Here is a 102,359-nt window from a genome sequence, read left to right as displayed (position 1 = left end):
AAAGAATCACCAAAACAATATGATTTTCATTCATAATATGTTTTCATTACAGACTGACAATAAAAGCACAATTAAACCCTCCCCCCCCCCCCAAAAAAAAAAATTGAAATCTGTATATTCTGTAATTTGCATGAAGTAAAGGTTTTGGGGGTGGGGGGTCAATGACGAGACTAAAAAATAAGAGTTTTCAATGTTTCACAAATAAAATATATATCTTAAAACCCCACTTAAAAACAATAAAAAAGAAGAAAGGGGGCATTATTATTTATAATTAAATTTCACAGCCATTAAATTTTGAAAACCCTCGATCTCCAATAGCCAGTGATAAGAAGGGTTTTCAATATTTTGCAGCCAGAATATTTTGAACCCCCTCATTACTGGTATAACATAAAAGGGATACCATAAAGGCTGAATGGAATTTGAATGTTTCCCAACCCTGTGTATACACAATACACAGGTGTTAGCCCCCTTTTCCACCTTAGGACTATCATTTAGAGTAACCAAGTATACATGAAGTTGCTAATAAGATTGTTGGGGAGGGGGTGTAAAATAACTCTGAGACATTATATCTCGATCCCCTTCTCCAATTTGAAATTAAGGTGGGTGCAGTATATTGCAGAAATAATATTTAAGATGGAAGGGGAGTTGGGTATTCAATATTTCACTGCCATATAATACCTCTCTCAAATAGCAATAAAAAATAGAGGGGGGTTCAAAATATCATAGCCATAATATTGTGAACACCCTCTCGAAAGGGAATTGGAAATAGGAGAGGGGTTCAATATAACCGTGGCCATAATATTTTGAACCCCCTCTCCAAACCGAATTGGAAACAGTAGGGGGTTCAATATATCATGGCCATAATATTTTGAACCCCTCTCCAAGAGCAATGAAAATTCGAGGGGGTTTCAAAATATCGCGGCCATGATATTTTGAACCCGAGGTTCAATATATTATGGGGGGGTTCAATATATCGAGCGATATTTTGAACCCGGGTTCATAATTTCGCATAATATATTGAATATTATATGACACCAGTATTACAGGGAAAAACATGTATTTTTCATATTCTAGAAACTAAACCAAAAGGATTGATGAAAATAATAAATAAGAGCAATATCTTGCTTTAAAGAGGTTTAATTGTACAAATCATTGACAAGTGTGTATAAAAATCATTGAAGAAAAGGTATAAATATATCTCTACAATAAAAACAAGGAAGGCATTCTATATTATGATCAATCATTTGTTAATCTCAAACTGTAAAAGCCCTCTGTGATCTATTCTCGTACCTATGCTCTCAATTTGTTTCCTTATTTATACATGTCAAAAAAATACTTTTTTGTTTTACTTAATATCAAATTACCACAGTATATAAAATCTTATTGCATGTGAAACTAAAATATTATAGACATTTTAATAAAATGAAACAAATACTGAGGAAGAAATACAATTAAGAATATAACTGCAATAAACAGCTATATAAACTTGGCAAATGAAATAAAATAATTGGAGATTCTTCACCTATGCACCAACAAAAGCTGTAGAGTTGCTCTACCTACCCGACTAACCAAAAGTAACAACATATACTTGTACATAAACTACATTAAAATCATCTATTCTAACACCAAGACCCACTGTGCTGTAACACCCTTGTTATCTCCGATAGCTGCTATATCTTTTTCTTGAATCCCCTATTTTACCCCAAAAAGGATTATGTATATACAATCAAGAAATGGGATTCTTAACAATTATATCATACTGTTAATTGAAATGTGGATTGAGTTACATGTACCTTAATTTGACATAATAGTTTGTGTAACTAACAAACATAATAAAATATTAATTTGATGAGAAAAAAAATTATTTTAAAACCCTTAATATCTGTTTCACAGCTAAAATCCCCTAATATTGATAAGGTGAATGTTGTGTAAATTTAAGGAATTCTAGAAGGGAATGCCATTGGGTTTTAGGTTCATGGAAAATTAATAAAATCAATAGCAACCTAATGTAATCATTGTCCAACAAAATAAACACCTTCATTCACTAAAACAAGAGTGTGCGTCAATCTACTGAGAGAACATTCCTCTCTCCTCTTACATTACCTCACCTGTAAGTAGACACAAGTTCGTTGTGGGGAAAGTCTGAATAAATCATGGTGATTGTTAATACACACTATCAATATGATAGCCAATCTATACAACCTTCTTAAAAGTGAAATTACATTGTTTACAACTACACAAGACATCTACAGGGACATACACTACTTAATGTAAGAACAAAATACAGTAATACAAATGTAAGTGTTACAATGTAATGATAGTTCGTTTGAGTGTAACATAAAACTCAATGTATACATGTAATATTCATAAATGCCCTGTGCCAACACCCTCAATGAAAAACTTTAAAATGGGACTAATCAGATCTGTAGTAGAAGTTTAAGTGGTCATTCAGTGCCATCTATATCTAATAAACAGATTTCAGTATACGATAACAAAAAAAAAACCATCCTATTTGTTGTACATCTTTTGGTAAGTACATGCTCTTATTTCATAGCTGTAAAAGAGACTGATCTTCAAATCATCAAATCCTGACATAGCTCACAATGACAGAAATACAGTATCATTCAATGAAGAAAAATATTACATAATTGCTGAACTTATAAGACATGTTGAAAAAGAAAAAACAAAATGTTATCTTAATAATTAACAAAGAAAAAAGGGTAAAAATAAGAAAAAGCAAAGTAATTTCAATGAGCTTGGTCATTAACTGTCAAAATAAATATTTCTTTTTTATAAAAAAGACTTTTAACAGAAGGGGAAATGCACGTTATGTGAATGAAATATCTGTTTGATCTGGAATGTTTTATATACAGCAATCAAGTTAAAATAAACATACCATAACAGAAAATACAGTAAAAACAACAAAAAACTAGTAATCAATGCCCATGAAAGTAGAAAAATATCAAAGATGCGTACTAAATGGGAGAAAAAATTGAGGTCGATCCTTAATGAACTTGCTGCATGTTTGTGTCTACAGTGTAGAGGAGTGCTCAGTCATTTACTGCTCCAGTTTTTAATTTAGTCAGCAGTTATTGACTCACGTGAACATTTCCAACTGAAGTGTCTCCAATTCAAAATCGGATACTATCTGAAATCTACATTGTATCCAGGTAATTCATACATGAGTTAGATATACATGTACTTATTTGTCAGTACATGTACTTGTCTACATGTGTTAGATATACATGTCCTTATTTGTCAGTACTTGTCACGCACATCTACATGTTTTCAATGCATCTACCAGCAACTGTTTCCAGATGGGTGTTGAATATTAAGTAAGCAAGGTAGTACTGATTATTCTTGGCATGATAAAGTAAACTACTTTACACCTCAGGTACCCGTTCTGTTAGAAAGGTTTTTGTTGGGGTCCTTGTAATAACTATTTTGGGGGGATCTTTCATTGCTTGCACTGTTGGATCTTGAGGGGCCCCAAAGGGAAAGTCTTTAAGTGCGATGTCGTTGTTGTTTGAGGCGTTCGTTGTTTTTGTTTCCCCAGTGGTCGATTCGTTGTCAGAGTCAGGGAATGTAAAGTTGAAAATGGGAGGGTTGCCTCTGATTTTTGCTGTAGAGGCTTTGGGTAAGGTGGTGTCAATTTCATCTAGAGGTTCAGCATCCATCTTGACCTCTACTCCTACATCCATTGTTGGGACCACATCTTCTTCCTCCTCCTCCTCCCCAGGGAATTTAAAGGACACATTTCGTCCCGAGGGTAGATCGATTGAGTGGGTGCGTGATCGGGCTGGGGTGTCGGGCTGCGTCCGATTGTTGATTCCTTCACTCCATGACCTTCGCCGCTTGTGATGCTTGTGCTGTACACGACTTGGAATCGCAAACATTGCACTAGGCTGAAGTACATACCTACAAGATCAGATTATATCTCGGTCACTGACAATCCAAGATCATGTAGCATTTTATCTTGAAATGCATGTTTTCATCAAGCATTGGATTATGACCAAAGGATATAGCAAAACATAACAGAACTTCTAAATTTTATATTACACAGAACATTTCAAAATTACAGTTTAATATAGATACTTACATTTTCTACTTTACATTTTTTCACTTTAAACATGTAGATTCAAAAAACTCTTGGTTTCAATTTAAAAATGCAATTATGTTAATTGTTCAATAAATGCTTACACAATATCTCCTTTCTTGAGTCGACACTGCGGATGGGGATTGATGATGATAAAAGACAGAGGTTTATTGCAGAGTTCTTCTTCACCTATCATCAGAAAAAATCAAACTACTCAGTGTTTGGCGCTGTACATTCACAATTATACATGGATTGCATACACTGAATTAACAATACATTTATAAATATACATGTACAAAACATTAGTTGCTTGAATCCGCCAATTCATTTGATACATACAGCTGTACCCTGAAGGGTCAATGGCCATAGAGGTCATCCGACTGCGGACAAAGTCCGAGAGATCGTTGGGGACCGCTCTCTCAAAAAACTGTTTGATGTTAAAGGAAGACTTCTTGTTTGGACGAGGAGCAGATTTGTTGTGCTCCTTGGGAAGTGGATGGTGCTCTTCCTGCAAAATGGTGATCATACCATATACATCAGCAAATTTGTCACATTCAAAAGCAATGGTTTAGAAAATGACTAAAATTATCACACAAATTGTACCTGGTTGATGTAAATGTAAAGGACAATAATTATTACTTCACAGAAACTGTTTAATATATACTGCCTATGTAGCATTTCCACTACAATTCCAAATCTAGACAGACTGTTATGAAGATTAATGGCATTATTGTTTTAGATGTCAAGTCTATTGGTAATAGTCAATGCCTAATTTTCATGGTTTTGCTATTGGAGTCAGGCTAGTGAATATAAATCAAGATTTTGCCGATGTCATCCTATAATATTGTTCAAAATCTATGTACTATGCAGCTTAGTGCTCTATGAAAAGACAACAGCCAAGCTAAATTCAGCTCTTCCATTCACGGCTTTAAATCTGCAATGGACTGATGTTTTGCTTTCAATGATTTGGTCACTGTATCTGTAATGTCAGAATGCATGTGGTGGTTCCCGACCATTACAAATGTTTTACCTCATCCTCCTCCATAACCATCCTCCTCCTCTCTGTTCTATAAATAGCAATGGGAACCTCCCCTGTCACCTTACAAAGACCGATGTACAAATCACCATACGTCCTGTACTTCTTAAGAATATCCCTTTTCACTTTAATCTGGAATATATGAAAATGATTGTCAGTTCCAAACTTTCAACATCTTAAATTTAAAGATGCATTAACTTATTACAGCTTTATACCTACTGTTATCAAACTTTTCTAAATGATAGAAAACAAGAAATTAAAGTTGATATAAATACAGGGTTGCAAAACTTACACTAGATAAATGACCTGAGTTTTCTTCAGCGTCGATTCCCAGCAGAAGTCGAACAAACTTGATGAGGTATCCTTTGGAACACGTCTGATACAGAAGTGTATCCAACATACTACAGCTGAACACCTGTCCCGCAGCAAATGGAAGACGGAAAATGTGCACCAGGCTAGATCGCATGTCATCGCGCAGCTTCTAAAACACACAGACAGCAGCCCTGTACTTCAGGGTTTGTTGGTAACTTATACTGACTCATGTATATTATAAATAGAGGCTTTATTGGAATCAAGATTGTGATTGATTTATTGTAATGTCATACATGGTAAAATAGTCATCAGAGCTACTGTACTTGGTATATGCACTTGAAAAATTGTAATCAAAAGTTCCATATTATGCAAAAAAATAATGATAAAAGGGTACATAGTCTGAACAATAGCTAAAGAACAAGAATATATTCCAGGGTATGAATCTGAGATGATATCGTTACAAACCTTCTCCAGTCGGGCTATTTTCTTGGAGTATTCATCATGTGGTTGAAACTGCATGAATTTGATGTTGGAGGTTTGTGAAATTTCAGTCAAAATATTGATGCTTGGGAATAACCTGCAAAATTAATCAAGAGCAATCAAAACAAGTATTTAGAAGTCATTGGTTGCCTTCATACATAGTGTTCACTTTGTCACCCACTTTAAACTGGACTAAGCAGTGACGATGGTAATTGATTATTGTTAACATGACTTCTACGAGTAGATTGATGTAAGGTTTGTGACGACGACTCACTTAAATATGGACTGTACGGTGACGATCGTGTCAGCGTCGGTCAACACCACCTCTCGTGCCTGATTGGACGATCTGTTCACAATCACCAGGTGACTCGCCTTGTTTATTCCAGCTTTCAGGAGATCGTCAACACTAAAATATAAACACATTATTATTTAAAGCCAGAAACCTTGTCTTCTAATGCAACATTCCATTTTATAAGGCAACTGATGAATATGATCATCCTATGTCTTACAACTGTCTTACTTTTCTATGTCTGTTTTCATCCAGTAATTGGTGAATACTACAAATATCTATTTTACAATTTGAAGCCGATTACTTTGTGATGTTGTCAGTTGAACTGCATTTGATTTTACATGTAATAAAAGGAGTGGTTGACAGTTTGGACTCACTTTTTGATGTTCCCCTTCATCCAGTAAACCATTGGGAAGTGTGCCAGGGAATCCATGAACATGACAGGGGGCCTGAAATCAATGCAGAACACAGTGGAATGTCAGTTATTTCCATTTTGAAGTATTTCCATTGAAAGTATTTGTTACTAAAAAAAATAGAAATTCCAGTCAATCTTTAAACCAGACATTAAATCTGCCTGGGACTGTGTATGTTCTATACTCACTCCTCCTCTAGCATCAGTATGATGGGACTGAGTGACTTGATGCTCAGGAATTTGGAGCGGAGGGGGACAATAAAGTTGTAGACGCCCACACAGATTTTGTCTGCGGACAGAATTATCAGATGGTTCTGCCACCGGTCATCTCGAGCATTCTTGTAATTAACATGGCTACAGTCCTAAAATATGGCAAACACAAAAATTAATATCTAAATGGTGTGACAAATTAAATAAGGATCATACTAGGCTAATAAAAGTGATATTATTGAGAGAGAGAAAGAAAGAAAGAGAGAGAAGTGTAGAGTAGAAGATATGACAAAAAATACTGTATACAGGGAAATATTTGCCCCTGTTTTATTTTTCACCCTTTTCGCCTTCGTTGTGAGCGGGCAAATTTAAAACAACCCTGTCTGGGCGAATTGAAGATGGGGCGAAATCCTTTGCAAGTTAAGAAGGGCGAAAAATACAGAGGGCGAAAATGACCCTGTATACAGTACATGGAATCATGTCCCTACCTCTCCCCACTTGAGGCAGCACTGATGGCGAGGATTCTTCACCAGGTGACACAGAGTCTTCCTGCATCCTGTCAGGAAAATGGGCGGGGTCCCAGTCACAAACCTGTGTGTAGTAAATAACATCTGTATAATGGATATGTGAAATACTCATCATATATAATGAAATTTAAATCTGTAATAATCAGTGCTATAAAATACCCTTCAATAATGATTTTGCTTCAATTCTTTCTGTGTTAGTTTATAAACATCAAGTATGCATGTTGTTTTCAACTGTGACACTATTAAATCATTCAGAAAATGCCTTATGAAACTTGAAATAACAGAGAAATTCTGATATAAGAGATTTCTACATAATTATATGATATCAATTCAAGATAAAGTACATGTATTTGAGGTTTCAAATATATTTGGTTGTATATATATCAAAATATGCAAGAATTAAGCAAGTGAAATATAATCTACAAAAATTCTATCAAAAAGTGAGAATTGTAAAAAGCAAAAAAATCTAACATATCAAATAAATTGAAAATTACAGAACACTTCATGAAAATATGTATAAAAACGTAGTGATGCAAATAAATTTATTATGATTAAGTGATATCTACATCTGAAAAAAGAATAATTTGTATTTCAATAAAATGTTACAAATTATAAAAGTCTAGAGTGACCATCATATTGTATCATAATTACTGAAGCATGGTGGACACTGATACAGCAATATATCAATACAATCAATACAGCACACACAGTATAACCAAGATATACTGCTCAGTCTCTCGCATACATTACACTGAAGACTTGGGTTGACACCGCTCCTCACACTAAGAGAATCAAAGCATTTGATATCAATCTCTCAAACTCAATACAAAATGAAAGCCAGCAAATGACTTTCTAACAAACAGCCTTGTTATAAAAAAAAAACAAAAACAAAACAAATGCAGCTGTTAAATTCAGAATTTAAAAAAAAAACAATCAAGTATGAACCACAATTTACCAAACCTGAAAACCATTTAATTACTATATACTCAGTGGTGTGGCATTGATACCTTGAAATAATCTGGTAGTCAGATACAGGTAAGAAAAGCAGTGATTAACTTGTTAATGTATGTTCAGGTTCCTTAAATTACCAGATAAAGAAAAAGAGTTTTAATACACAAGAGCATAGAGATATCTTCTGTTTTATATTGAATAATATGTTTGAAACAGCTCTAAGCAGTATTCATATTGTTGGAACTGCTTTAAGAACAACAAGAATAGGCATGGCAGTTTTCCCATGCACAGAGCTGTGGCACTATACACAATATATATAGACATTACTCCATTCATTCACAGCACCTACTACAAGTACTGGCTTACAATGGCAGCAGTTGTTCACATGCTAACCCTTTTATCAAATGTTCTTCAATATTTTGATTTATTAATGTTTGGTGTTTTCGAGCCTTTAGTTGTGAGAATATATTTACCCATTACCAAGGAAAATGAGCACTTATGATGATAAATGTACAAATAGATACATGTATATGTATTAATTCTATGACTAGAGGTGAGAAGATTATTGACATTTCACTGTCTTCACACTCACCTTGCCTGGGGTTCACATTTTGCTGTATTTACAGATAAATACTTTGGAGCTGTCCTTTAACAAAATGTCCATAAATTCATTTTAAGTAATCATGATTTATTTAATCAACTATTGGCATCGCTTCATATTCACTGATGGCAAAGTCTTATGTTTAGTCTCATTTGCAAAAATTTTAAAGATTGGTAAGATCAGTTAATCAAATCTTTCATTTCTGTCAGATAAATACACTCTGGTCTTTGTCGTTAGAAAATGAAGCTGACAATTATTTATTTTATATAAAAATTGAAAACTTCAAATGAAGATTTTTCTCATTTACAAATATTTTTAACATTTTTAACAATTTTAGTTCCAGCAATGCATAATATTTTCTATAACATAAAACCACTCCGTCTTTGAAAAGCCTAATATTTTCACATTCCGCAACATATTCAAATTTCACTACCTTCAGAGTTCCAAAAGCTTATTGCACCAAAACATTTTAAAAAATAAATGCAAAATTCATCAAACTTCCCTACACATCTACTTTTTCTATTTTTCAAACCCTTCAGCATTTTCCTAGCCTGTGTTAAACCCTTCACTAGTCCCCATCACCCATGCTACCTTTCCGATTACATACAGCTATAGAAACACTTAGTAAGGCAGTAGAGACACTTACTCCTCGCTGGCCATCTCGTTGTACATCAGCAGAACGTTGTGGTGCTCGGTCGTGTCCCTCTTACCTCCCCCCATTCCTCCGTTCAAGATGTCCGGAGTCTCCACGGGCGAGCGGAATGTCCCCTGGAGGGTGGAGGAGAAGTCGATGCCCATCTGACTGGTGATGGTGTTGAACACACTCTCCTCACCTGCAGGCGTGCTATCCAACTCCAAGTGGTTGTTTTCCAGGAATCGTTGGAGTTCGGAGGCAATTTTCTCTGTGGAACATTTCAAAAACATATATATACATGTATAATATAAATCATATCTTTTTTATTAATTTTACAGCTTTATACCTACTGTGATCGAAATTAAGAAATTAAAGTACAAAATCAACTTGGTTTATATAAATACAGGATTGCAATTTTTCATACTGGCAGTCTGATTAATAGCTAAAAAAATCATTTAGAGCTCTTTTCAAAAACTATTCCATTCTTTCCAACCTTTAACATATACATCTAGCTCAACTTACATTTCTATTTAATCCTGACCTCACAGAACTTTATGCTTAGCAGACATAGCAAAGCCTCATTCAAAGTATCTCACATATATTCAGGTATTAAGGTAAATCACCTTTTCATAACAATCTAACAGTTTCACAATACTATCACTGTCTCACAACAATCTCAAAGACATCAATTTCTCACAGAAATGTTGTGCCTATACAGTATGAGCCCGTACTCACCATAGTTTTTCTCCCTCTGCTGTTGCTTCTTGTTGTTTCTCTCCTCCATCTTACTAGCCTTCTCGGGAACTATTCTGGTGTGCTCTTCCTTGACCTTGCTGAGATAGAAGCAGTAGTCTGAATTCTTCAGGATGTAGTTAGGTCCAGGGTTCAGGATCAGTTTATGGTCCTTCTCTTGGTCCTTCACTTTGTCAAGGTCAGTCTCCATGATAGCAATCAGCGACAGACCAAATCTAAGAGAGACACAGGTATATATAAGGTTTGCTGTACAGTACAACATTCTTGACAATGCATACAATAATGAATTCATCAAAAGTATGACAAAATAATGTGGAGCTCGTCCATTTTAATGAGATTGAGAAACTTACTTGGAGTGTACCTCGGCTGAGGCAGTGGAGAATGTCTTTCCTTCGTACTGACTAAAGAAGATGCTCTTTGCCAGCTGTATGTGGTACACTTCGTTCCCCGAGTGTCGGCCATACAACTGCATCCATGGTTCAGAAGCCATCTCACCCTCACTGTTAAAAATTACAGTGTATTTACACTTATTTATTTGTCAACACTGTAAAAACACCAACAGTGTGATTTTTTTCAAATAAGAATTAAAACTAAAAATTGCCAGTGCTACATGCATGCAGTCATTTTCCATCTTTTCTATTTGTCTTTTACTTCCCCTATCTAAAATTTTATGGTCAAAAGGTTTTAATTTTGGAAATACATTTCCTGGTTTCCCTGAGTTGATGTTTCCTTCTCTTAAATTAATAATATCCTTTGTATTTTCTCTAAGTTTATAGGTTTCTACTGCACACAACCTTTCCCGTTTCCCCCCTAGTTTATATAACTGTTTCAATTAGATACTACCCTTTTTGGTTAATTCTTATTATATACATGTACTACCCTTCCAATAACCTGAGTTTATAAGTCTACACTATACATTATGGTACCCTTCAACTTTCAGTGTCCACTTCATAACTACACATGAAGTTTCTGAGTGTATGTACATGCACTTACTATCTGGTAGGTTCTAAGTGTGTGTACAAGTCCTTACTATCTGGTAGGTTCTAAGTGTGTGTACAAGTCCTTACTATCTGGTAGGTTCTAAGTGTGTGTACAAGTACTTACTATCTGGTAGGTTCTAAGTGTGTGTACAAGTACTTACTATCTGGTAGGTTCTAAGTGTGTGTACAAGTACTTACTATCTGGTAGGTTCTAAGTGTGTGTACAAGTACTTACTATCCTGTAGATGTGTGAACCAGCAATGATACTAAGGTAGATAACCCAGGATACAGACAGTTGTTGGCCAGCAAGGCGTAGGCAAACTCGTCCTCACATACAACATGCTCTGTAAGACAATCACAGGTCTCAATGTTAACAATTCATAAGCAAACTCATCCTCACACACCACATGCTACCGGAATGTAAGACAACCACAAAACTCAATGTTAACAATTCATAGGCAAACTCATTCTCACACACCACATGCTCTGTAAGACAATCACAGGACTCAATGTCAACAATTCATAAGCAAACTCATTCTCACACACCACATGCTCTGTAAGACAACCACAGGACTAAATATTAACAATTCATATCTTTCTGTATTCAAACTCAGCAAATCAACAAATTAGACATAGGAAATCAATAATGATCTTCTAGTATATAGCATTAATATTATGTACATGTATAAACATAATCATTTGAATTTATATGATGATGATAAATAACATTCCTCCTCTGTATTAAAAGAAAAAGAAGAATTGAAATGATTAAAACTTCTGCATTCTTATACTTTATTTAACAACAAGCCTCATCATCCAACTAACTTGACGTGGATCTTGATTAACTTTTGATCAGAAACGTGTGGTTCTTGTTCAGCTACATACCTGCAAACTTGACATGGATCTTGATTTACTTTTGATCAGAAACGTGTGGTTCTTGTTCAGCTACATACCTGCAAACTTGACATGGATCTTGATTTACTTTTGATCAGAAACGTGTGGTTCTTGTTCAGCTACATACCTGCAAACTTGACATGGATCTTGATTTACTTTTGATCAGAAACGTGTGGTTCTTGTTCAGCTACATACCTGCAAACTTGACATGGATCTTGTTTTACTTTTGATCAGAAACGTGTGGTTCTTGTTCAGCTACATACCTGCAAACTTGACATGGATCTTGATTTACTTTTGTTTAGAAACGTGTGGTTCTTGTTCAGCTACATACCTGCAAACTTGACATGGATCTTGATTTACTTTTGATCAGAAACGTGTGGTTCTTGTTCAGCTACATACCTGCAAACTTGACATGGATCTTGATTAACTTTTGATCAGAAACGTGTGGTTCTTGTTCAGCTACATACCTGCAAACTTGACATGGATCTTGATTTACTTTTGATCAGAAACGTGTGGTTCTTGTTCAGCTACATACCTGCAAACTTGACATGGAGCTTGATTAACTTTTGATCAGAAATGTGTGGTTCTTGTTCAGCTACATACCTGCAAACTTGACATGGATCTTGTTCTCTGTCTGGAAGAGCTGGATGAACTGGTTTGTGTCCGGACAGAAATCCTTCACAGCCCAGGACCTCATGATGGTGTTGTGATCCTGAAACACAAGCCAGTGTTCTACAAACCTCATAAATGTAAATGCTGCGTAATATATACAAAACTAAGGTGTATGTATCAAAATCCCCATTTTATCATTTAATCAATTCTGATCATGTGAAGAATGTGAATTCATACATATATACACTATACTTGGCAAATCTACCTACACTTTACCTAACAATATGCTTTTACCACAAATTCATGTTTTCTGTACAATAAGTAAATTCAGTCACTTATAGAATTTTAAAAAATCCACCTATTTTTAAGGAGAGATATTGGCTAGATAGACTTTAACTCATATTGAAGAGTCTCTGTGAAGCCCCACATCCTTGCCATAAGCCTTACATGTATTAAGAATGTTGCCTGTCCTCATAACAAGACATTGATTTCAATAAGCATACACTGCTTGTTATTTTGTTTACTATGGAACTAACCTCTCGGTCTTTGTTGGTGCAGTTTTCAGGGGCCAATATAAAGCAAGCATCTGCCTCATTCATTCTAAAAGAGAGTATTTAATAATTTTAATCTATTTATATCTAATGGTGATACATGAACAAATGCATATGCTTTGCATTCTACCTCTAATGCAAGCACCATATTACATATAAAACAACACATTTTTCACAGAAAAATTATGCCCATGCTCACAGTATCCAAATTTTCATGGGTTAGTACAAGTTTTAAGAAAGGAAAAAGTGACTACAGTACTTTGATTTATCTATATGTCCCAATTATATCTCTTATAAAATGAACATAGGATAACATTTTTTAACTGACTCAGAGTCCAATTATTCCTGAAAATTGCTTTTTAATATGATAACCTGTAAAATATATCGTAAAAAATATCCAAAATCTTTCATATTATTACCGGTACTTACCTGCATCTATTGAGGTCCGCTGCCTTCAGGGCTGACCCTCTCATGTAAATCACCCTATTCGCCCACTTAGGGTCTTTTAGAATCATGTGCATACTGGAATTCAGCTCATCCGAGCTCAGCAAGATCACCGTGTATTCCTTGAAAACAGAAAATTATATTATATTAATTGCTTTTGTTCAATAAAAGATGAAGTTTAAAAACATTGCAGGACAAGAACTTATACAAGGACCTCTATAAATTTATGAACATAGATGTGATGGGCAGAGAAAAGAAGATGAGGAAATCAAATTAGTTGGGGTCTGCACTGATCTGAATAATGACAAATTTGACTATGGCTGGCGGGAAACTGGTGTACCTCGTGTTTGGGGCAGGAGAAGAACTCGGTGAGGAAGTCCATGATGGCATCCCCCGTCAGATTCTGGGCACACACCACCACATGGTGGTTCTTGCGAGCCTGCCTGGAGTTGTACTCTCCCCCTGACTTCTTCCGCTCCACCCAGATGGAGCCGATGCCTTCAATCTAGTATATAACAAAACAACCAATAACAACAGTTTTTACTTCTTCCGTATACCAAAAAGGACCGCTACTTCATATTGAATATATTAAACAGGAATGCATGAAGTTGTATTATGATTGTAATACCAAGGCTTTATAAATATGATAGAAAGAAAAAAATCAAAATTTCAGAGAAAAAAAGAAATGAACTACCTAGGATGAAATCAAATAAATGTACCTACACATATTTCTAAGCAATTATAAGAATACTTTTCCATATTTGTATAAAATTTTAAGTCCATATGTCAAGTATATACAACACAAACCTGTCTTGGAATGAAAGCAAAGGCGATACAGATCATGAGGACCATGAACAGCTGTCCTAGCCAGATGTCCGGAGAAATGTCGCCGTAACCGACCGTGGAGAATGTCACTATGGTGAAGTAGAAAGACTCAAACAGGGTCAGGGACTTCTCTGTGCTGGCTCTCTGGATATGCTGGATGCCACACACTCTGTGTCAATACAAAAGATTTAAATCAATCACTGTACCCTGAAAACTCTTCAAACGGTAAAATAGCAATAGACAAATCTTTAAAGTTATTAGTCCCTTCGTAAAGAGTAAGATTTCAATGGCTCAACAATGCCCTAGAAAGTTGCAAATGTTCAAAGGGAAAATAGTGATTAACACTGATTGATCCCCAAGTTGACTCCACAATGGGGAATTACTTTTGTTAAAAGTTATCGGATAGGCAGCTGTCACAGAGCAAGATGACGGACGGTCATCCCCTGAGCTGAGATACCTACGTGGTAAATATGAGAGAGACCAGGGTGGCTCCCAGAATCAGCAGCTGCTGGGACATGGTCACTGAGATTGTCTGGAAGCGCTGCTTGGTCAGGTGAAGGTCGTTCTGAAAGACACAAATAAAGTTATACTCTGCAAACAGACAAACAAAGTCAAGCAAAAATATCTCTAAAAGTCACGTAGCAGTTTGCCGTTAACAAATTAAAGATCAAAAATATTTCAAAAAAGATGAAAAAACCCAAACTGAACACAATTTTAACAATTAAATCCTAATTTGGAATCTAATTAAATAATATCAATTTTTAATATAAATCAAGGAAAACTGTAGCATGCCATGGAAAAGTAAGTGAAATATGAATAGAGAGATTGAATGGTAATGTTGAAAATATCCTGCACATTAAAAAATATCTCAAATCAACATACTCTACTAAATCCATTATGTATACCAAAACTTATTTGTTTAGTTCCAAAGGACATCTTAGCTTTATTCTATACTTACAAATAACCTCTCCATGGCTCTTTTGGCTAGCCAGCAATTTAGGAATGTTGGGACATATAAATTCCTCAACAACATTGGGTAGGTTAGCTGCAAAAATCCATTCTATGTTTTAATATTTTATTTGACAATCTGAATACTGTAAATTCCTAGTTAAAAGCAAGGATTTAATATCCGCATGAAAACGCGAGAAGAACATCTTGTGAATTTTGAAATCTCGCGTTTATTTTTCAGACATATGTAAAGAGCATTCAACTATGTTAAAAATTCAGCATTCGCGATTTCATGTTCTCTCGATTTGATAGAAAACAGTTGAATCGCAGAATTAAATACTCGTGTAAAATAAGGAATCTACAGTAATGGTATTTTTTCTCATTAAAGAATTCTCCTACAATTTACTTTTAATAAAACTGGGTGACTCATTCATAAAAACAAAATGCATACACACTAAAACACAGTTGATATATAGATGGTTTCCATCACACTGGCTTCAATTGTAAATGTGACACGCTGATAATAAGACACTTGCATATACATGTATTATAAATAATTCCTTCTCTATAATACAGCCATGTGAAGGCTCTCAAGTTCAGTTTCTTTTTCTCATTTACCTGGGAGAAAAATGCAGGGACCTAAGAATTTAAGAAAATAATACACATAATCTGACTGCATATCCTTATTGTTTTGGATTACACACCTACACTCTGACAATATCTTGTTATTTCGAATAAAGAAAATTTCATAAATCCTTTACCTGCCAACAGGCCACTATTTATAAAGAATAAGTTCCATTTTTATTGTGTTAAACTGTTGTAATTTTTGCCCACTATCTAGACCCAGCATGGTATCAGACTCACCGTGACAATCAGTGGGAAGGAACAGATCACCTCCAGTATAAAGGCTGGTTTTGTCATCAGCTCCACCTTGCCCAACTGTAATAACAATCCAATGTACTCTGTGTATTACACTGTATGTCAATGTAATGAATCTGTTTTCTTATGTAATTTGCAGTGTAAAAAAGTTATAAAAAAAACCATGTCAATCTTTCAACATATGACAGTAATGAAAATGGAATGACAAGAGTTATATGCCCATGATTTAACACATCTTCAGATTGAAGGATGTAGGTATACTTCTAACAATCTACATCTGCAGTGACAACCATCAATATATACATGTATAAACACAGACCAGTGACAACACTCTATCTATTGTTCTATGGTGCAGATGTCCAAAGTACATTCACTTATGCATATGCTAGTATATTATTATAATATACAAATAAAGACATGCAACTATAGAAACTAATTACAATTCATTAAAACCTCTGAACAATGACTACCACATGAACCCATAAAATATTAAACAAGCCCATTTAAGTTTGGTTGTATCTATAAATAACTTCAGTCAGGAAAATTATCTAAGTTTCTTGTAGAAAACAATAAGCCAAAATAAAAATTGAGAACATCAGGCGAGAAAAATACCTAAATTTATTTCCATTCTGTGGTGAATAACTATACAGCTAGCTATTCCCTACATAGACAACTGATTTAGGAGAAATAAATGTCCCATCGATAGCTAACAACATGCAATAGGAGTTGCAAATTAAAATGAGTAGTGTAAAAATAAAATCAAAAATAAAACTTAAGGTAGTCACCACATGTACAAAAGAATGCATGTTTCAAAACTAAAAAGTATAAAATAAATAAACAATTGAAAAAAAAACTGATACAGACATAAGAGTTTTCACAGCTTATCAGGCAATGACTCACTACAAAAAGAGGGGACACAGCTCACCTCAACGAGGACGTCATGTAGGAAAACGTAGTCTGGGCTCATGGAAAAGGAAGGATTTCCACGCAGTCATTTTCCTTTATATTAGTTAAGTTTTTTATTATCAAAATAAACAAATTGTTAAATATCAAATCTGTGGTTTTAAAGGTTTACAAGTGCACCAGGTTAAACACTCTCTTTTTTTTAATCTTAACTCACTACTTGTTTCGAGACCTGACAAGAAGCTACGGTAGTACTGATAAATGAATAAAGGTTACAAGGTCTGTAGTGCTAGTGATGGAGATCATCAATGGGTCAACGACACACAAATCATTGATCAGAGGGGCAGACTGTGACTGAGGAGCATGCCAACATAAAGTAGGCACTATCTACACTGAGGTCACGTGGCGACCTCTACACAGAGGTCACACCATGACCTCTATACAGAGGTCAAACCACAACCTTTACAGGCTTATATTACCTGTGTCCTGCCCAATTTCAGCTGCAATGGCATGTCAGCAAATCAAAATTAATAACAGTGTAATCTTGTAGCAATAGTATTCTATCACTGCACATACAATATATTTCTTTCTTTCAAATGAATATATGTGACAAAGGTTTCAAATGGCCCTCTAAATAACAGTAAATGAACTTTTAAATTACATACCTATTTAAGTCATGGTTAACACACACAAATTCAATTAAATGTTAAGACATACTGCACAATAAAGTTATTTGTCTTTATATTTTCAAACATTTTTTAATAAATATTTCATTTATAAGTAGAATTCAAGACTTATAACTTATATTAATGAAAAGTTTTATACCTTAAAGAAAAGTTTAAAGCAGCCCTACATGTTTCTAATAGATAAAGTTCATGAAAAGGACATTTCTGTTTCATTTTGAAAAGAATGCAAAAATAGCATACCCATGTACTCCTACTAAGTGTACATAAAATCTAAAGGTTTTGTGAGGGAGCTACAAATGATAATCCAGTTCAGAAAATCTTCTTTAAGGATGGTCAACAAATTAACCATCAGACCTCCCTAAAATTTTGAGATATGATTTATTTACTGTTTAGCTATAAATAGTTTTTTCGTTAAAAAATCCATATATTAATTAACCTTTTAAATGTGGGCATTTTTCTATATTTTCCCAGAGTTTAATAGGAAAAATCATGACTTTAGGTCGCAAGGAAAATTTGTGTAAATTACTAGTTTTCAATCAACTTCTGTTCATTGAACTTGCCCTATAGTAATCTACTTGTATACATGTATAATGTATGACCTATATGTAGACTCTCTCCCCTTGTAGTGTATATTTGATATTTTTTTATTCCCATTTTAACATAGGAATGCTTTATCATATAGACTCAGGTTCAAATACAGCACAATATCAGAATGTAAATTATGAGACACAAATAAACTTTCTCAGTGCATGCAAGGAATGTTCATCCAGATCATACAAGAGAAAAAATGATCAAAAAGATAATGGGTATGTTTTTGTAAAGTAAAGACTATTCAATCTCAAAATTATATAATGACAACAATTTTTTTGTATGATATAATGCTGAATAGAATTTTTTAAAGACCCAATAGGAATTAAGAATATGATTATAGAAATCTAATGACAAACTGCCATAAACTCTTTTAAAAGCAAATAAATAGGTACTTGAAAAATACCAAGTAAAATAAGAACATTTTGTAACATTTAATCCAACATCCTTTAAGCTTTTCTGAAGTTCAAAATATGTAGTACTGTACATAATTTTTCAAATAATGCCCAAAATATATATATCATATATTTTGACAAAGTAAACCATGTGTAAATTTCTTTAAACCAACTCTTATTCGTGACGACTTTATTTTGCAATTTCCAAGAGGAAAACTGCTTCACTGCGACTTTTTTTTTTCAGGATCACAGCCTAATTCACAACTATGTTGTTATTACACCCAGATGAGAAAGCGGCAAAAAATATTTGTGATTACCAGGCTCTTACGAACCTCGAAGAAATTTTTTGTACACGAATAAAAGTTGGTTTACAGTATAGAAGTATCTGTGTATCATGGACGGTTGGACACACAATCAAAAAGAAACAACAAGCAATCGCAAATGATCAAAACTAAACAAAACCAACTCACCTTAGAAATAAAAATAAAAAGCAAAGCTTTAGAGAAAGTGAAGATGGCTAAGATCACTTCTATAATCCAGATCGGCTCTGGGCGGTGGACCCAGAGGAGCACCTGCCTGTATAAGTCAAAAGAGTCAACGTTACCACACTCAGTAGTTCCAATTACTCAAAGCACAAGATCAATTGCAAGATGATTAAATTTTCCTTTTGATGTTTTCCTTTTGCCCATAAGATAATCAAAAACATTGCAAAAAGGGTTTAACTTCAGCAACCTGATCAGTCTCTTCATATTTTAAAAAAGTTCAACATTCAGAGAGATTTGCTCTAACAATAAATACTAAAAGTTTACAGAATAATATACATCTAACTAAAACATGTGAACTATTGAACTATATCTACTTTGACACCCACTAGATACAAATGTACACAATAAATAAAAGGTGAAGGTGTCACTCTTGTGCTCCACACATACAATGTAGCGAGGGGGAGGTAGGATTCGGAGCACTCACCAGTTGATTTCCGCGGAGGAGAAGATCATTCCATCATCATTGTTGTCGGGGTAGATCTGGTATGTATTGTTTTCTCCACACGGACTTCCTCCACTGTTAATATTATAAGAGCGGATTTTAATCAATGTTTTAAAGCCAGCTCACAATGCCCTGAAACATCTAATGTAATAACTGTATTCAATACATGAATAGCAACACAGCATACAAATAGTGATGATAGATAAATTATTCCTAAAAATAAATTATGTAGGTTGTTAGGCTTGAAAATTAGAGTTTGTAAACCCCAAAAAATAATAGTTTAGCAATTTGTCTAGCACCAAACTTTGGTTTCATTAATATTTTATGGGTTAACTTGTGGTTTGTGAACCAATCAATGCAATATATTATAGATAATGATGCTCACTTTAATGAACATTTGAGTTTGTGGATCAACTCAAAAGTAAAACCCATTAAAATTGGTATTCAACAGTTGATGACACCACAGTACATTGTATAAAGTGGAGATTTGCAATGAGACTACCCGCAGGGTCAACAACCGACCCACAGCTCAAAGCAAACTGTCTTCCCGTCTCTCATTTTTTTTTTAAAGAACTAAACTGAGACATCATTCATCAAGCTTACACGTGAACAACAGAATGTATGTCAAGAACTTCACAGCTGTTATATTTACACCAAGGTACGCTGGAGAGATCGTTTAACAGTTAGGACAAGACAGGAACTACAGAGGTAAATAAATAGGGTCAAGGTCACTCAGTGCGGCACACTAGTCATTGACCCTTAGATTTTGTCCCAATTTACACAAATGATTCTGAAAACAATGCTCATGTGTACTTTCATGTATTGTAGACAACACTGAAATGCACATTTCTGAGGGTCTCTTGTCATTACCAGACTTCTATACATTTCAAACTTATTGATTAAGGAAAGGAATGCTTTACATAATTCAGCAAGCTCTGCATGTTTACTGGGATTAACCTACGATAACCTGAGGTGATCTAACATTGAGAAGACAAGTCATTGACTCGACTGTTGTTGACAGGAGAGAAATCAGGGGACTGCTGTACTTATATACCCAGAGACTAACAGAACCAACTCTAGGAAGTAGGAGTACCATTTGTAGCTGTACATACCAGGCATAGAGTTCCACTTCATCAAACTGGATCCTTGTGATGTACAGCACACACAGTGTTAACTTCACTATGATGTCAAACAGAGTAGAACCCAGTCCTGTGTACAAAGAAACAAAACATTCATAATCACCAGTCAAACCAAATAAATCATCCAACAAGTAAACTTTGTAAAAGTAAAAAATATTTCATTATAACATACATGAGTCATCCCTTCCCCTACATAACCACACTCAATTTTCTAATTAACCTTCCTAGCCCCACCCCTAGTACTGTGCTGGTCAATGAACCCCTCCCAGCCCCACCCCAAATACTGTACCAGTGAGGGCAAAGTAACAGCTCTGTCTGACAGTGAATGAAGTTGCGCCCATGGTGGAGATTTCTGGACACAGGTGGATGTCTTACAGGAAAGGTCCCCACACTGATAAGGGAGCTCTCTGTGTTTCTCTGTGTTTTGTGAACTGACCACTAAAGTTTATCAGTAATTATTCAAAATGAAATTAGTGAACAGCCCTTATCATTGGTCAGTCCCTGGGGAGAGACCCACACACAGCTACATGCAGTCAATTCTTGTGTGGACTTTAAGTGTGACTTACTCCCCCGAGTCCCACAAGATCAATATTAATTCTATTTGACCCCCTGAGCTGGATTGAACTAGTTAAACTATTGAACTTACTGGTTCTGGCATTTCTGAAGAGAATCCTTCGAATTTTGCCTTTCAGAGATAGCTCCTGGGTAAGGACCACTGGTGAATTGCTGAAGAGAAAAGTGATACGCTTATGTACTCAATAAAAGCTAGCCAGAACATGATAGCAATACAAACAAAATGTATAATTATTAACCTTCTAACCATGTCCAACAGTGGAATTTTATTCTTCAATGCCAATCTCAAAAAATAAAGCTGTATAAATAGTCATTTAAGCCACAAACAAACAATGTCCCCCTGTCCAAATTATCTTTATGGCCTTGACATGTTTAAAAAACTTAGTAATGTTCATTAAATGAAATCCTGATAAACCAGGAAAAGAGCATGCATCATTATCACAGCATGGATCACTCTATTGAGATTTCCTTCCCTTTTCAAGTTTGTTTTCTTTTACAAAAATAAACAGGTGTACACTACAGTGTTTATTCAGATTCAAAGAAATCTTTGAATCAAAAGATAATAGCAAGCATATGCTAACATGAAAAACTTGGTTTTGAATGGTTACATGGAGTAACCATCATTTGAGAATCAGAATACCAATAAGATTCCGCATAGTATAATACATGTAACAATGTTGTACCAATAAGATTCCGCATAGTATAATACATGTAACAATGTTGTACCAATAAGATTCCGCATAGTATAATACATGTAACAATGTTGTACCAATAAGATTCCGCATAGTATAATACATTTAACAATGTTGTACCAGTACTTTCAGATTAAGAGACTAAAATGTTTCATTCTATAATTAATTCCCAGTAGTTCAAATGAAGATGACATTTTGTATTGCACCACTTCATGTTAATGCACCTTCTATTGAAGTAGTTTAGGCAGATATCATTCAGTGCTAAATTTATTAATAATATGAATGTTGTTAAAAATACAGCCAATGTGTCAGTTTACTCTCTGTAGCCTTTTATGACAGTAAATCAGGCATCAAATGAAAAACACTATTGGATAAAACATAAAGCATTGCAGAATGCTGTTATATTACACATGGAGTGTAGTACACACTACAGTGGTGGATTATACTATAGCGAAGTTTGACACTGTCCATACATAGTAAAGTACAACATTTTCTTGTCTTGCATTATGCTAAGTTTGATTACGTCGGATGACATTTATATCTAGTTGTACTACTCACTGGAATTATACACCTGTAGCACTATATTGTTGGATTATGCATATAGTGTGTCACTTTAATGATGGATTATAAACACAGTGTACCACTACACTCTTAGCACTACACTCTTAGATTTTACACTTAATAATACAATGCTACACTGTAGAATTATACACTTAGTGTAGCACTACACCGTTGGATTATACACTTAGTGTAGCACTACACTGTTGGATTATACACTTAGTGTAGCACTACACCTTTGGATTATACACTTAGTGTTGCACTACACTTTAACAGTTGGATTATACATTTAGGTAAGCACTACACCGTTGGATTATACTTTTAGTGTAGCACTACACCTTTGGATTATACACTTAGTGTAGCACTACACTGTAACAGTTGGATTATACATTTAGGTAAGCACTACAATGTTGGATTATACATAAAGCATACACTGACCTGCTCCAATCATCCTCTTCCTCAGAGTCGGAGGCGTACATCCACTTGAGGTCGATCCCATCACAGACATGGGGTTCAGCAGCCATTCTGTGGTGTCTCTGTAGGCAAAAAATCGATACACTATTAATCAGGAAGTTCCAAATCTAAAACATTTCCAATCAGTGTCAAGAATAGATACAACAATTAGTTCTAGAATGTTTTAAATCTTCAACAACTGATAAAAAATTGGTGGAGGTACAGGCTATCACAGAGAATTTTTACCTTCAACAGGTATGGCCATGCACATGCACACATTTTGTGATTTGTGTGTCTTGGAGGACACTTGCACGACAAATGCATGTGCATAATTACATGGACAGATTATGACACACTTAAGAGGACTAATGGTGTCACATACACAGAGGGAGGCTTGTTAAAGGTCTGGCTGCAGTCGGTATATAGAACAAACTTCACTGAGCTCACATTGTCTTAACCATTGCTATTGTTTCAGGAAAATTCTAGACATTTAATGTGAAATCAACTGATATTTCTCCAGCACATGGAGGTAGACATTGAACAAACTGTAAACAGATACATCTTGCCTCCCAACAAGACAATTAGCTTTGCATACATTCAACAATTTCCAAGTGAGAGTGTTTGTAAACATTTATTTTTATCAAACATAAAGTATCATTTCCTCATTTCTTTCATGACTTTCAGTACAATTTGTGTAAACCTTTATAAGGAGGTCACATTGAATGTGTTTACAAGTTAAATCAGCTGGATATACAAAAGTATCGTAATATTGGTTCAGCAAGAACGCCCTTACACCTCTCAACATTTTTTTCTCTATTGCCTCAGTGCAAAAATGCAATAATTTTTTCCCCTTGCATAGAAAAGATTTTTTTGCTACTTGTAATTAAAGTATTTGAAATACAGCATGTGGGATGAGTGATAAACAAGAGGAGCTGTAAGAGGAAGCGTCTATTGTCTGTAACAAAACATCAGCAAGTGTCAGTCTCCATACACAGTCAAATGATTTAGTCTACCTCTCAGTATCAACAACAAACACACTTTTAATTCTTTAGATTTCAGGAACAGATGTCTTTTTCAAGATTTTTTTATCTCTCTCCAATAGAAATTAAGTCTCTTAAAGAATTACATAATAGCTGACTGACACTCAAGAAAAGCTTAAGTCTAAAAGAAAACAAATGTTTCTATATACCTGTAGATAAATTAAATCAAATAACAAGGATTGATAAGGGTCTCCAACTTCTTCACATAGCAGAACAATTAAAAACGAAACTTTTTAAACACAGCCAAAGCTTTTATAATAAGTAGCCGGTCCCCACCGACGCGAACTTCTCCTGAATTGCTCACATACAAAGAAACACTTAGCCTTGGGTGATTTCATCTATTTTTTTTGCTATAAACAGTTTGATTAGTCAGAAAGTGGTCTATACCGGCTGAGAATTTACCTGAGGTTTTAGGGATCACAATGATACACCTGTTGTGTACACTGGGCCAGTCAAATTCCACTTGTTTACAATTTCCTACTTGGTGCATGGGGTCGGCCTTTCAACTTCTACTCCATCATCATCACATTAACCTGTAAAATTCATAATTCAAATACACATGGAGCTAGCAGACCTACATAACAATGTACACTGTCATTTCCGTGAGTTATGAGCTCTACTTATATAAATGCTGAATATTTTCCCACCAAATGTCAACCTACTTCAAATTTGTAAGTATACTCATAAAATTGCAATTAATTGAAATGAGAATTTAACAAAAAGGAGATGATTTATAAGATCCTGAAATCGTAAAACATTTTCAGTGTTAAAGAAGGTTTATCTTATATATACAAACATGGCATGTATTCTCAAAAACACTAGATTTCATATACAGTTTATATAGCAATAAAGCAAAACAATCCCTATAAGATTTCATGAAAGAATGCTCAGATATCTATTCATGAGGCGTCACACTTGAAATTGTAGCACAAGGCAATTAACACGAGATGGTATCTGACACATTCTTCTATTTTTCTTGGTTTATGATAAATACAAGGAAATAAAAATGTATTTGGTAGTTCAAGTCATTCTACATGTACATACATGTACTTGATTTCCGACTACTAAGATTAATCACAAAAAGGTTGATGTAATTCTTAAATCTGCACTGGGGATGAAATGTAGCGGAAAAAATATTACAATACAATAAATAATGTCAAAGTCCTATCTCACTTACATCAAAAAACATTTGATTTGATATGAAGGTTACTACTGGATAATCCTATGTAAAATACATGCACTGAAATCACTTAAGAGTCACAAACAATATTCAGAATAATTTTACAAGTGGCTTAGCAAAAAGGTCATATACTCTTCAATGCTACAATTCTATGCTAGATTGTATTAGTAAGTCGTTTCCCAACTGGTACAATTTGTACACAGAACACATGTATGCATAAGAAGCACTTGAAATACTGTTGTAAATCTCATGATTTGGTCAGCCTCTCAAATGTAAGTATCTGTCAAAGGAAGGAGAAAACTTGCAGCTTTTTTAAAAAAAATTATTTTTGATTCTCAACATGAAATCAGGGTTGGGTGGGAAATACCTGGAATGATGAATTACACTATATAATCATTTATTCTGATTTATATATTAATATTTTCATATCATAAATGCAGAGAAAAATTGTCACATTCCTGTACGATTTTATAGTCCTTGTTTTAAAAACATGACATATACGTACCTACTTTGAAAAAACCTTATCCAACAGCTATAATTGAGTTAATCAATGTATTCAGTCATTAATATTCTAATGCAGCCAATGTTATGACAAGCAACAGATATAATCAGTGACTTGGGGGAATATGTAAGGACTACCTAAGAGTATTACCATAGATAAAGGGTTACCCAAAGTAGTCCCTTAATGCGTCAAGTTAAATGCGTCAATCCCTCTGCCTTATTCATATACTTGTCCCACTGCTGCTAAATGTTAACGAAAATGAATGCATAATGTCATAAAAATTCTGTCTTTCAATTAGCCCACTTCTTTATGTAACACTTTTTCTCGTAACCTATTTACACAAAATAGTGAAGTTTTACAAGACAGAGTTTAGCATATAAATTGCATCCAATTAGTTTTTCTATGATACATGCATGGTGATCAACAATACATAGTTTCTTTTTAAAGTAAAAATCGAAACATGAGTTTACATTATAAATGTATTGCATGTCATCTTTTCAAGTTTCTTTTTTTCATTTTGGCATGTACTGTAACATCTCATGTCCCTAAGCAAACTAACAGTAAACCCCTGATCTCTGTATCCATATAAATTGATCTACAAGCTGTGCTACTGTGTCTGTTGAGAACTAAACAGAGAAAACAGCAACACAATAGTCTATGAAACTGAACTATTGATACTGCCTTTGGATACCACATAACAGACTTCATTAAGCAGAAAAACAGAAAAATTCTCATAAACAAATGGAATACAAAATCATGCTGAAATGCATATTGATTTTGACATTATTACTGATATCATTTTATTTCTCTATAAAGTGTTTGAGCTGTTTTCCTGATTCTCATTTCAAAAAATTATTTTGATATAAACTTTTCTATTGTTCAACAAATCAAATACATGTACTAGCAATACATCAACTTAAATTCATATATACATGTATTTATCTTGCTCATAAAAGTTCCTCAAAATCAAATGTTTTTCAAAATATTTTCATGCATATCATTAAACTCTTATTTTTATACTTTTCTTAATGAGGATAGATTGTGAGTTTTAAATATAATTTTTTACCATATTCATATTCAGAATTTTCAAACTTATCTATCAATTAAAATATAATCAAAAACAAAAAAATCAAGAAACAAAAAAATGAGGGAAATAATACATGTCACGCCTACAATGTAGGACTAATAAAGGGCATGTGTTGATTGTTAATAATAAAATCATATTTAAAGGCAGATATACCATACCTAAAAGTGATAACTGATTACCGGTACCTAATTTTATGCATTAGCTAAAGAGATAAAATAAGTTTTCTAAATCATCTCTTTTTAAATTAGTTTGCTTCTAGCGGCCATCCTTGAAAAACTGTTTGAAATTGCCATCTGGGGTTTTCCAAACCTAGAAGTTAGAGAAGGAATTTTTTGTTATTTTTCAAATTGGAAGTTCAACTAATTAAAAATTGGTAAAAATAAAAATCTGAATGAAATTGTAACTAGGTTAAACAAAAAAAGAAACAATAAAAAGAGTTCTTGATTTTTTGCTAATAAAATTTCATTAGTGAGGAGTATTTCAATAAGGCAGGAGGCTATTCCAAAGAAACACTTATTTTACTTTGGCCTTATCACGAGACTGAGAGTGACAGTGAACAGCTAGGACAAGAGATAACAGACTGAATGAATCTCAAAACTATTAATTTAAAACCTGGAATTTCAACCAGGTTAGTTATTTTTCTTCAATTTCTAAAAATAATGAAATATAGCAAAAGAAGATAAATATATTGAATTTGTCATTTCTTTCTTTTTAAGAACATGTCTTGATAAAAATCATATATGTGCATGGAGTACGTATGGTGCTCAGTCTATAATAACTTCAAATGTTCAAACAAAATGGTAATATTTATATGCTCGTTGCTGTATACAATAAAACTTACAAAGGATTATAAACAGCTGGTAAATACTTGAAAAGATCTACATTAATAAAACAAGCAAATATTTAACTTAAGCCCCCTACAGCTTATTCCTTAATTGTTTAAATTACAACATCTGTAGAGGATAATAACATTCGTTTGAATAAAAAAACGCGAATTATGTTAGAAATTTAAAAATTATTTATGTAGGATATTCATTAAAATATGAAACATGAAGAGAAAAAAATCAGTTTGATGGCTTTGATTGTGTTTTAGAATTCAGTTTAATGTTTTGTAAACAAAAGCTTTTAAGTGCAGGGTTTTAGGTTTTGTTTAAGATATTAAACGAAGAAAACTACACCAATTAAGGTTGAATTACTAAATTAACAGTAGATATGTATTAAGCAGTGAAATGTGGTTAAAAAAAACATCATAATACTCTTAAAATATTGATTTAATTTGATAAAGTTGTCCTACCTTTTTCGTCTGTTGAATTCCCCCTCTGGCGGAAATATTTTTTATGCATCAATTCATACTCAAAATTATTCGTTTTTTATAAAATGCGTAAATATTTACAATAAAAACCATTAATGCATACAGAATTTGATTTAAGGTACAAAGGTCATCCTTAATATACTATGATCAATTAATAAGTAATTATATCCACACCAGTAGATTCAACGACCAAATAACACAACTGCCTAATTCTTTCCGGAAAATTCCGCACGAAACATTTCAGTCCTAATTGGCAGCCGGAAGTTTTCTATCACCTTGCAAACTATAAACATTCCTCTGATTCTGAAATCGAATATGCAGCACAAAAACCACCTTGCCAGTCTACCACCGATCTCTTGGCCGGTGGATGATGCTATCTAAATGTAGAGATAATACAATTGAAAACAGAGGATGTCTATTCCTAGCGTGAAGCCAGATATTGGCAGCAAGGTTCTCCCAGGTGATAAAACAGGTTTGCCATGGGAAATATGGAGGATAATTCTGTCCTACCTCTCCGCAGAAGACCTTTGTCGATGTTCATGCACTTGTAAAACCTGGAATGATCTAGTGGTTAGTCTGGACAGTTCAAGGTAAACCATTCTGATTCTTGTGTAAAATGATAATTGAGCATGAAAGACAAATTAATGAAATTGTTCTGTAGCAGCGTTCTGTGGGTATGTATTGTCAAAATCCTTTTGTTGATCCACTTCTCATTTCAGCGAAGACAATCAGACCGGTTGACTACCGGTGCAAGATACATGTAGATCAATTAGTAAAGCACCGGACAAGAGTAGGGGGGGGGGGGGGGTGTCAAATTGCAATGTGCTCCATCATTTCTCCCAGCTCCTTTAAATTGGTATACTGTTGTAACTGTCAGTTTAACTCCTGCATGGGGGAAATGCCCAATATGATCACTGAGGGCAAAGTTATCATTTACGGGGGGTAACTAGATTTACCGAAATACCCAGGATTTACCGAAATGCCCGGTGAAAACACTGAAATACCCTTCAAAAACACCAAAATGCCTCATTTGAACACAGATTTTTAACATCATAGTTTGAATCTAAGTGTTAAAATGTATTTCCCCAATATTCATGTTGATAATGTAAGTATTTTGACATAAATAACGGTTTTTAACATGTGTAGACATTGGGTTAAGAATGATAACTCTTGCATAAATTGCTTTTCACTCGAATAGAGGTGTGAATTTTTATTCCCAGAATTGATTAAGATTAAAGCATAAAATGTTAGATCTTTAATTAGGAGCATCAAATTGTTTTATATTTTTTCAAAATGTATTTAATCTATGTTTAGCGAAAGCATGAAAAGAATTGTGAGAAGATAATTGGTCATAGGGCAATAACCTGTTAACTTATAATGAGATGAAAACACTTATGTCCAGTTGAAATGAATTATTTAAAATAAATTTAATCATTGTTATTTACAAGAAATAAATCAATAAAAAGATTTAGTTACATTGGGTTTTTATCAACACGTTAAAAACTAAATTTAATGAAAGAGTTATTTTTCTTGGAAGAATTGCATTCTAATCAATAACCATGAAAATCGGATGATTTATTCAAAAAATTAACTTTATATACAATAACTATCTATATACAATCCTAAACATCCTAAACTCTTTTTGGCGTAATAATGGGCATTTTGGTGTTTTTGAAGGGTATTTCGGTGTTTTCACCGGGTATTTTGGTAAATCCCGGGTATTTCGGTAATTCTATGTACCGATTTACGGGGGAAGGAATGTGATGGTCGGACTATTTTGAATGCTGGCACCAAATACATGTAGCTTAGTGGATAGAGCACCTGACCAGGGATTCAGGAGATCAAGGTTTAAATTTTGGTCTGGTTCATCATTATTTCTCCCATCCTGTAAATTACCCAGTGAGCCAGTTATGCCTCACATGAAATTTCCATGATATATGAACTAGAATTTAAATGCTATGAAGGCTTCACATGTTGTAATATGAACATTTTCTTGAATTTCATTTGAAATTTTCATGTGAGATTCATGCAATTAAAAATGAATTCATCTATTTTTTTTCACATGAAATTCACATGAAAAATATTTGAGTTTGAAATACAAAAATAATATCATAGAGATCTAACATAAATATCACCTCTTGTAATATCAACATGTAATTTTGTGAGTGAAGTTTCTGTAAGTGCTCTTCACATCGTCAATATATACTGCTTGGAATTCATATGAGACACATCAAATAAATCACCAGTGATTTTCTTAGTTATAGAACTTAAAGAATAAATCTTTCAATTTAGTCTTCTACTCCTAAGATTTATAAGGTTATAGGTGGAAACATTCTTCAAAGCCAATTTTGTTTTTAAAATGCTCAAGAATTCAGCACTTGAAAGACTTAAAAATAAGGAGGATTTTCAGAATATGTTTTAGCAAATTAAAAACTAGAATTCTGAATGGATCCAAACAAGCATATCACATATATTATTAAATTTTATCCAAACTTTTATTACTTTAATCAGATGGAGGGAGCTGTATCTGCAATGCTCAGACTGGAAGCATCCAGTTTGGCCAATAAACACTGATTCAGAGCCTGCCTCATGGAGACTAGCATTCAAAGAGCAATATCTCTCTGTAAGGTTCTGGGGCCGAAACCTACGCGAGCCCGATCCAGCTACTTGTCTCTTTGTCTTAAAACGAAAAAAAGAAAGAAAAGTGATTCGAGTTGGAAGGAGTATGGAGCATACTTCCCTTAAGAGTGCGCTGGCAGTGGCTAATGACTATGACAGAATTGAGATCTACCCAGGTATTTATGATGAGCAGTTTGAAATGTCCTCCAAAATTCCATTTGAGATTATTGGTGTTGGGGAGCTTGGCAGCATTATCTTAGTGGTGTGTGTGGAGCAGATCGCCTTGACAGGCAGAGTCAGTAACCTGGTATTCAGAGCTCCATGGTTCACAAACTTTATTCTGAAGGTAATCAGCTCAGATTAGAAAGTTTTCATTTCTAAAAAAGTATGAAAATAATATGTATACAGATATGTCTTTAAGGAAAATGTTAATCAATTTTTACTTTAATCATGTGGAACAGCTTTACAATGACATTGGTAAAAATTATAATTACAGGTCAGACTTGGGTATTTACAAGTTGATAACTGTATCTTTGAGGATGGAATGGTTTATGTCCAAAATCCTGGTTCATGTCACATAAAATTCTGTACATTTCGCCATGCCACAGTGATACTGCAACATTTGAACTCCAGCATCATAGAAAATTGTGAGTTTTCAAAAACAGACTCTGCAGCTATAACTGTGGAGGGGTTTCCTCGTGAAGACAGGAACTGGACATTTAACTACATGATGGAGAAAATAGCTGCTGTAAGTCACTTAAATAGACCTCCCAAGAAAGGATATGAAATGGCTCCACCGTCCGCATTCTCCACATCCACTGCTGTTACACAGAAATGGCTTCTGGAAAAATCTAGTGATACCAAAACAGAGTATTCTCATGATCCAAATCGTAGACAAAGCTACTGTAGTTCTTCCTTTATGCAGAGCGAGTTTACGGATACCTCCCTTCAAACTAGGAGTGCCAACAAGGTGCACGGGAAATCTAGTGGGAGACAGACCTTTAGCCTGGACCAGCTACAGGGTCGGACTTCCTGTTTCTCCTCCCACACAGGCGAGCTCACAGGGGGGTCCAGGACTTGTGAATTCCTGTCTCAAAGTGACCCTTCATGCTATGGAGGTAAAAACACTCTAACTGTAGCAGGGAGCAGTCATTATGGGAGCTTTACTGCCTCGGAGGTCAGCCATGGCTCCACTGTTGGAGGAGGTAGTATCAGGGTAGACATTGAGGACAATGACAAAACCTCGCTGTGTTCAGGTATGCTGTTGGAAGAAGATAAACTCTCAGTTCCAGATCAAGTGAAAACCAATCAGGAGACTGCTGAAAATGTAAACCAGAGTAGTGAAACAGGTGCAATGGGGGGAGCAGGAAACAGTGGCATTGTGCAAGAACAGGATGGAGATCCTCACCCTCATGACAGAATTGATATCAGGTCAAGGTCACCAAGCAGGGCCTTCAGCAATTCAAGGTCACACAGTCCAGTGTCCACAGCCAGTGGAAGTGACATATTTGATGACAGCAATGACAGTATTGGAAGTTATCACTCTGGATCTCTTGACTCCAGAGGTATTGAGTTTTATAGTGTATTACTATATATCCAGGTTTTTTTCGCGTGTCACAAAATTTTGCAAAAATTGGGAAATTGTGTAGCATTTTTAATTTGCGTCAGTCATTTTTTGAGATTTAAAAGGTTTTTCAAAGAAAATGATACAGAATATAATTTCTGCATATTCAATAATTTGTGATTTAAAAGACGTTGTGATAAAAGCGAAAATTAGATCATTGCAAAAATTACCGGATATATGGTATATATTCTTGTTATTTTAAAAGACAATGATATATCTGTTTCATACATTGCAAATTTACTTTACACAAATAAATAAGATCAGTGAATTTTAAATGCTACATATACAGTATATACAAGTAAATATGGTGCATGTTTTGAGTCTGTTTATTTAACTACATAGGATCCAGCAGTAGCAGTGAGGAGGGAGGACTGATCCTCTCAGACACAGACTCGGACTTCAGCGATGAGGAGGAGTCTGTAATCATGTTGACATGCCCTCAACACCAGCAACCACGCTCGATATCCTCCGCAAGTATCGGGGCAGATGTCATATCCATCTGCAGCCAGAACCAGTCAGAGAACATCCGAATCACCGCAGATGCTGCGGTTAACAAGGTGACGGATGAGGTCAGAGGTTGTCTGATCCACCGCTGTCGGATGAGTCTGTGTAAGGGTGGGGTGATGGTCAGTCTACAGGCACATGCCATCATCTCCCACTGTGATATCAACAGTGTGGGCTATGGAATCAGGTGCATTCAAAATGCAAGGGTAAGTGATTGTTTTGTTGATGAAGATTACATTTTTATTCAAATATATCATGGTACAAATTAATTGAGATTTGGATTGAAATGCTGCTAAATTTATAAAACTTGAATTTCATCCCTGTAGGTTATCATTTTGAAGAATGAGATTCACCATTGTCGAACCTCTGGTGTGTTTATGAGGCTTGCTGCCTCCGGATTGGTTGCAGGTAGGTGACCCTATTTATGTAAATTATGTGAATGCTTCCTTATCAAAATTTAATGAAAGATTTAAACTCAAACCAATTCTCTTAAATATTCATTTTAGGAAATGATATTCACTCCAATTGTGAAGCTGGCATTGATATTCGGAAAAATGCTGACCCTCTTGTCATAGTAAGTTTTCTGTTGCAATAATACAAATGTACATGATATTGTTGATCATAAACCTAAATTATTATACAGTACATAAAAACATTACATATATTTAATCAAGCCTACAGCAACTAATATTAAATTAAAAGAAACTTAAATATTGCTTAATATGTGAAATATTTCCAGAGTAACCGTATTCACCATGGGAAGAGATCTGGTGTTGTTGTCCTGGGGAGTGGGCGTGGTCAGATCCGGAACAATGAGATTTACCAGAACAAGGAGGCTGGGCTCTATATACTGTACAGAGGAAACCCCACCGTCAGGTACCTAAGGAATTTATATAAACTACTGATGCATCTAAAAGCAGGGAATACCCAAATGTTGGGTTAATTACGATAACTTCAAATACCAGTAATTAAGCCACTGATAATAAAAAACATGAGATTACAGAGTCTCCATCAATATACCAGTAGTTGTGCATCTTTAGTGATGGAAGTCATCATAATTCAACATGATACCAGAGTACATAAATATGCATTTCTACATGCACTGATAGATGTGATAAAATCATTAACTGTATCAGAATTGTATATGTAAATGTTACTATTATTTTGCACATTTAGCCATTAGCTTTAGTATTCATAAAAATAAAGATTTCATGGTGTTATAAGTAAATTATACTTAGACAGTAGGCATTTGTTACTGATACACATGCTTTGTTAATTGCAGCAAGAATCAGATTTTCAGTGGGAAGGCTGCGGGCATTGCAGTGAATGAAGGTGGCAAGGGATATGTCTGTGGTTAGTACTTACTGAATACATTGGGACAAACAAAATTTATTGAGACCATGTAGGAATGTCTCCTTATCACTAAAAACTGGTATCATAGTTGTGTCATGTAGCTTGAAAATAGTACAAGTACTATTAAAGTTACTGTAATAGATTTCTTATTTTTAAAGTGCACTTAATTCTGCAATTAAGCTGTTTTCCATAAAATCGCGAATGTCGAATTATAGTATCAAGTTGTTTACATATATATATGTCAAAAAAATAAATGCTAGATTTTAAATTCGCGAGCTGCGCTTCTTGCAATTTACACGAATTTTAATTCCTAGCTTTTAAATAGGAATCTACATATACAGTATACCCATTTATGTGTATAACTTTTTTACACGGTTTTCATATTTTGATAGATAACATAATTCGAGAGAATCAGTGGGGAGGAGTAGATATTCGTCATGGTGGTGACCCAGTGGTCACACAGAACATCATCTGTAACGGAATGTCCGACGGAATCGTGATCGGAGAAAAGGGGCGGGGCAGCATAGAAAACAACATCATCACAGGTTGGACTTAAGTGATATTTCTTTAAAATTTGTAATATGATAATATTGGAACTTAGCTAATATCAATACCATACCAATACAGCAAAATGTAACTTCTTATTCAGGGAATGCTGGGTGTGGAGTGTGGATCACAGCAGCCTCACAGCCACTTATCCATGGCAACCAGATCAACAACAACTTGGACACCGGCATTACATTCGTAAACAAAACGGTACCATACATCTCAAGTTTGATTTTTTAAAAAGTGTCTTGATCATATGTTCCAGCATCTATACTGAAAACGTTACTACTAGAAGTTTGAATCATGTTGTCATTCTGAATGTTTCTAAGGATTATGAAGTATAACAAATGTCTATTCTAAATTTTGTAACTGGATTTGGATGACATTTTATGTTCACAGGATGAGGCCCATGAAGCGGACCCTTTGTCATCCATGGATCGCAGTGACGTACACAGTCAGAAGAGCGCAGAGTTCTGGCAGTTTATTAACGAGGATCAGCCCCATCACAGACGCTCCTGTAGCAAGGCCACAGTGGAGTATAACAGTATATACCACAACAATGGTAATACACCACAAAAATGGTAATACACCACATCAACACCGTAAATAGAGATAAAGTAAAAACCACAACAATGGTAATACACCACATCAACACCGTAAATAGAGATAAAGTAAATACCACAACAATGGTAATACACCACATCAACACCATAACTAGAGATATAGTAAATACCACAACAATGGTAATACACCACATCAACACTGTAAATATATGTAGTAAATACCACAACAATGGTAATACACCACATCAACACTGTAAATACATGTAGTATATGCATGTACCATATTAATGGTAGCTACACTACATCAAGTCTGTAAATACTTGTAGTAAATACCACAACAATGGTAATACACCACATCAACACTGTAAATACATGTAGTATATGCATGTACCATATTAATGGTAGCTACACTACATCAAGTCTGTAAATACTTGTAGTAAATACCATAGTAATGGTAGTATATCTCAACAACTGTTACTAGCAAGTTGATCTGTATAACAGTAAATTACTAGTAAGTTGTCCAGAATTAATTCATAAGGCTTTTGAATACAGATTCTGAGGAATTGGTGAATACTTAAAAGAGAATGATCAATGTACATCTGGTCATTTACCTCTATTGATTTGGAATATATGCATATACATTGTATATCAAAGATATCCCTAATCTGAAATGACTTTTGGCATATGTTTGTAGGCCGAGGAATATTTCTAATGTTTGGTGATGAAGTGGAGGTCAAATGTAATGCTGTCCATGGTAACCGTGGTGATGGCATCCATATTGACCAGGAGTTTCCTGTACTGGTAAAGGACAACAGTGTTACATGTAATGCAGGAAATGGACTGATTACATCCGATGTAGGGGAGGTAATTCTGGGAAAATTTTCAACGGATATTTAAAAATCATTCACAAATCAGTCACGAAATTGTTGAGGTTTGTTATGTTTATGTTATATGTTATATCTCGTTAAGATTTTATAATAATGCTTACTTCGAAATTAATGAATACCTTCTTATTATGAAGATAATTTTAAATTGATAATTGCTTGTGTGTAGGTCATACACACATAATTTCCAACAAAACTGGTAATAAAAAATCCTGTTAACTGCTTTAAAATTGCTAAACTTTTTAATTGATGCCCAGTATACATGTACAAATGTACATATGTCTTCCTTTGATCTTTTTCTTGACAATAACTAATAATATTTTTCTTGGATCTCTAGGTGATTGTGGAGGGTAATGGAATCTTTGACAACAGGGATCATGGGTTGTTTGTAAAGAACCAGGTCACAGTAGAAGAGAATGATATTGTGGGCAATCAGAGAAGTGCCCTGCAGCTAGAGAGGAACCCACAAGTTATGGTAAGTCACCGGAGAAACTCCAAAATTATTGTAAATCACCGACATGAACTTTCACAGATTTAATAGATATTCCAAGTGCTGTTGGAGAAATTACATGTCATTGTTGGTATTAAGATATATATTTTTATTCTCCTCCACTACAAAAGTTTTTAACTGTTGTTGGTGTTGATTTCCAGGTGAGACAGAATCGGCTGCAGTCCCCATCTGAGAGGACCATCACAGTGATCTCTGTCCACGAGGGAGCCATCAGCAGCAACCAAGTCTACAGTGTCAACGCCGACCCAATTCTTAAAACCACTGACTCAAAATGCCAAATGGATGACAACAAAATCATCCATATTGACTCTTTGTCTAAATCAAGGTAAAAACTTGTAAATTTCAACATGTACAATCTACCGGTATTACTTAAATTGAGCCAATTTTCACTGAAACAGTTACTAGTAATTAGGGAGTTTCATAGCTTTACATGCATGAGCACTGTACATGTACTTTTAATGTATGCAGTATTCTTACAGTAATGAAAATGGAGGAAAAGTAAGTAAGGACTTATGGATGTTGAAAGACCCTCCTGCCAGGCCTCATATTGAAGCCCCGCCCACTGTTCCTACCTTGCCTGCCAATCAAGTGACCTCCATAACAAGAGTCACAGTGCCCTCTGTACACAACTGTGACGAAGGGAGCAAACTCTGTATCATACTGTAAACTTGATCATCCATCATACCATGCATTCTCATTAATGTATCACTTGAACTGGGTACTTAGATTTTAAAGATATTTCTTCAATAATGTAAGCAATTCGATCAGGGGTTTGAACATTCACATTTATAAAATGTTAAAGAGCTGTCCGTGCTATCATATTCTGATATTGAGCTAGGATCCATGGTTGTAACTAGATAAATCCTCATATCATGATATTTGTTACATTATTATCATTGTCACTGATTCTTAAGAATTATTACATGTGTGTATATGCGTATATATAATGTTATTAAGAGTTCTACCATTATGAAAACTTAAAAGTAGCAAAAACTATTAATTATTAATAATAATGGGTGTTTTATCAATTTACAAAAAAACTTCATTGATATACAATGTGCCAATTTTAAATATTTTTCTCAAAACCAATTATAAATGAAGCATCAAATTACCCCGGTAATGGTATTTCATAACAGGTATCATTTTGTAATACATGTTCAGTAGCTATGTTTACTACTGAATTGGAACAAGCAGTATGAAGGCATTTAGATCTGAAGGAATCTTCCATTATTAACTTGCCTTTGGTTCATATACTGGACAGCTGCACGGTCATTATCACTTAATATAATTTCAATGATTTCCACTTAGTGATACATTCAATGTCTATTGTTTTTATCAATTTACATATATTTTTTTGTTAAGCATTTACAATAATTCTTCAACTATTTGTCATATCATGGAAAATATGTGTTCATAAATGTCCATTCACTTGTAATTTTCATGCACATTTATTCTGGATGTTGAACAACAAATCAAGATGAGGAATCTCTACATTCATCTTTTATTGTAAGATAGGATTGGTAACAATTCCTTCATTATAAAAGAGTTCTTTTACAAAAATAGATTTTTTTAGTCCTATATTCCATTCGTACGAAAGCCGAATAGGGCCACATAAAAAAAATATTTTTATCTCATAATTACGAGAAAAGATCTCGTTATTACGAGTTAATTATCTCATTATTACGAGTTAGTTATCTCGTTATTACGAGAAAAGATCTCGTAATTACGAGAAAAGATCTCGTTATAACGAGATAATTTTCTCGTTATTACGAGAAAAGATCTCGTTATTACGAGATAATTTTCTCGTTATTACGAGTTAATTTTCTCGTTAGAAAAGATCTCGTTATTACGAGAAAAAGATCTATATAAAATGGTGCGTTTCTGAAAAAGAATTCGACTGGATCACACTTTAAGTCTCTCTTTTTCATTCCAGAAACGTTGATTCAATTTTGATCAATATTGAAATATAACAACGATCATTATTCATTAATTTCTACATATCAAATGATTGGTTTCGACATTTTCTCTGGTATTAATAAAAGGAAAGAACTTTATGTAATTTTTCTATTCAACTTATATACCGGTATATTATAATCCCACTCCGAATTAAATACCAGGTAGTCCTATAGTCGTAAAAACACAGTTTTATTAGTTACAGATAACTTTAATGACTATATAGTTTCAGTCATGGATATGGATACACAGGATTTACCCGAATTTGTGTTTTATATGTTCATACACAACCTACATGTATATTAAAAATAATTGACTTTATATAAACATTTTGGAGTCTGAAAAAAAATAACAAGTATCCTTCTTAATTATTGACATACAGTTCAATGAATTTTTTAATCAATTTGCTTTGCTAATTCTTCTGAAATTTCTTTAAAACTGCTTGGTCCGATTATATATCAAATTATGCGTTTAAAACGATGATCATGCTAAGTAAGTGTATACTAATAGACATTGCAGTAATTCATACACTTTATATAAAAAGAATAGAATAATGAAACGCGCCATTTCAAAAATAAATCTTCTCGTAATTACGAGATAATTAACTCGTAATAACGAGATCTTTTCTCGTAATAACGAGATCTTTTCTCGTAATTACGAGATAATTAACTCGTAATAACGAGATAATTAACTCGTAATAACGAGATCTTTTCTTGTAATTACGAGATCTTTTCTCGTAATAACGAGATAATTAACTCGTAGTAACGATATTTTTTTTCTCGTAATTACGAGATCTTTTCTCGTAATAACGAGATAATTAACTCATAATAACGAGATCTTTTCTCGTAATTACGAGATCTTTTCTCGTAATAACGAGATATTTAACTCGTAATAACGAGATCTTTTCTCGTAATTACGAGATAAAAATATTTTTTTAAGTGGCCCTATTCGTCTTTCGTACATTCGTGATTAAATTGATTAAATTAGAAAGTCACCTGTTTTTCTATGACATTAACTTACCTGTAATTCTGATTGCCCAGAGACAACTATGGCGTCATGTACTGTAAACCAATTTTTATTTGCGAGAAAAGTTTGTGAGGTTTGCGAGAGGGTCATTGTTGTGGATGTTTCTTGCTGCAAATCAGTCTTCAGATGTCTCTTGCATATTATTTTCAAGATAATTACATCTTTATTTGGAAAATTAGTCGCCACGAACCAGGTTATCTTTGGTAAATCACAAAATAAAGTCGTCGTGAATGAAAGTTGGTTTAAAGTAATAATTTATGGTATACCTCATGTTCTCTTACTGATTTTAAGTACATACAATGTAGTAAGGAATAGGGAGGAATTAACCATCAGAAAGCAGCATGGATTCATGTTACATTACATAGATCTGAATAAAAAGGCCATGCAAAAAGAGGCATTTGTCAATCTGTCAGCTATTTACATAATAGTTGTATATTAGAGTAGATATTATAATATATTATAAGTTTTTTATATATATTATTATTTATTTGGCTAAGGGTTACTTTAATGAAAAATTTGCTATTATTTACACTTATCCAAAACAATTTACTGCTAAAATAGTTTTGCAATATAATCCATATATATATATATATGTATACATTTGACAGTGTAGATTTGATTGCTGTTAAAAATGCTTGTATACATATTCCACTTACATGACTTTAGTGTAATATATTTACAGGGATATAACTTAACTTTTGTGGACATCATGTCTCCAATCTGTGATTCTGTTGTGTTTTATTTTTATATATATATTTACAATACACAAAAGTCCCAGTCATTCAGAGCTCTCACAAGCTCTTATTTACCTTCTTTCATGATATGTTATCATTTAACCAAATTTTCTTGGTATATGGCTATGGCTGTAATTTTTTTTTCCCTTTTTGTATTCGTGCCAAACTATTCTAAAGAACAAATTTAAAAGCATTTACAGAATATTATCCTGATTGCCTTCTTTGTACAGACGTTGGTTTCACAGTTGTTCAAAAGTATTAATTTACAAAGAGGTTATTTTATTTCTTTTGAAATGAATTAAACTATTCTTTATTTATGTATACACAAAATACATATCATTGTTACTGTAATGTTCTTTTGTTGATATTTATCATTAATTATCATATAATGTTGTGTTATTCACAGATATTAAATACTAGTATGGATAATAATGATATGAATGACATTGTTATTATGTATATTTTCCCAGAGTTTTGTGCATAACTTTATGCTGTATGACTATTCTTAATATGAATTCAATTACATTTGAGGGAAAGATGAATTTAAAGCTCGAGACTGGTTCTGGGGTATGAATAGGGAAATGGATATAATTGAAAATAATTAAAGAAACAGACTTCTATGATATCATAATCATGCATTCAGTTTGATTTCCACTACTATGAAAGTAACGACAGGACTTTTCCCAAAGATTTATGGTATTTCAATTGTTTATGTCCTACCCAGGGTCTACTTGTAAAAGTATAAAAACGGGGGCTGGGATTCTCAAAACTTAGGAAGATGGCTGTCATAGTCATCATACTGCAATAATGTAGCCCTTCCGATTTTTTTTTTAATCTGACCCCCCCTCCCTAAAAAAAGGGAGGGGGTCAAAGGTTACATATTTGCAGCTAGGACATCATAACTGAACATTTGGCTTTTCTGATCGACCAGAAAAGAAGATTTTATAAACACTAGTGTACATGTATTGTCACAGAGGCTCAACACTATCATAAAACTCTCCATCTACACAATTTTCACAATTCATTAAAAAGCTCTATGGATATCATAATCATGCATTTTTTCTAAAATAAAATATCTAAAAGATTTGAAATCTTAGTAAATTCGTTATAATTGCCTCACACCCAACCTCTTCCGAGACTTGAGCCATAAATTTTACAGTTTTGGTATATGGCTTCGCAAACATAATAACCACGCGAATAAACGCGTAACTGTTGCCAGTAAAAAACCATGCGCGGATCTAGAGGCCCCCCCCCCCAGGAAAGTGCAATTCATTAAATTTACATAGTAAAATTATCGCAAATAGGCATCGGGACCCCCCCCCCCCCCCCCCCCCCCCGATTAGGAATTTCATGATTTAAGGAATTTTATTTTTTTCGTAGGTATGATTTTTTTTTTGTAGTTATACTACGATCCCCCCTTCCGCCTACGGATTAGGAATTTCATGATTTTGGGAATTAGGCTTTTTTTTTTTTGCTTATCAAGATTCCTGATGGTTAGTGTAGCCTCCCCCCCCCCCCCCTCCTTCCGACTATTGATTCGGACCCCCTGGAAAATTTTTCCGGTTTCGCGCATGAAAGTGCACTTATTATATCAAAGCATCACAATGTAGATTCTTTGATACAATTTAAAATTGTAATTGTACGATTTCTAAAATCGATTGTACAATTTCAAAAGGTTTTTATACTGATTGTACAACTTGTATTCGGCATTTTTTTTTTCAAACGAGGGCCAAAAAAACCCGATCGAATACGTTTTTATTAAATTAATATGAAAGTCTTTGTCTATTCGCGTTCCAACTTTCGCGTATATATTACCGGAAAAAAATTCTTCACTTATGAGTTGAATGGTAGTTCGTAAATAAATATTTATTGTAAAATTATGTTATTTTAAATTTTTCCTCTCATAAATTAAAAAATCCATTTTATATATTCACACGTACGGTTAAATATTAGTATTAGTGATTTTTACTTAAAATGTACATATTATATCACATGGGAGGTAAAACAACAATATTGAAACTTACCGGGAGCGTTCATGGACGGAGAATGACTCTCTACTGTGAAATAATAATCTTATAGACAGCAAACTCGCCATTCTTTGCCAGATTCTGTTGTTTGTGGACGTTCTATGTCTGATGTATGTGTGTGTTACTCATTGCCAGGACCAGACTGTGGTCAAATTTTCCGCATCCGATGTACTGGGTCAACGAGAAGTGACAGGTACACTGGAGTACCCACTGTGCGTGACCCGACCAGTGTCTGTCGCGGGGGTGGGGGTCACTCTGTGTTGCTGACAGCTAGGTCAGCTTATATTTTAAGAACTCTGTAAGCATGTCGAATAGTATAATATACTGCGTTGTGCAGGGAGATGAGCAAAATTAGATTTAACCTAATTGCAGTTATTTTAATGCAGCTAATTAATGTACCTGTTATTGTACATTCATATATCAAATGGATACAGGTTTACGATTTAAGAAAAGTTCTCATAAATAGGATATGATTACAAAAATGTATAAAGTTTCCTCATTTATAATAGATTAAAACATCTCTTTAAAAGCTGTCAAGCTCCAAATGAAATATCTCGTACGTACTTCATAACAAATATACGTACGGTTGATATACACGTACTGTTGTAAATTCTACTAATCAAAGTACTATATCAGTGCTATAATAATATGTATTTTTTTTAATTCATTAATTTCGATGGGAGCTAAATAGAGCGTCTATGAGAACCATGATACGTCGATTGTGCGATAATTTTACATCTTAGCATAATATACTATGGGAATCGCACTTGAAAAAGTAGTAAATTAATTGTGTGGTGTAGATGTTTTTACGAAATTAGATAATTTTCGTTAATAAATCAAATTTCTTGAGTTCTCGATTCTATGTAGCTAGCGTTAAGGTGGCTCGACACACCAATGCATTATTTGATAGATCGATGAAGAATTCTCTTTCAAAAATGATTATTCAAAAATGACACCTATATCGGCCTCTGATTATTTTATATGAATTTTTTTGTATTTTTTTATAGAAACCGGAAACATCGTTTTAGCTGCGAACAAGATATATTAGAGCTAAAAATTTGTTATCAATTAATGCACAATACAATTATCTATAAATACATATAAAAAACGGCCAGATAAACTAATAATAATTATGAAAATGAAAAAAAAGGATTGTAGATATTTTTTAAATCTATGGATAAAAACTGCAGATAAACTGTTACTCGCATTTAACAATTGCTGTACAATTATATTTCAACAAGAAATTGAAACCAAATAGTGAAATTAAAGTATAAATGGAAAATTTTAAAATCGAACCGATCCCGATTGTAATTAAACTGATCCCGAACGAAATCACATAAAGTTAGAATGATTCAGAATTTTGCAAAAATTTCAGGTTGTTTAGCTGTAAAATGGTTTCGTCATTTACTAACATTATAATTTATATCAATTACTTAGAACAAAACTGCAATTTGTTTGTATAATTTCAATTTTAAAATAATTCTGATCGGGATCAGTTTTTATTCAATCGGGATCGGTTCAAATTTGATAAATAGCAATTTTTCCAAAATTTCGCATTTTCATTTCAATTACTTTGTAAAATATCATTGTTTAGTAAAGAGTTTATGTGACTATATGTTATTTTTAAAATTTTATCCATAGATTAAAAAGATATTAAAGAATGACAATTTTGATTTTCAGAAATATTTTTTTAATTAAAAAATTAAACACTTGACCAAACGATCTTTGGCATGAATTTATTTATAATTATATTACACATTAATTGACAACAAGTTTTAAGCTTTAATATATTCTGTTTGTCTGCAAAACAGTTTTTCCTATTTCACTGAAAAAATACAAAAAAATTCGTATAAAATAACTGAAAGCCGATATTGATCTCTATTTTGTGGAATCATGTTTCAAAAAAGATTCTCTATCGATCCATAAAATAAAATTTTGGTGTGTCGAGGAACCTTAACATAACAAAACAGCGCCAATACACGCGCGGATATATAATTTATTCAAAAGATTTTCTAAATAATTGTATTATTGAAATTAAAAGTGTCTTAAATTTGATATCACATGGTTAACATATTTATTGATATTTGGAGTTTATAATATTTAGATATAATATGGTCTGATATTATATGTATAACAAAAAAGCATAAATATAAATGCGATATGATTTAATAATTTTGTATACAATAAATAAAATTCGTGTAACATTTTTATAACATTATGTCAACTTTTGTTTCAAATTTAAATTAAAGATGACTCGACGGGGTCGCAATATTCAAATTCCAATATATGAATCATACGGAACAAAATAAGAATAGTCCAATTTTTATACCGTTCGGATTCTCTCGTATGATTTGCCCTAACTCGACGATAAAGTACAAAACCCGGAAACCAATGGTACAAGGTGCGAAAGTGGACTCGTCCAGGTAGACCAAACATTCAAAATGGCGTCTGGTAAAGGCGCAGGTAAACAATATCGAGAGAAGGGTGAGGGTTATATGTACTGGTTTGCCTTCCTTTGTTCAATTTGTTCACTAGTTTTAGTCTTCGTTGCTTTCGCCTCCCCCTTTTGGTACAAATCATGGAGCCGAGTCCACAGTCCCCTGGCCAATGTCGGGATGTGGCACATTTGTCTGTCGGGATGGGTGAAGCCCCGGGACCCCATGATGAGATCATACGTAGGCTGCTGGTGGATACATTCCACGTTCTTTGAAGAAGTTTGGGACGACATCATGCCAGGTAAGGTTGCATGTTCATTATTTATAACGGGCATGCACCTGCTGATTGGTGTGAATCACAGGTCCTTTTGTGCATGCTGTTTGTGTTCCAACTTGAGCAAGTAAAATTACCATTTGATTCATTTATCAATAAGTGACCTTAAAAAAACTCATGTATATATACATGTGATGTAATATACTCAATATCCATGTACTTCAGTAGAGTTGTACAACTGTTGAATTTTGTAATGGAGATAATTTAATTTAGATTTTTCTTTTATTGTAGCCTGGTTCCGAGTTGTACAGACCGTGGTGGTCTTGACCCTGATAATAAACATTGTTGCTGTGGGCATGCTGTCATTCTATCTGGTGGACAGACTCAGGATCAAATACTACAACCCAAACCGATACAGGGCCTTCATGATTAACTCGGTCCTCATGTTCGTGTCAGGTAAGCTGGTACACACATCTACAGTTAGACTTTGATGTACTGCAATGAATCTCATTACATTTACTGTACAATGTATACTATTAATGAAATTTATATAAAAGGCAAGTTCCAAGATACTCAGCATTGTCTAAGAAACACAATGAATTTTATCATCATATCTCTCTCCCTCTCTCTGTGTAGGTGTTTTTGTGCTGATTGTGGCTCTGATGTTCCCGATGTATGCCAAAGATCCGACCTGGATGCCCCGCCCCTGGCTCAACTACCTGTCCTGGTCCTATGGATTCTTTGTCCTGTCCGGATTCTTTGCTGTATTCTCTGGAATCTCACTGTTTTTGAAATCAACAGAGATCCATCACAAGCCAGACAAAGCAACCATGGAAATAGAGAAGAAACTCGAGCTTCCCCACCTTCCAACAGGAATGGCACCACCCATGAGACCCCCTCATTATGAACCTAGCGAGCAAGGTGGTAGGAGTGTGGGGGGTTACAGCGTGGGACAAGCCAGCTTAGGGCAGGCAAGCATGGGAAAAGCCAGCATGGGACAGGCAAGCATGGGCGCGGTCAGTCAAGGGGGTCAGAGCAAGCACTCTGAATCCTTTGTATAGTATAGACCTTGGAGAGCTTCAAAAATGTCATTAGTCAGAACATTCCAGTTCCTTACACAGATCATTTGATGTAATAAACCAAAGGAACATCTTATGCATCGGTATTTGCACGATATGAAACATTCTAACATTATTCCAACACTTGACTATTTTTATTCCTTATTTGGAAATTTCAACAAATTCTGTGTCATTATTTTTGCTATGCAATGTAAACATGACCGGTAGAATAATATTTGGGTTAAGGATCCAAATTCTTCCTTTTTGGAGATATAATTATTGTAGTGATAATTAATCTTGTATATTGTTAAAGATATCTACAATATCTTGTGCCATGTCATCCAGAGGTTGTACAAAGGATGCTAAGTTCTTATAGACTCTCAGCATTGTGTATACTCTCTACTCATGTGTATATAGTGGGCAGTGAACATAACTCATATCAGTGCATTTTTTTATTCATTTAAATTATCATTTATATTCATAATTCATTAGAAAATTTTCATCTTTGTATATAAATCAGATCAATTTGTAGAATATATTAATCACATAATTTTTATATTATTGTACATGCATTCGTAATATATTTTATACATGAAACTGTAATTTGAAATAAACATCTAAATATATAAACCTAGTGTTATTTTTACCTAGTATTTAATCAGACAAGACAAAAAAAATTGAATAGGAATTACCATATGGTTGACCTGATAATTAATTATACAATTATGTATTGATTGGAAATTAGAACAGCTCTCTGTCTTTACACCAGTAGGAATTCAAATAATTGTACCGAACCTAACACAAAGCCAACCAAAAACAATTAAACCCCGGGTTTTCTTTCTTTGTCATTTCAGGGTCTGCAATGGCTGCATGACCCAAGCAGACCCATCTAGAGCAGACATAGAAAGCAGACCCCAATTCAGAAGCAACCAGTAAATGGCTACTGAAAAATGACCAAATTTCTCTACATATGTACCGATATTTGGAATATACAAGGGGTGATAAGTAAAAAGAGGGTCTGCTTCACACTTCAGTGCATGAAGCGAACCCCAAGTGCTGACCCAGATTAAACCCAGAGCAGACACAAATAAAAAAAAAAAAAGATCCAAAGCAGACCCAGGGTCAGCTTTGGGTCTGCTTTGGTGTTAGGTTGTGTCTAGTCTGCACTGTACAGCTGACCACTTTCCCTGTTTTGCACAACCAATGAACTTTTCCACGCTGTATGTAGATGTATTAGGTAACTATATCTTTCTTCTAAAGAACAGAGAATGGTCATAAAGACCAATTACATACATCTTGGTAATTGCTCAAAAACATCATACATAGATGAAGAGGTGACATATTGTATATTTTCATTTGTCTTTGTATTCCAAGTAACTGACATTGACTTTTAATCTTGCTAATAAAGGCACTTTCAAAATCATATGTTCAAGATTCTTGTATAAACATGTACATTGTACTTGTAAAAATACTTGTATATTGCATAGTATGCATCACAGAAAATTATTTATTACAATATCTATTTCTACACATTGTTGCTTTACAAGCAAATACATCAATTTTCACTAGTCTAAGAATTGCTTGTATGTGGAGGAGACATCAAACATTTTACAGATGCTTTAATTATCATCAATGGCATACATATATATATATATACAGTACATCTTTACAGTTTAACTGTAAACAGATCTGAAATACTTTTCTTAATTGATAAACTCAACAAGCAGTAAAAAATACATTTGCAAGACATATACATGCTACGATACCTGGTAAAAAAATGCACGATACAATAGAATTAGAGAAGTGTATAGAACCATTGTAAATCATACAAAAATAACCTCTCAATACATGGAATAAAAACCTGATTTTATGAAATGGTTACCATGATGATAACATCCTTGACCTTGCACAATGGTTAGGTCTCGAGTATATGTCTACATGTATGATATATATTTCTTTGGTATTAAAAAATACAAACAAGTAATACTCTGATTGGCATACACACACATATATACATCTAGTACACAATCTCTTAATCATTTATTTAAACATTTCTTCAACAATTGTGAACTTGGAAAGCAAACTTATTGCTTAATTTGTAAACTTTACCAACCCTTTATATAAGAACCATTGATCTATAAACTTGGAATTGCACTTCTAAGACATACTGTGGTTTCATTAATATTTAAGGGTATCAATTTTTGTGGAAAAAGTGAAAATCACAGTTTCAAGGATACGGAAATTCGTAGCCAATGACCCTATCAATACAAAATGTTAATAGAAATTGCACTTCAATGAACACTAAATTTCGTGGATCAACTTATTAATGAAATCCACGAAAATTGGTATTCAACAAATCTTGATGAAACCACAGTATACACAACAAGTGTATGGTTTGATATTCTCAGGCACGTAGCATCAGGGGGGGCCTGGCCCCCCCCCCCCCCCCCACTTTTTCTCGCAGCAACAAATTTTTTAAAATTTACATATAAAAAAATGAATTATAATGGAGTTGGCCCCCCCACTTTTTTGGAAGTTAGTAAAAAATTGATATGAAAATAAGGAAATGAGTAGTCAAATTTGAAGTTACTCCCCCCCCCCCCCCGGATTAGGAATTTCATGATTTGGAGGGGGAAAAAAATTTTGGTAGGGAATAGGGCATAGTTGAGTCTCCCCCCCCCCCCCCCCCCCTGGAATAGGATTTTGAAGATTTTTGGAAACTTTAAATTTCCCCCTATTTTTTTTTTTTGCTTGTCACGATTTTTTGGATGGGTCTGGCCCCCCCACTTTCAAAAATGATGCTACGTGCCTGATTCTTACAGCATTAACCTAATTTCTTTTAGAGGAGATGGCTTGACTTCATTGTATAGAGGGGTCTGTAATTCTTGTACAATTCATTTCTCTTATTAAATCCTCTGTCAGTTCAATCTGCCTCTGGGAGAAGGAGGGAGGGACAGCATGGTGTGAGGTCAGAGATAACTGGGCAGCCACGAGGCCTTGTTTGATGCCAAGGTCAAGATCCTGACCTCTGGTGAACCCAGATATAACAGCTGATGCCAAACTGTAATAAGAAAGCACAAGTAGGTTATTATTAATCCACAAAGATACATATTGATCTATACCCCTGAAATGCTTCCCCACAAGCCTAGGTTTAAAGAAATGTAATGAATGTCAAGATTCTTTAGGAGAGGAGGAATTGTGCATACATTTATTTTTTTTTTACACAAACACAGTATGGTGGGGAGCAAAATGAAGCAAAAACACTTGACTTGCAAAGATGCTGATATGTAACACAAGAAGAATGTACAGGTTTCTTCAAAAAATGTTCATGTATTATTATTATTTATCCTTATTTTTTTCTCAATTGCTGGCTAAAATTAAAACTTCGCTGAATATTTTTGAAAATCATTGCATATTATGGGAACAGCAATTCATATGTCAGTTTTATTTTGCCTTAAACTATCAATTAAAACATCAAAATCACACCTTAAAAAGAAAACCAATTTAAACAAAGTTTTCTTGAAAATAGTTATGGTACTTTTGAATTATTGAACAAGCTGATGTTGATTTTTACACTCACCAGTCACCTGCTCCAGACACACTGATGATCTTGGCCGGCTCCTTACTCTTTGGTACCGGATACAGGTCCACAGTCAGATAACTCCCATCCTAAACAAGCCCAAACAACTCAAAATCCACGGCTTATCCTTATACCTTACAGTAACCGTCATTACAGTTCTTGTTGTATTTATTGTTAATGCAAATTGAATACAAATGTATATAACAATCCTTTCATGTCGAGGAATAAAATTGATACATGAAAGTGTTTACACTAAATTACAGTGGTAAATGAATAAAATTTAGATGCTTGTTCACGGAATATCACCTTGATTGGGATGCCCCTGTTGGGGGTGCCAGCCAGGTGTCTCTGACAGAGGGCGAGGCCGTGCTTCCCCAGAGTGACCAGCACGGTTGGTATGTGTAGGGTCACCACTTTACACATCAGTATACACTCCATCAACAGACTGTTCAAAGGGAGGTCATCAAAGCTTCCTGATCGCGATAAAAGATTTGTATCATTACTGGTACATGTATAATGATTTATACAATCACAGAGCAGCAAAGACTTTGTCTCGCACTCTAGTATGCTACAGATGCATGACTAGATACTTCTCAATTGGTGCAAAAAAGGAACAATTGCTTTTCTCTTTATATTACTGATTGTATTGTCATTTAAGTGAGTAGGTGTTGTCTTTCTTATTGATGGGTCATTGTACCTTAAGCATACCTGTTGCAATATCAAAAAAGTATTTCATAATGTTGGCTATAGTACTAGAAGAACATTCAATACATGTACAACAACATGGATTATTAAAGGTGACATACAGTGTAGAGCAAGCAAAAAGTAAAATAGAGTTACAAAACAATAATGTCCGATTTCTATATAAAAGCATCTGGAATGTTGAATATTATATCAAACGCACCATGATGCTCAGAATCCAGATTTCCAGTCAAAAACTTGTACATGCTTCTGAGCTCATTGAGGTTTGGTGTTGTTATAGTAACAAATTTCCCCACGTTGACTTGGAAGGGTTTATTTGCCTTGTACATGTCCGTTGGCTCAAAGAAAACTGAAAAAGATGTGTGCCAAGGATTTTGTTCGATTTAACATTTTTTGAAGCAAGCATGCCTGTATAGGCTCAAAGAAAACTGAAAAGATACGTCTATACCGCATACCTACATTGACATGTATACACAATGTATGTCAACATGATGTACATTAATTTTTTATGTCAGAATTTGTTTTCAATTTTAAAACAAGCTTTCAAGCAAAAGATTTTCTTTGGAACCTAAGACTCCTTGATACACACTCAACAAAGAAAATTGGAAGGAAAATTATTCATTCTTGAAAGGTCACATTGACGTGACTTAATATGGCTTTACCAGCTGTAGCAGATTAAGAACATCTAAATAAATTCAAATTGGAATACAAACAATCAATATTCTCACTAAATTCATATCAAGGTTATATTTTTGCAAATGGAATAAACAAACTTGCACAAAAGAATACCTAATAAAAATATTTTATGAAAACAATATTAGACATAAAGAACATATAAAGACTGATATAGAATGTAAGGGATAAGTAGGGCACAAACACATTATACAGTACTATTCAAAGACCTTACTTCAAGATCGCTTACCTGGTACTTTTTTAGATTGTGCTATCTGAAGAGCACTGCGCATTGCATCTGGGGTAATATTGCCATCAATACACAGCATTTTGGCCCCTTCTATGACAGACTGGAATTTTTCAATCTGCAAACAATATTAATCTTGCATTCAACTGAATGCCTCAAACGGTAAGACATAAATGCATTACTTAAGTTACAGGTTCTACATATTTTAAGCTAATTTGCCATACCTACATTACACTTACATATTCAGGTGTAATTTGACTGTGAATATCCATGTCTCCGATACCAAACAGGAGTTGTCCCCCTTTCTGCAATACAGCACAGTAGGTAGCAGTTCTGTGTCCCTCCATTTCCAGCACACCTCCCAGATTCTGTGAGAGGGTACATAATATAAACATTGAAGCTAGCTACTGCAGCACTAACATGTAAAATGTGTACTGTAGATTCCTTATTTTATGCAAGTACTTAATTCCCAAATTCAACCATTTTGCTTCAAATCGTGGGTATAAATCACAAACACCGAAATTTTATTATAGGTTTATTTAGTTTATGTCTGTCAGAAAACAGCGAGAATTAAAAAATCGGGAAATGTGCTTCTTACGATTTATTTTTGTTGTCATGTATTTACTAGTTACCATGTGATGACAATAAGCTTTGAATCCTGCTCTGTGTGAATCTTTTCCAATGGCAGAAATAAAGAAAGCATTGACTCCAAGGTGGGAGAGTCCATCCGCCAGGTTCCTGCCCACCCCTCCGAAGGACTGGGCCACTCCACCAGGGTAGGTCGCTCCGTTACTCTGGAAAAATAAACATCAGATGAATTTCAAACTGTCCTCCGGAACTTTTGTCAAGTTGATAAAAGAATGTTTAACTGTTTCTGTTTTATCTTTTTATTTTTAATTTGATCTGAGACATAATCATTAAAATTTGATTAAAAAAAACAAACAAACAATTGTGACCCCACAGATACCTGCATCATGCTGTATTAAATTACCTGGAAATTATCCGAGTTGACTCTAGCATAAAAATCTACAATGGATCCACCTATCACTACCTGTGGAAGAAAATATCAGATGATTTTACTGCATACTGTTTTCACTTTGCAAAAGTAAACTACTTCCCAGTCACATGTATAATATTATTTTCAATCTACACAGTGTAGTTTGACAGAGACTATCTCACCACATCCGCTTTTTCTTTGTGACTGTGTTTTGTGACTGTGGCAGCATGGGATTGGCTTTTCTTGGATTTGATGAGTTTGGACAATTTGTAGGCTATCTGACTCCCCACCATAGCATTGTTTTTAATAAGGCTGATATCTTTCAAAGTTTAGGATGCAAATGATTCACAAATAACATTACACATGTGAATAATCAGAATCAATATTGAACTCATCTGAAGGATACTGGCTTGAAGGGATGCTCCTCCTGTGATTGCATTAACTCTGTCTAAAATAAATGGAGTCACGTCCTTCCCAGAAATATTCTGTTCCCTGTAAAATAACAAAAATCACAATTGGTGATTAAAGCAGATATTATGATTTATATTTGACCATGTGATCACAATTTCTACACCAAACTTACTTGGCCTGTAAGAGAGCTGATTCTATAGCTTGCTGAATTGTCTCCCCTGCAGATGCTCCCTCAGATTCAGGAATGGGTACCCCAATCAGAATACCTGACTGTAGGTTCATGGCTCTATGAGCCTCTGTAAAACAAGTAAAAAGTAGAATCCATTAATACTTTGAGTTCCAATTGTTACAAAGAGCAGTGGGACTAAATGTGTTTCTGGAGTTTAGTTTTTTGGCATTTGCCTGGATAGGTTTGGTATTTCATTTGTAATTTATTTAGAGACCTTGGGGTCAATCTGAATTTGAATCATCCTACCTATAAAGTGAGCAGCCTGGGTAGGATTTGTCACATTATATGGGACTTTGAAACCACTATGTGGTGTAAAGAATGCTGGGAATTCCTGGGATGTCCCATAAGTTGCCACGGCAACACCCTCAGTTTCCTGCATAAAAAAAAATAGGTTCATTATATCTAAATAAAGATACATGTATTTAAATAAATGTGCAAGCAAGCTTGGATACAAATATAGATGGGCTATCTCAGTGTAACATTAAAATACCAGATCTTTCAGCGTTTTTCTGATGATTTTTAACAATTATTGTAGAAAAAAAATAAAATAACTTAATATATTGTGTGCATATATTGAGAGTATGTGTGATTGTATCAAAGGTTACCAGATATTCCAGTGTTTTCCGGATGTCCAGGATGGACTTCACTCCGGATGAGATCACAGTGACCGGAGTTCTACCGAGTTCTGTCAAGTCAGCACTCACATCCATGGCTATATAACAGTTTAATGTTGTACATCTATTACAAACATACTGTTAACTATAACAAACACACAACACTTGCATCCATAGCTATAAAGGACAAAGATTTTTTCTGTTTGGCCCAAACCTTGTTACTTTACAAAGAATTGACAGTTCTATATCCTGTTTGAAACTTGATAACTGCATGACATTCAGATTTTGACCATTTGAAATAGCTTTCTTAAGGTACTTCACTACACCGAGACTTATACTTCTTAAGACACTACATCACAAGATGGCGGTTTAAATGTTTTGTTAAATTGTTTGTATCAATCTATTCAGATATATATCGTCATAGATCAGTGGTTAAAGTATCAGGCTTGTGAACCGCAGGTCATGAGTTCGAATCCACCTGGGGCTTTTGTTTATGTTTACTGAATGAAATGTTTGAAAATACCATTTTTTATTTAAAATTGCACATTTTTTCGCCTATTTGATATAAATACTTCTTATCCATCATGCTTTCTATCATAATCAAGTAATTTTCTGCTGATTTGAGAAACTATTTCAAGGTGTAGTGAGGCACCTTAAGCATATCATTTGTTAAAATGGAAAAATAATTTAGCTCAAATCAAGACATTGAACCACTCCAGAATCTAGAGATCCCAAACTTACTAAAACAAGTGTTATGTGTTGCTTACAACAAATCTGTTTTGGAGCATTTGCATTTTGAATTTTATTAAAAATAAATACTGGTAGAGTTTTTTGCAATTAAGATAAATGAGTGAAAACACACTCTTATGGTAAAACTTCCATAATGAATTAAGGTAGAACAGAGCAAGATTCAAGAAATGCGAGCCAAGGATAGGATTGTCATCAAATACACTGGTAAATGTGCAAATGTACTGCACACAGTGCACAGCAATCACTGTGAAGGCATATCTTTTGATTATACATGCAGCACATCAAAATAGAAAATATGCTTAGTGTTTTCCCTCAAAGGTGAGGGAAACTAAAAGGAAAGAATGCGCCTGGATTGCAGCTCTGAACTTTGACATCCCACTGTAGATAATTGGATATTAGGATTATTATGCTAATAAAGGTAAACGAACCTAAAACTCCCTGTACTAAACATGTGTTAAAATTATACATGTATATCTACATCCTTTGAGTAAGTACTCTCATAATTTCCATAAGAAAACTGTTTGATTTTTAGGGTAATTTAATTCCTAATATAGTAGAAACTCTTTTCATCTATACAGCTTACGTACTGATCAACTTTTAAAATATTTCAAATGGAAAATAGTGCATATCAGAGAGGAAAAGATTAAAGTGTGATTTCAGTGCACATGTACTCACACACACATGCACACCATTCCTTATTAAAGAGTGCCTTTGTACTAACAAACACCAGTCCATGTACTGTACATAAATAGGTAAGCTACAAAATACAGGTGAGATACATCCTGTTATCCGTAAACAAATCAGCAATCATTACAAACACCGGAACAGTCAAGCTAAATTAACCAATCAAACCCAGTCTCACCTTATTCTGGATGTGCTGGGTTTCAAACTACCTGTTTTGCGCAAAAATCAGCATAAAAATTAAATATTCAAGTAATGATGGTGTCATGAGGTTCGGTAAATTGTGTGAAAACTACTCACTTTCCTGTACCCCGTAGTGAACCCCTCCAATGCCACCGGTCACAAAGATCTGGATCCCCACCAGGTTTGCCACCACCATGGTACCACTTACAGTGGTGCCACCATTCAGTTTCTGTTTTAAAAAAAAGATGAAATCTTCCAATTTTTTTTTTAATTGAGTAAATCTTGATCTGTAATCATACTACAACAAAATAATGCCTTACATGTATATACCTTTGACACATTTCAAACATTTCTGAGATTATTGATCAAATAAATCTGAATTCAATATTAATCACAAAGTATGCTAAACAACATTAATACGTTTATTTTGATAAACTTATTTATCAATGAAATTAATGAGCAGGATTTAGTATCTATTGAGCTACTGATATGACATGCAGAGTTTGGTTTTAGACGGACTGTCTCTTAATTAGGCTATATTAACAGTAATGTCTGTCTCTCTTACAAGACTAACCAATGGTTTCTGAAATTGATATGGCATTTACATGTTTACCATTCTACAAATGTGTACCAAAGATATAATAAAACAAGGCACCTGGGACAAATGATTTTGTTTCATTACATTAACTGTAATTTCATTACATCAGATAACTTTTTAATACAGTTTTAAGATTAGGGTAATGAAAGTGACTTCACTGCAGGTTTGAATTTGATATTACCATGTTTGCTATAACCTTGTTTTTGAGCATAATACACATGTAACATTCACCAAGCTGAGGACCCCTGGGAAATCCCTCCGTGAGGTCTTTATGACTGATGTGGCAGGATCCGCTAGGTATTCCATCTCCGTGTTTGTCAACCCTGTGGATCAAATGTATACTGGTTTATAGAGTAGCGTCTAGTGTTATCATCTCAAACATTCATCATTTGGTGTGGAAAAAGTGATGTATACTTTACTGAAAGAGACATGCACTTTACTTTTCATCAACAGTCAGCAACATCTGATACAAATCTAATACACATCAAGAACAGTTAATACTTAATGTAAAATGAGATAATCAATCAAAAAAACTCTTTTAACCGTAAATGACCAATCTGCTACCGGTAATGAGGTCACAGTCAGATCAACACAGTCTGATCAGATTAACTAGTGGGAAGCAATACAAGACTTAATATCAATATTCCTGGTGTCTATGATGACGACAAAATCAATTTGATGTAACTGTATGTTGATGATTGTTTTCCTGGAATGTTCGGAACATGTCTTACAGATATTAAATAGTTGAACTTTGGTATTTTGAACATAAATATATTGTACAGTCAAATCTCGTTATATCCAAGTATTCGAGATATCAAGGGTTTATTATAAGTTATAAGTGGTTGGGACTTGCAAATCACTTCGACATATCCATTGTATTCGAGATATCGGTGTTCGAGATACCAAAGTTCAACTGTATATCATGGACATGTCAAATTGATCTGGAATCTAAACCACTTTTCCTTCAAGAATGTTTACCTCCATAATTGGAATCATCAGATGTCTTGAGGTTTGTATTTGGTCCTAAGGAATTTGAGACAACAATTTTATTTTTACTGTAATATCCCTTTAGACTTATACTTGCCCACTTTGACCTTGCCCTTCAGAATCCCTATGGTGGCAGGGACTACTCCATTATCCCTGATTATCTTCTCCACAGATAGGGCTGTCCTGAAATCAATTGTACAATTAAAGTTTTTATTGATATACAATTACCCCTGAAAAATGGAAAATAACAGTCAGCTAGTTGAGAGTCTGTGGTTTGGGTGCACGATTTTCTTCATCTTGATCCATTTATATGAACTTGTACTCATGTTTAAATTGTTTGATTTTTTAGTACATGCATCAAAGTTACATCACTGAGTTCCAGATCAATCAGACATATTTATGTCATTTATGGTTGGCTTTTTTAAACCTAATGTAGCTCACTCTAGATTATTTGGATGTGGCATGCCATGGGTGACAATAGTTGATTCCAAGGCAACGACGGGTTTCCCATGATGCAATGTGTTTTGTACCTCATCTGATATTTCAATGACACCTGTGAATTCAGGAAAAGCGTTTTATTTTTAAGGTTGATAAAAATATGATTTCCAAAAAAGACAAATGGTAATGGATCTGGCAATTCTACAGCTGGCCTAAACTATTGAATTATTTTGAAAGAATGTATAAAAGGCAGAATTTTAACTTAGATTAACATAAACAATTAAATATAAACAAATCTGTAAGATTTATCATGTGATTCAAACTCATATGCATGCCATGAGAGGGTTAATGCATTTAAACACACTGAACAAGAAAAGATTGATAGGGTTAAAACAGAACACTTATTTGTCAAAATCAAAGTACTCACTTGAGGAAAATGCTCTATTTTTTACCACTCTTGATCTTGGACAAATGTTTCTCAACAGTCTGAGCATGTTTCCATTCATACAATTTTCATCAAGTCATTTGAGGTTTTCACCATTACTGTTCAAATGAAAAAGAAAAATTGTTGTCTGGCTTTCTGCCTGCAAAAAGGATATTCAACTCATACATTTACCAATACCAATTACACCCCTGTCATGTGTCTTCTGTACTTTATTCATTATTTTTTTAAAATTAGATTTTTAAATGGTTGAGTCCAAATGACTGTTTCATAAAATTACATTTAAAATGATGTGCCTCAATACTTATATATTGACCAGGCACTTTAATTTTTTTTAGAACATTTTTTAAAAAAGTGTTAATTCACTGCTTCATACCAGATGAAATTTCAAAATAATGGCCCTATGAATAATCTAAATATTGAAAAGAGTCAAATCAGTACTGGATATAAATCTATAGACATTTTCAAGCATGTTGCAGTATCAAGGGGAAAATAGTGATGGGCCAGCTTGGGCCCTCTGAATCTTTAGTCAGCTGCTCTACCCACCGAGTTATCAGGGGGAGGGATGTAACTGTCAGACCAGTTCAAATACCAACTTCAGGGTTGTACTTTTTTGGTTGAGTGGAGAGCTTTAAGAGTAATCTTAATATGCTAATTATATTAATGTCTACTTTTCAAGTAGCAAGTAGACAATGGAGATATCCTGGACCAATTCTGGAGATAGGAAAAGAATACACCCCAGAGTTAACTTAGTGTGGAGAGCATCTGACTATTCATATAGATATTTAAGGGAGCCGAGGTTTGAATCCCTGTCTGATCTGTCATTATTTCTCCCATCCCGTTACATTTTTTTAGATTGTATTTTATTTTTTATGAACGCAACGTAAAATATACAATTTAATGTATGATGACAGTGTAGAAGGCAAATCTTATCACATAATTAACAAGGACGTTTCGTTCCACAGCCAGGTGCGAAACGTCATGGAGTGAAATATCCTATAGCCCACTCAAGTCAGTAAGAGTAAACAGAGATCAGCTGGGCGTGAAAAGTGCAAAAAGAACAGAAAATCGAACAAGTTATATTTATGCTATTTTCCCACAATCGATAAAGCATTAAATATTTAACCATATAACCCTAACATAAAATCAATAAACGCAATACACTGCAGACTACCGTTCAGATTTTCTCAGGAGTGAGGATTAACCGGAACCTGTACAGAGAAGCTTAAATGAGTGTAACCACAAACTTCCCGAATTAAAAAACAAAACTAAAGAACCACCAAAAGGGGGAGGGGTTGCAAAATTTCATGATGATTGACAAATGAAATTTAAAGCATATCAGTGCATGTCAGTGCTTAAATGCATTTTACGGCTATAATTTAAGTGCTAAAGAAGATGGGGAATAAGACAGCGCAAATGCCCATTTGGTTAAGTCGTAATTAAAATACAATTTCAAAATTCATTCTTTTTTTTTTTCAATTTAGTACATGCGTATTTGATATGTTTTATTAAAAGTTTACAAAAGAAAATTTTTGAACAATATTCAGTTTTGAATATCTTAACAAAAGCAAAATATAATAAGACATAAATAAATGTCTCTGACAAAAGTTAAGAAAAAAAATTCCTAAATTATTGGTCGTACCCACAACCTTAAAATCCTAGTTCTCTAACCACTGAGCCAATTTAGTCATTACAAATGCGTTGTTTTAATGCTATATAAGACTAGCCATGGCCACGAATTTACGGACTTACATGTATATCATTTTTCTAACACGTTCAGGCAATTGTTAGACATTTTAAAAGCAAACTGGGTCATCTCTCCACGTTCTTGTTGACTGAAATCGGTTTGATTACCATTAAACCTTATTCAAGACAACAAGTAACAGCTTTCCAAAAAGCTTGCCTGACTAAACAAAATTATTCAATGGAATGATGCATGTATCAATTAGGCTATCTTATCAGAAATGAATTTTAATTTTCGCTGCTGGTCATAAATTTATAAATGGAACGTGCAAATTTAAGTCGAACTGTTAGTCTTTTCTTCGATCTAGAACACGTACATATATATAATTTGAAATTCATTTATTTTATTTATTCAATTTTTTAGGAATGAACACATATCATATAAGTGCATGTAAGCTTGAAAGCTGGAGAGTAAATAGTCGTTTTTTTCAAATTGTATTTGTTATATTAATTGCAAAATCAACTGAAATGCATTTTTTAAAACTTCCAACCTTATGAAATGAGACGGTATACAAACACGTATTGTTTTTGAATGTGTGTGGGCAGCTTCATCAAAATCATCTTGACAAGCATTTAAAAAGGGGTGAATTCTCAAATTCATGAAAAAAACCCTAACTGTAACTTTAATTCAATTAGAACTCCTTATTTGCAGTTTCATTATTGCATGCTCCTACAAAAGTGGAAGGGGGGGGGGGCAAATCCATGATATTTCCATTTATCCTATAAAGTTAAGAAAAGTACCAGCTGTCAAAAAAGAGGGGTGGGGGAAACAGCCTCCCTCACCCCAACCGCCGATGCTACGTGCCTGTGATGTAAACACATGGTGTGGTCTGGGGTATTTGCATGATCCCAACGGACTCGTCAACTAATCGGCGCGCAAAAACTATGAATGAGACATTTAGGCGCGAAATCCTGCTTTAATGTTGAACTTCATCCATTGGCAGAGATCCATTGGGGGGGGGGGGGGGGGGTAAGATGAATTTTTTGACATTTGTTTTGTAACAGCTACATACATATATATTATACTTAAGATCGGATGTTTTGGAAGAAATATATCGAATTAAGAAACACACTTGATTAGTAATTGTTAAATGTAGTAATGTACATTTAGTAAGACACGCGAGTTATGTTCCCTTTTCAAGATTAATGAAATCGCCCAACTGAACGAAAATCGGGTCACACCCCACTTTGGCGATTTAGTTCCTCCAGTAAACATTCCAGCTGTATAAATATACATTTGTTTTAATTCAAACTGATGACTCTCTTGTAATAATGATAATCCAACACCAATTCTTACTTACATTGTACCGTATTAGACAATATGTTACAACTTGTTACGATGACCCCCTCCCCCCTTTTCACTGTTCAAATAAGGTGGAATGCTGATCTATTTTTAAATCAGGATTACACACTTGCTTTGCATGGTGACCTTCCCTTTTACTTGAAAACTCTTGCTCGCTGTTGTTATTACATGCCATATAACATTTTCATCAATTATGAACGTAAATGCTGACATCTTAAACATGCATCGGTAAATCTTTTTTGTGAAATATCATGCTTGTCCCATTGTCTGCACTGTTTCGGAGATTGCAACTTTTAAACCTTAGATATGCCTGACGTCATGACGAAATTATGGAGCTCAGACCCACTCTATAATAGAAAAGGCATCGAAGATCTAAAAACGCCACTATTTTGAGGTTTTGACACGCATTTGCTAGTGCAAATCAACCTATTCCAAATATTTAACATATAAGGGTTACAAACCGATGTTCTGTTAATTACACATTTTTTTCTCAAACATTTATAGAAAAATTATCAGATTTGCTGATATTTTAATTTTGCAGTATCTTAATTGTCTGTCCCCTTAAAGGCAATTTGCACTCCTTATTCACTTGCCTTCTTTACAAGAATTGGTTATGCATATCGTTAGAGTCGGCTCAATGAGATCTATCTACCTAATGTGTCATATATAAAATTGTTTCGTGAATAGAAGAATGTTCATCTCCCTTGACCAATCAAACTGTCTACTAGCGGTCACATGGATAATGATATCTATGTTTAGCAATTCGTAATGTTCTATCAACAAACCCACTTAAATTCCGAGTTCCAAGATCTTCAGATATTTCCATATAAATTGTTCTATGTCCATGTTAACTCTCTTGATTTACATAGTAGATTTAAACAAATTAATGCAATGTTTTAAAAACAATTAATGGGATAAATTTTATCGCAGAACAAGTGCCCGTGATCTGGAACTGAAGAAGAGCCGTATATGAATAGGATATATAGTACATGTATATTCTTCAGTATATTTGATTTTACTTTTGGTGATTTTCTTTTATAAGTGGATGTAATATAGCTTTTTTAAAGATACAGTCTTCTTAAAATCTATACATTTACCGGGTACACTGTAATATCTATAAGTTTACTGACTGTAAGTTAAAAATATTGAGAAAGATAAAATCGGGGATTCAATTTTTATATCCTGCATAATTTGGCAATGTCAAAGAATAAATGATTTGACAATAAATAAATTAGTAAAAAATGACACAAACTGATTTTTGAAAATTTTACTTTTTCTACATCTCTTAATGCATAGGAACAAATATTAAATAAAGTATAATACATGAATATAAAAAAAAACCCAAAAAAATGCATCAAAAACACACCGGAAAACCAATATAATATATAAACTACATGTAAAACAAATAAGAAAAAAACCCACCAGTAAACCAGAGAAAACCTTGTCATATTGCTTTTAAATAATTTATGTTATTTAACAAATATTTTTATTGTGCGAATAAGTACATAATAAGATTGGACATCAGTCTGTGTTCCTGTGATGTGTGTTAGTCCTCTCCCCAATGATCAAAGTTACAAATGATATTTCAATTACATTTGAATTATATAAATATATTGATATAATAGGTATATAATGTTATAAGTTCATACTATACTAGTAATATTCAGTTCAATTCATTTATTCTTTTAAAACCATGTAAATGGTACAAGAGGAACATTATAAATATATAACATGTATACATATGTACAAAGTCTGAATGAGCAGAGCTGGCTCATTTTGCTTATGGAGAACAGATCTCATAAAGCTTTGTATATAATGAAAATTGAAAGTTTGTTTTTTTTAATTAAAGAATTGGTATTTGTCAATAGATTAACTGAAGACTTTAAGGAGTTGAAATTCATGTAGGATAAAGAACAGAGAGGAAAATAATTGTTTTTAGTGTAATAAAAGTTATTGGATTGAAAGCCAATAGGTATTTCATGATTAGATAAATGGAAAAAAAGAAAAGAAAGCCAAAGCCCTTTAAAAGTAATGAGCGGTATATTGGATTTTATTACTTTCTAGTTTCTTGACGAGATTTCCGCACTAGTAAAAAAAAAGTAATCGTTGTTCTTAATCTTTATACATTCATTTATTGCTTTCATTCTTTTTAGATAAAACAAAATAGTTTTGCGGATAGAAGAATTTCCCGTTTATGTTGTTTTAATAAAAATATGTGATGATGGATCATGATAAAAAGGGTAACAGGTACTTATGTTTGAAAAATGATACTCTCGTAGATGTTTTAAAGTATTTCAAACCAACATTAATTTCAGTGACTTCACAGGTTAAGCATGCCCGATATAGCCATGACAACGTGACCTTTAACAGGAAATATTGGGATTCCCCGCGGGATAGGTCAGGATTTCAATTCAATTCAGTGACACGCATGCGTGGATTTGGTTTTTCCCGACTTTTGTAAACAGTGTGTAATTTCGAAATAGTTAGCTATAATAGGAACAGTCTATGTAAACGGTTGTCAAATAAATCTATGCATCCTCGTTAATCAACTACATTAAATATATATAGGACTGTTGTATAAAGCAAAATTAATGGTAAGTGAGACTAAGTAAACCATAGAGAAGTTCAATGATAGAATCAATTAATGACATATGTCTGCGTTATCCGTATTTTGGCATCTTAATTAATTATAATGGCAAAAAATGTATCACAAAAATTTAGAATATTAACATTGAAAAAGGCAGGCACAATAATGTACTAGTAATGAGAAGGCGGATGTTTTGTAATACAATGCATGTGTAATCAAAATGATAAATGGGGGGGGGGGGGGGGGGGGGCTATTTTATTTTGAGACGGCCAATTTATGAGGAATTAAGAAAGAAATATATTAAGCAATATTACTATGTAAAACATAACGTGTATAAACTAGTTTTTACTTAGTGTAGACAATACTTGTAAAAGAACTGAATAACTATGGTAAATTCCTAATACAAGCTGTAAGGTTAAGAAGTTTATCACTGTAATATCATAATGTCAAAATGCACTCGTATAATATTTTGTAAAATATAATATAATAGTTATAAAATAATTATATTCCTTCTGTTTTCTGTTCATTCACCGATTGTAATTCACAGTATGTAAATACATTGTATATAATGTTATTTATATTCCGATGAGCTGTATATACAGTTTGATTAATTTGAAATTGAATGATAGATTAATTAATTACTAGCTACTAAGAAATCTGGTTTTTGTGATCAAAATATAAACATGTTAACCTTGCATTCTGTTTAGTACTGTTATGTCACTTATCATCGTCGGAAATGATGCGCATTTATTATAAAATTGGAGATGCATCTGTCTTCAGATGAGATAAAATTCGAAGGATAAAAAAAAAACAAAAACAAAAAAAAAACAAAAAAAAACAAAATAGAAAAACTAAATTAACACCGCAGACACCCCTCCCCCCTCCAAAAAAGGCCCTAAATCCCTAAACAAAAACATCCCAACAGTATTGTTAGGAAACAAAGAAAAAAAAAACTTCCTAGTGAACGACCAGTATAGCTATGGGGTGCAAAATACCGGTATCCGAACATGCTTTCATGTCTTTCATATTGCACTTTGTATTTGAACAATTTGACAACTCAGAAAAAAAATCTAAAGTAAATGTGAACAAATATATTGTATATATCAGCAGTGGCGTAGATTGATCCATACATGTATATTGCCAAGAGTTATAGGTGAAAAACCTTCTAATGTAGCTTTTCGTGGATTTGAGTTAACACTTTTAATTTACAATCTCGTGTCTATTGTAATACTTTAGCGTCAATGATCTGATGGCTTCTAAGTAATAGAGTTGGAAAGCTTTGTGAACAGGTAACAGATTTAATGTCAACTTTGTTTAATTAAGATTTAAAAGAAGTTGTTGCAGTTCCTATGCTATTTTCCCTAAAGGAGTTGCAGATAAAATGGAAAAATAAAAGTTCAGAATTCGATATAAATCTTTCATATTTTTTTGGCATGCAACGCGTTGTACATAAAGCAGTGTAGAATTTTATCTGGAAATATTGTACTAACTTTTATAAGACCATAAAATAAATTTGAATTTACACAGACAAATTAAATATGGCAGATTCCATGCTTTGAAAGAGGGGGATCCTCATTGTTGTAGAAAACTGCCTACTTGAAACAAATCTAATTTAATCTTAACGTTTACAGTCAGACAATTTATTGAAAACTACCATTTCCGGCTTTTGTTTCAAAGAAGCATATTTTAAAAAAATGTAACCTTTTGAAAAACACCATCAATATTCAATACCTTTAAATCTATAAGAACGCTGTGTTTTTCCCAGTCATTTTAGTGGAGGGGTTACGCAGTTAGAGTAGGCTGGAACCGAGACCAACTTCTTTTGATTGGGTTCGAATTACGGAACAGTTGGAATATTTTAATACATACATGTATTTCTTTTAATCGCCGTAAAAAAGGGTAATGTATATAGATGATTCAAGAATGTCGGAATCAATTTATTTAAACGCTTGTCAATGTAATATTTTGCATGTATGCTTAATTTCTTTTCAACGTTACTTACTGTGTGAAGTCTCCAAAATAAATTTGAATTATAAACATTATCTTTTGAACAGGCGATTTCAACACAATGTAGGCATCAATGTAGAACAATGTTTTGCCCCCCCCCCCCCTTTTATGATTTCTGAAATAATATGGTACGCCGTTCTCTAAGATATATGTACATTATCATTATTCACAAAAAAAAGTATGAATCGGTGATGAAGCAATAGGTACGAAAAAAATTGGTCCACCTTTTTATCTGGACTAGACGTTTATCAAGATACTATAGAAACATGGGATCATTATAATTACAACTGAATTACAACTACAACTGGTTTTGAAGAGCCAGAATCAGATTTATTCATGTAGCTCCAAAGAGTGATATTATAAACACGTTTGATACACGGGCATGATACACGGGCACCTGCCGTTATATATTTTTCACATACATAAATAAAAAAATCATTTTTACCCTCTACCTAAAAAGTACACTAATAGGTAAAGGATATATTTTTTATAATGAGAAAAATACATAACGTCAGGTGCCTGTGGCTAGACAGTAGAAATCAAACTGATATATTTTAACATAAATGTAAGTCTAAGTGTGTTTTTTTTTTAATGAAAATCAAATAGTGGCCGCCGTGTTCGATAGAAATGCTAGTAAAATGTTTGTGGATTTTGCCCACATACGGAACATACCCGCTTTGTAAATTTAAAACGATACGAATATTTAAAGCATTCACTTTGTGGAGTAATCCCACTTTTTTGCAAAACCTTCTTTCTACACAAACTTTTAATTGATTTTCATATATTTTTATTACAAATGTCATATATATATGCAGAATGTCAATATAATAAACAATTACTTAAATTCGGTGTCATTAAGTATGAAAGTTTCTTTAAGTATTCGAAGTTAAATTTTGCTTTGAAAACTGGAGAAATATTCATTTTGTTCATTTTAATTGTTCATTGTATGTTAAAAAAGGATTAGAAACAAGTTCTAACAAATTAATAGTTATTCTTTTTATGTAAAATTATTGTCATGTAAATAATATATAGTTGAGAAAGTAACTAAGAAATTAATCAGTAGAGAGAGAGAGAGAGAGAGAGAGAGAGAGAGAGAGAGAGAGAGAGAGAGAGAGAGAAATTTATTTTCAAAACTGAAAAAATGCATAAATAATAATGCATCTACTTAATTCTTATTTTAAAAGATTATAAACTGGTTGATAACTTGGTATTACTGGAATCTACGCTTGATTCAAGAATTTTTTGAACAGCTGATAATTGTTCTTCAGCCTACATGAATTCCAGCTTCTTTAATGCTGCGATAACATGTTTCATATTATGCTATGAATTTATTATATTCTATATCTATTATACTCATATAATTCAAATATAATTTAAATATCAGATGTAACTTTGATCCATTGATAGAGGACTAAAATAGGAATAGCCTGATGTCCAATCCAATTGTGCACTTTTTTGCATTAATAAAATATTTGTATAACTAAATAAACGAAACAGCTAGTATCATAAGCTAGAACATTGCCGCCTCATAGAATAAAACATTTAATGTTTTATTGTTTTTAACTATTGAGAATTTGTTTTATTTAACAATAAAGGAAAAATTATAGATGTTCAATTACAATCATTTGTAAAAAAGAAACAAAAAAACCCCAACAAATCTTTGAATTTTAAAACAAGAAATAATTAAAATTCATTTGCATGCTTGTCTTAATTATATAACAATTATGTTGAAAAGCTACTATATACACATGTATATAAGAAAATTTTAATAAAAGGATTAAAAAGACCTAAATATACAACATGTTAATTTTCTTATTTCACACATATTCTTTACGGTATAACTATTAAAAAGAGAAAAAGCAGTCTGGGGTAAATCAACAACGGGAAGAAAATCGCATAGACAACCTTAGTTTGGCGATGTCAAGAAATATACATATACATTAATAGCGGAATACATTTTTATATATTACAACAAAAGAAAATCTTTTTAATAATTAAAAACGTACGTAAAAATTAATCTTTTAATTAATCAGTTTAATCTAAATACATGTATAACGTTTGTAAACATGGCAGATGCCCTTTAAGTTACGGTATAACGCACAGGTATCAACATGCTCATTTTTAGGTCACATATTCGGAAAGTAGGTCATGTATACACTCGCATGTTGGGTTACGGATCATGGTGCTACGCGTGGTTTGTTGTGATTCTGTATGGCCTGATCGGTCGATCGCGTGAGGATATGTGACGTCACAAAGCTTAGAATTTGAAGGTTTTCGTTATAAATCTTACAATTTCCTGAGAAAAAGAACATTACTAAAGAGCTCTAAACATTTTCTATGGATTATGTTATAAAGGTAAGAGTTAAGATATCGACTTCTTCCTTGTTTAACAAGTTGCATTTTTTGAAATGTTGATTTGCTACCATCGCGTGTCAGCTAAGGATAACAACACTATACAGAGCAACTTAAAATAAAATTCTATTCGTTTCGTTTCGTTTCTCACATATGCAGTTTAGCTAGTCTTTGTGATATCATGCATAAAATAGAGTGAACGGTATGTTGAATGTGGTTACAAATGCTGTTATACAATTATAGTCCAATCCACACTTTGCAAAAGTTGTTCCCCTTTGCGGGGTCAACCCAAAGGTCAAAAGGGAAAAAGCAACTTTTCCCTTCTTCTCTTGGAATTTGATTTATTCCTTCGATGTGTGGGTTGTCCCAACTTGGGGCAATTAAAATTCACAGGGAAACGTTTTTTTAATGTCAAATGACAAAGTTACAACCCTCTAAACTACAAAGGCTACTGTGAGAAATATATGGGTTTTTCCCCAAAAGATGGCGGCCAAGGGACATAACTTTTGTAAAGTGTGGATTGGTCTATAAATGATCATTATAGCAAGCAAATAACAAAACAAAAAATATCGTGATAAATTTTAAAAAACAACATCAAAATTAGTAACAATTAAAGCTCCTTTTTTTTTTTTATAAATAGCTCTTTTAAGCCTGTACACGCACCTATGAAAATAGTTGCAGTACTTTAGCTCCCGATCTGAAAAAGGTCGTCCATCCGAATTTCTTCAGACTGGGAGTTACAGACCTAGCTACTATGCAGGCCCAGAAAATCCCCGCGGAGATAATTTTATTTTCCCTTCTTTAAGAAGGCGGTTCGGGACCTCCCACCCCCACCCATCAGGACCGCGCATGCATACATGTAGATCGGCTAAAAGTAAAAGCGGATGTTTCGGACAGTGTTCAGTGCTATCGTCCAACCACGGAGCTACCGGCGTGAAATAAAGCAAATAATTCACATACCCTGGCTTTTTTTATGAAGAGAAAGCCCCTGTCGATCAATACATGGTACATGTAGCTTACAAAGCTAGTTTTCTCTTTATTTATTGATTTGATTGGGTATTATATAACCAGATTATACACCCCAGTGCAGAGTTTGAATATTTTTCAATAATCTGATTCAAAGCCTTGTTTGTTCAATATTAATCTGCAAAATATATAAAAATTTAAAATTTCAAACGTTCAAACGGGTCGGGTCTTTAATTATTATGACGTAACAGGCACCTTATAAAATAGGTAATGTGTATTATATTCTTCATAAACAATGGTCCTGTAGGATATTCCTAGATGTCCCCTACTGACGCGTGTGTGTCGTCTCGGCGACCCCCAGAAAACATGCGTGGACTTTTTTGTACGGGCATTTAAATTAATGCAGGCAACTGTATCGATTATAGAGATTTTGAAACGACCAAAGAAGTGTACTAGATATTTAACGGTTCTGTCTTGAGCAATGGGAAATATATTTGAAATGCAGCGTTACGACACAGTCAATTAAGTTATTTGTTAATTTCACGACATTCCAACGAGCCCCTTCGATAGAATGGAGGTAAGGTTTACTGAAGCTTTCAGATAATGTATAGGCATTGGATTCTTTGATGTTTGGGATCGTATTTCTGTGATTACAACCTTCACAATAAGGTAATTTCAACGTCGCAAATATTTCATTCACGATATCTGGAATAAATTTTTATTTGCGAAGTTTGAATAACACTTTGCTTGAACCATTGCTAAGATTTGATGGACCTCCGTTTAAACATTTTAAGACTTTTAAATTTATTGCTTTTCTCTCAATGTCGAATAAAACCACTTCCAATATTTTTTTAACGCGAAATTCGAAAGCATTGTCAATATTTTGTCAACATGAACAATCCCCTTTGCAATCTCCAATGCAACACTGTAAATTAGTTTGGAGGATTAATTTCAAATGATTTCAAAAGTCCCCCGCTGTCCTGGATTGTGAACTTGTTCGATTATAGAAAGATTGGATTAAATAACGCAATCGAAGATTACCATGATTACATGATATATTTTGTGGTTGGGGTTTCAAACTAGTTACATGCTTTTATTAGGTAAGTAAAGGGGAATCACGAAAATTAAATGGAAGTCATTTTGACTCTGTCACAGTGCAGCCTCTCGTTGGAACGAGTATGTGGTTCCTTGCACGTTCATCACATGATATAGCTATCCATTCCCGTACGTTCTTTCAGATCACGTCAATTCAAACTTTTGGTTTTTTTTCTTTACAGGTTGGATTAAGAGCTAAGGCAGTGATAGGATACTTTCACAAGAGTCTGTTCATAGAGCGAGCTGGAGCCCAAATGACAGAGAATGACATTCAAGAAAAAGCCGTTGCTTACTTAGCGTTATTGAAGAATGACGAGGACGCTTTAGTGAAGGAAGTGAAAACACTGGTGAAATCGAACAAAGACCTCGTAAGGAGTGTGTTCAGTGCAGAGATAGACGGGTGGACTTTGTTCCATGCCTGCGCTTTACGTGGATGTAGAAAGTTGTTGAAGTATGCCATCAGATCGGGCGTGGACGTTAATCTCAGGATGGGCGAGCCCGAGGGAGTGCCCGGGGGGTGTAGCGCTTTACACATGGCGGCCCACAGAGGGGACGTCAGTGTAATCGAGATTTTGACCAGCTCCAGGGCGGATTTAGACCTCCGGGACAAAGAGGAGAGGACCCCCGTGTTTTATGCCCATCGTGCCAATAACTCCTTAGCAGTGAAGACCCTCAGAAAACTAGGGGCCGACATGTCGAGCTGTGATCACGGTACTTTTAAAGAAAGCCAAGAAAGGTCGCTTCTTAATTTCCGGTTGTTGCCATTTCCGGGTTGTTCCGGATCTAGGAGGTGATAAATATGAACGTTTAGGAATTCCGTCCATTAATCAAAATTCTCACACGTGTTCAAAATACGAGACTTCCAGACAAAGAACGTGCATTCTGGTGATACATGCATACACTAGTATTTTTTGCTCTTTAGCCAAAGTGCCTTTTGTAACCGGTAACCGGTATTTTTTATCTCTGAAAGATCTTTTTATGTGTGTTTTATACCCTCATTTCAAAGCAAAGCATATTTTAAGACAATCCAATACGATTGAAACACTTGTTAACATCCATATGAGATTGCAAATGAACAAACCCGCTTTAAAGAATGATGACTTGTTTGAAAAATATCATTATATTTATTACATGTAGATAATTTGTATTTATATGGCGATATTTTCGCAACAAATAAACCAAAGAAATCCCATGAAATCTTTGATTTTGTTACATTCGTTTCCGATTAAGGTTTTACTATTAATATTAATTCACTCTGCAGTGAGATGTTTATTATTTTTGTTAACTGTCTGAACTACATGTAGATGGCTTCTACCACGATTAAATTTGCCACGCAGCATTTTAAAATTTGTATGCACATCCTGGTTGTTATACAACAGATGTTATCCATTAGTAAACAAAAAGTTATAATGAACCCATATGATTTTTTTTTATTCGACGATTTATCCACAGGGGCCAAGCCCGTTATAACATTAATTTCAATTATGGTTACATTGAAATTAATTTTAAAACGGGCTTGGCCCCTGTGGATTTATCACATGAAAGTGTGTTTTAAGTTTAAATAGCTAAATTTCAGCACAAAGTATTTTGTTGTTCAAATAATCTCATGTTTTCTTTTTAATCGATCCTCCTTTGAAAAATCAATGAAACTTTGAAGCCATATATGATATTGTGGATATAGGCGGTGTCCGCTGTACTTCTTCTCGCGTTATATGATCATACTCTGTGTAGTTAGATAGTTGTAATTTATTTAGTTAACAGTCCTTAGAACCATTTTAACAAGAGCTTGGACTTTAGGTAGTTGTGTTAAACAGCAATGTGACGCAGGTCTGTCTATTCCATTGTCAGCAACTCAGCCTAGGCTCTCTGAAATCAACAGGATTTGTCTAGCTTTTGAGCTAAGACTACGCAATCGGTGCATATTTCGCTTGAAACTGCGTCATTTTCAACTTGTTTTGACACAAGAAATAGATAGCTACGTCCTACTGAAAGTCCAAGGTCTTGTTAAAATGGTTCTAAATTATATTGCTGAGAATATTATTATTAATTAGTCAAATTTTATTAATTAGTCACATTCTAAAATTAAGGAAACAAGTGCCTGTTGTCAACGTAGAACACAGGGCCAAGTCCATTTTTGAGATTTATTTCATTACATTGAAATTAATGGCTTTGTGATATAGAGTATCTCTAATATGCTAAAATTAAATCCATTCTCTTGCCGGCGCGAATATACATATTTGAATGTGTATTTAAAAAGAACCTCCTGACGAAGCAAATATACTTATAGATCTATTTCATGTTAAAAGCCAGCGACTTGGAGCTCCGAACAACAAGTTGTACCGAGTAAAGGTCTCACAGAGTCAGATTACTGCATGACCTCGCCAAAGGTTTGTTAAATCTATACAGCAAATTATGAATAAGCCATTCACAGCTGAATGCTCTTTTAATAAATATATTTGAGATCCTTGGCACTATTTACGCAAAGGAAGCACGCTGTGCAGGTCAATTCTGCCATGCGTTATGCATGTGTAGTTCTAAATTCTCCCTCGATATACTGTTCAAAGTGTTATATCTACAATTACTGACCAATCATGGTCCCCGAAAGGCATTTCAACATATATTTTAACATTATTTCACAATATAGGTTGTTTCATTTTCCTATATACGGTTATATAAAGAACTTTGTATTATTAAGTGTCAATGATCCTAGGCAATACCAATGTCAAGTGTCCAAATGAATGTCAATGATCATTAAACTGCAACACATAATATGTTATGCGATAACTTCTTCATACATGTATTTACACATTTGAATGGCTTTTTTTTTTTCAAACTGTGATATATTTTACATATAAATTTGAAAAAGTATGCATGCATGTACATTAATACAATGATAGACATATCTATACATTGGTTCTTTTACCATTTTCATAAATAAATTTTCCAAGTAAGCATAACAATTATTTTATTTTGTACCATGTATCCAATGATACATTCATGTATTAACCTCATGATTAAAAAATATTATACCTAATAAGGCACGATGGTAAGTTCATCATTAATAGAAAAATATACAATGTCACGTGCACGTGGACACGTTTTTTGTGAGGACGCAAAAAACTAAACATTGCTGGGGATTGATGAAGGCTGTATCTCCTCAGAGAATGATGTATCACTGGGGAAATAGATCACCCACTAGCTCGACTGGACATACACTTTCTTCTCATCGTCAGAAGTACGGTCAAAGGTCAGCACTACGCGATACCGACCGTGAATTTCCAACGATGACCGATGAATCTAAAATCCCCACACATTTAAGTTTTTTCTTCATTAAATATCAGGATTTCATTTTGCATAAAATGCTGCAAATATTGTTGTGGTTTACCGAATGCTGTACATTTTTTACTTAGACTTCACACTGAGGAGGACTATTGATATTATATTTTGTGTATTTTCAAGAAATGTGTTCTTCTAGAAAAAAATAAATAGATACATGTAAAACTACACATGATACTGTACATGCATGAAATAAGAGCAACATATGTTGAAATTTTCATATCTTGAACAAATGTTGTTCTTAAATAACCATTTTTTCCACTTTAGCAAAGTCTTTGCACTACTAGTATCATAATGTCATTTTGTCAACTGCGATCTCAATTTCCCTGGCCCTACTGAACATTTGGTCTGCTTTTTATAAACATCATTTTCATTGATGAGACAACAACCATGCACAGATCCAGAAAATGTTTCTAGGGATAGGGGGTCTGAGTGATAGATATTACATGGGGTGAGTAATCCTAAACCCATTTTGGGTAACTTTATAGTCTTATATTAATAAATTTGAGTTTCCCAGAGGGGGTGTTGGAGGACACTCTCTCCCCCTTAATTCAATCAGTGCATGATACTCCACTACAAGAAAATAATAAAATGAGGCCAAAAGGGTCATGTTGCTCACTTGCAATTGAACAACAAATGTCAACGTTGATTCAAGCAGCCATCTTTCTCTTTGTTTTGTATATTTGCATATATTATCTGCATATTTTTCTATAAAATTGAAACTGCTTTGTATAACCCAACTTCCAGCCTAAACTCTCTATTGTACATGTTTTATAATAATTATCTTATTAAAAAAACTTCTATATGAAATATATTAAGACACTTTCAGTATAGAAAAAATTCATCTTAATTATTGTAAAAACATACTTAATGTTAAAAGGGGCACATCTAATGCAGTTATTTATTGTGAATTGGGCAGAATGCCTCTGCAATGTATCAGAAAAATACGTATTTTAAGATATTGGATGAAACTTTTATCATCAAGAAATTGCATTTTGAATTCATGTTATGTTAATATGTATAATGAAACTTTAGGTAAAAACAAATGTAAAAACTGGGCTGCAGAGATCAAGAATATGTTAACAAGTATTGGGCTAATGAACTTATGGGAAAACCAATTTTTTGAAAAGCCAGAAATTATTTTAACGATCGCCAAGCAACGTATTTTTGATAATTTTAAACAGTCTTTACTAGCTGACATAAATGCCTCTTCCAAATGTACAATCTATAGATATTTAGTTGATCATTGTACCTTGCAGTCATATCTAACAAAAAGAATTCCTTTACAATATAAGAAACTTATATGTAAATTAAGATTATCATCCCATTGTCTTACCATCGAAACTGGCAGATATAACAATGTTCCATTAGACGTTTATGTCCTCTATGTACTTTAGATATAGAAGATGAATATCATTTTATATTGAAATGTCCCTATTACTGTAACTTAAGAGAAAAATTCCTTAAGAAGTTTTATTATATTAAACCCTCTGTCTTTAAATTAATTCTATTATTGTCAACACAAAATGTAAAGGATTTGTGCAATTTAGGTAAATATATTAAGAATGCTTTTGTAATCAGAAAACTTCATGTATAAACTTGCCTTTTTCAAATGACCAGTATATGTATTATAACATGTGTATATTAATTGTATATGTCTATGAGCTGTACAGCTGTTGACTAATAAACAATACAATACAGTCTAAGATATATCTAATAATATTCATTGTCTCTCTTCAACTGGACCTGCCTCAAGTGAGCTAAAACAACACCATAAACTCATCAATGCCAACAATCCTTTAATCATGGAAAAAATAAGTTATAAACATGACCAACTTCTTTACAAACAAACACTGATGTCATTATAGGTTTCATTCACTGCAAAATACAAAACTCTGATGTATTGATTCAAATAATGCATTTTTTATATAAAGTATTAAATGTATAAAATGATATTTAAGCACATTCTTCCTTCAGTAATGGGTTTTTGTTGACATGTCCTTTTCCCACTAAATCTAATCCGGCACTCTTCCTGAACATATTTGCAACATTTTTTTTATTAAAAAGAAAAAAAATTCAATAAACTGAATCAGAAAACCATTGCATGATTCCTACTATAATAACTGATACAAACTAAGATATTCCTGACAACTCTACAAATGGAATCATCGTAATTCATTATGATTTCATTAATAAAAAATTCCAAACAAAAAAAGCCCTTCTGTAGTGATAAAAATCAAAGATCATATAATGCACATTTCTATATAAATAGAGAAACCACATATTACATATATACATTGTATTTCAAATATTATAATGAACAGAAGCTTTAGTGTGAGAGAAGTCATAAATCTGATAAAGGTTAACAAGAATGAACACTACTTGTGGCTTTGGTTTAACAGCTGACAGCAGACAATAGATAATTTAGCTTGAAGCCAGTTAATGCTAAGAAAAAGTTTTGTTTATGTTAACATCGCTGGGCAGTTCATCCATTCTATAGTAAATTTCTACAAGCAAATAATGAGTTTCATGATTGTTTTTAACAACTGGTATATATGATGTAGAACAAAATTGACTATTCAACAAAAAGCAAATGATTTTTACTACGTTATGGTAACAGTTGAAAACAATGCAGTAATTTTAAGTAAGCTTAAGGATGATTGTGTGGACTGAAAGCTGACCTCCAACCCTCCTTTAACACATTCAATCCACAAGAAAAAGGACATTAATGGAAGAGCAAAAGTATTGCGATACACAATTTTGTTTTTTAAGATTATCGTTTTTGATTGGACATAAAGTACCTCTTTTAGAAATCTATCTAAAATGTCAGTGTGTTGGTTTTGCCATTTGATGCTAGAGTTCCTGTAATTGTGGATCTAAGTAAGGATGCTAGTTCCCTGGGTGTCATCTACAGTTCTTTGGAGTACTGGAAATGCTGCGGTGACTGTGTTTTTCGTCACTCGAGGAAGAAGACGAATGACGACGGCGACGCCCACCATTGGGAGTCATCGATCTCTGCTTGCTGGTTTTCCTTCTGAAATTACAAACATACTGGTATAATTAAATACTTGGGACAAATATGCATGCTTATTAGATTTTTTTCAGCATAGTATAACTATTTTAAATAATGTTGCTGTAAGGTAATGACTGTAAAATAAAAGGATTTATGTTTATTAAATTACACCTGTTCACTATTTGTTTTGAAATACCCGTAAATGTTTTGCAATGTTTTGCATTTTTTCTTTTTTTTCATTTGACATATACTAGTTTATGTCTCTAAGAAGTAATCAATAACTGATGTACATTTGAAATAACAGAGATTTAAGTACCACCTTTTACTTTTGGACTTTTGAGAATCGTCCTCTGAGTCTGAGCTCTCACAGGTGCTGCACTCACTGGAACTCGAGCTAGATGACCCAGAACTTGAACTGTCCGAGTTGAAGCCGGTCGGTTTGTTCAGATCTACTTTATCCGCTATGGCTGCCACATCAGAACGCTCCTTCTATAAAATCAAATATTCACACTTTGAAATAAAAAAAGAAAGTTACAGCAAATTAAAATGAAAATTCGATATACAGTGTTTAACATTTCTTGAATTTTCTTGTACATTTGTATGATGTTAGATGTGTATAATTTTACCTCATTCTCTTTAAAAAGCAAAAATTATGACATAACTCTCACCTTGAGAACCTTGTACCACTTTTTGGACAGCTTAGGTCTTCCTCTCACTGTTTTGTGCCAAACAATTGGAAAATTCACAACACTACAAAAGTTCTGGGTGACAGCTATTGTACTGTCCAAATTCAGAACCACATGCCACCATCCCCCGGGCACAAACACAGTCTCTCCTGGTCCCTGAAGAATCTCCAACTGTCATTCATAGAAAAAAATCCTGATCAGGGCATCTAATCATGTCCAATTTTAATGTCTTAATTCAATGTTCATTTGAACATTTCCTGAGGACATTTTCTGTGACAAAAAAGGTTAGCATATTCCATTAAGCTCTTTTGTTTCTTAAATTGTTTTCCTTTTCTCTCTATGAAGATATATTTTTAGACATAATTTTTATATCTTAATTCTAATACATATCTTACTGGGGCATACTCCTTTGGCCAGGATGGATCCTTGACTCGTGGGTACACATACTTGAACCAGGACACAGCCTCATCTCTCTGCTTCCCTCCCTCCCCAGGCCGGGGTTTCACCAGTTCTTTGGGGGTATTTGTTGGCAGTAAGCACCATCTGTAAAACAATTTAAACTCTGGTTACCTGGTAAGCATTGAGCTCTATAGACCAATTCACTAAACTGTTTTTAAGGCTATATTTATACATGATCATTGTCTCCGAATCATTGTTCACTACCAAATACTCCACATACAGGTACATTATACATAGAACCATATTAAGAGGAGCTTGGACTTTGAGTAGCTGTGTTAAACAGCAATGTGACATAGATCTGTCTATTTCATTGCTGGCCACTCAGCCATAGCTCATTGAAATCAACAAGATTTGTCTGGCTTTTGAGCTAAGACTCAGCAATCTGTATATATTTCACTTCAAAGCAGCATAATTTTTAACTTGTTTTGATGCAAGAAAAAGATAGTTACATACTATCGAAAGTCCAAGGTCATGTTAAAATGGTTTTAAAGAGAAGTCTCATTGACAAACCTCTTGTGTCCTGAAACAAGGGCATTCCAAGCACTGGTTCCTAGAGGGTCGATGTGTATGCCAGTCCCAGAACGTGCAGGTCCCATCACAAACCAGCTGTAACACAGAGCAGATGGTAGGCTAATCTACAGAATGATTATACACAGAACCACAGCCTGACAGGGTTATCAAGAGGACCAAGTCTGATTCTCTCTATAAACCTTTTGTTTGTTTGTGATTTAAAGACTTACCGGTATGGAGGACGTCGTCTTTCCCCAGCGAACTGGAAAAGATCATCAGTGAAGTAGTCGGGCACAGCATAGTCCTCCAGTAGCTTCCTTCGTTTGTGATGCTGTGAAGAAAATCAAATTCGATCATATTTTATCACATTTCAAATGAAAAAATAGATGTTAGCATTTTTGGTAATTCAGATGAATAATTTTATTTGGATATCTTTAGACCACTGGTAATATCAATCAAATATTTTGAGTAATTTCCGTTTTACCATTAGAATATTTAATCATCTTTATCATTATAATTTCAATATGCTTCTTAGCATATCAATTTATTCGAACTTTTGAGATAGTGTTGATTTTGGTTTACCTCCCCATAACTACTATCAAAGATATAGAGGGGGCTGTCATCCTTGTTGTCACTCATGTACTCCACAAAGTACTTCATCTTCAGCTTGACCGAGTACCCCTCATCATCCTCCCCACACTTAAACCGCTGGTTACGGTACTTCTTGGCTAGCCTCTGCAAGCAGGACAGATGCTTGTAAGTTAAACATTTCATGAAAATATCAAAAAAAAGACATCAGATTTTAATAACATATTGTATATAGAGAAATAGCAGAAAAATTTAATATTACAAATCGGTGCTTGACCTCGGCTTCAGCAGTGGCGATGGTGAATTTTTTTTTTCAAAATTGGCAAAAATAAATTTTTAGTGTTGGTCTTATTTATTCAAAACAGCACAAATTCAAAATGGCAGGTTTTCTATCTTCAAACATGACTCCCTTTTAATCTAGTATGAGTACTCCTAAAGTGTGATTCTTTTGACCAGAAATAAAGTTGATGTCTATATATATATATGCAGAAAATCATACCCTCTCACTCCATTTTTTGACGGCTCCCCACTCTATCTGTGCATTAGTTATGACCACTGGCTTGTAGAGGCGCTCATACTTCTCAATAAACTCCTCTTTGGATATGAACCTGGCATCTATTCTTTCAACATTATCATGCACTGAAGAGTGGCTCAAGTCAAATGTTTGTGCGTAATGAAACTGTTCCCATCCATTGGTGATGTTTTCAAGCTCTGAAATATCATTTACATATATAACAATTAATTAAAGACGTTCAATTTAATGTTAATTGTTTTATTATTGCTGTGTCAAAAGTTGCCTTTGTATTTGCCACATTCTTTAAGCAGCAGATACAGAATTATAAAATGGTGAAAGTATTTCAAATATAAAATGTATTCATATCCACATTAATATCGACAGGTACCCCATAGCACCTTAAGGTACTTAACTACACCTAGACTTATATTTTTTAAAACACAAAGTCACAAGATGGCAATTTAAATGTTTTGTTAAACTGTTGTATCAATCCATTTGGCTGTATATTGTCATTGCTCAGTAGTTAAAGTATTGGGCTAAAGTCTGTCCCAAGTTATTGCTTCCATTTTTAATAAAAATACATATACCTGTGAAAGAAATACCACGCGACATTACGGTACAATTGAAATCGATGAAAGGGAATATATCCAAGATATCTTCATTGAACAATTATCCCTTTTCACTCGTAAAATTTCACAGGAATGAAAACAATTTTCTTACGGAGATTAATAATGGGAAATGTTTACATCTTTTCTCCATTCGGAATACATCGCGCAATTTTTTAACGTTGTCATCCGGGCTTATTAATGGCTAATGCAATGCAAAATCTCCGTAGACTTTCAATTTTTGGATGTGAATTGAAACCTGAAGCGGTAGAGGGGGCGTTTCAAAACAGATAATCTGGACATTTTTCATATTAGTGGATGAACAGTTTGAGCACAAAGGTATTTACTATTGTTGAAATATCAAGCAAAAAGTGGTGGAAGCAAAAACTCGGGACAGAGTATAGTAAACGGCAGATCATGTTCAAATCCGTCTGGGGCTTTTGTTTATGATTACTGAGTAAAATTTTTGAAAATAATTAATTTTTTATTCAAATTTGCACATTTTAATGTCTATTTGACTTCTATACTTTATATCGATCTTGCTATCTAACGAAATCAAGTAATTTGCTACTGATTTGAGAAACTATTTCAATGAGTAATGATCCATCTTAATCAGCTGTTAATACATTGGTTATATTTGTACTCCTTTAAACTCCATTATCATATTACATGGAAGGATATTGAAAACTAGTAAATTATCAATTGAGGTGCAAGTAAGAATAATATTCACGATAATAAAATAAGTGACAATTCTCAGAATTTTTTAAAATAGCATATTTTTCCCATTGCTTCCATCGTATTTGATTTACCCGGCCTGGCTTTAGATTTGGCGTCTCTGATTCTTTTTCTCGTTCTGTTGTCCATACACGTGGAATTGAGATTAACAAATAGTCATAACCAGTTAACAACAAAGTAAACACAGGACAGAGGACACTTCGCTCTCTTCTCGAAATTTTACAGGAAATAGCGCGACACATAATAATACTTAGACCAATGTCGATCACATCCGGAAAATTGTTGACGAAAGAGAGAGAGAGAGAGAGAGAGAGAGAGAGAGAGAGAGAGAGAGAGAGAGAGAGAGAGAGAGAGAGAGAGAGAGAGAGAGAGAGAGAGAGAGAGAGAGAGATGGGCGCCGATTGATATTTTTGAGGTATTTTTTAATATCAAAAAATGATTTCTGATATCAAAAATTATATTTTCTGATATCGGAAAAATGATTTTTTGACATCAGAAATTCGATTTCTTGATTTAGAAAAATGCATTAATTTTTCCAAAATCAATTTTCTGGTATAAAAAACTATATCTGATATCTGAAATTCGATATTGATTTAAAAAAAAAATGATTTTTCTATATCATAAATTCAAACTGAAAAATTTCGGTCAGAAAAACACACTGTACAAGATACCGTGGAAAAGCCATAGTATTTCTAATCAAAGTACTGAAGTACTGACGGGAGTTGATTTTATCGATTATTATTTATTTTAAAATCAATTTATCTTGCATGGCAATTAGTTTCTAATTTGTATTTGAATTACGCACTTTTTTCATAATATGAATTTTTAGACTTTTCCGACAAGAATTTCGAGAAACCCCATAAAAATCATGTTGTGTAGTATTTAAAGATAGATTTCAACTACTATATAGTATGCATTAGTTATCGAAACAATTCTAAAAATTGTATGAATCCAAGCACTATTGATATCAAACTCTAGTCTCGTTTAACTAGACGCTCGGCTGTCTCCGTTAATATCTGACAAGCAAGAGAGCCCCCTCTCTGCTTGTCGCAGATTTACGGAGACAGCCGAGCGTCTGGTTGAACGAGACTATATCAACTCTGGCGTAGGAATACATGAGACTACAAAAATATATCTAAATTGTTCGTAGTATATAAAATTTGACTATTTATACTATTTTCAAAGTGTTTATAGATAAGTTTCCTTGAAAAGCAATGCTTCAGCAAATATTACATCGAATTTTTTTCTATTATTTTCAAGAACTTAGTCTTGTCAGCGGTGATGATTTATGCTTAGGTCCAAACACTGTTTCACTTTCAGTTTGCCAGGGTAACTGCATAGGAGAGTTGATTAAAATCAACTCCCAAAAAGTATTTTCTGAGAGACATAACTTGAACAAACAGTTATTTGTATAAATGTGTACACATAATCCAATGGAAGGTTCGGGAGATTTAATCCCCTATATTCTTTACATAATGCAGAACAGTAATTAATCATCGTTTGTTTAGCAATAGGAATTCATTGGATACCTATATATATATCAATGATTCTAAACATCTTCACAGTGGCATGATTTTAAAGACTGTAATAATAACAAACTGCACTAAATATATATCTTCTTGTCATTCAATTTCCAGGATAAATTTGCAAACTCAGTATCTGTATATCTGTCAACTCTAGTACTTTTCAAAATCGTAATTACGATAATATAACGATTATATTTATAAGCATATTCACATGATGTGGGTAAATTTTATCTACTCGTCATAAAAATTCATACTTATACTGGTGTGATTGACTAATGATACGTACATATGTATTACTGACAAACGCTGATTCACATTTTGGTTGACATATCGATATTTATCTGCTGGTTAAGGAAAGCAACTACCAGATACATGTATACTCCCTTCTACTGAATCATAATTTGACTCAACAAAAATTAATATCAACCGAGATTTTATTGCATTTCATGTCATATAGCCTGAACAGTAAATTATATGATTGCATGATTTAGATAAAGTATATATCACAGACAAAGAAGAGAAACCCAAAAACGTGCTCTGTCACAGTAATGCAGGGCTCTAAAACAAGCCACCAAACACTAACAAACAGACAAACGGGACATACATGTACACAGAATATAGAAACACGTGTAACTGTACATGTAAGAACAGGCAAACGAGACATACACGTACACAGACTATAGAAACATGTTTTATTGTACATGTAAGAACATGCAAATGGGACATACATATACACAGAATAAAGAAACGTGTAATTGTACATGTAAGAACAGGCAAACGGGACATACATGTGTACACACAGAATATGGAAACATGTGTGATTGTACATGTAAGAACAGGCAAACGGGACATCAAGCACAACACAGAATGACGAAGTATGTGTAAATTACATCATATATAATAATACATTATTCAACAGTTGTTGGTGCTAGCATTTTTTGTATACATAACATCCGTTCTAATGGCGTACTTCCGGCCCTCTTCCAAAATTGATCCCTCGTGAAGGATATCGTGCTGGAAAATCAGCACTGATCCTGTAAAATATTAGAAAACGACCAAAATTTATCAACAGGCGATATACAGGGATATTGCTCGTCTTTCTCCTCTTACCCAATGTACTAAACAAACATGCTAAAGGATACAAAGTGTGCAGGTCTTAAACTCATTATTTAGCGTATAATCAAAGATACTACATGTACTTGTATACAAAGTTGCATTCGATTGATTCTAGAGGGTTTTTACAGTTTTTAAACTCGCTATTCAACTTAAACTAAGTTTCATTATTTTAAAAGACGTGTTCAAATGATTGTAAGTTGTAGTTTTAGCTTAAATAAACTATTTCAAAAGTAGGACGTGTTCGATTGATTATTGATTGCATTACACGCTATATATATATATGTCTCATTTCTTGCCTGTTTTAGGAACAACCTCTAACCCGCCGTCCTTGCTGTCGAATTTGTTCAGAAACGTTGTACTGCCGCCTTTGAATCCCTTGGCGAGAGAAATAATTCAGATAACAATAAGACATTCTAGAGATTGATCAGATAATGACTCTAAATATAGATGACTTACTTCGTTTAGGTAGATCTGGACAGTGATGTAACTTACATCCCCATTGGTCCTCATGTAAGAACCGTCAAAATGAGGTTTGAAGTATTCACCTGGGTTGTATCGCAAAAACCGCAACCTTTACAATCAAAGCGCAAGGAGTATCAATAATTTCAATAATTTGTTGGTGAAATAATAGCTATTAGATTAACTATCATATTTTTACTCGGGACAGAGGAAATATTAAACTGAAATTAATGTAAGTAAAGTTTTGTTTAATTCATGACGCAATACTGGGTCATTCCTTGAAGGATGGAAAGAACGTTAATGAAGTAAATTTAAAAAACACTCAATACATTTTCTCAGCCATACCTTTCATTAAGTTCCACAAGCTTTCTTCCCTTCCACTCTTTGGGAAGGTAATCTTGGATTCTTTGAAGGATATTAGCGGCCTCCTCTCTGGAATCCCAGATGTTTCTGGCGTTGTTTCGCACGTCCGTGGCTTCCATTTGTCTGTGATTAAAGAATTAGAAAACTCCTCAGAACATAGTCTGTAAAGTTGGAATAAACTCCAAATTATACAGTCAAATATTTAACTATACATGTACTTATATATGGTCTGCAAAAACGAAGTTGTTTGAACCACGCGTAGAGTTCCCATTGATAGACAAGGTACCAAGCAAAAGTAAAATATATACCGTACATTTCCAAAATTGATACCCTAATTTATTGTACAGGTAAATAGATCTTACATGTATATTTGTAACGTTAACTGTGCATAGATGTGTAGAAAGGCAGTAGTGGGAATGCACATACCTTCCTCCGCCGATATTGACCAGGGCCAGTTCGTAGCCCCGCCTCTCTGAGTCCTCAATGTACTTCTTACATTCCTGTCAAATTCAGACATGTCCAAGCAATAAGGAAGGCTCCATTTTGTTTTATTCAATGGCCAGTATAGATTCATTATTCTGTATATTGATTTATTTAATATAGAATTCTTCCCTTATTTAGAGTTATCTTATTTTATGCATTACATATAGGCGTCAGCTAGCCCATCCCCTCCCAAATTGACAAAATGAACTTTTTTTATCTTGGGTTGTCATACTTCACGTTTGGTACAAGCCCCCCCCCCCCCCCCCCCAAAAAAAAAGGGGAATCTTAAACTGTATCGGAATCGTGATATATCATCAATCCATTGAGTCTGACAACATCTGACCATGAATTTTTTATCTATCTAAATATATCATTGTGCGCATCTCTACCTGCATCTCGTTTGTAATATCTACACGTACAATTCAAACTACATCATAAGGGACGTATATACATGTACTAACCTGTTATATATGTCTCTGATCAATACGATATTTAAAATATACATCTATATCAAATTGTTGTTGTTACGGCAACTCACTTCTTCTGTGAACACGTCGTACAGGACAAAGGCCAGCTTTCCCTTGGAGTTTCCCGGAAGACTCAGCTCCTGCTTTGTGATCCCCATTGTCCTCCTATCTTAAAATTACACCATATAGTATGTCACTGTTTTAAATATAGATAACATACATGTATGTGATAGGATCGTAAGTCTAGATCTGTCACTGTCTGAAATAACATACTTGTGATATAGGACAAGTATGATATAAAAGTAATATAAAAAGTAATATAAAATAAAAATATGACTCGGACCCTCCTTGACAAACATGGATATCCCCGCCCCCCCCCTGACATTCTGGATCCGCGCATGATCTTCAAAGACAAAACCATATTTATAGATCATATAGATTTTTGATAAAAAAAAAATCTTCTTTAAATGAAAAGAAATAAGACAAATTGTCGTTGATTGCCATAATGAATTATAGAGTACAGCTGAGAGGGAGGGAGGGAGGGAGAGAGAGAGAGAGAGAGAGAGAGAGAGAGAGAGAGAGAGAGAGAGAGAGAGAGAGAGAGAGAGAGAGAGAGAGAGAGAGAGAGAGAGAAATATTTACTCACCTAATTTTCAGGAATTGTCCAAATGACCAATTCGTAACTTTGCTTTCATTTTATATAGGAATATATGTAATTTCTATTTATAAGATATCTTCCGTAAAACAAAAATAACCTCAAAACAACAGTCATCTCATCTATAATTTTATAAATTAATTTAACAAAAATGAATTACAGTACGCATTTTAAAAGTATTATTTATGGTGACATTAACGAATGTTTACTTAATATTTACTTAAAATAAACATACAATATTACCATATCCCTACTTTTACCCCACCCTATGATGTTCTCCGATAGGGGTCGCACTAATTATAACTTCCGCTTTATGGTGTGGACATAATTTGTCTCTTGGCCTTGCTATTATTGTAAACAATATGATGAATTGCATGCTGATAGAGGAGGGAAGCAAGATATGACAACTTTCTCTAATGTTTTGTTTATATCTGTGCTTTGGACATGTATGCATCATGGTAAATACGTCTATAGAGTATAGTGCAGTAAGATCTGTCATATTCAGATATTATCGATGACGATGTATTATCGTTTATCAGCTGTTTATATAGTAAATCTGATCTCTTCATTATAAATTGTCAGAGTTCACTTTGGCATTTTAAGTCTGGTATCATCTGGCTCTTTTTTCAACTTCCCTGAATATAAACGATGAGCAGTAAAATGTTTTATTTATTTTACATTTTTTGTGCATGAAATTTTCAGAATACATTTTTACTTGTTCTGTAAATGTGAAATTGGAATCTATATGCAATTAACACAGAATTGTGACTGCAATTCTGGTTACTGAAAATTTAATAGGTCAAAGAGAGCAGTAGCTTTAAATTTCTATTCATTGTTCGCACAGGCAAGCTTTTATGCTCGCTAATATACCAAAAGAAAAGAATATAACTTGTCTATTTTCCCTCTCTTTTTGAGCTCATTTAACTTTAAAGTTTTTGATTTGAATTTGTGTATTAATTGTTTACTGCTAACTTAGTATCATAAAACAATATTCTTTTTAAATTTATTACCATGCTTTATAATAATTCATAAGACATGCAGAGATTGAATTACCAAAAATTATGTAGATCAAATTGTTAGGGCAATACTTATCTGCTCTGTCTGTGTGCTTGTATAGTTGTACATCTATTTTGGTAAATTATAAGAAAGCTTAAAATTTCGGGTTGAAATATTATTGTGCTTATAAACCACATGTACATTTCTTTAAGTCATACTAAAACTACGGTCAGCTATTTCAAATAATCTTTATTTATTTGTTGTATCATTTTGATAGTGTCCACCCAGAGCTACCCAATCATCCACTCAAGTAAGAGCATTGAGGTAGAAGAAGGACATAACTTAGAAGTAAGGTGCAGTGTCAGTGCCAATGGGGGCCCCCCTAAAGCACTGTACTGGCGAGGGGTGTGGAAATCAGAGGATGAGATCCACCAAGAGTGGGCAGACAACTTCACCAGGACACTGATTATCAAGAATATCACTGGGAAAGATGCTGGCATCTACCAGTGTTTCTACAATAGCTCCACACTGCAAACAAAGAAAGGACTCTCCATACGAGTCATCTCAAAGTGTAAGTTTTTACTAGACCATGTAGACAGGAGTTCATCACTTTATGCCCATAAGATGAAAGGTTAGGTGGTATATTGATTATTTTTGTTAGTGATGTTACTATAATCCAGCCCATGCTTCAGTTTGACATCTGTCTGTACAGTGAGCAGGTTTACAAAATAAAATCATTGTATTACAGCATTCAGAAAATATGATATTCAATAAAACCAAACAGCTTTAAGATGTTGTAGAAAATTAGAAAATAAACACATCTCGATGATTATACCCTGGATTCTTGATATGTATGTATATGTATGTATTCATTTTATTTCAGTGGCTACAGGTGCCAGGTGTCATAGTAAACAGTTTTTATGCGAGTCTGATAAAGTCTGTATTCCCATGGAACAACGTTGCAATAAACATCCAGACTGTATTGACGGATCAGATGAAAGAAACTGTCAGTACGGTGAGGCTGAGCTTGTTCTATTCTCAGGACACATTGTACACTGACATATAACTCCCTCATCAATCCTAATGATTGAAAATACACTCACAACAGATGAAAGTCAGTTTAGCTATTCTTGAGAAAAATGTGGTTATATAATTTATATAGATGTTTGCAGTCTTTCAACATTCAACAGAGAATATTTGATAAAAAAAAACCCAAAAGGTTTGTAATGTACTTGCATGTAGGTTTGGTATTAATAATTTAATTAATTCCTATTAATTTCTTTGTCTATTGCAGCCAAGTGTGAGGACATGTTTATTTGTCAGAACCAGCGGTGCATCAACAAGACGTTGGTGTGTGACAGCCAGCACATAGACCACTGTGGAGACTGGTCAGATGAGTATTGTCTCATCACAGATGACCAGTACCCCCAAACAGGTGATTAGCAATACCTAATGAACATGGAGAAGTGTGGACAATACTCCAAAGTGATCTCATCAGAAATACATATGGGTACACTTAGCTTTACATTAGGACAGACACTTCAACAAACCACTTGGATAGTCCTTCATCACTCATGTCCAGAAATTTTGCACAAATTTCAGTCAATTGGAGCTGTTAAAATATAGATATCTGTTTGCCTTTCCTGCTTCAATTTTGCAGCTCAAACATCCTTCAAATCATTTGTTAATATTAGAAGTACAATTCTTGCCATTACAGAGGGTAATTTTAACATTTTATCAATCTGGTTTTTTGTTTTGATGCTAACTGCATTTTTTGGACCTTTTAAATTGGAGCCATTAGAGTCATTTCTAAGCTTTTTGTCTTTTTGTGCATCAGCATCAGACTTCAAAGGATGAAGGTAAAATTGGACACAAAATCAAACCAATTACACCAGCTAGATAAATTATAGAGATGCTACTGCTTTAAGATGAATATTTAATTGCAATTGATAATTAGAAGGATGATTTCCTGGCATGCATTTAAGAGATCGAGTTAGTGCATACATCAAGTAATAAAGCCGCTCTTTATTTGAAGTTTAATGGGGGGGGGGGGGGGGTGTAATATAACATGCATGTAAAAAGCAATACATTTGTTTTATATACTACTGTTACTGACTACTGTATACCAGTTTATAGTGGTCCAGATTGTAAGTCATTCTGAGATGTTAAAGTTTGTGTTGATGCTTTTGTAGAGGTGATCAATGCCACATCAAACCTGCCCAGTGACAAGACACAGATGTCGTGGCTGAAGACCACGGTCTACGCTGTGATTGGGTGTACCGTCGGCACGGTTCTCCTGATCTCCGTCATCGTGGTGATTGTATTCAGGTTCAGAATGAAGAGCTTCCCACGCTCTGCTGAAAGAATGTTACGACAGTACCATAGGACAGTCAGCAGTCAGAATCAACAAGACAATAATCAGAATGCCATAGAGATGGACCCTTTTCTGTCTGCGTCTTCTACTTACGGAAACATTATTGTGAATGTGAACAATGGCATTCAGTACATACCAAGGAGTGAGATTTCTCCCATTGGTGTGCCACCTTCATATTCTGATGTAGAAAGGGAGATAAATATGGGCAGAGGATCTCCCCCACCGCTATATAGTACCATAGACAGGAATCCTGCTCGTGAAGTGATTAATTTCAATAATTACATTATTCATGAATCTTCAATAGCCAGTGCGTGTGCCACTTGCTTGCCATCCTTATCTCGTGATTCTTCCATTTTATCAGAAGGAGAACTGTATGTTCAGCAAACACGACCCACCTCAAATACGTGTAGCGTTTCTGTTCAGACCTCTTCTGATGAACCAGAGGGTCGTACCAGGGAGAATTCTCGCTCCTGTCAATGCCAGTCTATAACAGTTCAAAACGGGGCCATATTACTAACAGATTTATGTTCTCCACATGAAAATTGTGAATCTCTTCAATCAGAATCCATTCAGACAGACAATGCGTCATGCGGTAGAGTGTGTCAGTTAAATGTTCAAGACGGTGCCATAGTGTTGACCAGCGATACTGTTCACAGTAACCCACCTTGTGTGGATAGTCAAGAGATCCAACGAGAGAACCAGGACAATGTCAATGCATCTATCAGGGCTGAGGGCAATAATCATAATGAGGTCCAGGGCAATGTTAATAGTGAGATCCAGGGCAATAATAGCAGTGAAGAGTGCCCTTCCTCTATGGAGTCAGGCCCAGCCCAAATTCAAGTAGAGGGAGGGCAGATAGTGTTAAGAGGAAACATTGTCCCTACAGAGACTGTGTCTGTGTCACAGCAGACAGGGGGTACAACCTCTTCACCCCCACATATTGCTATTCAGGAGGGACAGGTCGTCCTTCAATGAGTATAAACTATACTGAGGTGCGACCAGTTCTTGCCGAGTACCATTCTTGCCAGTACATTGTGAAGTCATTTTATCAAGACATAAAATTATAGACGTCACAATGTACTGGCGAGAAATGGTACTCGGTGAGAACTGGTCGCATGCCAGTACAGCGTAAAGAAGGAAGTTTTAAATAAAGATCTGTGTTTTAACTGTTTTTTTGTGAAAAATTTAGGAAATAGAAAAAAGGGAATTTAGAACTGCACAGTATCAATATCAATGTTTTGAAATATATTCTTAGAATGAATTTAATGTATATTAAGTAAACATTTTTGAAAAAATATGTAGATACATGTACACTTAAATAATTTTGAAAGAGCACATGAATTTTCATATACGTGTTTGTTTTTGGTTGTGTATAAAGAAAAGGTTGTTACATATGAGAGACTTTGGTTTGCATTAGATGAGAGTTGTTGTTCTTTGGACTTGTTATCCATTGCCAGTGTTTTCCAGTATTTCAATGTGCCAAAATATGGATGGTACAATACATAAGATAAAGAGAATTTATGTCAACTAATGATGTTATTGCATGTGTTTAAAAAAATCCAATCCCTTTAATTAAGTTCATGTAATCTTATTTTATATACAAGTTTGGTGAAATTTTGTGGTTTATTTCACTTCTAACAAAAAGACATTTCTTGGGTGTATATTTTCAAAGTAAACACAATCATCACCTTGGAATCAATGTTTTGAATTCGGAAATCAAATGTATTTAAGAAAGAACTCAATGTCTACCCAAGTTATACGAGTATAACCTGGGTTAAAGCAATTTACAGTTTTTAGCTCACCTGAGCTGAAAGCTCAAGTGAGCTATTCTGATCACATTTTGTCTGTCGTCCGTCTGTCCGTCCATCTGTCTGTCTGTCCGTAAACTTTTCACATTTTCAACATCTTCTCAAGAACTACTAGGCCAATTTCAACCAAACTTGGCACAAATCATCCTTAGGCAAAGGGGATTCAAAGTTGTGAAAATTAAGGGCCACACCCGTTTTCAAGGGGAGATAATTAGAAATTAATGAAAAATTTCGAGAAATTTTCAAAAATCTTCTTCTCAAGAACCAGAAAGCCAGGAAAGCTGAAACTTGTATGGAAGCATCCTCGGGTAGTGTAGATTCAAAGTTGTGAAATTCATGACCCCCGGGGGTAGGGTGGGGCCACAATGGGGGGTCGAAGTTTTACATAGGAATATATAGAGTAAATATTTAAAAATCTTCTTCTCAGAAACTAAACGGCCAGGAAAGCTGAAACTTGTGTGGAAGTATCCTCAGGTAGTGTAGATTCAAAGTTGTGAAAATCATGATCCCTGGGGGTAGGGTGAGGCCACATTGGGGGGGGGGTGTTAAAGTTTTACATAGGAATGTATAGAGCAAATCTTTAAAAATCTTCTTCTTAGAAACGGATCAGCAAGATGATACTTTATAATTGTTAAGACTTTGGCTCCAGGACAATTCTTCGGCCTCACAAGAAGGTTCAGAGTTTGATGCAGCTAAATATCCCATATATAAACAATTGAAAAGGATCTTTTTGAAAACTGCAATACTCAACATGTGATATGACTATAAAATTGAGGCAGGCAGCTATTTCTTCATTAAAATCTTTTTGTATTTCTGTATTGAGTTATTGCCCTTGATTTATTGATTCTTGATTATTTTAATTAATGCATCCACTGTTAACCAATTATTGTGATGATTATTTTTATACAATAATAAATATTCAATGTATATAAGTTGTTCTGCATAAGTAGTTTTGGGTTAGGCCGGATTAGTTTGTTTATTTTTGATTTCCAATTTTTAGATACTATGAATTATTGTAGGCCGGCACATATATAGGGACAGTGTCTCTTGCATTACAATGTGCGACTGTTTGGTTTAAACTTGAACAGGTACGGATAGATGGAGTGTGTTGACACCCCTGCTCTATGAAATCTTCGTGTTTTCTAACCTATGGTACAGAGTGAGCGTTCTTTCCTGCCCTGTATAGCATTAATACAAGTGTGCGGTCATACTTGCTTGTGGTGGTTGTGGCGGAGCACTAGTAAATGGTCATCTCTGCTGGTGTTCTGGCCTTTCTAGCGCAAGTGTGCGGCACACCCTGCTTGCGTTATGTTGAGCTGTTGGTGCAAGTGTGCGGTCATTCCTGCTTGCGTTATCCCTGCTTGCGTTAACGTTGGTACCTGTTGAGTTGTGTAGGTGTGCGGACATCCCTGCCTGTGTAACGTTGAGTCCCTATACATGTACAGGAGCGGTAACTAAAGTCTGCTCTTGTAAATATTGGCCACAATCAGGGCTATCCGAGTTCCAAGGGGGAAAAATGGATTTTATTTATACAGGATCTACATGTATTATTGTACATTGTCCAGATTGTTTGTATTATGACTCCATTAAGCTGACTTTATCATACCTATTGTTCCTCAGGTGAGCGATGTGGCCCATGGGCCTCTTGTTTATTATCCGCTTCGCGGATTATGAAGCGTAAACTGCCCCAACCCAGGTTATACTCGTTCATTAGTTATAATTTAATTTTCTGTAATTTACTGTACAAAGTGAGTGTGTTTTACTTTTAAAAATGATATTAATCTGTTCAAAATTCAAATATAACATCAAGCGGATTAGTATATTTTTGACATTGGTGCATTGTGACCTGTCTAATGAGGTGCAAACCAGGTTATACAAATTTAACTAAATTTTTCTATCCAATCAAATGCCGTGTTACATCCAGAATTAAATTATTGTTGATTATTTCAAGTACCTGTTGTTTTTTTAGAACTCAACTTTTAGGTACCCTACCTACTATTTCCGCTATTTATTTTTAAGTTTTAACTGGCCGCTACAAGTACATGTCATTTTTCTCTCATTTTACTCTCTTAGATAATATGTGGATGAAATTATCAATTTGAAAGGGCATATGGTTTTGTTATAACTGTAATTTGTCAAATAGTAATGTAGTTTGTGTTATCAAAACCCATGTTATGGTCAGTTTTGAATGAATCTGCCAGTAGCTCAACAAGTGCTGATCTATTAGGATTTGTAAGGCATTGAGTATTTATTATGTGGTTTTTTTTTTTTATTATTTTTATAATACATTATACAATAGACACATTTTGAAGATTAAGACCCATTTGTTATACAGCAATGCAATTTACACAACATATATTTTTACAGATGCTTCCATGTAATCTTCAAACACAAGATACAAACTATTGAAAATTATATACTCTACTTTGATTTTGTTATAATTTGATTTTTTTTTTCAAATGAAAGATTGCTGCTGATGAGTTTTATAGATAGTTTAATAATTTATGCTTCGGTTTGATTTAAATGAATCAGAATTGAGTATGAAGAAAATTTTTGAATCTAATTTGATTGAAATCAATTAATTTTGGGTAGCAATCTAAGTTAAAAAGATCTACCATTGATTGTTATCATATTTACCCGTTACTATGAATTTTTATCAGTAACATTAACAACCCTCAGATCATGAAATTAATTTGTTTTGGCAATTATCAAATGTAGCTCATAATTTAATCCATTATATATAGTACAGTGATATATGACAATATTGTCTACCTCAAAGTGTTTAATTTATACAAAGATGACAAGATTGTCTGAATTTGCAGTGTTCTGTCGATATGTATTTTACAAACTAACTATTAGGTATTAAGAGAACTCTTAACCTTGGGGTATACTTTGTGGGAGTTTAACCTTAACCTTCATTTGAATATTGATCTTGGCAATTATGTATGTGTTTCTTTTGAAGGTTTAAAAAAAAATTGTATGTCGCTCAGACAGTAATTTACGGGGCGTTGTATGCGTCTCATGTTTTAGGCCCAGTGGAGGTAAAATCACAAGAAGCTCCTCTGGTATTCATTTGGTTGTACGCTTTACCAATTTCAAACAAATTTAGCAATGTTAAAATAACATAAAACTATATGGTCAGACCTGTTGTTTTGTAACTGGACGTATGAATTTTGGTAAGGCAATTAAAATAAAATTTCAAGTAGGAATATATTGGAAGAATAAGAATTTGAACCCAAATCCTGACGAGGCCGTCTTGATGCTGAGGGCATTAATATTGCCATTAGGTCATATGTAGAATAAATAGACCTTTTATTCTCTATGTTATATCTCTGTTAGATTCAAGATTGAGATGCCTGGTAGTAGTGATGTTTCATTGTTAACACTTCATTACAAGAACTGTTTTATCTTGTTCCTGCAATGTCCTTTGTTATAGATCATGTCTCAGTTATAACATTTGAGTTGTGTTAATAACACTTTAATATAACGGCAATGATATAATTAAAATTAGAAACAAATTGTTGTTGTTTTTTGGTTGTTTGAAACTCTATATTTGAAAACCCTACCTAGTCCTCTATTACAGAATACAAACTTGGCCTACGTGCAGATATTTAGAAATTGGAACAGTAAATTCAGGTTCTAATGTAAATAAATATTAGTATATCTCTGTTTCATGGGGACGACTTATTAGACACACGTATCGAACTTATTAGACACACGTATCGGTCTGTGAAAGGATTTTGAAGTAGGGAACAAACCAGCATTCATTGATATGTTGGACACTATACTGCGGTAGATTTGATTTCGGGGGTCTGGAGCAGTGGTTCCCACCTAGTCCTGTAATGCGATGCTTGGACTTCTACCGAACCATTGTGTACCGAACAGGTCTTTTTTTCCGTGTTCAACATGACATAGACAGGGGTTCCCCTGTTCAGCCTGACACTAACCAGGGTGTTCTGAAGACCCTACATGTTAGCTGTCAGTCTCCCGTCATTTTGTCCCTTTAATGCAGTTTTCTTCAAATGGGCGCGTAGTTGACAATTAAATGCAAGGGACCAGTGTTTGAAATAAACGCATTTGAAAAAGCCAGAAGTACGAGTTTTGTGAAGATGGAATCGTTTGGAGTCATTACTTTCATATTTTGTGTTGTTCTTATCTGCCTGATCTTCGATTTTGATAAGGATAGACTGTCTTTGACAGAAGCTGTTAATTCGCGTAAGCATATATTGCGTAATATTTTAAAAATGAAATGACAAGTGTTATGATTTTTTTTATTGTAATATTACTGTACTTTTACTCTACACGTTCTTTGTTAGGTTAATGTGATTTGGTGCAGTTTCTTGTTTCCTTTTGGTATAGAAGCCGATCTTCAGTTCACGCGACAGAGGAGACAGACCCCCGCGGGGGACTATCTCTACACCCTGGAGGTCCTGTTTGTCGTGGACCCAGCGGTGGTCAGCTGGTGAGTATACCCCTCCCTCCCCCCCATCCCCCCCAAAAAAATCCCTTTACGACCCAGTGATAGTTGGTGGGTACCACCCCTCCGCCCAAAACCCAGTGATAGTTATATAAAGCTGGTAAGGACCCCCCTCCCACACATCTCCGTGGTGTCTCCTAACGTGACCCAGTGATTGTTAGCGGGTAAGTACATTTCTCCCCAGTCCCCATTCCCTTTACGAATTTCCATAACATCTGATTTCAGATATGTTTCAGGTTTAAATCTCAGAGTAGACCTGGATTAGATGAAAAGGTTCTCCTGGAAGCGACCAACAGAACGAAACTCCATTATCAGCGAATCTTTAAGGGCGTAAGTTTGTGAACATTACTAAATAAAAGTAGTTTAGCCATAACTTTAGTAAAAACTTACAAGTAATATTCAAATTTGTGCTGAACTTATGAACAAATTAAAGTTATAATAAAAAAATAAATAAGAATTTTCATGATTTATTTGCTATGCATGCTGTGTCACCAATTACAATGTACATGTACAAATTTGTACTATCTTTGGAGCCAAAGATCACGTACTTTTTGATGGTTTCCTTATTGAGAAGAAAAATAGCTTATGTAATGCTCACATCAATTCCATGGGAATGTTTAAATTCGTTGGTGGGTGGTAAGGATGAATTTGGCAAGCATTGAGCCATATCGAATAAAGTCATCATTTTAATGTTCACATTAAAAATTTATAGCCATAGTACTACAGTACTGTTAAGGGTGTCTCATTTTCACTTCAGATTAAAACAAGGTTCACCACATCAACAGAGTTAAATCTGAACATAGTACTGGTAGACGTAATTATAGCGGAGGTGGGTGCCATCTATACTACATACAAAATCTACTTCAACTTGAATTAGAGCTCTGTTATGATTTCAAAAATTTCAACATTCCGCATTCCTGAAATATATATATGTAGCAATATACTTTCCTTTTTCTTTTGCTAGAATCTAAGTTTTCCATCGCCGTTATCTTTTACGCCCAATCCTAGATCTTTGATCCCCGCCCCCGAGGTCTTGGACACTTTCAGGAACTGGGTCAACTCAACGGAACTACCCAATAATGACCACGCTTTGCTTTTTACGGGGTTTGTGCCTTTCAAGGTTTCTTATATAAGGTGCTTTGGTTATACCAGTGCTTTAATTGTTAATTAGCGATGAAGAATTTTTTTATGATGTCAATTAAACCATTTTGGTTACTTATGCGTTTCAATTATGTCAGTTGGCATCTCCATCTTAATTAGAGTTTTGGAGATTTTGCTGTGGAATTAATACGTTTAAGTACATATTCAATGTGCTATAAACTATTGTAGATGATGTATACTTAACATGCATATTAATCAATGGCGTTTTATGAGTTTAGGTTCAATTTAACGTACGGAGGCTCGGCATCTTCAACGGGTTAGTTTTGTTTCACAGTACCATCAAATCATGCTTAAATTTCGCTACGAAAAGCAACCCTTCCAACCCAGCTAATCCCAATACAGTTTTTGTATTTTCTCAATACCACTTTACGGATTTATCTTACTGTAAATTTTGAATTCATTGGGATTGTGTATAAATACATTAAATTAGAGAGCTCTAAAATATTACAATGTTCTGGATGGCAGGGCTATCCTATCCGGATTCTGTCTGCACGGCCCTGGCGATGTCGGTGGTGGAAGATTTCTACGATGAACGGACAGCGATATTCGCCGCTCAGGAGCTTGGAAGAAGGTACAAAGTAAATATACAACATACCAATAATACTATATATTTACATTTAGCCGTATATTTATCTTAAACCTTTTTTTCTTCTAAGCCTCGGTTCCAGGTTGGACATGGATGGGAACTTTTGCCGAGCAACCAATCTTAACATCATGTCGACCAAGTTTGCTTTCAACAGCCCCAAGACGCCGAATCTTTGGAAGTTTTCACGTTGTTCCATATCATACATCAAAACTTTCCTTCAGAAGTCGGACAGGTACGACTATGTGCCGAGTGTCATCTGCATCTCCTTGTACTGACCAATGCTTGCTAACATACAACATTTAAGTTACATTTTAGTGAAAAAAGGTTATACCAATGTTTGGTTTTACAGTGACGGGACAGAATGCTTGAGGTCCCACACAGCCACCGGAGTGCCATTGTTATCAGAGGTGGCTAAATCCCCGGATGCAGACACCCAATGTAGGACTGCCTTTGGTCTGGAGTCGTTTTTATGCAGGGTAAGTGTAACTATCCAAATCAAAATTGGGAGAGGGTGGTCTAAGTTTTTGAAATTGTGCTCAATCCCAATTGTACTTTTTGTACAATAAAAATGTATTCAAATCAAATGTGAATTAATGCTGAAAGTAACTATATTGGAATGACTGTACGTTGACAGGCCCTGACCGGTCCGGACTACAGCACCCTGTGCGGAGGAATGTCCTGTTATTCGCCCGAGTCCAACACATGCTCCAGTATCCTGCCTCTAGACGGCACTATTTGTGGCAACTTCACGGTAGGAACCATTGTTAGGAATGTATTATTTATTTCTTTAAGATTTATTTCTGTTTACCACAGCTTCTAGTGTTAGATTTGAACATGAACTGTTTATAAACACTCTAGGTTTTATATTTCTAGACCTGCAATGGGGGTGAATGTGTGTTGTCGGATGAAGGTGAAAACGTACCAGGTAATGTCTTTTCTCCAAACTCTGTACTTTGATATTTTAGAATTTCAAAAAACAGTTGTTCAGAATTCACGTCACCAGTTGGGTGTATGTTGTAGACAGGTGCCCGTTTGGTGACCAGCCGGTGGTCCCGGGCGGCGTTGGGTGCGCCGACAGAGTTTACGGACGGCCGTACGACTGTTATCTCCCCTCGGTCAACGCTGCCTGTTGTTTGTCGTGTGAGGAGATCAAAACTGACATCACAGGCAAGTACTCTGACATTTCTAAAAGGCAAGATTCAAAGTTGTTGATGAAAACATCGTCCTACAAATACATACTAAGGAAATTTTCAATTTTGAAAATCGTGTTCGAGTGGCTAGCGTGATGCTGTTGTTTGATGATCATCGTTTTTCAAAATAGCATTTCCATGACAAAACACATTTTTTATAAAAGCGTAAGTGAGTTAGTTGTAATCAAAATTAAGTGCAGACTTTCCTATTGTAGTTGTATTTCATACTTGTGTCCTGTGACTGAACCATTTATTAATAAGTGGGTCCATAAGTAGATATAATCCGTGTTTGATTTTGTCCTTTTGAAGGCTGTGAATACGGGGATCGAAGAGATGGGTGTCAGTTTTCCAAATGTCCCACCTACAACAACTTCACCCGTGAAAACCTCTGCTGTTTGACCTGTATAAACGGTAAATTGCCATACTCCGCTTCGACTGTCCTCCCGTTAACGTCTACGTCATCGGAATCTGTTTTCAACGTCAATGATGATGCAATCACTACTGAGAATGGTTAGGGATTACCATAACTCATATCTCTATGTCTTGAGTAATTTACAATCAATCAAATAATAGAGTATAGGCTGTTGCCATGAAATAATTTCTTCTTGCTATAAATGACAACATAAATATTCAATAATTTAGGTACTTCACTCATCAGAACTACGACACCTTCTGAAAGATCGTCCTCCTTATCAATTTTATCCACAACTGATTCTACCCCAGTTACACAAACTTCGACAACGTCAGAACTTCAGACTTCAAGGATCTCATCAACAGGACCGGATATGTCCTCCGTGTTAAGTACTGGTAGAACAGCTGGATCCTCAACTTCTTTGGTTACTACGGAAACGGTTACAATTCGAACTAAAAACTCGACACCAACAAGCATAACATCTGCAATTCCATCTGACACCACTTTGCCCTCCACATCCACTTCAAAAGATATTACGTCATCAAGACTGACATCAGAAGCAACCACCGATTCATCAACGCTTCATACCACATTGCTAATCAGCACAAGGTAGTGATATCATACGATATGAAAGCAGTTCATGCAAATCAATACTCATAATCACCTCGACGCATATATATATATATATATATATATATATATATATATATATATATATATATATATATATATATATATATATATATATATATATATATATATTATACTTTGAAGCAGTGAATCAACTCATTCTGAGTCCACAACACCTGGGACTACATCTGGGGTCACAACAACCCAGACAACTACGTCATCGGCCAGTGATGAAGAGAGTAGTTCTAGTGAAGATAGCAGCGAGAAAAAGAGAAGTACTAGTCAAATTTTAAATTATTGCAATACACGATACCTTATCAGGAGATTATGCTTAAAGATTTTTATTACACTATCTATACTGTCATACAATAGCACTTGGAACTCAAACTCTTCCATATTACGTTTTATTTTTCAACGATGATATTGCAACTAAATACCTAACTGACTGATTTGAATTTCAGAAAAAGAATGGAAGAAAAAGCAGAAACAGCTAGAGAAAGAGAGAAAGAGAAATGAAAAACGGATTAAGGCACTGAAGAAAAGATACGATAAGATGATGAAAAGACTGAGAAAGTATTTGGAGCTTCCGTTTTTTAAAAATATCCTCTAATTTAATGTTACATCAACAGTGTTCATTTTCATTAAATTCCCATTGAACCCTTTTGGTATTTGGATTTTTTTTAAACTATGATAGATTGTGTCTTCCTCTGGGACTTCACTATCTCTTGGTCAATACTGACTATTTCCCACAAGTGATTGACGGGACAAATGTGACACCCCCTCCCCTCAATATAAGCTTTTAAGGTCTTATAATTTTTTTCATGATTGGTATAATTTTGTAAAACGTTTGTATATTTCTGACTGGGGGTATAAATTAGATCAGAATTATGTCATTAAATGGTGCTTTATGAACAGAGAAGTGCCGAACCGTTGTACAGTAAGACACGCTTATAACGAAGTGTCAGGGACATGCGATTTTACTTAAGGAATGAATTCAATTATATTTATTTGTTTTATACGATATAAAATAGTTTGGGGCAGTTTCCTTTTATAAACCGCGAATTTAAATGCCACCTTGGCATTGGCATATAATTATCCGGCACAGTGTTCCTGACTAAAATCTAAACATTTTAATGAAAAGATTTATATTCACGTGTAAATTTACTCGTGTTACGTAAAGCCTAAAACCGATCCAATAAAATACATGTACATGGTAATAGTGAATACAGATTAGTTGAAAATTCAACTGTGTTCTTGGGAGCAATAAAAAAGTATGTGCGCATGTAATGAATTTCAAAAGAAGAAAAGACGGTAACAATTCTAACATCGAGTGAAACTGTACATATGAAGCTTTCAGATCAGAAAAAAAATTGGATGGGCGCCTCAGATTGTCCATATTTTTTTCAGACTGGAGGCTACAGACCTGCAGCTATACTCTGATAAAAGAAGAAACTAAATAGCAATAAAAGAACTATAGTCTGTCCCAAGTTATTGCTTCCATCACATTTTGTTGATTTTTAATGAAAATACACATACCTGTGAAAGAAGTACAGTTGAAATTGACGAAATGGAAAATATCCAAAATATCGTCATAGAACAATTATCCCTTTTCACTCATAAAAGTTTACAGGAACGAAAACAAATGTCTTACGGAGATTTATAATGAGAAATGTTTCCATCTTTTCTCCATTCGGACGTACTCTGGATACCTCGTGAAATTTTTTAACGTTATCATCCGGGCTTATTAATGGCTGACGCAATGCAAAATCCCCGTAGAATTTCTATTTTTGGATGTGTATTGAAACCTGAAGCGGTAGAGGGGGCGTTTCAAAACAGATAATCTGGACATTTTTCATATTAGTGGATGAACATAGTTTGAGCACAAAGGTATTTATTATTATCGAAATATTAAGCGAAAAGTGGTGGAAGCAAAAACTCGGGACAGAGTATAGTAATGGATCAAATATTTAATTTTTCTCTGTTGATGAATATCCACTGCATTTGATTTTGCCTATATAACTTCATTTTCAACCGTCAAATGCTGTAATTTATCCATTGAATAAAATGATACTCTTTCACACTGTTAATTCATTGTTTTGTAGTTGGATACGGAAGTTATCTCGTGATTTACTCCATGATTTACTCAGGATAATCTTTTTTTAGATATTTTCACTCGCGCTCGATCCTCACTTGTGAAAATATAAAAGAGTACATTGGCGGATCCAGAGGGGGGTTCCGGGGGTCGGAACCCCCCCCCCTTTCTCTGGGACATATGATTTTTTTTTGAAAACTTTTAATGCATGTTTAAAGACAATTTTTCCCATTTATAATATAAGTACTGTAATTATTTCAAATAAATGCTTTTAGAATTGCTTATCTAAAGATTTTCTCACAACGTACCATAATTTACATGTATATCTGATATGAAAAATCCTAACTATTTTTTTTTTTCGAAAAAAGTACTCCCCTTTAGCATCCGGTGTTCACTTCGATAAGAAAACATACAGTTTGAACTGATAAGCCATCGAATAAAACGGCGTTCAAGTACGAGTACACACATTCGTTTTACTTTTAAAGCTGCTTTCAAATGTATTGTTTAGTTAACTTACATGTGAGTTATTATAATAAAAAAGTTACTTCGTTTCATACGAAAAAAAAGGAGAAAAATACAGAGAAAATTAAGCCCGCTTATGCGGGTTATGCTATTTTTCTGGAATGGTAGATACCTTCATACCCACATGAAACACAAAAGAAAGCCTTTTTTGTTTTGTTTCCGAGAATCGGATATTATGTTTCAAAAATACCGTGTAAGGGGTTTATACATGTATGTAAACCATTATGAAAATGCAGAACTTTTCAAAACTTTCCTGAATATGATCGCATCTGTTCTAGTGCCGGGTGATTACAAAGGTCACATCATTAAGTTCCCTGGGACGACTATATTGCTTGTACAATTGTATTACACAGGTTCCGTCTATTCAGCAAA

The 102,359-nt window shown here is 34.3% G+C and overlaps 8 protein-coding genes and 1 pseudogene across 20 annotated transcripts; 5 read left to right on the top strand and 4 right to left on the bottom strand.

Annotated features, from left to right (window-relative positions):
- Nucleotides 1-1,119: 1,119 nt before the first annotated feature.
- On the bottom strand, nucleotides 1,120-28,637 carry LOC128171116 (potassium channel subfamily T member 2-like). Of its 7 annotated transcripts, none has more exons than XM_052836869.1 (32): nucleotides 28,512-28,637; nucleotides 24,851-24,981; nucleotides 23,394-23,491; nucleotides 21,779-21,858; nucleotides 21,106-21,202; nucleotides 19,976-20,068; nucleotides 19,477-19,582; nucleotides 17,817-17,837; nucleotides 16,420-16,494; nucleotides 16,174-16,194; nucleotides 15,566-15,652; nucleotides 15,069-15,172; nucleotides 14,590-14,776; nucleotides 14,123-14,287; nucleotides 13,768-13,904; nucleotides 13,324-13,387; nucleotides 12,779-12,887; nucleotides 11,517-11,625; nucleotides 10,652-10,801; nucleotides 10,284-10,516; nucleotides 9,561-9,816; nucleotides 8,906-8,959; nucleotides 7,324-7,426; nucleotides 6,815-6,987; nucleotides 6,591-6,662; nucleotides 6,199-6,330; nucleotides 5,910-6,021; nucleotides 5,425-5,613; nucleotides 5,127-5,264; nucleotides 4,436-4,604; nucleotides 4,201-4,285; nucleotides 1,120-3,918 (listed from the first exon to the last, which is right to left on the bottom strand). In XM_052836869.1, the coding sequence occupies exons 3-32, from the start codon at nucleotides 23,477-23,479 to the stop codon at nucleotides 3,384-3,386; spliced, it is 3,942 nt and encodes a 1,313-aa protein (XP_052692829.1). In that variant the 5' UTR covers nucleotides 23,480-23,491; nucleotides 24,851-24,981; nucleotides 28,512-28,637; the 3' UTR covers nucleotides 1,120-3,383. The 7 variants fall into 7 exon arrangements, with proteins under 7 accessions (XP_052692829.1, XP_052692838.1, XP_052692834.1 ...); XM_052836878.1 differs by lacking the exon at nucleotides 28,512-28,637 and adding an exon at nucleotides 26,281-26,986; XM_052836874.1 differs by lacking the exon at nucleotides 28,512-28,637 and adding an exon at nucleotides 25,626-25,946.
- Nucleotides 28,638-28,792: 155 nt separating this feature from the next.
- Nucleotides 28,793-38,759, top strand: LOC128171167 (F-box only protein 10-like). The gene is made up of 15 exons (XM_052836902.1): nucleotides 28,793-29,119; nucleotides 31,041-31,494; nucleotides 31,645-32,713; nucleotides 33,115-33,482; nucleotides 33,603-33,684; nucleotides 33,783-33,850; nucleotides 34,016-34,152; nucleotides 34,559-34,629; nucleotides 35,022-35,174; nucleotides 35,279-35,385; nucleotides 35,575-35,737; nucleotides 36,433-36,602; nucleotides 36,960-37,097; nucleotides 37,274-37,458; nucleotides 37,613-38,759. The coding sequence occupies exons 1-15, from the start codon at nucleotides 28,941-28,943 to the stop codon at nucleotides 37,797-37,799; spliced, it is 3,531 nt and encodes a 1,176-aa protein (XP_052692862.1). The 5' UTR covers nucleotides 28,793-28,940; the 3' UTR covers nucleotides 37,800-38,759.
- A 6,525-nt stretch (nucleotides 38,760-45,284) lies between these two features.
- On the top strand, nucleotides 45,285-47,270 carry LOC128156945 (uncharacterized). Its single transcript, XM_052819288.1, has 3 exons — nucleotides 45,285-45,609; nucleotides 45,874-46,038; nucleotides 46,219-47,270. Exons 1-3 carry the CDS (start codon nucleotides 45,315-45,317, stop codon nucleotides 46,641-46,643), a joined length of 885 nt encoding a protein of 294 aa, XP_052675248.1. The 5' UTR covers nucleotides 45,285-45,314; the 3' UTR covers nucleotides 46,644-47,270.
- A 2,096-nt stretch (nucleotides 47,271-49,366) lies between these two features.
- LOC128168311 (uncharacterized) lies at nucleotides 49,367-59,401 on the bottom strand. 2 transcript variants are annotated; one of them, XM_052834532.1, is made up of 19 exons: nucleotides 59,346-59,401; nucleotides 58,157-58,272; nucleotides 57,733-57,844; nucleotides 57,389-57,474; nucleotides 56,536-56,627; nucleotides 55,824-55,935; nucleotides 54,084-54,190; nucleotides 53,725-53,851; nucleotides 53,422-53,545; nucleotides 53,245-53,330; nucleotides 53,021-53,157; nucleotides 52,833-52,892; nucleotides 52,474-52,635; nucleotides 52,081-52,209; nucleotides 51,845-51,959; nucleotides 51,125-51,271; nucleotides 50,527-50,693; nucleotides 50,221-50,309; nucleotides 49,367-49,701 (listed from the first exon to the last, which is right to left on the bottom strand). In XM_052834532.1, exons 2-19 carry the CDS (start codon nucleotides 58,233-58,235, stop codon nucleotides 49,500-49,502), a joined length of 2,133 nt encoding a protein of 710 aa, XP_052690492.1. In that variant the 5' UTR covers nucleotides 58,236-58,272; nucleotides 59,346-59,401; the 3' UTR covers nucleotides 49,367-49,499. The 2 variants fall into 2 exon arrangements, with proteins under 2 accessions (XP_052690492.1, XP_052690501.1); XM_052834541.1 differs by lacking the exon at nucleotides 59,346-59,401 and adding an exon at nucleotides 59,306-59,334.
- Nucleotides 59,402-63,712: 4,311 nt separating this feature from the next.
- Nucleotides 63,713-71,421, top strand: LOC128166282 (uncharacterized). Of its 5 annotated transcripts, none has more exons than XM_052831380.1 (2): nucleotides 63,713-63,811; nucleotides 70,407-71,421. In XM_052831380.1, exons 1-2 carry the CDS (start codon nucleotides 63,809-63,811, stop codon nucleotides 71,016-71,018), a joined length of 615 nt encoding a protein of 204 aa, XP_052687340.1. In that variant the 5' UTR covers nucleotides 63,713-63,808; the 3' UTR covers nucleotides 71,019-71,421. The 5 variants fall into 5 exon arrangements, with proteins under 5 accessions (XP_052687340.1, XP_052687323.1, XP_052687332.1 ...); XM_052831363.1 differs by lacking the exon at nucleotides 63,713-63,811 and adding an exon at nucleotides 67,977-68,166; XM_052831372.1 differs by lacking the exon at nucleotides 63,713-63,811 and adding an exon at nucleotides 69,521-69,706.
- Nucleotides 71,422-75,341: 3,920 nt separating this feature from the next.
- Nucleotides 75,342-80,904, bottom strand: LOC128159727 (bifunctional arginine demethylase and lysyl-hydroxylase JMJD6-like). Its single transcript, XM_052822913.1, has 9 exons — nucleotides 80,745-80,904; nucleotides 79,316-79,527; nucleotides 78,811-78,963; nucleotides 78,459-78,559; nucleotides 78,229-78,324; nucleotides 77,655-77,802; nucleotides 77,242-77,430; nucleotides 76,893-77,062; nucleotides 75,342-76,594 (listed from the first exon to the last, which is right to left on the bottom strand). Exons 1-9 carry the CDS (start codon nucleotides 80,797-80,799, stop codon nucleotides 76,465-76,467), a joined length of 1,254 nt encoding a protein of 417 aa, XP_052678873.1. The 5' UTR covers nucleotides 80,800-80,904; the 3' UTR covers nucleotides 75,342-76,464.
- Nucleotides 80,905-82,612: 1,708 nt separating this feature from the next.
- Nucleotides 82,613-86,000, bottom strand: LOC128155372 (uncharacterized). 2 transcript variants are annotated; one of them, XM_052817058.1, is made up of 8 exons: nucleotides 85,975-86,000; nucleotides 85,731-85,772; nucleotides 85,156-85,249; nucleotides 84,561-84,634; nucleotides 84,117-84,257; nucleotides 83,769-83,883; nucleotides 83,609-83,687; nucleotides 82,613-83,230 (listed from the first exon to the last, which is right to left on the bottom strand). In XM_052817058.1, exons 1-8 carry the CDS (start codon nucleotides 85,983-85,985, stop codon nucleotides 83,109-83,111), a joined length of 678 nt encoding a protein of 225 aa, XP_052673018.1. In that variant the 5' UTR covers nucleotides 85,986-86,000; the 3' UTR covers nucleotides 82,613-83,108. The 2 variants fall into 2 exon arrangements, with proteins under 2 accessions (XP_052673018.1, XP_052673027.1); XM_052817067.1 differs by lacking the exon at nucleotides 85,975-86,000 and having other exon boundaries at nucleotides 85,156-85,253; nucleotides 85,731-85,895.
- Nucleotides 86,001-86,026: 26 nt separating this feature from the next.
- On the top strand, nucleotides 86,027-91,286 carry LOC128155368 (uncharacterized). Its single transcript, XM_052817044.1, has 5 exons — nucleotides 86,027-86,197; nucleotides 87,013-87,306; nucleotides 87,619-87,750; nucleotides 88,030-88,170; nucleotides 88,928-91,286. The coding sequence occupies exons 1-5, from the start codon at nucleotides 86,140-86,142 to the stop codon at nucleotides 90,082-90,084; spliced, it is 1,782 nt and encodes a 593-aa protein (XP_052673004.1). The 5' UTR covers nucleotides 86,027-86,139; the 3' UTR covers nucleotides 90,085-91,286.
- A 3,423-nt stretch (nucleotides 91,287-94,709) lies between these two features.
- Nucleotides 94,710-99,346, top strand: LOC128191421 (A disintegrin and metalloproteinase with thrombospondin motifs 16-like; annotated as a pseudogene).
- The last annotated feature ends 3,013 nt before the right edge of the window (nucleotides 99,347-102,359 follow it).

Source organism: Crassostrea angulata, chromosome 1 (assembly GCF_025612915.1).
Source record: "Crassostrea angulata isolate pt1a10 chromosome 1, ASM2561291v2, whole genome shotgun sequence".
In the NCBI taxonomy this organism is placed as follows: Eukaryota; Metazoa; Mollusca; class Bivalvia; order Ostreida; family Ostreidae; genus Magallana; species Magallana angulata.
Note: the sequence above shows the minus strand (reverse complement) of the source record. Positions and strands in the feature narration are given on the sequence as shown.

What these genes read in the sequence shown, in the direction of transcription:
- LOC128168311 (XM_052834532.1), bottom strand. Translation starts at nt 58,235, where the DNA reads ATGAATGGAAACATGCTCAGACTGTTGAGAAACATTTGTCCAAGATCA. An exon ending in TCAGCTCTCTTACAGGCCAA is followed by an intron (nt 53,331 to 53,421) that starts GTAAGTTTGGTG and finishes GTTATTTTACAG; the next exon opens with GGAACAGAATATTTCTGGGA. An exon ending in GTGTCTGGAGCAGGTGACTG is followed by an intron (nt 49,702 to 50,220) that starts GTGAGTGTAAAA and finishes TTCTTATTACAG; the next exon opens with TTTGGCATCAGCTGTTATAT.
- LOC128156945 (XM_052819288.1), top strand. Translation starts at nt 45,315, where the DNA reads ATGGCGTCTGGTAAAGGCGCAGGTAAACAATATCGAGAGAAGGGTGAG. An exon ending in TTGGGACGACATCATGCCAG is followed by an intron (nt 45,610 to 45,873) that starts GTAAGGTTGCAT and finishes CTTTTATTGTAG; the next exon opens with CCTGGTTCCGAGTTGTACAG. An exon ending in GGTCCTCATGTTCGTGTCAG is followed by an intron (nt 46,039 to 46,218) that starts GTAAGCTGGTAC and finishes CTCTCTGTGTAG; the next exon opens with GTGTTTTTGTGCTGATTGTG.
- LOC128155368 (XM_052817044.1), top strand. Translation starts at nt 86,140, where the DNA reads ATGACAACTTTCTCTAATGTTTTGTTTATATCTGTGCTTTGGACATGT. An exon ending in CATACGAGTCATCTCAAAGT is followed by an intron (nt 87,307 to 87,618) that starts GTAAGTTTTTAC and finishes ATTTTATTTCAG; the next exon opens with TGGCTACAGGTGCCAGGTGT. An exon ending in TGACCAGTACCCCCAAACAG is followed by an intron (nt 88,171 to 88,927) that starts GTGATTAGCAAT and finishes ATGCTTTTGTAG; the next exon opens with AGGTGATCAATGCCACATCA.
- LOC128159727 (XM_052822913.1), bottom strand. Translation starts at nt 80,799, where the DNA reads ATGGACAACAGAACGAGAAAAAGAATCAGAGACGCCAAATCTAAAGCC. An exon ending in AGACGACGTCCTCCATACCG is followed by an intron (nt 78,325 to 78,458) that starts GTAAGTCTTTAA and finishes TCTGTGTTACAG; the next exon opens with CTGGTTTGTGATGGGACCTG. An exon ending in CTTGTTTCAGGACACAAGAG is followed by an intron (nt 77,803 to 78,228) that starts GTTTGTCAATGA and finishes ATTGTTTTACAG; the next exon opens with ATGGTGCTTACTGCCAACAA.
- LOC128155372 (XM_052817058.1), bottom strand. An exon ending in ACGACGTGTTCACAGAAGAA is followed by an intron (nt 84,635 to 85,155) that starts GTGAGTTGCCGT and finishes TGAATTTGACAG; the next exon opens with GAATGTAAGAAGTACATTGA. An exon ending in AGAGGTTGTTCCTAAAACAG is followed by an intron (nt 83,231 to 83,608) that starts GCAAGAAATGAG and finishes AATATTTTACAG; the next exon opens with GATCAGTGCTGATTTTCCAG.
- LOC128171167 (XM_052836902.1), top strand. Translation starts at nt 28,941, where the DNA reads ATGTCTATTCCTAGCGTGAAGCCAGATATTGGCAGCAAGGTTCTCCCA. An exon ending in ATGCTGACCCTCTTGTCATA is followed by an intron (nt 33,851 to 34,015) that starts GTAAGTTTTCTG and finishes AAATATTTCCAG; the next exon opens with AGTAACCGTATTCACCATGG. An exon ending in CAGTATATACCACAACAATG is followed by an intron (nt 35,738 to 36,432) that starts GTAATACACCAC and finishes ATATGTTTGTAG; the next exon opens with GCCGAGGAATATTTCTAATG.
- LOC128171116 (XM_052836869.1), bottom strand. Translation starts at nt 23,479, where the DNA reads ATGGCTGCTGAACCCCATGTCTGTGATGGGATCGACCTCAAGTGGATG. An exon ending in GAAGAGGATGATTGGAGCAG is followed by an intron (nt 21,859 to 23,393) that starts GTCAGTGTATGC and finishes TTTTCTCTTCAG; the next exon opens with CAATTCACCAGTGGTCCTTA. An exon ending in GATCCATGTCAAGTTTGCAG is followed by an intron (nt 11,626 to 12,778) that starts GTATGTAGCTGA and finishes ATTGTCTTACAG; the next exon opens with AGCATGTTGTATGTGAGGAC.